Here is a 134976-nt window from a genome sequence, read left to right as displayed (position 1 = left end):
GAGCCTCGGCACTGCTCTCGCTCTGGGAATGAAGGTCCAAAAAGCACATCGGAGAATGTTCATAGTTGTAAACAAGCTCCACCTTTGAAACACAATCTACATAGAACCACATATACAAGCCTGCACAATGGATGAAGCCAAGGTCTCCTCCATGATTGCCCTTCTGACCACCTTATTGTCTCCTCAACCATAAAAGGTGAACTTGAAACTCAGGACCTTGCCTTGTCACCAGAAACATCCAAGCTTGGATCAGTCTTTCTAAGACCAGATACTTGCTCTCTGAACTATTCGAGACTTGTCACATACACAGAAGTAGAACAGGATTATTTCTATCTACCTGGGGACCTGGAGTCTTTCACATTGCTCCTGTTAAAACTCTCACAACAGCAAAACTTTACCTACAAAGGGTTCAAGCTATGACACTCCCAATTTCCACAAACCTCCTCAGCTCTTGTGAGTCACATGCAGCCAATTCCAGGAATTGGAAACATGGTTGTGAGGATGAAACTGACTTTGGGGCTCCCCTTGGATATGGTCTTCTAGACTTACCAAAAGGCCATTAAGAGGAAGGTTTACCCCACCTCAGGGAAACCCGAGGCAGTACTTGCAGTCAAGGGCTGGCCATGGCTTCTGAGCTACATCCGAAAAGAATTTCATACTGTACCTGGATCTGCTGAAGCCATTTCTGACTGTCCGAGAGCCAGCATGTACCGCTCCTCAACTGCCTCCATTGTGGATCATCAGTAGGGCTGTCAGATTTAGTAAATAAAAATACAGGATACCCAGTTAAACTTGAACTTCACATGAATAATAAGTCATTCTTTTTAGTATAAGTAGATCCTATGTACTATTTGGGGCATACTTATCTTCAAAATGTACTCGTTGTTTTTCTGACTTTCATATTTAACTAAACAGCCTATATTTTATCTGTCAACCCTACTCATCAGAAATGATGGAGGCTCATAGAGATCCAGGAGACGCCTCAGCGCCTCCTCAGCTTTTATTTCTACGTCCTGGACGGTGAGCACGAACCTTCCACTCCCAGTCATTGGCTAGAATGGAGGATATTCTCTGTTTTAGAGCTTTTTCTACTTGTCATTGTTATTATCTTCCTTATTTTAAAGAGATGTTTACTTTTTCCCAAACTTAATAGCTCATCCAAAAGTATTTCAAAGTTCATTAAACAAGGGAAAAAGAACATGGTTCTGAAAAGTGAAGGAAACCGCCTGGTGTTTAGTAAAGAAGTAGTAGGGAGATTGAAAAAGCCAAACTTAATAAGCAAATCTCTCCAAGGGTATTTTCAGAGCTTGATACCCTCCCACACCCTGAAAATATTAGTACATCAAGAATGTAGAACTGCTAACCAAATGCAAGGCTCCCATATGATTCTATCAAACTGAGGATGCTTCTTTACTAAGCAGTGAGCCCACTTGCTGCCCCAGGGACCTTGGCAGTTGCAATGTATTTACTGTATTTATTTGTACTTATTATATTATATGAGATCGCTTATATGTGGAATCTTAAAAAAAAAAACAGTACAAATGAACTTATTTATGAAGCAGAAACAGACTCACAGGCATGGAAAACAAACTTATGGTTACCAAAGGGGAAGGGGGCAGGGAAAAATTAGGAGGATGGAATTAACCGATACACACTACCATAAATAAATAGATAAATAAGTATTCACTGTATAGAACAGGGAACTGTATTCAACATCTTGTAATAACCTAGAATGGAAATGAATCCAAGAAATAGACACACACATACATGTATCTATCTCTGTCTATATAAAGAAAACAAAATCACTTTGCTGTACACCTGAAACTAACACAATATTGTAAATCAACTATACTTCAATAAATAATATTAAAAAGTCAGTTATGTTTCTATATACTAACATTGAAATATGTGAATAAGAAATAAAGAAAATTATCCCAGTTACAACAGTATCAAAAACAATACCTACGAATAAATTTAAGGAAATGAAAGAGCTGGACAGCGAAAACCCAAGACTTTGATAAAAGAAATTGAAGACAATGTGAAAAATGGAAAGAGATAATGTGTTCATGGATCAGAAGAAATAATATTGTTAAAGTGTCCATACCACCCAAAGCCATCTATAGATTTCATGCAATTCTATCAAAATTCCAATGGTATATTTCACAAAAATACAAACAACAATCTTAAAATTTTTATGGAACCACATAAGACTCTGAATAGCCAAAGCAACCCTGAGAAAGAAGAAAACTGGAGGTATCACGCTTCCTCATTTCAAACTATTCTACAAAGCTATAAGAATTATATCAGTATGGTGCTAGCATAAAAAACAGACACATAAACCAATGGAATTGAATAGAGAGCTCAAAAATAAACCCCTGCATGTACAGTCAACTACTTGACAGGGGGTCAGAACACTGAGTGGGGAAAGGATAATCCCTTCAACAAATGGTGTTTCAAAAACATGCAAAAAAATGAAATTGGATCCTCACCTTACATAACTCACCAAAATAAACTTGAAATACTGTTAAGTCCCCTACAGATGAACCTTCAAGCTGTGAACTTTCAAAGATGGGAATGTGCCCAGAGAAAGGACAAAGAGAGACAAGAGGAAGAAGAAGTAACTGAAGAACCGAAGAGATTCATGACACAGAAAATGGCAAGGGGATTTTCTTTATTTGAGGAGGCCCTGTTAGTTTTTGAGGCACAGGACCCCAATGTAGAACGGCATACGAAGGTTGCAGCAGCCGTTCAGAATGCAATCCAGTGCTACCGTGTCATCTATGATGAGAAAAAAAAAGCTACTACTCAGACATCACTGGATTGTTTTTTCAAGAGGGTAGATAGAATTGAATCCAACAAGAAACCAGAACCTGTGCCATCAAAGTCAGGCGTGAGTGAACTTGCAGCTTGCCCTCCATCTCCTATTGCTGACAATCCTTCAGCTCTACCATCTCCCACCTCCTCTCCCTCCTTCAGTCAGTAACTCTTCTTGTCTGTTCCCTCGATGCCAGCCCCTGGATGCCCGCTGTTGTACTGTACTACTGTACTTTTCAAGGTACTGCATTGTAAGATTTTAAATGTTTTATTTTTTGTGTTTTTCTTTTATGTATTATTTGCGTGAAAAGTATTAGAAACCTATTACAGTACAGTACTGTATAGCTGATTGTGTTAGTTGGGTACCTTTGGCTAATTTGTTAGACTTACAAACAAATTGGACTTTATGAACGTGCTCTTGGAATGGAACTTGTTTGTATGTAGGATTAAAGACTTAAACATAAGATCTGATACTGTAAAACTCCTAGAAGAAAACACAGGGCAGAAGGTCCTTGACATTAATCTTGGCAACGATTTTTTTGGAGAGGACACCAAAAGCACAAAAAACAAAGGCAAAAATCAAGAAGTGGGACTACATCAAATTAAAAAGCTTCTGCATAGGGGCTTCCCTAGTGGCGCAGTGGTTAAGAATCCGCCTGCCAATGCAGGGGGCACGGGTTTGAGCCCTGGTCCGGGAAGATCCCACATGCTGTGGAGCAGCTAAGCCCGTGCACCACAACTACTGAGCCTGCACTCTAGAGCCCACGAGTCACAACTACTGAGCCTGTATGCCACAACTACTGAAGCGTGCGTGCCCAGAGCCTGTGCTCCACAACAAGAGAAGCTGCCGCAATGAGAAGCCCGCGCACCACAACGAAGAGTAGCCCCCGTTTGCCGCAACCAGAGAAAAGCCTGCGTGCAGCAACGAAGATCCAACACAGCCAAAAATAAATAAATAAAAATGTTAAAATAAAATAAAATAAAAAGCTTCTGAACAGCAAAAGAAACCATCAACAAAATGAAAAAACAACCTATGGAGTAGGAGAAAACATTTACAAACCATATATCAGATAAGGGGTTAATATCCAAAATATATTTAAAAAATCATACAACTCCATAACAAGAAAACAAACAATCCAATTTAAAAAATGGGTAGAGGAACTGAATAGACATTTTCCCAAATGTCCAAAGAAGACATCTGAGGTGGCCAAGAGGCACATGAAAAGGTGCTCATCACTAATCATCAGGGAAATGCAAATCGAAATCACAAGGAGGTATCACCTTATACCTGTTAAAATGGCTATCACCAAGGAGACAAGAGATAATAAATGTTGGCAAAGATGTAGAGATAAGGGAACGCTCTTACACTCTTGGTAGGAATGTAAACTGGTGCAGCCACTATGGAAAACAGTAGGGAGTTTTCTCAAAAAAATAAATATAGAACTACCATATGATCCAGCAATCCCACTTCTAGGTATAGATCCAAAGGAAATGAAAACAGGGTATCAAAAACATATCTGTACTCTCATGCTTATTGCAGCATTATTCACAATAGCCAGGATATGAAAGCAACCTAAGTGTCCGCCAATGGATAAAGAAGATGAGATACACACATATACCTTATATACTATGTATACAAACACACAATGGAATATTACTCAGCCAAGAGAAATAAGGAAATCCTGCCATTTCAACAACATGGATGGATCTTGAGGGCATTATGCTGAGTGAAATAAGCCAAAGACAAATATTATAATATATGATATCACTTACATCTGCACTCTAAAAAAGCCAAACTTATTAAAAAAAAAAAAAGAGTAGAATGGTGGTTACCAAGGGCTAGTGGGTGGGGGAATCTGGGAGATGTTAAAGGGTATAATCCTGGAAGTAGAAGCTGAATAAGCTCTGGTGCTCTAATACACAGTACAGGGATTATAGTCAACAATTCCGTATTACATGAAAGTTCCTAAGAGACTAGATCTGAATTGTTCTTAGCACAAAAAAAGAAATGCTGAGTATGTGACATGATACAGATGTTAGCTAAAACTATGGTGGTAATCAAATTGCCTCATATAATTGTATCAAATCGACACATACACCTTAAACTTACACGATATTACACATAATTTTTTGTTTGTTTGTTTTGTTTTGGTCATGTAGCATGCGGGATCTTAGTTCCCTAACCCACAGCCTCAGCAGGGAAAGTGCAAAGTCCTAACCACTGGACCACCAGGGAATTCCCATATTATACATAAATCATATCTCAAGTTTTAAAATTTAGAAATAAAAAAGAAGAACCGGAAACAGCGAAACAGTCGAGACAAGCCCCTTCCTCTCAGGCAAAGCCACACTCCTAGAAAGATTTCGGCAAATGACGGCTGAGAGTCCACAGAAACCCTGCAGCAGTGGGGCTTTTCGTTTGTTTGCTTTTTGCAGTGGTTCTTAACTTTGGTTGCATGTATCAGTTTCTTGTTGCTGTTGTAAAAATTACCACACACTTGGTGGCCTAAAATAACAGAAATGTATTACCTTACAGTTCTGGAGGTCAGAAGTCCGGGGCTCTCACTGCGCTCAAATTGAAGTGTCAGCAAGGCTGTGGTCTTTCTGGACGCTCTATAGGGAATCCATTTTCTTGTCTTTCCCAGCCTCTAGATGCTGCCTCATTCCTTTGGCTCGGGGCCCCTTTCTCTCTGTCTTCATGAGCGTCAAGGCCTGACAGAGTCTCTGACACTGACTCATCTGCCTCCCACTGTCACATTTAAAGCCCCTGTGAATACTGGATCCACTTGGATAATCCAGAATATTCTGCCTATTTTAAGGTCAGTTGATGAGCAACCTTAATTCCATCTGCTGCCTTGATTCCCTTCTGCTGGGTAACATACATCCAGAAAACAGGTCACAGGTTCCGGGGATTAAGACGTGGCCTTCTCTGGGAGGCCATTGCTCTGCCCACCACACCTGGGGCGCTTCAAAAAGTAATGATGCCTGGGCCCAACCCCCAGAGATTCTGAGGTAATTGGCCTGGAATATGGCACAGGCATCTTGATGTTTTTAAAGCTCTCCAAGAGGCTCTAACGACCTGCCATTGAAAGCCACTGCTCTAAAGAAATAGAATATACATATGCATCTAGCATTGTCCTAGATGTTTTTATTATTTATATACCATTTAACCTTCCCAACAACCTGTTTTGACTTAACAACTGTTAAAGTAACCTGATTAGGCCCAAGATGGAGTGGTTCATGCTACTTTTCTATGTTCAGCTCTCCCATAAAAGGAAAGGTCAGGTCACCCAATTAGTGCTTGCCTGCTCAGCACAAGTTAGCTAACCTGCTCCAAGACATTCCTTTGCTCCATACAAGGGAATAGCCCTGCTTTTACCAATCAGCAAATGCCCAGGATAACTTCCTTGTTCCTGTTTACTTTGGTCTATAAAAATCTCTCACCTTGTACGGTTCTTCGGAGCTCCTTTCTATCTGCTAGACTGGAGACTGCCCGATTCGTGAATTGCTTCATGAATTGTTGAATAAAGCCAATTAGATCTCTCAAAATTTATGATGGTTGGAGTTTTCCTTTATGACAACTAACATCTATATGTCGGGCATTGTGATAAATTAATTGTGCTAATACTGTGCTGACATTTTACAGATATTTTCTCTCAAGCAATCCCCACAACAACCCTAGGAAACGGGTACTGATTTTATCCCCATTTTACAGACAAGGAAACAGACTCAGAAATTTGCCCAAGATCATGTGGTAGAAAGCAGTAGATCAAGGAGTGAATCCCAGTTCTGTCTGACTTGTAACACCTGCATCATTTTGCTTCTGGATAATAGAGGTAAAAGAGCGTTTAGAGTTTAGACTCACAAGCAAAAGGTGTTAATCAGATTTTGAACATCTAAATTCCAGGAGGGCTATAAACTTGTGATGAACTCTAGAAGGTATAGATATGACCTGAGGAGTCTTGATACAGGGGGTCTGTGTTTAGAGAAGTAGAAATAGGTTCATAACCAGGTACTTTTAAATGGTCTTTAGTGTGGATGGGCCAGGTTACATTTCATGATTTATAAGCCAATACTGAGCTTAACTACTTTTTTGTGCATTTAAAATCAAACAGAAAACATATATACATATATATATATATATATATATATATATATATATATATATATACACACACACATATCTTTACTCCTTTAAAAATAGAGCCTCCCTGGGCTTCCCTGGTGGCGCAGTGGTTGAGAGTCTGCCTGCCGATGCAGGGAACACGAGTTCGTGCCCCGGTCCGGGAGGATCCCACATGCCGCGGAGCGGCTGGGCCCGTGAGCCATGGCCGCTGAGTCTGTGCATCTGGAGCCTGTGCTCCACAACGGGAGAGGCCACGACAGTGAGAGGCCCGCGTACCACACACACACAAAAAAATAGAGCTTCCCTGATTTTTGTTAGGGATCCACATCATAAAACCAGCCAAACTGTAGCTTAATTTCCCAGTAAAGCAACACTTATCATCTTTTGGCAGTTTTCTTTGAGAGAATTTAGAAGATTCTCCAGGCCTTACTGGGAAGGCCCGACCCTTCTAAGTCATTTCCAAACACCCCAGTGACCACATTCATGGCTTATTGCATCTTTAACACTGTGGGCACCCAAGGTTCCCCAGATCTCCATCTTTGAAGGAAAAGGGGAATGAGCGACCACGAAAACACCACCGATGGGGTTTGTGCTGTGTGGTCATGGATCATCTCTGGAGGGCCCATGGCTGCGAGGACTGGGCAAGGTGGCCAGTTAAATGAACCTGGCAGCCTTACACTGGCAGTACAGGGCACTGACCACGAGTCGGCACTGGAAATCATCCAAGCCTGGAATGCAGCTACACACAATGTGGATGGGTCCTGGCAATATAATATTAAGTGTGAAAATAAGCTTTAGAAAAGTACCTTTTGGGAATTCCCTGGCAGTCCAGTGGTTAGAACTCAGTACTTTCACTGCTGGGGCCTGAGTTTGATCCCTGGTCTGGAACTAAGATCCTGCAAGCCCCGTGGCATGGCCAAATAATGAATGAATGAATGAATAAATAAATAAATAATGTACCTTTTGGAAAATATATTAATGTGAAAAAAATTTCCTTTCTTTCAAAAGCAAGTGAATGAAGAACTTTGCTTCAGGGAAGGTAGAATAGACACTCTGCTCCCTACTTTTCCCCCTAAGTACAACTAAAAACCCAGGACTGGGCTTCTCTGGTGGCGCAGTGGTTGAGAGTCCGCCTGCTGATGCAGGGGACACGGGTTCGTGCCCCGGTCCGGGAAGATCCCACATGCCGCAGAGCGGCTAGGCCCGTGAGCCATGGCCGCTGAGCCTGCGCGTCCGGAGCCTGTGCTCCGCAACGGGAGAGGCCACAACGGTGAGAGGCCCGCGTACCACAAAAAAAAAAAAAAACAAAAAACCCAGGACCTTATATATTTTAAAAAACATTTTGCAGCAACATGGGTGGAACTAGAGATTATCATACCAAGTGAAGTGAGCCAGACAAAGACAACCATCATATGATATCACTTACATGTGGAACCTAAAAAAGTGATACAAATGGAATTATCTACTCAACAGAGGTAGACTCACAGACATAGAAAACAATCTTATGGTTATCAAAGGAGAAAGTTGGGGGGAGGGATAAATTAAGAAGTTAGGATTAACATATACACACCACTATATATAAAATGGATAACCAACAATGACCTACTGTATAGCACAGGGAACTATAGTCAATATCTTAACAACCTTTAAGAGAAAAGGATCTTTATATATATTCTTTTATATATATATATATATTCAGCTAAATAAATAAATAAATATATATGCGTGTGTGTGTGTGTGAATCACTTTGCTGTACACCTGAAACTAACACAATATTGTAAATCAACTCTACTTCAGTTAAAAAAAACCAATAAACAAACAAACAAAATAAGCCATAAGAAAACTGTAAGGTTGAGAGAAGAAGGCAGACTGGCTCAGGACCTGAAGAATGACATGGCCGTGAGTTCCCTGGGTTTCGTTTGCTTTCTCTTGCTTTCTTTTTTTTCCCCCTTTTGTTTGTTTGTTTTTTGCTTCATATATGCCAGACTTGAAGTTGAAGAAGCCACTAACCTGGAAACACCTAAGGGCCCAGAAAAACTCCCTCCCCTCCCTCAAGAGACCTCAACAGAAGCCTGCTGTGTCTAACCAAAGGACCAGGAAAGGAGAAGCCTAGCAAGACAGACAACTTTTAGACAATCACCGCTCTAGTCTATCCAAACACCAGAGGCAAAACTGTGGCCCCACCCCCAGCAGCAGAGGCTGAACGGGGAGCTTAGCCTTCCCCCATTGCCAGGCTGTAACAAGGGGCCCCAATTCCTCCCTATGCTGTGGTGTCAGGAAGGGAGCTGGTACTTTCATCCCAATGCAGCTAATGAATGTCCTGCTCTCACCACAGTGTCACTGGGGACCAAGTGAGGAACCTGGACTTCCACTACCACCTGGCAGTAATGAGCACCTCTCTCCAACAGAGGTGATTCTGAGCAGGTCTAATGGAGAATCAGGACTTTACTATCCAGAGGTAATGAGGCCACGCGCACCCAATGCCAGGGGAGCAGCAGGGCACTCTTAATTTGCCCAGCTGGGGAGATGTCAACAGAGGCCTGGTTGGGAACCAACCCTCCACCCCTGCACAGCAGTAGTAACACCCACCAGGTGTCAATGGAACTGAGTAGAGAGCCTGAACCTTCATTCCCACCTAGCAGGAAAGACATGGCACCTCTCTGGGACTTCCCTGGCAGTCCAGTGGTTAAGACTCCGAGCTTCCACTGCAGTTGGCACGGGTTCAATCCCTGGTCAGGGGAACTAAGATCCCGCATGCCACGGCATGGCCAAAAAGAAAAAAGAAAAAAAGGACATGGCACCTCTCTCTTCCCCTGTTGGACCAGTGTCAGAGGGAGCTAGCTAAAATAGAAGGTTTAAATAAGATCTAGAGTCTCATAACATAATACCTCAAATGTCCAGGTTTCAACTAAAAATCACTCATACCAAAAACCAGTAAGATCTCCAACTGAATGAAAGAAGACAATCAGTAGATACCCATACCCAGAAGACAGAGATGTTAGATTTATCTGACAAAGATTTCTAAATCCTTCAACAAACAATTACAAACACACTTGAAACGAACAAAAAATTAGAGTCTCAGCAGATAAATAGAAAGTCTCAGCAAAAGAAAAATTTTTTTAAAGATACCAAGAATCAAATAGAAATTGTAGAATTGAACACAATTACACACTCATTTCCACAAGTCTAGTGGATCCCATTATATATTATTTGGGGGAATCACAAGATAGAACAGCCAATTCGTGCATCTCAGCCTAAGTTAAAGTTAATTCAGAACCAGTGGATGGGAAGCCCTAGCCAGCTTTGAGCACACTCCTTTTGATGCAGACACAAGGGAGTTACTCTCAAGGGATTATCTACAGACCATAGGACCTTCTTATTCTCTCTGGTTACTCATGTGGCCACTATTACAGAAGCCCTAGATGGCTTGGAATTATTGGCTGCTAATGAGGAGGGCCCAAGACTCAGGTCTTCATTTCTCAAGTCAACAAATCCTACTACTTAGAGAAGCCTCCATCTCAGATTTTCCAGGGTCACCTCGGACCTGATATTGGTGACTCCATGACCTGGGCTTCCCCCATGATCTGATTTTGGGTAATAACCCCTGGGAGCTCCATGCTCTTCTATAGAGACTGTACAGAACATCCAATATCCTCCATTCCTGAATGCAAATCCCCAAGGCACAGAACACAGTGCTTCATTCCCTCACCTGACCAATGGCATTCCCTGACCAATGGCAATCTCCTCAGCCTTGCTAGGGAAGCATCATACCCCTGGGATCCCAGCCACCACCGGAGGACAATCACCTCTATACAATCATGGTGGGCCATTGTTCCCCACATAACAGGCAAACTTCTGTGGCCTTGAATGATGCGGATTCCCAAATCACGGTACTCCCAGAGATCCCATTAAAGAGAGGAACTCTATCCTCTCTGGGGAGTTACAGGACATAAAATTGTAGGCAAACAAGTCTACCTAACCTGACCTTTGGCTCCTTGATGATTTGGTCATCTAAGTCATTTCATTATTGAGGATCACAGTTTCCTCAACTGTAAAATATGGGTAATGATTATACCTGCTTTATACATCATAAGGGTGCTACTATAGCATGTGTGAAAGTATCTGATACCCTGGGAGGTGATCCACCACTGTGAGGTCTGACCGGGTGATCCCTTGGGCAGGTTTCCACATTTGGGATATTTGAGACAAACTGCATGAGTCACAAAAAGAATTTTATTGGTTTCTGAATAAGACAGTTTTATTGGTCTCACACTTCTATGCCTGTGGACAATAAAGAACTTTACTTAGATTTACTTCATCAGTTTGTTTCAGGGTGGCTAATGGAGCCTATGGAGTTTTATGGTCTGTACATGAGAGGTTGGATGTTTGCTCTGGGGGAACCAGCAATTTAGCCCCTTGGCTCAACAGAAGTCAGAAAAATATCAGTAAACACCTGGCAGTGAGCTTCTTGAGGGCAGAGATTGTGTCTTATTCAACTCTTTATTCCTGGCATAAACCCAGTGGTTGGCACAATGTGGGTACTAACCTAAGTAAATACTTATTTAATGGATGGACAGAAATATTTTTAAAGGAATACAGTTGTTACTTGCTTCCTGGAATTGCTTTTCTCCATAGTCAGCCTAGGCATTTATTATTTGCCTTGTTTTTGTATTGTATTTGTTACACGGGGTCATATTTTATTTCACACTTATTGGAGAAAAGGCATCATATGAATATAAATAGAAAATGTACAAAAGTACCTACGTCTGGTTCATAATTCAAATCCCCAATCATTCTTTTTCTTCATGTAAACTAGAAGTAATCTGAAACAAATTAAAGATCCAGCCTTCATTCATAGATCATCTCCCTAATACTTTCAGGCAAAAGTAGTTTCAGGTCCATGTAATAGAAGTTTTTGACAATTGAAAAGTATTTCTCTTGGAGATTTTATTAGGTGTAAGAGGAAAGCCAATAAAAGACATGCATTTATATGTCTAAATTTATATGAGTACTCGCATGTTTATAAATTGGTGTTAAAACACTGTTCTTAACACACAAGGAGAGTTCACCATTTAGGGATGTGCCAAGCCAAAGATTAAAAAGGAGGAATGCAAAATAGAAGATTTTTCGCCCCCAAAAAAGCAAACATGGTAGAACCTCTCAATGAACTGGGGTTTGACTATTAAGAATAAGTCAGGGCTTCCCTGGTGGCGCAGTGGTTGTGAATCTGCCTGCCAATGCAGGGGACACGGGTTCGAGCCCTGGTCTGGGAGGATCCCACATGCTGCGGAGCAACTAGGCCCGTGAGCCACAACTGCTGAGCCTGCGTGTCTGGAGCTTGTGCTCCACCACAAGAGAGGTCGTGACAGTGAGAGGCCTGCGCACCACGATGAAGAGTGGCCCCGCTCGCCGCAGCTGGAGGGGGCCCACGCGCGGAGGCGAGGACCCAACACAGCCATAAATAAATACATAAATAAATAAATAAATTAATAAATAAAATTAAAAAAAAAAAAAAGAATAAGTCAATTCTTTCTGAACCCCAGAGCTGGCAGGAGGTGTCTTGTGAGCAAGATTGATCAAAATACTCCTCTTCTTCTGGCGATCACTAAGAAAAGCAGCAAGGTTTTGAGCTTTCCTTTCAGCAACCAGCAGTATATTTAGACATGGCACCTTTTTCCATCTGATAGTTTTAGGTAGTCAAACTTTTACCATGCTGAAAATTCAATCGTATCTTTCCACTGTCACATTGACCTTATTGAAAACTAGAAGATATGGTCTTTTGCAATGAGAATGCTCGACTACATGTAGACTTCTGTTTCTGAGGATGGCATCATAGACTGTGAAAAGAAATAGAAAAAAATCATCCACAAATTCTGTGTTCAATGTATGAAAAAAATCGCATAGATTTTATTGTTCCTGGTGTTTTGAATAATCTATGATAAAGAGCAGTGATAAGGCTTATATGACTGTAGGGTCTCTTGAAATGAGTATAAAGGTTCTATAGGTGCACATCAGATCAGATCAGTTCCTTCCTTTGTTCTTAGAAAAACACTAACAAGAGCTTTCCAGGATGTGGAAACAGGAAAGCCCTCTTCAGCTTGCCCACCAAGTGAGTGTAGGCCACACCTGGTATCTATGGGGTACTTTCTGTTAGACTGCACCTCAAGCCTGTGTCTGGGACCAGCCTGTGTGTCCTTCCTCAGGGGAGGGCAAGAAGAGCTGCCAAGTTTTCCCCCGGGTAATATTAGCAGAGCACAACACAGCACCTGCCCTATCCAGCCAGCCACCTCTTATAAAATGCCACAAGGAGCATTCCTGGACTCTGACGTGTACAATAGTACATATCTGTCATTTTTTCTGCAGTGTCCTGGAGGCTTTTTGGAAAATGCCCTCTTAGGTCACGAGGATTCTTAGGGTGGGAGGAATTAGAAGTCATCGAAGAATCAGCAGGGTCCGTGAGAAGCCATTTCCCAGAGACATGAATAGCAACCAAAGACGGGAGCTCCACTCAGGACTGACAGTGGTGGAAAGGTCAAACACTGAGTAGGGCAGCGACTGAATAGAAGAGTCCAGGAAGCCCCTGCCTAAAAGAGACTGTCCATAACTTCAGGACCAAATGCCACCTGGAGCCGCATCTAGGGGGAAAGGTTTGGCTCTTAGCCTAAGCCTGGGTTCCTAGCTTGGTCCCTCCATTTGTCCCCTTCCTGGCACGGAGCTTCTAAAACCCTCAGAATTTCCTAAGTGATGAGAACCATAAAGTTGTCTTTTGCTATTTTAATGAAAGCCCCTAAGGATGGGGGCTGGTTGCCAATGGAGCCAATCTGGTGATTTTAGGGCTGGAACTTTCAATCCCACCCCTCTACTTGGGAGGGGAGAGGGGCTGAAGCTTGAGTTCAGTCACCAATAACCAATGATTTAATCAATCCTGCCTCTGCAATGAAGCCTCCATAAAACCCAAAAGGAGAGGGTTCAGAGAGCTTCTGAGTTGGTGAACATGTGGGGATGTGGGGAGAGTGGTCCCAGAGAGGTCATGGGAGCTCTGTACCCCTTCCCCATCCCTTGCCCTACAGCCTCTCTTCCATCTGGCTGTTCCTGAGTTATAGCCTTTGAAATAAATAGGTAATCTAGTAAGTATAAGGTTCTCTTGAGTTCTGTGACCCATTCTAGCAAATTAATGGAACCCAAGGAGAGGTCGTTGGAACTTCTGATCTACAGCCGGTAGGTCAGAAGACCAGGTGCAACCTGGACTTAAAATTGGCTTCTGGGCTTCCCTGGTGGTGCAGTGGTTGAGAAACCGCCTGCCGATGCAGGGGACATGGGTTCGTGCCCCGGTCTGGGAAGATCCCACATGTCGCGGAGCGGCTGGGCCTGTGAGCCATGGCCGCTGAGCCTGCACGTCCAGAGCCTGTGCTCCGCAACGGGAGAGGCCACAACAGTGAGAGGCCCGCGTACCACACACACACAAAAAAATTGGCTTCTGAAGTTGGAGATGGAGGTGGAGGGCAGTCTTATAGGACTGAGACCTTAATGTTTGGGATCTGATACGATTTCCAGGTAGATAGTGTCAGAATTGAGTTAAATTATAGGACTCAGCTGGTGTCACAGAACTGCTTGGGATGGAAAAAAACACACACCTCAGAACTGGTGTCAGAATTGTATGGGGCATGGCAGGGAATATCTTCAGCTGTTTCTAATATTTAGTCTCACTTAAGAACAGGTGCAACAAGCTTTCTTTTCAATACCTGTCCTCACCCCCACTCCGCCCCAGCTTCCCCACTGAGTGTCCGCCAGGTCTTTGAAAGGGAGGTTGTCCATACAGAGTAGCTGAGGACTGAATGAGCCTGAGGGCATTGGTGTGCATCATTTCCGTGGAGCTGTTGCCAGGCAACATGCTGGCTGCCAACCAGAGGAGAAACTTCCAGGATGCTGATGTGCATCCTCGGCACTGGGTTTGATTGGCCCTGGTGACGTGGTGTTTTTGCAGATGGGGCCAGGGCCTTCCCGAGTTTTCACACACTCTAATAAATTTGAGTTGTCATTGGTGTGTGCTAGACCTTGGTAGACAAAATAAAGAGAAAGGATTCCATTGTTTGGTAGGGATATGGCTTCTAGTGGGGTACATTATTTATCTGCTTTTTATCCCAACTCTGCCAACAACAGAGAGGAGACCAGCATTCTCACACCCTCGCCCCAAATGTAAAGTTCAGGAACTCCTGGTCTCTGGGTCTGGATCCTTGCTCAGAGTGCCCTGTCTTCTCGTAGCCTCACCATCTCTGCCATGGGGAGTGAACTAGGAAATCCCAGTCCCCAAAGTCTGAGCTGCAAATACGGAGTCAGTGACTTCCCCAAGTCATAAATATCCTTTGGTTCATTTATTCATTCTATCAACATCTACCGAATAACTCTTATGTGCCATTTAGGGGATACAGGAAAAAAGACCCAGTCCTTGCTCGCAAGTTGTTTTCAGGCTGAAATACCTACCAGGCAGCATGGAAACCAACCTGGAATGCGAGGTTGGAGGCCCAATCTGAGCCTTGCTGGGTGAGATTGAACATTTTTCATGCATTGACTGATTCAACAAATATTTACCGAACACACACAATGTGCTAGACTCTGATCTGGTCTCTGAGGACTCAGTCATGAATGAAGCCGCCAAGTTCACTGCTCTCACACATTCCAGGAGTGGCAGGGCAGGGGACCCAGGAGAAGGCAGGGGATGCAGAGGAGACAGATCAGCAACAAGTCAGCCAATGCGCAACCCATTTATTCCATGGGTTTTATTGAGTATCTCATATGTGTTGGGCAGGGTGTTAGGTGCTAGGGTTGTAAAGACAAATGACACACAGTCCTGTCCCCGAGGGCATTTCTGCCAGAGGGAGGAGCCTGTCCATAGGCAGAGAGCAAATGATGGGGCTGCTTGGGGGAGATCAAGCCTTTCAGTAGAGCTGCGGCATAGGGCATGGTCGTGGAGGAGGCTCCTTCATTTAGTTATGGAACTCATCCCTTGGGCAATCTGGGGCAAGGAGTCCTTCCTGGAAATTTCATATAAACCCTCTTGAAGTATCTATTGGGGTAGACATTTAGGAACAAACTGTAGGTATTAGATGTGTATAGAAGAGCATCATTCAGCCTAAGGTATGGCTCTGCTTGCCTGAAATACACACCAAGAATAAGAGTTTCTAACACTCCAGATTCAGTTCCTTCCGCCCTCCCTCCCTTCCTCCCTTCCTTCCTTCCTACCTGGCCCCATTCCCAGAAACTGGTGCAAATAAAAACAAGTGTAGGACCAGAAATGTCAAAATGAATAGAACTAGGATCTGCCCTCTGAGGTGTGGCAGGAAATAATATTGCTTAATGTTTGCAAAATGTCAGGACGTCCTTGAATAAAAGGCCCTATATAAGTTCAAGGTCTTTATAATTCTTTGATGATTACTATAATTTTAAGACTTAGCCATAAATCTCTTAGTAAGAGGGTGAAGTCAACCCTTTTTGAAAGAGGCAGCAGGCCAGGGACTCTATATAAGGGGTGATGGGCTAAGGACAAGAGCTCACTGAAAACAGGTGAGAGGTGGAACTCTGCTCAGCTCTATTTAGCATGAAAAATCCAGGATATGGTGATCAACTGATAATGACTGTGTCTCTGCTGCTAAATAAATAAGAAAAGTTGGAGTCAGAGAAAACTCAAGAACTTTGCAAGGAAAACGCAAGTTATAAAAGATTATGTAGATGATAGAATGATTTTTTTACAATACTTATACATGTTTAGATTTCTTTTAATTTAAGTATATAGTTACTTTTGGATTTGTGAGCATGGGCGAAAGAAAGAATGGGAGAACAGAAATATGTGTGCATTTAATGGGAACTGTTATAGGCCATATGAGATGTGTTTTTTGTGAATTCAAAGCCAAAGGACAGAGGTGTTTATGTTTTTCCAGATGTAACCTCTCCCCCACCCTCAGGCTCCCTCCTATTTCATTAACCCCACCCACCTTAAGTGACGCTTTGATAACAAACTCCTATCTTCTCTGGAGGCTGTGAAAGATCTAGGGCCAACAAGTCTAACAGCTTAAACTTGGCAGAGTCAAAGGCTAGACAGGCTTCAAGAGTCTTGGATGGAAGAGAGACCACAGTCTCTTAGATTTGAACTTTGTTCAGAACGGGATATTCCTGGGACAGTCCTTCGCACTGGGAGAGGAGCCTTCCTGGAGTTCCCAACTCTGGGATTCCCAGATGGGCAAAGTGAGGAAAGCAGGCACAGAGGCCGAAGGGAGAGAAGGAACTCCTTCCCAGGTTTCTCTCAACCAGGAAAGGATTTGCCTGCAGAGAGTGAAGAGAAGTGATCGAACCTTCCAGGCTGGCAATCCTTGCTCACAATCCAAATTCAGTAAATATGTATTTTCATGCACCATGTGAAAATGCAACCCTGCAAAAAGTGAGTTTAAAAGGAGCCTTATATCTGACTCTAGAAAGTTAGATTTTTCCTCAAGAAAATGTGGTCCTAGTGGCAGAAACATTTTATGTATGTGACTGTCATTGCTGTTATTTTCATTTAAGGCCTGTTGGTGCACAGCAGTCTGCGGGGCAATGCTAGGGTGTGTGTGAGGAGGGAGAGCGAGAGGGAATATGGCTAAGATGTGATGCTACTGGAAAGGCCTTTCAGTCCATAGGGAGCAAGCAAGAAAGCTGAGTTAGCAATAAAACCGGGGTCAGGGTGACAGTACAACGTGAAGCAGAGGAGACCGGCCTGGTGTGTGTGTCGAGAGCAGTTCTCAGTCCTTCCAGGACCACGTGGGGTGGGGCACGATGGGGCAGGGCCACCTCCATCTCCCAGCACCTTAGGCTGTTAACACGGCACCTTTTCCAGGTTGGTTGGAGGACCCTAAGGACCTGGGATGCCTATGGTTCAAGGTTAGTGGGGAAAATCTGGGAGAACATTCATGGAAAGGGAACGGGGGTTGTCTTGTGAGAGAACTACAAAGACCAAAGACCTTTATTTCCATCTTTCCAGAAACATTGTTTAACTGACGAGGAAATGGTCCATGACACCTTGCAAATCTAAACACTGCTTTGAGAATTAAAAGTGCTCAGTGGAGGAAGGGTGAGTGGAGGCCACCAGGAACCTGGACTGGCCCCAAATGGTATTCAGATTGTCAGTTTCCAACGAGCCCTACACCTTGACACCCCCATGCTGTCTGTCACAGTTTTGCTCTCCAGAAAGGGAGAAGAGGGATGCTGCAGTGGATGCTGTGCTTGGCATCATGAACACAGTGCTGGACTGACCTGACGTTTTGATAATGGTTCCAAGTGTCTGGAGCCACAGGGGTTTGACCGGATCAGTCCTGGGTGACCAGTGGACTCTCCCCCCACACACTCCAGTGACGCCTCAACACTCCCTTCTGAACATAGACTCCTTTTTGGCACCTGGAAAGTTGGGTCACAGAGTTTGGGTTCCTTCGATATGCTATGTTGATGTCTTATTGTCACTTCTTGCTCTTTCGTGATGTAACTGAACAAAAAAACAAACCAAAGTAACTCTGTGTTCCTAAGTCATTGGCACATGTATTTACACAGACTCTTTTCATTCAAGTGCTTACGCAACACAGACATTTAGTTCCATGCTTGGAAAATGAAATGAGCTTTCATGTTGCAATAAAAGCTAAGTTTTTCCACTTGTGTTTCCAAGAAGTATTTTTTTCCCTGGAAAAGCAGTATAAAGAGTAAAATGCTCTGGGTTTTGCATCTGGATGCAAGCAGTCCTTTTTTCTGATGGGTCCTTTCCATAAAGCCAGTGAGAAGCCTCTGTAAATATACACTTTGATGAAACTATGAGCTTTTCCTGTACCTACATGGCTCTTTCTCTGCTCTTTTTCCTGGGATGGAGTGTCCTCTCTCATTCAGTGCTGGGGGCTCAGTGGGTGATTCCTGTTATGTGACTATATCTTAGAGTTCCTGTAAACACAGCTAAAATTCAAAGTTCCTGTATCTTTCTGGTGTTCTGGACTGGGCACGACATTTTCTACTCAACTAAGGGAAATCAGATAGACCATCTCAATGTTGTAGGGAAGAAAAACAAAAAGCATGGCTTTTTGTTAATTCAAATGACTTCCTTAATACCTCTTCTTCATCTTGACATATTCTCTTCCTGGGTGTTTGGAAGGAACCACCCATAATACTAACCTTCAAACAAAAGAGATGAGAAAAGCATTATGAAAGTGCTAATATACACACCCCACTTGTAATGATAGTAATAACTCAAAAGGATCATAGCCAAGCTCAGCTGACCAAGGGAGATGATGGGAGCAGCCAGCAGTAGAAGGGGCTCATGGAAGGTGGAGGCTTTGGGGGCAGGTGGCTGGCTCCTCAGGCATCCCCTGGGGTCAGCGGCAAGCTATTCTGGGTGGCATTTGTATATTCATTTGGTAGCTAGTGGGGGAACCAGGGCTCTTTGTACACGAGGAAGGTGATTAGAGGAATGGCTGGGATGAGAAAGTATTTGAGAGCAAGCGCTTGATGGTGACCAGTTGTCCAATCTCTTGTCTGCTGACCCCCATATGAGTTCAATCCTGGACTCCTATCATGACCTGACTTCATGAGGATTTGACTTTGCTGGTGGACATAGCCTGTTTATTGGTCTCCCCAGGCTCTGGCCCAGGTTTGTTCCTGCCTAGGAGTCCTACAGAGGGAGAATGGGAAACATGGCTCAAGGTGACAAAAGGGGTCTGAGATTCCCAGGCTGGGGGCTTAGAGCAGTGGGGAATGTCTTCCAACTCCTTCTAACCAAAGCAAAGACTATGGCAAGGCACCAAGGAAAGTGTAACCTTTCCTCTTAACTGAAGGAAAAAGAACCCAAAGTAAGAGAAGCACTGATAAGAAATTCTACTTTTGGTATTATCTTTTGATAATGAAGAGGCTATTGGGATAAGGTACATGCATCAGAAATTGGCTTTTCAAGATCTGCAGTCAGATCACCATATTTCTCAGCGTTGAGAATCAAAGTATCTTGGTTTCCTAAAAGAACCTGTATTTGGTAACTCGACAGTATGTTGAGTCCCTGTGGGCTGAGCAGGAGTCTCATCATTTTTAAGCTAATTAAAAGGATGGATGGAGTACATGTCCCACTCTGGCTTATTTCATTAGGATTCAAATAATTAATTTTCTTAGTTCAGACAGGGGGACACACATTCATTCTTTTCACATCTTTCCATAGAAACACTACATAATGTTATGACAACAATTGATATCTTCATATCTTTGAGCTAATTTCTATTTTAAAATCATTTTAGGATCCATAGTGCCAAGTCCTCAATATGTCTGTGCTGTGGCTACTTCTGGGCCTTCTTGCCTTTACTGGTGAGTGTGTTGTATTTTTCCCAAATGACCTTGGAGATGGGAAAGACAAGCATGGGAACATAGTGGTACTTCTGATACTTAAAACTGCAGTGGAAAATGTTCTTTTTCCCACCAAGCTGTTCAACAAATCCTGGAGTTGCTAACAGCCACTGACAAGCAGCCTCTTGCCAGGTGCCTCACAAAAGGAGGGGGTTCTCCAGAATGTGGGGTGGACTTACAGCAGCATTGCTTGGGCCAGACTTTAAATCCATATCATTGAAAAATGCTCACTGTTTCTCTATAAAAATTCTTTCACCAGAAGTATTTATTGAATTTATTAATAGACCATATAATTCTACAGAAGCATTGACGTGATTTACCATTGTAAAACTAATGTAATTCAATAAAAAACTAGCAACACTGGGATCAAGGAGATGGGACTCAGCTAACCACTGAGGCTGACATCGTTGCCATGCTTGAATTTCAGATTTGGTCCTAAGGTTCGTTGCAACTGGGGCAAAGAGGAAAAGGTAATTTTTTTTTTTTTTTTGGACAAAGAAAAGTAGGAAGCATAGTTCCTCAAGAGAAGCAAATTTTTTCCTGGCTCTGAATTTTAAAAACTTCTCAGATAGGGCCAGCCTTGCATTCATTCCTTTCTTTCTTGAACCATCCATTCAACAAATATTTTTTAAAATTTTACAAGGAATTTTGGGACTATAAAGAACTTTGGGTGAAGGAGACAAGATGGCAGAGTAGAAAGACATGAGCTCACCTCGCCTTATGGAAACACCAAAATCACAACTAACTGCTGAACAACCATCAACAAAAAAGTGCTAAAGATACCCTACATCCAAAGACAAAGAAGAAGCCACAATGAGACAGTAGGAGGGGTGCAATCATGATAAAATCAAGTCCCATACACTCCAGGTGGGCGACCCACAAACTGGAAAATAATTATACCATAGAAGTTCTCCCACAGGAGTGAAAGTTCTGAGCCCCACATGAGGCTCTCCAGCTTGGGGTCTGGTAATGGGAGGAGGAGCCCCCAGTGAATCTGGCTTTGAAGGCCAACAGGGTTTGATCACAGGAATTCCACAAGACTGGGGGAAACAGAAACTCCACTCTTGGAGGGTGCACACATGGTCTTGTGCACACCAGGACCCAGAAGAAAAAGCAGTGACCTCATAAGAGACTGGACCAGACTTACTTACTAGTATTGGAGGGTGTCCTGTGGAGGTGTGGGGGGCAGCTCTGGCTCACTGCAGGGACAAGGACACTGGCAGTAGCAGTTCTGGGGAGTACTCATTGGTGTGAGCCCTCTGGGAGGCCACCATTTTCTCACCAACACCTGGCTCCACTCTACAGCCTGTAGGCTCCAGTGCTGGGATGCTTCAGGCCAAACAACCAACAGGGTGGGAACACAGGCCCACCCAACAGCAGACAGGCTGCTCAAAGTCTTCCTGAACACACAGCTGTCCAATAAACCACACCCCCTGACACATCCCTGCCCGCCAGAGGGACAAGACCAAGCTCCACCCACCAGTGGGCAAGCACCAGTCTCTCCCACCAGGAAGCCTGCACAAGCCTCTTAGACAGCCTCATCCACCAGGGGGCAGACCGCAGAAGCAAGAAACGCTGCAGCCCTGCAGCCTGTGGAGGAAACTGCAATCACAGACAGGTAGACAAAATGAGATGGTAGAGGAATATGTTCCAGATGAAGGAACAAGATAAAACTCCAGAAGAACGACTAAGGGAAGTGGAGATAGCCAATCTACCTGAAAAAGAATTCACAGTAGTGGTAATAAAGGTGATCCACAATCCTGGAAAAAGAATGGAGGCACAGATCAAGAAGATACAAGAAATGTTTATCAAAGACCTAGAAGAACTAAAGAATAAGCAACAGATGAACAATACAATAACTGACATGAAAAACACACTACAAGGAATCAGTAGCAGAATAACTGAGGCAGAAGAACAGATAAGTGAGCTGGAAGACAGAATGGTGGAAATCACTGTAGTGGAATAGAATAAAGAAAAAAGAATGAAAATAAATGAGGACAGTCTGAGAGATCTCTGGGACAACATCTAGTGCACCAACATTCACATTATAGGGGTCCCAGAAGGAGGAGAGAGAAAGGACCTGAGAAAATATTCAAAGAGATAATAGCTAAAAACTTCCCTAACATGGAAAAGGAAATAGTCACCCAAGTCCAGGAAGCACAGAGAGTCCCAGGCAAGATAAGCCCAAGGAGGAACATGCCAAGACACATAGTAATCAAACTGACAAAAATTAAAGACAAAGAAAAAATATTAAAAGCAACAAAGGAAAGGCAACAAATAATGTACAAGGGAACTCCCATAAGGTTTTCAGCTGATTTCTCAGCAGAACCTCTGCAGGCCAGAAGGGAGTGACACGATATATTTCAAGTGATCAAAGGGAAGAACCTACAACCAAGAATACTCTACCCAGCAAGGCTCTCATTTAGATTCAACAGATAAATCAAAAGCTTTACAGACAAGCAAAAGTTAACAGAATTCAGCACCACCAGACCAGCTTTGCAACAAAGGCTGAAGGAACTTCTCTAGGTGGAAAATAAAAGGCCACAACTAGAAACCAAAAATTACAAATGGAAAAGCTCAGGTAAAGGTAAACATACAGTAAAGGTAGGAAATCATCTGCACACAAATTTGATATCAAAATCAGCAATTGTTGGGCTTCCCTGGCGGCGCAGTGGTTAAGAGTCTGCCTGCCGATGCAGGGGACATGGGTTCATGCCCTTGTCCAGGAAGAGCCCACATGCCGCAGAGCGGCTAGGCCCGTGAGCCATGGCCGCTGAGCCTGCGCGTCCGGAGCCTGTGCTCTGCAACGGGAGAGGCCGCAACAGTGAGAGGCCTGCGTACCAAAAAAAAAAAAAAAATCAGCAATTGTGAGGACAGCACAAATGCAGGATATTGGAAATGCATCTGAAATTAAAAGACCAGCAACTTAACACAATCTTGCTTATATACAGACTGCTATATCAAATCCTCATGGTAACTGCAAACCGAAAATCTATAATAGATACACACAAAAAAAGAAAAAGGAATCCAAACACAACACTAAAGTTAGTCAACAATCACAAGAGAACAAAAGAGGAAAGGAAGAAAAAGGACTTACAAAAACAAATCCAAAACAATTAACAAAATGGCAGAAAATACATTATCAATAATTACCTTAAACATAAATGGATTAAATGCTCCAACCAAAAGACATAGATTGGGTGAATGGATACAAAAACAAGACCCATAATATTTGCTATCTACAAGAGACCCACTTCAGATCTAGGGACACATACAGACTGAAAGTGAGGGGATGGAAAAAGTTATTCCATGCACATAGAAATCAAAAGAAATCTGGAGTAGCAATACTCATATCAGACAAAATGGACTTTAAAATAAAGACCGTTACAAGAGAAAAGAAAAAGAAACTTTGGGGAGCATATAATGTGATTAGGGAGAGACTACAGGGCAAGGAGTAATGAGTGACACAACCAACTACTATTAAGGGTATTTGTCACCAATTATAAAGATAAAAAGTGCACTGATTAAAAAATAAACAAGGAACAGTTGGCTCATTTAATTTTTAGTACACTCATAAAAGACCAAGTCATTTCATTTCCTCATTTCTCTTAGATTACTCATCACAAGATTTTAAAATAGAAGTATTTACTCCAAAATACCAGTATTTTCAGATGTCAATCCCATGAAACTCTTAGTAAGAAAACAGAACTTTAAAATGCATTTACATAAACCTACAGTACACAGATGATGATGTGCAACAGATATATTTACAAAGATCTGCATATCATTAAGATTTGAGGATATAATCTAATTTAGTCAAAGATTAAATTAATCAAAAAGAGTAATCTAATGAGAAGTCATTACAGGCTGATTATAGTGAGATGATTCTGTCAAGGGGCAGCTTCCTGCCCCCTGTAGGTAACTTGTTGCTGGCTCATGTGCCCTCCTTGTGGTGTGAATTATAAATTCTAGACAGTGCCCTCCCCTTCAGTGACTAGAATGACAGTGAAAGTTAGGGAGAGAGATGGAAGGGCAAAGAGAGAAAGGGAAGAAGGGGAAAGACGGAGCCCCGGCATAGAGACCTGGTCCTGGACCTCACAACGTATCCTCCCCCCTTTGTTGTCTTAGGCTCCCACCTAGAAGTGCACACCAGAGCAGGGGAAGCCAACTCCAAGTCCCAGTTTACCAGCTGTGCCTTTACTTTGGGTCTGGGTTGAGGTCCCAGGGAGGACCAGGCTTCATACTACATGTCTCTCCAGGGCAAACACAAGTATCTCACCAGACCAATGAGTTAGGAGTATTTGAGGGAGAAGTGCCGAGCTCACCTAAGACACAAGATGAGGACTAGTTTACAGGGAACACAGAATCTCTGCTTTGATTCTAAGACACCCACCCAACAGCACTGTTCAGCCCCAGAGCTTTGCAAGTAGTATAACTGCTCCAACTGTTCTCGAGTCCATGGAAGAGGAGGTAAGAAGTTAGTATCTGTGATCACTTAGTTGCCATACTGTAAATTTCAAAAGTGTTTCCATGGCAAATTGAGTTCCTGTTGTCATTGATTTTAGTACAGTTATTATTATTATTATTATTATTATTATATTTTTTTGCGGTACATGGGCCTCTCACTGTTGCGGCCTTTCCCATTGCGGAGCACAGGCTCTGGACGTGCAGGCTCTGGACGTGCAGCCTCCGGACGCGCAGGCTCAGTGGCCATGGCTCACAGGCCCAGCCACTCTGCAGCATGTGGGATCTTCCCGGACTGGGGCACGAACCCGTATCACCTGCATTGGCAGGCGGACTCTCAACCACTGCGCCACCAGGGAAGCCCCAGTTATTTTTATTAACATCACTTCATGATGGATAGAAGCAGGATCAGAATTACTAGTTCAATGTCTTAGGCTGACATTTTCTCCATTTGTAGGCTCATCTGAAAGCAGCAGTTGGGGACGCTATGGAGACCTCCAGACCCTCTACACCCCTGGGGCTTCTTGCGGGATTGGAAGGCCTGAAATACTGTGGTATTGATCATCTCACTGTCCACCTCGCCCTCCTCCTCTTCTTCCTCTTTCTCTCAGAAGGTGACTCCTTTTGGCAAGCGTGGCTTCCACAGGATTTTGTCCCTTCCCTTGAGATGCCACCCCAAGCCTTCCTGTCCTTCCCCACAGTTTTGATCCTCTCAGCATATCCTTTAGGTTCCCACTACTTCCCACAGCCCCACGCAGCGGAGTGATGGAGAGAGCACTGGAAGTGGGGTCCACAGAGCTTGTCTGAGTGTTAGCTCTGGGGCTTCAACAAGTCACTCAGGTCTCCTGAGCATCCACTGGAAGGGTGAGAATAGCACTTACTTTACAGTGTTGACAGCTTTGTTTGATGTAAGGTGGATGAGAGTGCTTGTGAAACCAGGAAAGTGGGCTAGCCAGGTAAATTAGTACTGGTCTTCATTTTGCCATTTCTCGTTATTTCATAAAAGTTTAAGCTCACATGATTCTGGGTGTCACTTTAGGGCAGAATGGTGGCCAGGCATGAGGAAACCTGCCAGAGAAACTCTCCAAGGACTCCTTGAAGAGTTGGGAGAACTTTTCTCTCCTATTCTGTCACATGGTAGCTGATGGACAGGTACATTTTATTGGGTCACTCTGGGATGCTTATGATGGGGCTGATGGTGTCTGTGCCCATGGAGTTTTCCAGGGTGGGCCAGAGCAGCCCCTGAGAGCCCAGCTGAGGAGCACAAAGGACACTCCTCAGGGGATGTGGACGCAAGCGCAAAGGAGGAGAATCATAATCTCAGGTCTAGGGAGGGCCACAAGGGATTTCAGACCAAAACTTGGGCTTCTCAGTCCTAGACCACTGACCAGGTCCCTGGAGTGTATTTTCTCTCTCTTCTTGAACTCCTGTCTCAGCATGAGTCACACCAAGCTGCCTCCTTCCTTCTGTGTTTGCTTTAAGAGTTCGTGCTTCTGGGGCTTCCCTGGTGGCGCAGTGTTTGAGAGTCCGCCTGCCGATGCAGGGGACACGGGTTCATGCCCCGGTCCAGGAGGATCCCACATGCCGTGGAGCGGCTGGGCCCGTGAGCCATGGCTGCTGGGCCTGCGTGTCCGGAGCCTGTGCTCCGCGGTGGGAGAGGCCACAACAGTGAGAGGCCCGCGTATCGGAAAAAAAAAAAAAAAAAAGAGAGAGAGAGAGAAAAACAGAACCCTGACTCCCCTATCAATCTGCTTCTTTTCATTTTCCCTTCATCCTTTCCAAACCTGGTCGAGATGTGTTTATTTCTACATATTGGAATGATTGCTTAAATAAAGTATCAAATTCTGGCTATGTTTTCTCGTTTGTTGTTGTGTCTACTTCAGGTTACAGCGTGAGCATTTTAAGCAACCCTCTCTGTATGTCCTCTCTTGTGTAATTCTGATCCGAAGTCTTCTTCATGTTGTCTCAGTATTAGCATGTCAGAGCTGGAAGCAACTACAAGGTCAATCTAATCCTACCTTCCCAGTTGACAGATCAGACAACCGAGGCTCAGCAAGGAGGAGAGACTTCCCAAGGGCCCAGGGCTAGGTAGTGTCAGAACCAAACTCAAACATAGGTTGGCTGACTTCTAGTCCAAGACTTTTCCCAATGCACCAGATGTGGCAGAAAAGAGAACAAGAAAGAAAGCAGAAGTGGTATCCATCTGGGGCTGAGGACCTTTCTGGGTTTATGCAATCAGAGATCAAAAAATGTCCTAAAATGGTTGTCCCAAGCCTGTGGGCCACAGTCAGGACCTGTGGCTAACTTATTAAACTTTGAAAAAGGGGTCTCCTCTGGAGTGGAGGAAACAGTTTATTTTCTATTGGTGTAGGCATCCGTGGTTCTGAAATGTTTGCTGAGATGGATTTGAAGGTCTTCAAGTCTTACCAAATTCTAATCAAAGAAGTTGGGCTGAGGCACTGCATGGACCCTGCTCTCATTGCAGCCATCAGTTCCAGAGAAAGCCATGGCGGAACCGTCCGGCAAGACGCCTGGGACCACAAAGGACTTAAATTTGGCTTGATGCAGGTACTCAGCTAGAAACTTTCCATCAGCCCCACTTCATGCTTCCTCACAGAAGCTACCCCAAACTGGAAATCTATCTGCATTTATCCTAGGCTTCAAAACACTGGTATTTGCATAATTGCCACTGGGATTTCTGTAAACGTGTCAAGATATACCAGTTATTGGATATCCTTTTTTTAAAGTATCTTATGAGTTTTGTAATTACAATTTGTAATTAATATTATGCAATGTACTTAAATTGAGAAAATTTTATAAAGGGTACTATTACAGGTATCCCTTTGAGGTTCATGCAATAGTAAATTTCATCCATGTAGATCAAAACATTATAATGAAACCCTACTTGAACCAACTTGTCCTTTAGGCAAATTGGAGGAAGGGGACCCAAATTATCAGGATATTTGCTTCCAGGTTTTCCCCTATTCTATTCTATTCCATTCCACACGGCTTGAGGGATCTTAGTTCCCCCACTAGGGATTGAACCCAGGCCCCGGCAGTGAAAGCACTGAGTCCCAACCACTGGACCGCCAGGGAACTCCCCCAGGCTTTATTTTAAATTGTCTGAGAAACCCAGACTTCTAGCCTTCCAGTTATTTTTGACTGCAAATATCTAGACTTTGGGTGCTCATTATTTGTTTTGAAACAACTTTTTCTTTTTTTTTCTATATTTGAGTGCTTAACTAAAACTATGCCACATACACTTCTCCCAAATCTTACTGTGTTTCTCTGATTCTCTTTTCTGTGAAAGGACTTTTAGAATTGATTCTGTGGGAATAAAGAAAAGGGATAAGGCCAGTGTCTCTGACCTTGAACATAAAGAGGAGAAATCAGGACAGCAGAAAAATGTGTTGCTCCATCCAGATGTTGACATTCTTATCTGAATTTTCTAGCTTGATAAAAAAAATCCATCAACCTGTTGGTACCTGGGACAGCAAAGAACACCTTTTGCAGGCTGTTGGGATTCTCACAGACAGAATTAAGGCAATCCAGAAAAAATTCCCCACGTGGAGTGTGGCTCAATACCTTAAAGGTAGACCAGTGCTTTGTTTAGAAGAGCAGTGAGAGCCCAGAAGGCCGGGTGTACCTTGGGCCTCCCTGGGCCTGTGTCCATAGGGTCAGCAGTGGGCCTGGGAGGACCCCTAGTGTTCTCTGAAGCACTGAGTTCCTTAGAGTGTTCTTCATTCCCAATTTCCATTCCCCTTCTGCCAGACGTTGGGTGTTCTTATTACATCTCATTGGTTATTGAGCCATTGAGTGATACCTTGAGAGTTAGTGCGATTGTTTCAAAGAATATGTTTGCCTTCCTCTGATGGGTTATTTTCCCCCTGGTGCAAGAAGCTGTTACCCACTTTCTGAATTTTTTGAACAAGTTTTCACTCTCTGAGCATCCTCAGTGACACCAGGGCTTTAGGTACCATGATGTGTCCAGGCGGAAATCCCTGCTCGGCTGATCACAGACCCCCTCAGGTTCAGCATCTCCCAGACTGAACTAACTCAATAGCCTCCCACTATAAATTTGCTTTTTCTTCTGTATTTTCTATCTCTGTGAAAGGCACTATAATATACCCAGTCATCCCAGCCAGAAAAAACATTTTTTTCTTAGGTTCTCTGGTTCCTTCTCCCTTCACATCCAGCCATACCAATTCTTATTAAGTCTGCCTCCTATAGGCCCATGGTATGTATATACCTCTCTCCTTTTATGGCCTTAATTTCAAATAAACAGTTTTACATTTTATGGCCTTAATTTCAAATAAACAGTTTCTATTTTCTATTTCAAAGTCCTTGAAGGCAGGGATCAGGACCAGGGGTCTTTATCTCTAGACATCCGAGCAGAGCACAATTATGGTAAACACATGAGTAACTACTGAAGATTAACCTTCTAGGGGATAATACACGTATGAACAAACATGCATATTGCACACATACACCTACAAAGGAATGAGTATGTCTTGAGCATCATTGTGCACCGTGCACTCAGTGTGGCACACATCCTGGTCCATAGTAGGTGCTTAAAAAATTTTATTGAATGAATGAATGAATGAATAAATGAGTGAGTTCTTGAATGACTGAGAGAATGTTACAAGCAGTTTTAGACTGAAGGTTTACTGGGGATCTAGTTTTGCCAGGCCTGCACTAAATAAGAAACAAATCTGACTTTTGCAGCAAGAAAAACAAAAGTCTTCAGAAAAAGAGAAAGAGAAGGAAACCAATCTGGAATTTTTTCAGTGATTCTTGAGGAAATGGATCCTTTCAGGAGGAGAGGAAAGGGGGAAAGAGGAGCTGGGACTGTCTGCTTTGGAAGATTTCCCTGGAGGGCTGACATCCCGGGAATGCTCATAGCTTATTTCTGCTGAAAGTTAATCTTTTAATCTGAACCTCTGGTTTCATTTCAGGTGGTCTCTCAGCCTTCAAGTCAGGAACTGAAGCCATTGGCACCCCCGTGGACATAGACAGTGACTTCATCAGTGATATTATAACTCGAGCTAAATTCTATAAGAGACACGGCTTCTAGGCAAAGCTCTGTGGGTGGGCCAGGTTGGCAGGTGCTCAGATGGCCCTTCTTTGAGGGTTTGATATGGTTGTGTTGTACCCAACACTGGCAAAGGAATGGTTGCACTTATGACAGAAAATTCATTTCTCACTTTTCTTCATGCAAATAAGCATAAAAAAGGAAAATCCACCCAGTTCACATTATGGTTCCCATGAAATATGCATAAACATATGCATAATTATTGTGCAGTAAATGTAAATATCATAGTAAGTGACATATTCTTAGCATATTCTTAAGAGTAAGTCTACAGATTGCAGCAAGGCCTCATTTTAGTCCATGATTTCTTTTCTTTACTTTTTTTTTTTCTTGGTTATACCACACGGCATGTGGGATCTTAGTTCCCCAACCAGGGATCAAACCCATACCCCCCTGCAGTGGAAGCGTGGAGCCTTAACCATTGGACTTCCAGGGAACTCCTAGCCCATGATTTCAATGCCCACCTACTCCCTGTCTTACCAGAATTGCTAACAAGAAGAGAGCCTGATCTGAGCCTTTGTCCTTTTCCTAGTATCTGCTCAAGCTACTAGGGCTTTGCTTGTGAGGAATGCCTGACTCCCAAGCCAGTCAACCTGGGAGGCCATGGAGAACCCAGGGTGGAATTCTAGCTCCCTGAGTACCTGAGAGCCAACTGTGGTGAAGCTGATCTTCCTCAAGGGACGTACACTGTGTCCCTCAGGCCCACACCTACCTCTTGTGTCTTCTTCCTCTTGTTTGCTGAAGATCCAGGGACTGGCTTCTTTTCTTCCCTTTTCAGTAGTTGCTGCCACACAATCTTTCAAGAGGTCCATTCTCCACCAAACATGGCTGAAGATAAGCATATAGGAGCCAATTTTGCTATGGTTCTTTAGGTGTAAGTAAAATTAACCAGTTCTGGAAATTTTAAGCAGTAAAAGGAAATTACTGAAAGGCTATCAAAAGGCTCACAGAGCCAATGAGAGGGTCAAGGACAAGAAGAGTAACCAGGCAACTCTGGGGTCTGGGTAGCAGGAAGCAGTTGACCATACTTTATAGCATCCCTACTGCATGAATGAATGGGCACTCTCACTGTGTAAATGAAATCCAACGACGTTTTCTCCCATCCTTTCATCATTCTGCTTCACTTTTATAGTTCCAGGAGAGACTGATGGACTTACCTTGGACCATATACACACCTACAGGCTGGCTGCTTTGCTTTTTGGTCTTTCCCAGACCACCCACAATGGAGAAGAGACATTCTTCCAGAAGGAAACCTGATGCAGTTTGTGGCTTTACGTCCATACTCAGAAGAAAACACAAATAATATGTTGGAATGTAAAGCTCTCAAAGTCCCTGCCGATGTGGCCCCTGCTGGGCCTTTAGCTCCCTTCAGAGATGTTCAATAAATGTTTCTACACATCACTTCTTTTTCTGAGGAGGAATCAAAATCATACCCACCTACCTCTGAGCCCCCTTGGAGAAAGCCAAGTAAACCCTTCTCTGCTCAGTGACCTCTCAACCCTACCTGCAGATTTGACCCAGGCAGAACTGGGACCCCTGTGTTTCACTGGGCAGAGCCTATGGTCAGCTGGTGAGGCAGCCCTGCAGCATGTAGACCAGCATCTTTTATGATTGGTTGAGGACCATGCTGAACCGGTTAAATATTTTGATTATTATCTCTGCATGTGGGCAATCCAGGACATTCTTTAGATGTTCACTTCGCTCAAGAATGATTTCTTCTGTGGGAGAAACCACAGCATGTACTCCATCTAATTGCCAACTCCTTCAATGTCACTACTAAAGCAAAAAAGTACACCCAGGTGAAGTAATTTCCAAATAATGTGAAAAACAAGAAATAGTATGATGACTCATACTCTGAATCTATTCCCCCAGTATTCTTTTTATGACTGAGATACCAGATGTTCTAGAGGAGGGTCAATATTTAAGGTGTCTTAGTTTGGTTCCCGTAGAAGCAGACCCTGAAACAAGTTCAGGTGCAGGTGGTTCATTTGAGAGGTTCAGGGAATGCTGATATGAAGTGGCTGGGGGATACAGGGAAGGGAAGAAAGCCAATAAAATGTGTGTCATCAAGCCGGCTACCACAGTGGGCACTGGAGCTCAATCCTCCAAGCAAACGTTGAGGGATTGTGCAAAACACACTGCAGAATTAGTATACACAAGGGCCAAGAAGTTGGGGTATTTATACATCAACTTCTAAGAGCCACTGACTAGGGTATCTGCCTGTTGGGAGGAGAGCAGCTTAATTCTTTGCTCCTCTGGTCTGCCATGCAAATAGGTGGCACACTTTTCTGAACTTGCAAGGGAATGAGACCGTTGACACCGAGATGCAGATCCTGGCAGATGGAAATCAGCTGAGCATCCTGAAATGTCTAGGGATGTAGGAAGGCGCCTGCTTGGGTGTGCGGTGCAGAGCCTCTCTTTTCTCCACTCTTTAAAACACTTCTCTTCCCTCCCTCTAGCTTAATACCCCTTAATAACTTCACGCTTTTAAAAACAAATACCTGGAACAGAGGCTGACCTCAGTCAAAGGAACACAAAGGAAGGCCTGGCCAATGAGGGAGAGAAAACACACACAAAAAAAACACAAATTAAAGTCTCAAAGGAATTATCATGCCATGTGGACATTCCTGCTGCTTGGGTTCACTCAATAGGTTCCTCAAAAAAGCTATGCTGTTTACTTTTAGTAAGATGAAAAGTTAAAACTTGGACGAAGCTTTGAAAATATGAAGGGCAGAAAGGGATGGGAGAGGCGTGGTTTCTGATTGTGCCTTTGAGCTTGAAGCGCCTGCCTGACCCGCAGGCTCTGGCATCCTGAGATGAGCTGCACACAGGGAGCGAGCGGAGTCTGGGTATGGACGGTTTGCTGCTCATTTCTGTTCCACCTGCTTGTCTTTCTTTGCTGGTTGTCTGGGGGTGATTCCTACTTGATTGACAAGCTCTAATTTAAGAGCAGCAAAGAGTAGCAACCCCACTCCAGGGCTTGGCTTTGCCAAATCCATTTTGAATGTAGGAAAAATAGCTTTTCTCATTTTTAAAGAATGAAGTAAGTCGCTGTAGGCTGTTCGCTGTAATCTGAAACTGGCCAAACTATATGGAGTGTTCTAGGAGCCATGGCTGTGAGCATGTCATCTCACCTGTTTGATCACACCAAGCCGACGCCATGAAAAGCTATGGGTTTGGCTTCTCTTCATGGCTCTACATGGCTCCATTCCTAACCACATCCTCTTCTCTCCTGCCTAAATTTCTCTCCAACCATGTCCTTCACTCCGTCTCTCACATCCTGGTCCTTCCTTCTGCAGGATCTATGCTCCCCCACCTGTTGCCCAGGTCGTCGGCCCCTTCTGAATTCTTGGGTCTACACCAACCTCTCCATTGCTAAGGCTCTGCCATGGGCTTGGCGTCCCCTCCCGCTGCCTCCATTTCCCAGCCTTCTTTCACTACTTCCTGTCTCTTTCCCACACTGCATTCTAAAATGAAGACGAAGATGTTTTACAAAGTGAACTCTTAGTTAAGTTATTGTTATTATGTGTTATTTCCAAGTTAAGTAATTGGAGCCAGAGAATCTGGATTAGCATTTTCACAAGTAAAGAACAAAAATTCCTTATCACTTACATCTTTGAGAATTGTTTGAAGTTCTCTCTAAAGAAAAGAGTCCCCTGCTCAGGTGTCCTTTGAGCTTTGTGTCCACGGATCTAAAATAAAAGTGATCAGATAGAACAATGTGTTCCAATATGTGTCCTTATACTTTATGAAAGTTATAAAAGCATAATAATTAGGTTAAATTTGATTATGTACACACATTTTTACTTTGATTTTCTTGCAAGAATATAATGAACTGATCTTGGGGTTGTCCTAGATTCTAGAATGTTTTGTCAGAGTATCTTAGGGGAAGAAGATACAACTTAAACGCAATACAGTTCTGAAGGTATTGTTGTGGGGTTTATGGGTGAAGAAAACACAGCTTTCCTCACAGCTGCTCAACACCATGGTGCTTACAAAGACTTTCCCCTAGGTGCAGTGCATGGGTTGTTTTAGTTTTTATCTGTCTATCTATCTATGCTCTTATTTACAGAGTAGTGCTAAGAGATAGGGTCTGTTCTCATTTTGTCTCCTTCTCAGCATACTTTGAAGACAGGTGAGGAGCATGAGGCTGTGGAGTCTGTGGATGGTTCTGGGTCTTGGGGTCTTCTTGGGGGATCTGGGGAGAGTGTCCACCCTGTGGAGATCTCAGGACGTCTTGACTGTCATCACCAGCGAAGACCTCTGAAAGGTCCTGAGGTCCAGTACCCACAGTGAGAGCAGAGTTGGAGGGGGAAGTTGTGAGAGCCACAGGTATCTTCAGAGTATGGAAGATGCATTCTGAAAAGAGAGAAGCCTTCTGCTCAAAGAAGAGCCAAGAGCCGAAGGTTCACCCGAGAGTGCGTGCTCTGTGGGAGGTGGCTCAGCACGGCGGTGGGGGGGTGGTCAGAGGACATGAATTAGACCAGAGTATGGAGTACATCCATTAGGGAATAAGATTAATTTACCAGCATTGATCAATATTCAATGAGTGAATCCATCTGCATACCTTTACTAATAAGACCTCTTTGCACACAAAGCTGCTGTTGAAACAACAGGAGAGACCAATAGAGGACCTCCTTAATGGCAAAGTACATTCAATTATTAAAACTCATGATGATGAAGAAAACTGAGCCATAGCTGCTGTAGGTACGATATGGACCATTTCGCTTAGACGTTCTTTGTTCTGTGTGCAGCTTCTTCCCTTTTCTGGGCCTGGCCTCAAAGTCTTGGTCTGTTCCCTTCTGGAGCAATGTGGGGGTCTGGAGCTGGGTCCAGAAACCTCCATGTGACCACTTTGCCGGAATTCCCAGTAGGCAAGTTCGGCCCTGAGGAGAGCAACTCTGCCCCGGCCAACACACACTCTCATTTCTCTGCCTAATTTTCAGCTGGTGTTTGAGAAGGAGGGAACTGGATGGGTGTTTTGGTGATCTACACAAGTGCGAGATTAAGGGAGCATCAGTGATAACCTCCCAAAGAGAGGGAAAAATGATCTCAGGTGTGAATAGTAACTATCGTGTTTGCACAGGGGCATAAACATTTTAGGCACCGGACACCCCAAATCAGCACACAGATATGAGTCCAGTTCGCAAAACTTTCAAATCAAGTCTTTCCCGTGAGATCAAATTCTTACGGACATGGCAGGGTTATGGATCTAATTCAATTGCATAATCGCTCAGGAAATGAGCCCTACTGTGGGGGCAAGCCCAGTGCTAGCAGGTGTCGTCTGCCTCCCAGGTGCTAATAGTCGGGAGAGTAAGGAGGCCTACTTCCCAAGCTAGGACGTCAAGGAATCTTAAGATTAATTGCCTTCCTCAACACGTTGGCAAAAGTAGGGGCCAGTCCAAGGTTCTCCCCAGCAGCCTGGATTCACGGATAGCCTGGTCCTTAATATGCTAGGGGCAGAGGTCAAATGGTATAAAAAGGTTAAGTGACTGTGTTCATTTCTGAAGGAAACATACTGTCACCATTACTAGCAATAAAAACAATGATAGCTACTATCTCTGGGGACTGAATCAGCTGCTTTACATGTATTTCCTCATCTAATTCCCATGATAAAAATTCTATTATCATCCTCATTTAATGGATGAGAAAATGGATAAGACACAGCAAAGTTAAATTACTTGCCAAGTTCCCACAGCCAGTACTAGGGTTTGAACCCAGGGATGCCAGGCTCTGGAGCATGTGCCCTTAATCCCCGTGATGTCCTATGTGTGTAGTAACAGTGTTCTGTCTGCATCATGGATTCACCAATTCCCACCTCTGCCCTCACAATTTCTAGTTGACCCCATAAGGTACATGGCTGATTAAATGTCTTCAGTAATGCAAGGGATCAATCAAATGTTGGTTGGAAATTCTTTCTCTGAATCTTTTCTTCCCTCGTTCGCCTCCTTCATTTTGTATGTAAAATAAAGGCCTACTCGGTTTCAGACATGTATAATGTTGTGGCTAATTCTGAAATGTAAAATACAACCGATATAAACCCAAAGAAACCTTGTCCTCCCCCAACCCCTTCGATCAGTTACCCTGGAAACTTCCAGCATAATTTAAAACATTCTTCTTTTGGAATTGCCTAGGAAGCAATTTAAAAATATCACCCATGAAGGCAGATTACCTGTGAAGGTAGAGGTGATATCTGGAAACCCCCAAAAGGTCTTTGGAGTCACATGTTGCAAAAAGCTAACACGCAAAGAACCAGGTGATTAGCCCGGGCAAGGTTGTTTTCATTCAAATGTAGAGGTTTAATGAGCCTGATTTAACTCAGATGGACACCACACCGGCCCAAAGGAAGAATTTCCAACCTGGTGGACTAAGTAGGATCCTTCCCAGGGTGGTGACTCTGAAGAAAACATACTGAACTTTTATCATGGGAACTGAATGAGGAAATAAATATAAAGCAACTGATTCAGTGCCCAGAAACAGTAGCTATCATTGTTTTTATTGCTAGTAATGGTGACAGTATGTTTCCTTCAGTGCCCTCATGTAGATGGGCTCTTTAAAGCAGATTACATAGAGCACATACATCAAAACTTTAATTGCACATCGCTACTAGTGAAGAATTTTTTAAGGATACCCGAATATATTTGTTCATTTTACAAATTTCCTGTACTCTGATATTTTACATACATTATGAAATAGTACAAAAATATAAATTTGAAGGATTCGATGAAAAAACAAATGGAAACAGATTTTCCAGTACTTATTTCCCTCACCCCAGTGTACCACGCTCTCTCCCTTGGGTATGCAAGCTCCATTTTGGAGACAGCACCCTCTCTCTTCTCCTGTCCTCAGGGGTCACTGCCTCCGAAAGACTGAAGCAAAGGATCTTCGAAGGATGTTAGCCAACAAAGCCAGCATCCAAGAAGCTGGGAAATGGTTTTGTGTGGACTCAAAGAGCATTGCAGCCATCATCTCCTGGGAGAGCCATGCTGGGCGGGTCCTCAGAGATGCCTGGGGAGATACAGGAAACGGATTGGGATTCGGGCTGATGCAGGTAGGACAGCAAAGCCGTGCAGGCTGGTTCAGTTGGCTGTTGCATTTTGGCTATAAAACATCACAGGAGATTAAGGGACTGTTTTATTTTATAGCACGAAAATGATCCCAACGCATACTCTGTGGCAAGTTTTAGGTGGGCAAAATGTGCCTTTCCAGGTGCCCTCTTTCAGGGGCTCTGCCCTGCACCTCTTCTACCCAATCCCAGCTCCCTCCCTGGGGCACCACCTCTCTCTGTGCTCCAGACAGGCTGCTGCTCCCTGAGAACCATCACTTTCCCACTTGCTTCCCCCATCAGACTGAATTGATGACCTGAGGAGAGCAGACCGTGGCTTGGAGGTAACTTTTCTGAACAGCTGACCCTTCCCTGGGTATTCCTGAAGACTCAAGGCCTTAATTCAATGACTGCATTTCTTTTTTTCTTTTATTCATTTTAGTTCAGTTTTTTTCCAGTTTTATTAAGATACAATTGACCTACAACACTGTATGTTTAAGGTGTACAGCATAATGATTTGACTTACACATATTGTGGAATGATTAAAAAGTTTAGTTAACATCCGTCATCTCATACGGATGTACACACACAAAAAAGCATCTAACGTGATGAGAATTTTTAGGATCTACTTTCTTACCAATTTTCAAAATACATCACACAGCAGTGTTAACTAGAGTCATCACATTGTACATTACTTCCCTAGTATTTGTCTTACAACTGGAAGTTTAGGCCTTTTGAGCACGTTCATCCAATTCCCACTCCCCCACCTCTTGCCTATGGTAACAACAAATCTGGTCTCTTTTTCTATGAGGTTTCTTTTTAGATTCCACATAAGTGGGATCATATAGTATTAGTCTTTGTCTGACTTATTTCACTTAGCATAATGCTGTCAAGGTCCATTCATCTTGTTGGAAATGACAGAATTTCCTTCTTTTTATGGCTGAATAATATATATATATTGAATATATATATAATGTGTGTATGTATATATATATATGTATATGTATAGCTATGCTACATTTGGTTTATCCATTCACCCATTGATAGACACAGCTTGTTTCCATGTTTTGGCTATTGTTAAATAATGCTGCTATGAACGTGGGGTTACAGAATAGACCCCCAGAGACAAAGTGGTATCTAGTTGGGGAACAAGAGCGTGCTCTGGTGGGAGCTGGGGAGATGGTCCACTAGGACTGCGGTCCAGGGGCCAGAAGGGCTCTGGTGTCAGAAAGAAGCCCAAGGTTGATGGTGAACAAGGGGGAAGTGGGGAGGAGGTGGGTCTAAGGACAGAGAAGACCCTGGTGGCCAAGACAAAGAAGCCGGTGGGGATGAGTGGGAGTGAAAGAGGACAAGTGACGATTACGAGGACACAGTGGCCAGGGGACTCCCGAGCAAAGTGGTAAGGCCAGCCTTGGGGGTGGGAATGCCAGTGAGAATGGAGGGGCCTTGACAGAGAGGGCCCTGGCGGCAGAACAAGAGCCAGTGATGCAGTGGAAAAGTGTGGTAGGGGGCAGGGCCCGCCGGTGAGGAGGGAGACAGTGAGGGAGAACTGCCGGGAGCCTGGACGTTTGCAGTGAAGGGAAACGGGCCTGTGGAAGGCACTCCAGCAGAGGCTGGGAGACCTTGTAGTGCCCTCTGAGAAGGTGGAGGCTGGGGTTATGGGGGCTCAGAAAGAGGACCGTGAACACTGAAGTGGGCACAGAGGATGCAGTATCTTCTCCAAGCTCCCCAAATAGCAGAATGCCAGCTTTGGAAGACCTACATGTACATATATGAAAACACCTCACAGCTAGGATAACGACACACAGTTGCTGACAGTTGCCCTTATCAAGGAGCTTGCCCAGGACTCCCTGGGGCTGCAGGGGACAGGGTACAAGCCTCAGTTAGGGCGGAACAGGGGCAAGGTGTCCTGGCAGGGGTAGCGGCACCTGACGGTTTCTCCTGTCCTGTTTCCTGCACCCCATTTCTCACCCCCAAGGCTTTATCCCACATTCTCTTCCCTAGAGATTCCCTTGACATGTCAGGCCAAGCTGTCCGGAGGCCCTGGAATTGTACCAGCCTTCCTGGGAAAAAGGAACACAGAAAGCAGGGAAATGATGACCTCCTGCACAGAAGAGAAAGCAGGACTGGTGCCACCTGAGGTTTTTTTTTTTTTTTACATCTTTATTGGAGTATAATTGCTTTACAATGGTGTGTTAGTTTCTGCTTTATAACAAATCCACTTGAATTTTTTTTCTGGCAAGCTCTCCAGGCTGGGAAACCAGCAGACTGGGTTACCTGTGGTGAAGGAAGGAGCAAAGAGATACTCTAAGGAGTTCGAGGCTGAGTAGAATGATCCTCAGCAGCTTAGACCCGAGAGCCACAAGAATTAGTATCGGGAGTGCAGGCTGGCCACAGACCACCAGACACACCTGGAGCTGGATAAGTTCCCTTTATTGCATCTCATGAAAAGTTCTTTGGGATGGACTTTAAAGGATCTGGGCTCTTATTAGATGATTTTGATGAGTGTTCAAAGAAGCACGGTTTGCTCTGGAGTGGATGCTGTCAGGAAAAGAGAGATGGCTCTATGATTGGTGTCTTCATGAATCTCATCTAGAAGGTGAGAGGAATGAAGCGAGGCTAAAGCTGTGTGACGAGGAGCAGCAGGCCCCACATTACCCGGAATAGGGGATGTGCCTCATTTTTCCAGCTTGAACACTGCTTGTGTTTTTGTCTGCACTTGGATGTGATTATGGAGTGACCTTGTTTTCGCCTTGATACATCAGTCACAGAGCCGCTTCATCTGATGTTGGTGACCTGTGAAATTGCTTACGTTCAGTAGGAAACACCTGTCAGTGCTGAGCCGTCTCCTAGACACACTGAGGCTTTCCAGGCCAGCTCCTGGCTGTCAGAGCTGCTCTTCTCTAATGCCCCTCTTCAGTCAAGGGCAGACAAAGTCAGACCACAAGGCATTAATCCACGACGTCCAGATTTTCGCTGGTCAAGATTTTGTCAGTTAAGACCAGGAGGATGTCCAGAGGGCATAGTCTTTGTTGGACTAGGGCTAGTTGTAGGATGAGTTGTTGAGTTATCTGATGTGCCAACGACTGCACGGCAGCATTTAAGTTTTTGGACAGGATACACTGACCAACTGTAACACAGGCAATGACCAGAAGCAAAAGGATCATGAGTCTTGTGACAAGACTTAAAGCCAGGGTCCCAGATTATAAAACCCAGGCAATGAAAGCATGTCCCAGAATCCAGCTGGGTCTTTTAGAGAATCGGATGGATTTTTTGTTTATCCTAATAGCCACAGTTGTGCTTGCCCTGTAGTTCATAAATGCAGCAAGAAGTACAAACCACCCTCCACCAGCTTAGAGGAAATCAAGGTGTTCAAAGGGGACATGAGCATCCTGTCCAGTCTTGTCAGGATTGTGTTGTTGGCAGGTAGGATATGCAGTGGAAAACTCCTCAGTGGTATCTTTAAAATTACCCTACTAATGCTGGTTCAATACTGTTGCCAATTTTTCTCTGCTTTATGGGTAATATCACTACTTTTTGATATTTTTAATATCACAATATTTGCTAAATTTCACTTTTTATCATGGTCACCTCCTTACATATAGAAAAGCATGTCAAAGCTCTTTAATTCACTGTCAATTTTATAGGGGCCCGTGTGATGGGCATTCGTTTCTTTTTTTTTTTTTTTTTTTTGCTGTTCACGGGCCTCTCACTGTTGTGGCCTCTCCCTTTGCAGAGCACAGGCTCCGGACGCGCAGGCCCAGCGGCCATGGCTCACGGGCCCAGCCGCTCTGCGGCATGGGGGATCCTCCCAGACCGGGGCACGAACCCGTATCCCCTGCATCGGCAGGCGGACTCTCAACCACTGCGCCAGCAGGGAGGCCCTGGGCATTTGTTTCTAAAGCATTTCAATGTCATGGACTATCTCCAAATCATCTACCTATCCTATCAGTATATTTACTTTTGTTATTTGGCAGATCTGGGAGAGGGTATTGAATGGGTACAATTTTTGAGAAAACCTTATAATTCAAGGGTAAATTGAGTCTGATGACACTTTTAATTTTACTTTCTAAGTATGAATAATCTACATACACAATTAAATCAGAGTTATCCAAGGGAGTCTTCAGAAGGTCAGTGCAGGGTATGGATAGTTCCCTGAGGCAAGCAATTATGGGCTGTCCCTTTGTGGGAGAGGGAAGGAGGTGGCTGGGTTTAGAGCGGGGCAGTGATGCGTGACGGAAAAGCACCAGTACTTCATAGGTTAGGTGACTAGCTGAAAGATGCTGAGAGCTTACTGTCAATGGAAGAATCTATACAGCACAGCATGGGAAACCATTAAGATGAGTGGAGACCCTAGAACTAAACCAGCTGAAGTTTTCACACTTTTGTTGTCACTGCTGTGGTTCTTAGACAAGATGGATATATATATGTTTTGGCTACTGGAGCTAAAGAAAGACTGAGATAAGCAAAGGGCCTCTGGTGATTTCCATTTAACTGAAGCAGTTCCCTAGTGCCTGTTCAGATTTATAATAAAAGGAAAGGGGGTGGGGCAAGAGGAGGATTTGTGAATCCAGAACAATGGAGGAAACTTTTGGAAGATAGTTTGATTGTACCAGTCTTTGTGTCCTAGGACTATGTTTCTTTTAACTTGAAAAACATATTCATTGAAAGATATTTAATAGACCTTACTTATATATAACTAACCTAGGAAGATCAACTCCTTTTTTAATTTGTCACGATTGTTTTAATATTCAGTTTGGTAGGGACTTCCCTGGTGGCGCAGTGGTTAAGAATCTGCCTGCCAATGCAGGGGACGGTTCGAGTCCTGGTCCAGGAAAATCCCACATGCCGTGGAGCAACCAAGCCCGTGCGCCACAACTACTGAGCCTGCACTCTAGAGCCCGCGACCCACAACTACTGAGCCCATGTGCCACAACTACTGAAGCCCGTGTGACTACAGCTTGTGCTCCGCAACAACAGAAGCCACCGCAATGAGAAGCCCACGCACCACAACGAAGAGCAGCCCCCGCTCGCCACAACTAGAGAAAGCCCGTGCGCAGCAACGAAGAGCCAACGCAGCCAAAGTATAAATTAATTAATTTATTAAAAGAAAATAAGCTTGGTAGACAAAAATTCTTGCAATAGAATTGAAGAAATAGAATTGGAGAAACTTTGGACAAACTTAATCATTCCTATTGCTCTTACTTTTATGTGGTTAACAGCAAATCTTTATTTATGCCATCTAATGGCCACTTTAGAAAATCCACAGATAGTGTAGGCATAAAATTCATCCTAACAATTTTATTATTTTGAATCTAGATATGACTTTGGGAAAGGCAAAATCAAGACTAGTTTTTATAGAAGACAAGATATGTGATAAGTACCCCAAAATAGGAAATAATTTGATGAAAAATACCTTAGTTTACCCAAATTCTAGTTTTACTTTTATTTTACATTATTCATGCACAGATTGTAGTCATTACTAATATACCTTTATATGCAAGTATTTAGGCATGTGTAAATATATTTAAGACATTTAAAGCTTATATTGAATACCTATAGATTTAAAACATAATTTATCAGTATATTAAATAAAAAATGTACATATCACTAAATTTACCATGTTAATAAGCAGAAAATCGTATCCATTATGTTAAATACATATTTGTATTTCTCTGTAATTACTGTGCCTGGTATAATTAACTGTTTATATTCTCTTTAACTGAAGTGATCAACTATTTTTCTTTTCTCCAGAAAATAAAGAAAATTACAGAACAGAAAATGAATTGTTTGGCTATTTTTTTCTTCATGAGCACTCATTTCATATCATTTTAATAATTTTGAGGGAAAAAGAAACATAAATAATATTATTCAAAGGCATTTTCATCGTTTGTTAATGGATTGCCATTCTGAGAAATAAGGGTAAAAATTTTATTTAGTGACTAATGTTTTATATCAGTTTCTTATTTAGAAACTGTCCAGACTTCCAGTTTTAATTAATTAATTGTTTACCAAGGTCTTAAAGCTGAGAAAAGTTTAAATGTATAAAACAGATTTTGACACAAATACATAAAAAGAGAGCAACAGATGGTTTAGACAGTAACTTGGACCCTTGATATTTTTATCAAGCTGTGTGATCAAAAAGCCAGTATTTAATACTCCTCAAAGTATAGAAAGGAAGGAGAGGATATTAAATATCCTCTACATTAAATAAAATGGTCTTTTTTTTTTTTTAAAGAAAAACAAATAATGTCTTCATGGAGGTTTCTTCACTTTTTGTTCTTTTTTGTTCTAAAGTACCTCCCAAACATACAATGTTGCTCGTGTCAAAAGCTCCCTAAAATGGCCAGCGCAATTCCAAATTGTCCTTGGTGAAACTGTGACAGAATGATAAGCATACTAGTTAGTATTGTTAACAAGAAAAGATGAAGAAAACACGTGTTTGGCCTGAAAGAGGCACCATTTAGATTGAGAAGACCTTGAGAACTGGAATGGCCCTTAAAAATACTGCTTGGGTAACTTTTTGTCTCCCCTGAGCCTGACCAAAGGCCAATGGTCACCTAGGAGTGGCCAGAAAAACCTTCTGAAATAAAGCAATTCTCTGAGACACAAAGACAGGACAGAAGAAGTCCTTGTAAGGTTTGAAATGATGGGAGGCAAAGGAGTATCATTCTGGGGAATCCCCTGGATCCAACTTAAGGATGGACTGACTGGGCTCGGCAGGTTGACTTTACAGAGGCCTCCCTGATCCTGGCCCCTGGTGGGCACACCTTTGTGGAATTCCCCTCTTCCTTGAGTGTGGGCTGGACCTGTGACTTGCTTCCAACCAATGGAATGCAACAAAGGAGACAGAATCTAGGCCACTGCATTTATATGATTACCTAAGAGGGTAGCACCCATCTTATTAAAGTCTCTCACTCCAGTGTTGGTTTTGAAGAAGCAACTTGCCATGAATTTTATAACCACAAGGAAATGACTTCTGCCAACAACCTGGGAGAGCTTGGAAGCAGATACCTGCCCTGTCAAGGATCTGAGGAGAACCCAGCTTTGGCTGATGTCTTTCTTGAAGCCTTGTGAGACCCTAAGCAGATCAGCGAGCTAAGCTGTGCCCAGAGTCCTGACCCAGAGAAACAGCAGGGTGATGAGCACGTGTGGTTTTAAGCGGCTGAGACTGTGGTTAATACGTTACGTGACAACAGAAAACAAATGCTCTAGCCTATGCTCATCTCCCTACAGGCTTTTCCTCTTCTGGGCAATTTCATTTCTAAATATCCAACCTAACATTCAGGTATTTTCCTCTAGTCATGAGCAGCAGAGGTTAAAATTACTTACCAAAACTTTATTAGACTCTTTGGGTAAAAATTAAGCAACTGTCTTTTCCCCGTTTTAAACATTAATATTAGCCTAGTAAAAGAGGCAGCAAAACATTAGCAGGGGCTGCTTTTATCAATATTTATACAGCTGGCCTCAATCCAACTCCAGCAAGGACAGCTTCTGTTGAGGCACACAGGTCTCTCTCCAGTTAGACCCAGCCCTTCGAAGTTAGTGTCCTTCTGCTTTATATCCTCTCCAGGCCGTACATATACTGGATATTCAATAATTGTGGAATTGAAAGTGTGATTGCCTTGAAGCTTATTAATTAATGATATCTGGCTTCACTTCACACAGCACTTCTCCTTGATGCCAAAACTCTATGACAGGACAGATGCTGGGACCACAAGCAGTGAGTATGCCAATGTCACTGCTGCCTGAGCCAAATTTTACGAGACAAGGAAAACAAAGGGCAATAGAATCCTGAGTCCTCAGCATCATCTTTAGTTAGCTGCCACAGAATTTCCCAGTACTGAACCTCTCTTAAAATTCTTACTTCTCCCCACCCCTCCAGGTATCTGAAATAGAATAAAAGGAAATAAAACAACTTTCCCTAGATGATTTTTCCCTTCTCTTTCTTTTAAATAGCAACCTCAACTGTTGGCAGAGGTTTCTAGGAATTCAAGGAACATCAATAAAGTTTAGGCCAAATGAGATTTATAATTAGAAAACAGATACTGTTTTGGGTATTAAATTTAAGGATAAAATGAAGCCAAGTCCACATACGTATTTATAGACACCACAGCACAGAGCAGCTGGTCCAGCTGCACCCAGTGTCTAATGCTTCTGGCTGAATCTCTGTTCTCCAGGGGAACAGACTAAGCTCCTTTAGGGCAGGGACCGCATTCTGGTCAGCTCTGGATTTCTCCAACACATAACACACTCTTCACTCAAAGGGCCACTCATAGAATGTGTTGAATTCAATTAAACGAGAAAACAATTTTTAAAAAAAGTTAACGACGATTGCTAAGGTGACATCTGAACCCACATGTTCAAACACTGCCATCCTTACCCATTTTCCAGTGAAACTACTGGAGGGAAAGGGGAAAGAATTAAACCAATTAATAGCACTAAAACCTCCAGGCCTACCTAAGGACGAATCACACCATGTTTAGCCAGTGAAAATGACTAGAATTTAAAACATATTTTAATGAGAACACTTTCTCACCATCTTTAAATAGAAATGACTTGCACTTTTTACTCTGAAGCCACGAGGCCATCAGGACTTATTCACTTCCTGGTCCGTGGGGTTCTGAAGCCACCCCACCACCAGCTCTCCAGTGCTCTTGAGGCACGTGCTGGACATGTCCTCCTCTGTTGGGAGACCTTGTGGCAGCTTCAGGGGCTTGATTCTGTGACATAAGGGAATGCTTTTAGAGTTATACTAGGTAACACGTCTTAAGAAACTGCTGGAATAACAAACAACAAACCTTACCAAATGTTTAACCACTTTCAGTTTTGCATTCACCGAAGGGATATTCTTGTGAACTTGAGGAGTATGTGCCTACAAACAAAGGAAACAATGTTATGGATCAATTTCAAAAGCACAGATGGTCCCATGTTACAGGAAAAGGTTAAGGTGTAGGCTCATTCTGTCTAAATCAAACTTCCAAATATATTACATGAAATAATACATTTAAAGAAAGTTTTAAAAGTGGAAAATTTAAAGCAAATTTAAACAACACTAAAGATGACTAAAATAGTTACAAACTTTTTGTAAGCCAAGCATCTTTATTATATCTTTCTCCCAATATGGACGTCTTTTTGTACTTTTTATTCTGGTAACAATATGCAGTTTATGAGGTTGCTGTGGATCCCCACCATATTTTTCATGATCTTCAGGTGAAGGCTGAAAAACCTGGAAAGGAAGAATTATAAATGGTGAATTTTCAATTTACACAGCTTCTATGTACCTCCTTTATTGTTTTTTCCTTAAAAAAACCTTCAAACAACTACATAATGATTTCATCCCTAATAGCTCTATAATCCTAACCCTCAAATTGACATTTCTACCAGGCTGATTACTCAGATAGATGGAGTCTAAGAATTTCATACTCTAAGAAAAATACCACACAGGCAAGGGTTTGTTATGTTTTGCTTTTATTAAGAGAAAAGCAGGAGCAACCAGATGACACTAAAGAGTTCAAATGTCAAGAGAATATATTGCATTCTATGAGCTGGGCCTTGGGCTGCATCCCCTCCCCCATTCAAGTAGGGGGACAAACAAAAACTTACAATGACAATAACACATGAGTATTATAAAAAGTACGTATTCACTGCAACCCCGAATAAGGATGTATGTATAACACTATTTGTAATACTGAATTTTTTTTTTTTTTTTGCCGTAAGCGGGCCTCTCACTGTTGTGGCCTCTCCCGTTGTGGAGCACAGGCTCTGGACGCACAGGCTCAGCGGCCCTGGCTCACGAGCCCAGCCGCTCCGCGGCATGTGGGATCTTCTCGGACCGGGGCACGAACCTGTGTCCCCTGCATCGGCAGGTGGACTCTCAACCACTGCGCCACCAGGGAAGCCCAATACTGAAAATTTTAAAGGCCAAATCTATATTCCTCAAGAGAATAGCTAAATACATTATGATGCATACATTCTAAATAAAACTAAAATATAACTAAATAAAATACGATGCAAATAAATTATGATGAATCCTACTGGCTATAATGCTACCATTAAAACAAATAAGGGGCTTCCCTGGTGGCGCAGTGGTTGAGAATCTGCCTGCTAATGCAGAGGACACGGGTTCGAGCCCTGGTCTGGGAAGATCCCACATGCCGCGGAGCAATTAAGCCCGTGAGCCACAACTACTGAGCCTGCGCGTCTGGAGCCTGTGCTCTGCAACAAGAGAGGCTGCGACAGTGAGAGGCCCGCGCACCGCGATGAAGAGTGGCCCCCGCTTGCCACAACTAGAGAAAGCCCTCGCACAGAAACGAAGACCCAACACAGCAAAAATAAATTAATTAATTAAAAAAAAAAAACAAAAAAAAAACAAATAAGGTTTACTATCTTTGTAAGTACTAACATTGAAGGATGGTCATAATATATTGAGCAAAAAAACCAAATTTCCACACCACTGTGTAACAGGATCTTGTATTTCTTTCTTCTACACCATGATGAGTGTGTATATATGATATATTCTGTAACTACTAATTCTAAGAATATGATCCTAAGTTCTATTTTTTATTGTTTTCAACATCTTTATTGCAGTATAATTGCTTTACAATGGTTAGTTTCTGCTTTATAAGAAAGTGAATCAGCTATACATATACATATATCCCCATATCTCCTCCCTCTTGCATTTCCCTCCCATCCTCCCTATCCCACCCATCTAGGTGGTCACAAACCACTGAGCTGATCTCCCTGTGCTATGCAGCTGCTTCCCAGTAGCTAGCTATTTTACATTTGGTAGTGTATATATGTCCATGCCACTCACTTCATCTCAGCCTACCCCTCCCACTCCCCGCATCCTCAAGTCCATTTCCTATGTCTGCACAGTTATTCCTGTCCTGCCCCTAGGTTCTTCAAAACCCCCCTTTTTTTAGATTCCATATATATGTGTTAGCATACAGTATTTGTTTTTCTCTTTCTGACTTACTTCACTCTGCATGACAGTCTCTAGGTCCATCCACCTCATTACAAATAACTCAATTTCGTTTCTCGTTATGGCTGAGTAATATTCCATTGTATATATGTGCCACATCTTCTTTATCCATTCACCTATTGATGGACACTTAGGTTGCATCAATATCCTGGCTATTGTACATAGAGCTGCGATGAACAATGTGGTACATGACTCTTTTTGAATTATGGTTTTCTCAGGTTATATGCCCAGTAGTGGGATTGGTGGGTCATATGGTAGTTCTACTTTTAGTTTTTTAAGGAACCTCCATACTGTTCTCCATAGTGACTGTATCAGTTTACATTCCCACCAACAGCACAAGATGGTTCCCTTTCCTCCACACCCTCTCCGGCATTTATTGTTTGTAGATTTTTTTGATGATGGCCATTATGACTGGTAGGAGGTGATACCTCATTGTAGTTTTGATTTGCATTTCTCTAATGATTAGCGATGTTGAGCATTCTTTCATGTGTTTGCTGGCAATCTGTATATCTTCTTTGGAGAAATGTCTACTTAGGTCTTCTGCCCATTTCTGGATTGGGTTGTTTGTTTTTTTGATATTGCGCTGCATGAGCTGCTTGTATATTTTGGAGATTAATCCTTTGTCAGCTGCTTCGTTTGCAAATATTTTCTCCCGTTCTGAGGGTTGCCTTTTCATCTTGTTTATATTTTCCATCGCTGTGCAAAAGCTTTTAAGTTTCATTAGGTCCCATTTGTTTAGTTTTGTTTTTATGTCCATTTCTCTAGGAGGTGGGTCAAAAAGGATCTTGCTGTGATTTATGTCATACAGTGTTCTGCCTATGTTTTCCTCTAAGAGTTTTATAGTGTCTGGCCTTACATTTAGGCGTTTAATCCATTTTGAGTTTATTTTTGTGTATGGTGTTAGGGAGTATTCTGATTTCATTCTTTCACATGTACCTGTCCAGTTTTCCCAGCACCACTTATTGAAGAGGCTGTCTTTTCTCCATTGTATACTCTTGCCTCCTTTATCAAAAATAAGGTGACCATATGTGCGTGGGTTTATCTCTGGGCTTTCTATGCTGTGCCATTGATCTATATTTCTGTTTTTGTGCCAGTACCATATTGTCTTGATTACTGTAGCTTTGTAGTATAGTCTGAGGCCCAGGAGCCTGATTCCTCCAGCTCCATTTTTCTTTCTCAAGATTGCTTTGGCTACTCGGGGTCTTTTGTGTTTCCATACAAATTGTGAAATTTTTTGTTCTAGTTCTGTGAAAAATGCCATTGGTAGTTTGATAGGGATTGCATTGAATCTGTAGATTGCTTTGAGTAGTACAGTCATTTTCACAATACTGATTCTTCCATTCTAAGAACATGGTATATCTCTCCATCTGTTTGTATCATCTTTAAATTCTTTCAACAGTGTCTTATAGTTTTCTGCGTACAGGTCTTTTGTCTCCTTAGGTAGGTTTATTCCATGGTATTTTATTCTTTTTGTTGCAATGGTAAATGGGAGTGTCTCCTTAATTTCTCTTTCAGATTTTTCATCATTAGTGTACAGGAATGCCAGAAATTTCTGTGCATTAATTTTGTATCCTGCTACTCTACCAAATTCATTGATTAGTTCTAGTAGTTTTCTGGTATCATCTTTAGGATTCTCTATGTATAGTATCATGTCATCTGTAAACAGTGACAGCTTTACTTCTTTTACATTTGGATTCCTTTTATTTCTTTTTCTTCTCTGATTGCTGTAGCTAAAACTTCCAAAACTATGTTGAATAATAGTGGTGAGAGTGGACAACCTTGTCTTGTTCCTGATCTTAGAGGAAATGGTTTCAGTTTTTCACCACTGAGAATGATGTTGGCTGTGGGCTTGTCATATATGGCCTTTCTTATGCTGAGGTAGGTTCCCTCTATGCCTACTTACTGGAGGATTTTTATCATAAACGGGTGTTGAATTTTGTCAAAAGCTTTTTCTGCATCTATTGAGATGAGCATATGGTCTTTATCCTTCAATTAGTTAATATGGTGTATCACACTGGTTGATTTGCATATACTGAAGAATCCTTGCATCCCTGGGATAATCCCACTTGATCATGGTGTATAATCCTTTTAATGTGTTGTTGGATTCTGTTTGCTAGTACTTTGTTGAGGATTTTTGCATCTACGTTCATCAGTGATATTGGTCTTTAATTTTCTTTTTTTGTAGTATCTTTGTCTGGTTTTGGTATCAGGGTGATGGCGGCCTCATGGAATGAATTTCGGAATGTTCCTTCCTCCGCAATTTTTGGAAGAGTTTGAGAAGGATAGGTGTTAGCTCTTCTCTAAATGTTTGATAGAATTCACCTGTGAAGCCATCTGGTCCTGGACTTTTGTTTGTTGTAAGGTTTTTAATCACAGTTTCAATTTCATTACTTGTGGTTGGCCTGTTCATATTTTCTATTTCTTCCTGGTTCAGTCTTGGAAGCTTATACCTTTCTAAGAATTTGTCCATTTCTTCCAGGTTGTCCATTTTATTGGCATATAGTTGCTTGTAGCAATCTCTCATGATCCTTTGTATTTCTGCAGTGTGAGTTGTTACTTCTTTTTCATTCCTAATTCTGTTGATTTGAGTCTTTTCCCTTTTTTTCTTGATGAGTCTGGCTAATGGTTTATCAATTTTGTTTATCTTCTCAAAGAACCAGCTTTTAGTTTTACTGCATTTGCTACTGTTTCCTTTATTTCTTTTTCATTTATTTCTGATCTGATATTTATGATTTCTTTCCTTCTGCTAACTTTGGGGTTTTTTTGCTCTTCTTTCTCTAATTGCTTTAGGTGTAAGGTTAGGTTGTTTATCTGAGAAGTTTCTTGTTTCTTGAGGTAGGATTGTGTTGTTATAAACTTCCCTCTTAGAACTGCTTTTGCTGCATCCCATAGGTTTTGGGTCGTGTTTTCATTATCATTTGTTTCTAGGTATTTTTTGATTTCCTCTTTAATTTGTTCAGTGATCTCTTGGTTATTAAGTAGTGTAATGTTTAGCTTCCATGTGTTTGTATTTTTTAGATTTCTTCTTGTAATTGATATCTAATCTCATAGCTTTGTGGTCAGAAAAGATACGGATACAATTTCAATTTTCTTAAATTTACCAAGGCTTGATTTGTGACCCAATATATGATCTATCCTGGAGGATGTGCCATGAGCACTTGAGAAGAAAGTGTATTCTGTTGTTTTTGGATGGAATGTCCTATAAATATCAATTAAGTCCATCTTGTTTAATGTATAATTTAAAGCTTGTGTTTCCTTATTTATTTTCATTTTGGATGATCTGTCCATTGGTGAAAGTGGGGTGTTAAAGTCCCCTACTATGATTGTGTTACTGTCGATTTCCCCTTTTATGGATGTTACTATTTGCTTTATGTATTGAGGTGCTCCTATGGTGGGTGCATAAATATTTACACTTGTTTTATCTTCTTCTTGGATTGATCCATTGATCATTATGTAGTGTCCTTCTTTGTCTCTTATAATAGTCTTTATTTTATTTTACTATTATTTTTAATTAATTAATTAATTAATTTTACGCGGGCCTCTCACTGTTGTGGCCTCTCCCGTTGCGGAGCACAGGCTCCGGATGCGCAGGTTCAGTGGCCATGGCTCACGGGCCCAGCCGCTCCGCGGCATGTGGGATCTTCCCAGACCAGGGCACGAACCTGTGTCCCCTGCATTGGCAGGCGGACTCTCAACCACTGTGCCACCAGGGAAGCCCCCCAATAGTCTTTATTTTAAAGTCTATTTTGTCTGATATGAGAATTGCTACTCCAGCTTTCTTTTGATTTCCATTGCGATGGAATATCTTTTTCCATCCCCTCACTTTCAGTCTGTATGTGTCCCTAGGTCTGAAGTAGGTCTCTTGTAGACAGTATATATATGGGTCTTGTTTCTGTAACCATTCAGCCAGCCTGTGTCTTTTGGTTGGAGCATTTAATCCATTTACATTTAAGATAGTTATCGATATGTATGTTCCTATTACCATTTTCTTAATTGTTTTGGGTTTGTTATTATAGGTCTTTTTCTTTTCTTGTGTTTCCTGCCTAGAGAAGTTCCTTTAGCATTTGTTGTAAAGCTGGTTTGGTGGTGCTGAATTCTCTTAGCTTTTGCTTGTCTGTAAAGGCTTCAATTTCTCTGTCGAATCTTAATGAAATCTTTGCTGGATAGAATAATCTTGGCTGTAGGTTTTTCCCTTTCATCACTTTAAATGTGTCCTGCCACTCCCTTCTGGCTTGCAGAGTGTCTGCTGAAAGATCAGCTCTTAACCTTATGGGGATTCCCTTGTATGTTATTTGTTGTTCTTCCCTTGCTGCTTTTTTTTTCTTTGTATTTAATTTTTGATATTTTGATTAATTTGTGTCTTGGCGTGTTTCTCCTTGGATTTATCCTGTATGGGACTCTCTGCGCTTCCTGGACTTGACTATTTCCTTTCCCATATTAGGGAAGTTTTCAACTAAAATCTCTTCAAATATTTTCTCAGTCCCTTTCATTTTCTCTTCTTCTTCTGGGACCCCTATAATTTGAATGTTGGTGAGTTTAATGTTGTTCCAGAGGTCTCTGAGACTGTCCTCAATTCTTTTCAGTCTTTTTTCTTTATTCTGCTCTGCAGTAGTTATTTCCACTATTTTATCTTCCAGGTCACTTATCTGTTCTTCTGCCTCAGTTTTTCTGCCATTGATTCCTTCTGGAGAACTTTTAATTTCATTTATTGTGTTGTTCATCTTGTTTGTTTGCTCTTTAGTTCTTCTAGGTCCTTGTTAAACGTTTCTTGTATTTTCTCTATTCTACTTCCAAGATTTTGGATCATCTTTACTATCACTACTCTGAATTCTTTTTCAGGCAGACTGCCTATTTCCTCTTCATTTGTTTGGTCTGGTGGGTTTTCACCTTGCTCCTTCATCTTCTGTGTGTTTCTGTGTCTTCTCATTTTGCTTAACTTACTGTGTTTGGGGTCTCCTTTTCGCAGTCTGCAGGTTCATAGTTCCCGTTGTTTTTGGTGTCTGCCCCCAGTGGCTAAGGTTGGTTCAGTGGGTTGTGTAGGCTTCCTGGTGGAGGGGACTGTTGCCTGTGTTCTGGTGGATGAGGCTGGATCTTGTCTTTCTGGCGGGCAGGACCATGTCTGCTGGTATGTTTTGGGGTGTCTGTGACCTTATTATGATTTTAGGCAGCCTCTCTGCTAATGGGTGCAGTTGTGTTCCTGTCTTGCTAGATGTTTGGCATAGGGTGTCCAGCACTGTAGCTTGCTGGTCGTTGAGTGGAGCTGGGTGTTCAGTTTGAGATTGAGATCTCTGGGAGAGCTTTCGCCGTTTGATATTACGTGGAGCCGGGAGGTCTCTGGTGGACCAATGTCCTGAACTAGGCTCTCCCAACTCAGAGGTACAGGCCTGACACCTGGCCGGAGCACGAAGACACTGTCAGCCACACAGCCAGTTATGTGGGGAGCTTCTTGCCTTTTGGGAAGTCTGAGGTCTTCTGCCAGCGTGCAGTAGGTGTTCCGTAGGAGTTGTTCCACATGTAGATGTATTTCTGATGTATTTGTCGGGAGGAAGGTGATCTCCACGTGTTACTCCTCCGCCATCTTGAAGGTCTCTCCCCTAAATTCTAAATATGATTCTAACAATTATATATATATGTGTGTGTATGTGTGTATGTGTATATATATGTATACATATATATATATTTATCCTTATATGTATAAAGGTGTCAAAAACATTAGGTCAAGAGTCATACATCTGGGGAATCAGACTGAGAAAGGCCAAAAAAAAAGATGGTACTTTAATCAAAAAAGATATTATTCAATCATTAACTTATCCACAGAGGGTTCACATTACACTGCTAAATGATGAAAGCAGCTGGAGAAGCATTATAGCCAAGATGATGCACATCTTCAAAAATATTTAACAGAAAAGTATGTGGAGGGTGTTAGCAGTATTTGCCTCCAGGTGGGTAGGATGAAGGGTATTTTTCTAGAGATTTTGATGGGGTAGGTGTGCCAAAGAAAAGGAGAGAAGAATTAAAGAAACAGTGTGAGGAGCATGAAATATTCAGGAAAAGTAAGTGGTTCTGTGTGACTAAGGTAGAAAAAAATAGGAAAAGCAATGCACGGGGAGAAGTTAAACTAAGCTTAACTATGCTGAGTCTACAGAAATTTCCAGAATGGATATAAGGCTATTGGAGGTTTGAAGCAAAATGACGTTTCAAAAATAGATTCAGAAAGTCTGCCATCTTCTCGGTCTGCCGGCTTTCCAAATAAGAGTCGCTATTCCTTGCCCTAACACCTCATCTCCCAATTTATTGGCCTGTCCTGCGGTGAGCAGAGTGAGCTTGGACTCGGTAACAGTAACATGTTTTTCAAAAACAGTAACGTAAAAACTTACTTTATCTGGAATTCTTGACTTCGTAAATTTGTGACGAATCCAATCTGTACAAACAAGGGGCTCCACACCTTTTGTCATCATCTAAAATATGCCATAAAACATTTGATTTTTAGAACTCTATCTAGTGCAGAAATCATAACCTACCAATTTTTAGGTGACAAAATCTGTTCTCACCTAACCTGTAATTAGTAAACATTTATCTCAGCCCCCTAGCTGAATGAATACATCTCATCTTACCACTAACATAAAGAAAAAGCACATTAAATATAAACTTCTAGACCAGCAGTTGGCAATATTCTTCTGTAAAGAACCAGACAGTAAATATTTCCAGCTCTGGGGCTACACAGTTTCCACAGCCAAGTCTCAGCTCTGCCACAGGAGGGCGAAAGCAGTTGTCGACAATATGTAAACAAATTGGTGTGGCTATGTTTCAATAAAACTTTTACAAAAATAGGTGGTGGGCTGAATTTGGCTTGTAGGTTGTAGTTTGTCAGTGTGCTCTAGACAACATACAATAATTCAGCTTCAGCAATACAGGGTAAAAGAAAGCCAAAATGAGTTTCCAGTTTTCTTTCTAGTCCCAAGAATGCCATCAACTCCTATTTCCTATCTCTTGTTCCCTTTCTACAATCTTCCAGTTGTGTTTCTCTCAGGCTGCTGAAGAAAAAGGATTCACTGCTAATCCTTCATACCAGGAAACTCCTCTGGGTGGGAAATAATCATTCCCTTCATGCCCTCCCTGTACTGCAGAGATGGTATCAACAATGGGAGAATAAGCAGGAGGGAATTGGGGGTTAGGGGGAGACTGGTGAAGGACATGGGCTTTGACATACCAGGAACATTGGGCCTCTAATCCTGCTCTGTACGTACCAGCTGTGACATATGAGATACTTACCCTCTCGGAGGTCGGTTTCCTCGGCTATAAAAAGGAAATAATACTTACCACCCAGGATTAATCTGAGGTTAAGGTAAGTGCGTAAAGCACCTGGCATTATTATTATCTAAAGGCAGCAGCAGGTCCTATCTAGACTCTGGACCTCATGAATAGATTAGGCTGCACCACTGAAATTTCTAAAAGACTGGAAGGAAATACATGAAAGTACAAACATTAATGGTCTCTGGGAAATTGTTTCTCTTCTTTCTGCTTTTCTACATTTTTCTAATTTTCTATTACTGAAAATGGACTTTTCATAACTGAAGGGAAAAAAACATCTAAAACTTTCAAAAGATTAAGGTGGGCCATGGGGAATCAACACTAGACATTTTTTACCAGCATTGTCTCCAGGAAAAGGTCTTTTGTGATTTCAGATCTTTAGGGATAAAACAGCAGATATACCACAAATAAAATTAACCCTTGACATTAAAAAAGTATATATATATATATATATATATATATATATATATAAAGAAACTTAAATTTTTAACTTGCCTGTATGTTTTGTTAATTAGAAAAGAGAGAAAAAGTTCTTAAGGAATAGGAAAAAAAAAGATAATTCTTGAAAAGAAATACTTACTTGTAGTCTGCCTGGGGGCCTCTGAACTATTGAGCGCAAAATCCCTGCCATGAGTGTGGTGACTGTTCTCCTTAGGGGCTGTGAGAAGTAGAAAACAGATCTGTGGGTCAGGTATGTCTTAGAAATGGATAGCTCAAACTGAAAAACTGGATGAAGTTTAACAGCAAAATCTTGATTGTTTTAATACACAAAGGACAAGAATTAAGTTACAATAGATGTTTTATTGAGAGTTCAAGAAAACCATAGGAAGTAATTATACATTAACCATATCCCATTTTCACCAAAGAGTTAAATTACACCCTAGGCTGATTCAACAAAAATAGGCAATGGAAGTTACTATCATTTAAAAAATCTTCAACAGCAAGGGCAGATATAAAGAATGCTTTGCTATAGAATCAAAAAAAAATTGAAAAGCTGGAAGAGACTGAAGAAATCCAAACTCCTAATTAGAACTGACAACGCTCTTACTTTATTTATGAGGAAAATGAATCCCAGAGAGTTCAATCATTTACCGAAGGGCATCCAGCTTTCAAGAGAGTATATGGTCTGGAACCCAAACCTCCTAATACCTAATACAGCACATTTTCACTAAATCATAACACCCTTCTGTTAAATAAAGCAGAATGTTCTCTTTTGCTTATTTATATTTTTAGACTATTCTTAACGAACATGCATTGCATTTATAAACTAAAAGTCATGTTTATTTAGACAAAAAACAATTATAGCCTACTGACTTAAACTTAAACTGAATGCAGAAAGATTAAGTTCATGAACTACATGTATATTTTGGACAGGTTACTTAATTTGTATGTTTCAATTTTTTCCCCCAAAGAACAGAAAGAAAATAATACCTATCTTGCAAATGAAGTACTCTGAAAACACCTAAAACAGTACTTGGCACATAAGAAGCCCTCAATAAATGGTAGTTTTTACTATTATAATATCATTAAATTATTACAAAGCTATAATAAGAATACACTAACATGCCAAAATAGGGCAAGTGCTGTATTTCAGTGCCCACCAGATTCTGGCTCACTCAAGCTCTGCAGGTCTTTCCTGTGGTGTGGACAAAGCAATGAAGCTACTGGAATCAATGCGAGATGTCCCATTAGAAGGGCCTGACTTCAGAAAAAGTCTCAGCAACCGAACCAGTCCCTCAAAACTAATTACGTATCAGTTTGAGAAGAGTTAACTACTATATCCTTAGCGCCCTGAAAACAAGAATTTTGTCTTGTTCGTCTTCTACTCTCGGCATCTGGCACACCATCTGATGGAGAGTAGGCACCCAGTGTTTGTTGATGAATGTCTGAATCAGTTAATGGGTTAGATCCATGGTCCGCTCAACTCAGAATTCAGAAGTACATCAGAATTTCAGAGCTGCCATTCAGACTTGAGACCTCAAACATTACAATACAGCAGAGCAATTTCTAGTTCAAATCATCCAGTTTGCTTGGCCGGTTGTTTAGATCCCTTGTATCAAGGCTTCTTTAGAAGAGACGCTTAATCCTCCCGCCCTCCAATCAAATAGACAATGCTAAATCATTTTCTCTACCATACTCATTCCTCCCAAGTTAAGCGTTAGGTACTAACCCAACTTATTTAGCTTCACTCTTTGTTAAATCTTTCTCTTATCACTTAGATTTCAACAAGAGCCTCCTAACTGGCCTTCCTGCTTCTATTCTAACTTCCCCAAGGTCTTTTCTCCACAGCAGCAATCATCTCATTAAGTCCGAAATCAGATAATGTCAACTCCTCAGCTCAAAACCTTCCAATGAGCCAGGTTTCTCATTATTAGAGTAGGAGGTTACACACAGGCCAGAGAGGAAGACTACAATGATCCATGTGATCCAATGACAGAGGATTAGTGTTGGAACTCATGTTTAGCTTAATATAGATATGCTGGATATAGAAATAATTATAGATACATATACACACATGGGTTAGCTCTGTTAGCTGAGAGGACCTAAAGGCAAAGGCATCCCAGTAGCGATGAGCATGCCCAGTGCCCAGATCTTAGTTTCTAATGGCATTCTCTAAAAAAAACAACCAGGACTCCTTGGAGAAATGGCTGATTATATGGCTGTAGCAGGGAATATATAATGATGAGTCTGGAGCACCTAGTGCTAGAAAGGAACTACTCAAAAAATCAAAATGATGGGGGTATGTCAAAGGGACCAGAAGCCAAATAAAAGAGCTACCCAGTGGCTACAGCTGAAATAATATGAGCAACAAAATAAGTAACAAAGTATTGGTTTATAATGCAAAACATAAACTAACCATGAGTCCATACTGATATCAATAGATGAATAAATTAATTAATGAGGGAGAACAAACAAATCTCCCTTACAGAAGAATTTCAAATAATTTATGTAGATACTCCCCTCTCAAAGAGGTGGAGTAAAGCTATCAACCCTGAGGCATGGGCTATACTTAAACACTTGTTACCAGAATATAGTATAGAAAGGGGGGAAAATACCATTATATTAGAGGAACTTAACAAACACTATGTCATGGGGGTGATCAAGATTAACATCAATTGTGATAAAAGTCAAGTTGATAGCATGTATCCTTGATATGATGGAATGACAATGGCACTTCACCTCTATGTCTTCCTTCCAAAAACCCCTAACACTTCTCTAACAGAATAATATCAGACAAACTCCAACTGAAGGACATTGGACAAAATACTTGACTAGGACCTCCTCAAATCCCTGACTGCCTCGAAACTGTCAAGGTCATCAAAACCAAGGAAAGTCATAGTCAAACTGTCATAGTCAAGAGAAGCATTTGACAACTAAACATAATGTGGTATCTTGGATGGGATTCTGGAACAGTAAAAGGACATCAGGTAAAAACTAAGAAAATCTGGGCTTCCCTGGTGGCGCAGTGGTTGAGAATCTGCCTGCCAATGCAGGGCACACGGGTTTGAGCCCTGCTCTGGGAAGATCCCACATGCCGCGGAGCAACTGGGCCCATGAGCCATGGCCGCTGAGCCTGCGCATCCGGAGCCTGTGCTCCACAACGGGAGAGGCCGCGATAGTGACAGGCCCGCGCACCGCGATGAAGAGTGGCCCCTGCTCGCCACAACTAGAGAAAGCCCTCACACAGAAACGAAGACCCAACACAGCCAAAAATAAATTAATTAATTAATTTAAAAAAAATTCGGGAGTCCATGTATTTAAAAAAAAAAAAAAAAAACTAAGAAAATCTGAATGAAGTATGACCTTTAGTTGATAATGTATCAATACTGGCTCATCAATTATAACGAATGTACCATACTAATGTAAGATGTTAGTAAAAGGGGAAACTTGGTGTGGGGGGTATGTAGGAACTCCATACTATTTTCATAGCGTTTCCATAAATCTAGTTATTCCAAAATTAAAAGTTTATTTATTACAAGACTAAAAAGCTCCAATGCCTCTCCATTTCAATCAGAGTGACAGCCAGTGCTAAACCCGCGCCTTGAGGATTTCACCTCCATACTCTTGCTCAATCGCTACACACACTGGCCCCGTTGCAGGTCCTGGAAACTGCCAGGCAGGCATACTCCCTTGACTGACTGTTCCCTCTCCTGGAATGCCCCTGCTATCCGCATAGTTAACTCTCTTACATCCTACAATTTCTGGCCTAAGTCTCATCTTCTCAATGAGTTCTACCCTGATTCCATTATTTAACATTTTGACCCACACTACAATTGTCAGCACTCCCAATCTCTCTTACTCTCCTTGATTTTCTTTCCATAGCATTTAACATCTTCTAACATAATTTAATTTTTTGTTAGGTTTGTGGTTTACTGTCTCTTCCCACCCAACAGCATGTTGGTTCCACAAGCACAAAGATTTTAAAATTTTCTTTTGTTTTAGGCTTGCTCTGTCTATTCACAGATGTATCCCAAGCATCTACCTAAAGCAGCACTGCCACGTAGCAGCCACTCAATTAATTTTTGCTGAATGAATGAAGTGTCATTTACATACTTCAGAATGTGTGACAGTCAAAAGTTGTAAGTTTCAATAAAGGTTATTCTTAATAATTAGGCACATAACTCTTGGACCTTGAAGCAATTATACTGTCTTTCACCGTACAATTAAGTTTCTCTTGCAAAGACAAAAGCAGGAAAATAAATGCACCATATGAGAAGTATGATCCCACTTCCATTAATTAAAAAAAAAAAAAAGATGTCTGTGAATGTGTGTGTGAACAGAGAAGAACTCTGGAAGGCTATCAGAGAAACGTTAGCATACCCAGGGAGAGGAGGGTTGGCTACCAGGGCTATTTCCGCCCCTCCCCGACGTCCCACACCCCCGTAATGTCTGATAGGTTTGTTGTTACTCTTTTACAACGACCATGCGTGTAACTGTTCTTTAAAAAAAACTAATTCCTTTTCTAAAGAGACATAATGGTAAATGGGGGGGCACTACTGAAAATGCAGAACATAGGATTTCCCTTTCAATAAAGCGACAACTCTGAAGGCAAGAAATGTCTCTTTGAACTCCTAATGCCTTCTAGGTAGGCGTCCGAAGTGCCTCTTGGAATAAACAGAACTAAACAAAAAACCGCGGAAAAAGCAGCTCTGGGTAGGTGGCGATCAAAACGCGGTTGCAAAATCACGGCTTTTAGTAAAACGGTAAATATTTTAACTGCCAACTTCAGAGGATTTACGTTCTAAAATGCGGCAATTTTTAAATTAGGCAATTTTGTATCTCCATCAACAATTCAAGTTAGGCTGACCCCAGAGGAAAGCCGAAGTTATGCATAAAGCAGAAGCACATTAAATGTTAAAACATACTTGAACTCCCTTTCCCGCCAGACTGCCCAGCCGAGGCGGCTCTGCCCTCGAGCCCCAGGAGGCGGGGCTCCACATGCCGCGTCCCGGGACTCCACAAACTGGGAAACGGGATCCAGCCGGCCAGTGGCTTTTCGGGAGCCCAAGGGACAGTACCTGGACGTAGTTCCATTCAGGTTACTGTGAGCCGTAAACACAGAATTGAATGGAGAAAATCAATCCGCATCTGCACAGGGTTCCCAGATATGTACTCCTGGCAAAAATGCACTACTTTCGGCCACTCATTCCCCACTCACCAGCAATTCCTAAGTGTCTTTCAGCCTGAAGCTCACCACTCAGGGGAACCGGAGCAGAGAAAGGACACAGAGTGCCACACTCAAACTCGGCCTTCACAGTGCACACACCCTGGCATTTTAGTTCCGGCCGAGTCCCTCCCACTCAGGCGCCATAAAAAGAGAGCGCAGGCGCACTGGAGTCACGTGACCGCTCCCGGGAGCGCTGCAGAACCGCCCGCCTAGGGGGAGGTTGTGGCGGAAGGGAGTTTCTGGCATTATGGCGGGGTCTCTCCTGGGCCAGGACTCCGGAAGCACAGCTGCAGTCACTGTGATAAAGCGGGCGTTGGAACTAGAGTCCGAGTGCCGGTACCCGCAGGCTCTGGTGTGTTACCAGGAGGGGATTGATATGCTCCTGCAGGTTCTGAAAGGTGAGCAGTGAGCCGCGGAGGGAGGACTAGAGGAAAAGGAGCTGCAATCTGCTGTGTCTGGGCGGCAGTGAAAGATTAAAACGCTTACTGTGCACAGCGAGAAAGCCTTAAAATACAGAACGTAGGGTAGTCTACAGGACAGGTGGACTGATTTCTTTGATATCTTTAGTAGATTGATGACGTCAATAAAAGAGGGGTTACTATCCTAGAATTTTAAGAGACATAACCAAATGTAATAGATAAGCCTTGAAAGGATTTGGGTTTGAATGAGCTGTAAAAGACATTTTGGGATCAAGTTGGAAAGGTTGACTATGGATTGGGTAGCATTAAAATTAACTTTGTTAGGCAGTCTGGTATTTTTCGAAATCTGTTCTTAACTTTAGAGATGTAGCCTGAAGAAGTGTTTGGGGAAGAATAGTCATGATGTCTGAATTTGATTTTACTTTAAAAGAAAGTTGAAGCAAGTATGGCAAAATGCTAACAATTTTTAAATCTAGGTGCTGGGTAATAAGGGTGTTCGTTACACCCTTTTCCTTACTTTTCTCATTAAACATTTTCATTACATTTTTTTTTTTTTTGGCCGTGACCCGCAGCATGTGGGATCTTAGTTCCCGGACCAGGGGTCGAACCCGCGCTCCCTGTATGGAAGCGCGGAGTCTTAACCACTGGACCGCCAGGGAAGTCCCTTCATTAAAAGTTTAAAAACAAGATTTTTTTTTTTTATGAGAAATGGGTATACTGAAATTCGGTGTGAGAAATGTATAGGATTGTGAGAGGAGACAGTTAAGACTTTGTGTTACATGGTTATTGAATGTTGAGAGGTACACAGATAACCCTTAACACCCAATACAATCCCTGGCAGGTAGTAAACACCTAGTAATTATGTATTAAATTGACTTAAGACCAGCCCCTGCTCCCCAGCCCCTGGGGTTCTTAGTCTGGCCTCAGATCTCCCCTCTGTGCTTTTTAGCCTGAGTGTCTCTGATTTGTTTCAGAAGCTTTGAGATAGTAGAGGCTGCTTTTCAATGTTCAGCACTTTTCTCAGAATGGTAAAACTCTACCTTGGGCAGGGACCATATGATGATGATGATGATGATGACGGTGATGATGGTGATGATAATGAGAGTAACATCATTTGTAAGTGCTGAGTGCCAGGCAGTGTGCAGAGCACGTTAAAAGCATGATCTCAATTCATTCTTACGATTGCCTTATGAAGTAGGAGGTGATGTTATCCTCATTTTACAGCATAAAAAATAAAGTTCGCTTTCCAGTTCTGCCACAATTGGTAGAGTCACAGTTGAAAGCCAAGGCTTTAAAGACTCTACTATACTGACTCTCAGAAAGAGAGATGGTGTACATTGTTCGACGCTGAAGCAGCAGCATCACAGGAGTTCTGCGCCTGTGTGCTCCACTGATCCTGTGGGGCTTAGAGAGACAGTGACGTGATCTTGCAGGTTAAGATGTAAGTGCAAATAACTCTAACACAGGGAAGAAGTGCCAGGAGCCATATGGACAAGTGCAATGAGGATTTAAACAGTTAACAGTCATTGGGGGATGGAAAGGTGTGGGTGGTTTTTGATAGGGGTTTTGGAGGGATGAGTAGAATTTCAGAAATGCAGCTGAAAGTGTTCCAATTCTGTCTGTACTGTTTTACCAAATAAGTGGTTCAGTTCGCTTTGGCATAGGTCTGTGGAGAAAGAGTGAGAAGTAAAGATTAAAGGTAGACTGGGGCTTGGAGCACACTGCGGATGGCCTTGACTGCCAGGAGATTTTTAAAATTTTTTATTTATTTTTTTTGCGGTACGCGGGCCTCTCCCTGTTGTGGCCTCTCCCGTTGCGGAGCACAGGCTCTGGACGCGCAGGCTCAGCGGCCATGGCTCATGGGCCCAGCCGCTTCGCGGCATGTGGGATATTCCCGGACCGGGGCACGAACCCGTGTCCCCTGCATTGGCAGGCGGACTCTCAACCACTGCGCCACCAGGGAAGCCCTGCTAGGAGATTTTAACTCATTCCATTGACAAGGAGAAACCATTTAAAGTTTTTACAAAGGAGTGATGTAATGAGAGTTGCATTTCAGGGCTCGGCTCTCTTAGGAATATGCTTTTCTCCCAAATATTTGCATGACCTACTCCCGCTCCTCTTCCAGGTCTTTACACAAATGTCACCTTATTTGTGAGGACATTCTCTGACCCCAGTGTAAAATTACAACCCCCATGCCAGGACTCCCTTATCCTTCTTCCTTGCTTTATTTTATTTAATAGCACTTAGCACAATCTAACATACGTGTTTTACCAATTTATTTATTTATTTATTTTAAATCCATTCATCTGCCAGTGAACACTGAGATTGCTTCTACCTTTTGACTATTGTGAATTTCCCATTGCTTATTTATTTATTTATTTATTTGGCTGCGTTGGGTCTTTGTTACTGCGCGTGGGCTTTCTCTGCTTGCGACGAGCGGGGGCTACTCTTTGTTACAGCGTGTGGGCTTCTCATTGCGGTGGCTTCTCTTGTTGTGGATCATGGCCTCTAGGCACGTGGGCTTCAGTAGTTGTGGCACGCGGGCTCAGTAGTTGTGACTCGCGGGCTCTAGAGCGCAGGCTCGGTAGTTGTGGCGCATGGGCTTAGTTGCTCCGTGGCATGTGGGATCTTCCCGGGCCAGGGATTGACCCCATGTCCCGTGCATGGCAGGCGGATTCTTAACCACTGTGCCACCAGGGAAGTCCTACCAATTTATTTTTATTGTTGTCTTTCCTCTCATTTGAATGATAGGGGAGGACTTAACTGCTACGTCTCCAGTGCTTAGAACAATGCCTGGCATGTGGTAAGTTCTCAGTAAATATTTCTTGAGTAAATGAGTGAATATGGCAAGAGCGTAGGAGAGACATTAACCTGAAGACTGAAGTCAAGCAGACCAATTAAGGAGCTCCTGCAGAAGTCAAGACGAGAGGTGATAAGGGCCTGAATGAACCAGGGGGGTGACACCAGTATTAGGAAAGGGAGGGGACAGTTTGGACATTGAATTACTGGCACTGGCACATGATTAGATGTTGGAATGGGAATTGAAGATGGCTGTATGATTTCAAGCCTGGAAAACCAAGGCATGTTTGAAGAATGGGTCTATAGTATCAAACTCTGATCAAGGATGATGATTAAGAAAGGAGTACTATATTTGTAGAGGACAGGGAAAATAGAGTATATTTATAGGCAGGAGCACAGTAACAGTAGAGCTTAAGAAAAGAGATGTTAGATAAAATGTTCTAAAGGAAGCTGAGAGGGAGGTGTATGGAAAAAATTATGTAGATGATAATCATATTGACAACATTTATTGAGTATTTCCTACATGCAAGTCTCTTTCATAATTAATCATCTCCACAACTCTCTAAGGTACTGTTACTCTTTCTGTGCTACAGATGAGGTTGCAGAGAGGTTGAATAACTGGCCAAGGTCACAGAGGCAAAAGTGACAAAGCAAGTTTTGAACTAGAACAGCCTGACTCCAGATGCTTTGCTGTTAACCACTTTTCATACTGCCTCTTTGTAAAGAGTCCGTAAAATGCTGAATCCTGACAAAAAGTTCAAAGTTTTTGAGTTTAGAGGCACATATATCAACGTAGTGGAAGAGTGTGAGTTCTCATATCACCTTAGGACAAAAAAACAGGATTCTCCACAAGATATTTATGGATGATATATGGGTATATTAAGATTTTCTTATGCTACTGTAGTATAGGCATGAGAAAGTGGGGGTCTAAATGATATTAATTTTGGCAGTAGAAGAACTTGAAAGGGAAAGATTTCAGTAATTATATGGATATCAACAAAGTGTTGGAAACAACTTAAATGCCCCTGGGTAGGAGAGTGGTTGCATAAACCATGGTACAGCCAAACAGTGGAGTACTATACTGCTGTAAAGAGGGTTGAGCAAGATCTTTGTCAAGTGATATGGAGTGATTCCCAGGATATACTGTTTAGTGAAAACTGCAAAGGACAAAGAGTAGCTATAGTATGGTAACCTGCATGTAAAGACAAAGATATAAGAAGATTTTCATGTGTCTACTCATTTGTTGAAACACAGGAAGGATAAAACCAGAAACTAATGAAATTAATTACTTAATATGCGGTGGGTGGGAAAGAGGTGGAAAGAAAGGGGAAATGGGAGTAGGGTAGCAGGATGAGGAGGGAGTGAATAACTTCTCTAAGTTATTCAATTGTTACACATAAAGGAGAGCGAAAGAAATAGGTAACCTAAGCATCTTTGGAAAATAGTATTTTGGCTGTATTCTGTAAAGTTAAAGACAAAGTGAACAGTATACAAACATTGTATTATTTTAATTGGTAAATTATTTTCTCACAACAGTATGGGTTAGGAATTCTCAAACTATTTTATGTCTATACTAGGCTTGAACAAGCCAGTAAATATATTGTGGATAATAAAAGAAGTTACAGGTAAGGAAAGGAGGAAGGCTAGAATGAACCCTGTGGGATCAAAGTTATCAGCATGAATTCATGGTTTTTAATGTAGATACAGATGGACAGACATAGAAATAGAGTTGTATGTGTGTGTTAGTAAACCTCCACGTACTTTCTACCTGCATTGACGGAAAGAGTCTAGAGGTAGTGATAAGACTCCCTGAGTAGCAGTTAGTACCCAAAATATGATTTCTTGATACCATTCTCCAATAAAAGGAACCAGCACTCCTTGGAGAAATGGTTGATTCCAGGGCTGGGGCAGGGAAAATAAAACATTTTGCACCAAAAAGTAAGGAAGTGCTCAAAAAATGAGGGGTTACGTCAAAAGGACAAAGAGCCAACATGATGGAACTCTTAAAATTTGAGCAAGAAAATGTGAGCAAGAAAATATTGATAGTATTGGATTACAACCCATAGAATAAAAGATATATCCATGAGTCCATATTGATATAAATCATTAGTTGAATAAGTAAGTAGATGGGAGAGCAGAGGCAGCTCTTCCTTACAGTGGAATTCCGATTAATAAATTAAAAAGGAATGATGGAAATAGAAAATCACCATTTGGCAAACACTGCAGTAATAATTGTTGCAGGCAAAGACCATCAACGGATGCTAAAATTAGCGGATGAAGAGTGGAGAGAGATAGGATATCTTCCCACAAGATAGTGATTCCATACAAAAGAGAAAATAGTGATTTTTCCAGTGGAGAAATCTGTGAACTCCACCTTAACCAAGTGATCAAAGTCAGTGTCACCAGGAATAAGACACATCAACATCGTGTACCCACTGAGAAGGGCACAACACTTCTGTGATTTTCTTGCTAAAAAAATGCATAACCTCAGTCTGTCTAATCATGAGAAAACACAACAGCCCCAAATGAGAGACATTCTACAAAATAACTGACCACACGTACTCTTCCTAAATGTCAAGGTCATAAAAGGCAGAGACACACTAAAGGAACTGTTACAGATCGTAGGAGGCTAAAGAGACATAACAACTACATGGTATGTGGGATCCTGGACCAGAAAACGAATTTTCCCACTAACTTTCTTTAGGTTTGTAGATGAGCTAATAAGTGTCATGTCAATATTAAGTTACTTACTCTGATAACTGTACCATGGTTGTGTGATATGTTAATACTAGGGGCATCTGGGTGAAGGGATTCTGTGCCATTTTTGTAGCTTTTCCATAAATACATAGTTAATTCAAAATAAAATGTTTTAAAACTCAGGGTTTAAAAATGAAATTATAATGGAAAATAAAAGCAATATTAAAAGAGAGGAAGGAAGGAGCCAAGAATTGATTTGGTGACTGATTGGGGGTGGGGCTTGGAGTAAGACTTTATTTGATAATGTATATTCAAAAATACCTTCCATTTTTGGGGTGGCTGGGAAAATGATTCAGCATAAACCATAAAGGGGAAGTCTAGAACAGAAACTGGTTTTCTGGAAGAAAGATAGGTATTATTTGCTCTCTTTTGATTGTTTGCTCTCTTTTGATTATGCTTAGATTTCAAACTTATGGGTAATTAGGACAAAATAGTGCTCAGACTCAGTGACATGTAATAAGCCACCTTTGTTTCCTCACCAGATTTGAAGTCTCAGCAGTGAGACACGGTGTCTGAGTCCCCACTCCTAAATAAAGCTGCTTCAAATGCTTAGTGAAAAAAATGAAGGCCCTACATGATCAAGCTAAATTTGGGCCTATTATTTGTGCATTTTAGGACCAAGACAGACCATGCCAAAGGACAGGAAATCCGTGGAAAACTTGGGAAATGGGAAATACTGCTTGTACCAAATGGGAAGCCTGTTTTGAAACTTGAAAGTGTATTTTTTAAATTTGTAGGCACCAAAGATGTAACAAAGAAATGTAATCTCAGAAAAAGAATTTCTGACTACATGGATAGAGCAGAAAACATAAAGAAATACTTGGATCAAGAAAAAGAAGGTAAAGAGGCTGTTTTGGAGAGTGTGTGTATGTGCTATTGTGATAAAGCCCATTTCACCCAGTGTTTCTGGCTGTGCCCTTTGGAGCTTGCAGGTCTACTCTGCATTTCCTTTCGTCTGCACACGAGCTGTTCTTAACCTTTTTCTTCCCTGGTCGGGGGAAGGTGGGGGTCAGATACCCTCCTGAGAATCTGAGGACAGCTCGACGTACTGCAGAACTTGGCATGCCATTTTAAGGAGTTCATAGATCCCCGTGAAGCTTATGTGTAGACTCCAGTTTCAATAATACTACAGAGGAATACTGAATATAAATCCTGTATTTTATTTGTATTTCCCTTTATAAAATGACCGAAATATTAAAGTAGCTCAAGAAACTCCTGGGACTTCTTTGAGATTTTCATTGTGAGTCAAAACAGTTCAGGAGTTAGGTATTTCTAATGATTAGAGGTGCAGGAGGTATGGTTCCCTATTTATAATTGGTTCTCTACTCATGAGGATCCAGTTTACAAACATATAGAAACAAATGGCCATTGCCACCTGAAGGGCACAGCTGCTGCTTTCTACAGTCAGTGGAACTACTGCCCTCAAAAAACCCAGTGCCCCCGGCCCTCAGCTGCTCTTTACTCCAGCCCTCTCCCCACCTCTTCCTGGTATTCTGTACTAGCGCACACCCTGACTACCCGCATTGAGGTCCTCTGTTGAGTGGGAATAAAATTGTTTCCTTCACCCCAAATTGAAATCTACAATGCAATTTCCCTCTAAAACTTGGATGAAATATAGTACCATCAGCATTGTGGTTTGAATACTGTGGGTTAAATTAACCTGTGTGGCTAGCTTGGCTTGAAAACCGATGCACGGTTGGTAACATTCTATCTTTGGAAATATTAGGAACAGAATCCAAGCTACCGGTTTTCAAACAAGGTTTAAAAATGCAACCACCATATAAATTAGGAACTATCATTAAGGGTCATATGTTTAAAAAAAACCGTAAAGGTCTTCGATAACTTATTCAATAATTAGCCATTTTGAATAAACAAAAACAATGGAACTACCCTGCTGACGCTGTGGCATTCTAGGCTTTGGCTTGGGTTATTAAGAAGTACTATAAATTTCTGCTTAACACAGTCTCTACAAGTTCTAAGAAAGACTCCTAGACTCCATATTATATTGCATTTATATATTTAATACTTCAGCTATTCAGTTGCAAGTCATAGAAAGACTTAAATCTGAAGAGAAGGACCAGATGGCCACTGAATCATAGCTTGTGGTTCTACTCATGGTGGCAGGAATATTAGGTATCTTTATACATACGGTTCCCTCTTGAATAAACTGCCTGGTCTGTAGGATTTAGTTCAAGAACCTGTTCCAAGAAATCTCTGGACTTTCCCACTTGCCCGGCCTCCTTGAAGGCAAAAAATCCCACATGGAATTTACCTTTGCATGTGTAACATCTTGCAATGTGCCTGGCATGGAGTAGGCATTCGAAAATGTTTGCTGACTGCACGAGTTAAAAAAAAATTAACTTGTATCTGATGCTGATTTATTACTGGGTGTAAATATAGTATGTCTAAAAAGAAAGGAAGTAGTCCCTGATTTTATTATTGAAGCTTGTGTTTTGTAGCTGGAAAATATCACAAGCAAATTAAAATAGAAGAGAATGCAACAGGTTTCAGTTATGAGTCACTTTTTCAAGAATACCTGAATGAAACAGTTACGGAAGTTTGGATAGAAGATCCTTACATTAGACACACTCATCAGGTAGGTGAAATGTACTCCCGTACGATGAAACGTTATTGTTTTAAATGTACGAGTTAGTAATAACGCCTCCTAATGTCTTTCAGCTGTATAACTTCCTTCGATTTTGTGAGATGCTGGTTAAAAGAACACGTAAGATAAAACCTATTCATCTCCTCACCTCTCTGGATGAAGTAGGTATCTGAAGGCATTTACTGTCTCTTAATGTCATGAACTTTACTCAGTTGCAGGGTGTAGTTCAAGGCAAACCTGGACATCATGCTTCAGTTAGAGCTGTTTCACTGGGAATGAACTTATTCTCTAACAACCGGCATAAAACACCTTGGGAAAAATGCTGTTGATTTCAGTATGTCATATCTTGTATTTGGCCACTTTGCTAAACTCTCTTGTTCAAGTAGTTTCTCAGTTTCTTGGATATTCTATGAGGCAATCACACTGTCTGCATTATTGACAATTTCTGTCATCTTGATTTTGATTTAAATAGGAATGCTTCTAAAGAATTCATATTTCTATGATTAATTTGAGAAGAAGGAAGCCCCATCTGAATAACGAAACAGCACCATTAAAATATATTTTATTTATTCTTTAATTGAATATAGGTTTATTCACTTTCACTTCCTTTTACAGAAAAACTAAAGATATCTGGGTTTATTAGTAAACGAGTCCTGTGCCATGCTGAGAAATTTACTATGAAAAAACATGCATCTCTAGAAATTATAAAAAATATTTACGGATTTGCCAAGCCACAGAATGCTAATGTAATAAAATACATTTTAGGAGATAGGACAGAGTTGTGTTATGTTCACGTTAGAGAAAAAAACAATTATTTTGATAAAAACAGTTGCTCTTAAACTACTTCATCTTCTTCGGTTGCTTGTTTGCAATAATGGACAATGAAACTAGTATAGAATCTTTTCATTTTAATTCACCTATGATACACATTGCATTGTTTAGGAATAATTTAAAATATTAATAACTGAGGCAAAAAGTTGTATTTTTCCTATTAACAGGGCAGTGGGAAAGAACAGCAAAGTAGTGGCCTGGAAGAAATAAGAGAGTCACTCAGGAATCATGGAGTGCAGTTGGAATTAGAATACTCTTCTTTGATACACGACCGGGAAATTAGGTTAGTGTATAGTAATATTTTAATTTTTATGCAGTTGAAAAATACTTACTTTTATTTCTCATAATAAGTTATATATAATTACGTACAATATTCAATTTAAATATTAAAGATTTAAATAAAGCTCAATTTTCATATCTTTTCACTTTTGAAGAAAAAAAAAATCTGGCTTATTTTGTCCTGTATGTGAGTTTCCTATTTCCTAATGGAATAAAATTTACATGTTCTGTGTCATGTGAGAAGAGGAAGTACTTTTCTGTCATTCAGCTATACACAGTGTTATGGCATTGGGATAATTTCCTTTTCTAGTGATACTAATATTTATTTAATGTGGTTTTACTTCTCATGGTCTTTTAAATATTCTAGTAGGCATGACAGGACGTTGTGTCATGCCTGCCAGGGCTCCCCCTGCTTATGTCCCCCACCTCTAGGCAGGGGAACCCCTGAAACATCACCACAGTCTGCCTGAGTACACTTGGAAGCCACTTCTTAGCAGAACTGGGAAGCTTTATCAGCAAGGTGAAATTCAGGAGGAAGGTTTAATTGAATTGTTAAACTCCTTATCAGCTAATGGATGTTTTGTTTCACTGTAGACACAGCCCATAGGTAAACCCAGGTTTGGTTCAACTCTTGCCACTGGAGGAAGTGATTTTATTTGTTAGGGGGAAATTTAGCTGACACTTAGTACATTATAGCTTTGGTCATTGTCTGACTTAAATGTCTGGAATGTAATACTATATACTAATTTCAATAGGTTCAACAATGGTTGGATGATTAAGATCGGAAGGGGACTTGATTATTTTAAGAAACCACAGGTAGGATATAGTCTTATGAGTGACTGTGTAGCACTCTTTTTACTTTAACAAAATGGCTTTGGTCCTTTTTGTTAAAGAATTTCTTTTCTTCTCTTCTTAGAGTCGTTTTTCCCTTGGATATTGTGATTTTGATTTAAGACCATGTCATGAAACAACAGTGGACATTTTTCATAATAAGCACACACAAAAAATATGATGGGTAGTAGCCTAATTTACATAATATATTTCTATTTTAAATGAATATTCAATTTTTTTTTTACTTTGGACAGATCATTCCTATAATGTATGAATTTAACAATAAACTTTTACATTCCTACTAATTTATGGATTCATTGTTCAGTTGTGTGACCAATCCTAAGTATTTTTATAAATATATTACTCAGTAGAGTTATAGTGTTTCAAGTCATATGGTTAATTTAAACATTTTACCAGATTTTCTCTACTTGCCTGTTGGAGAGTGAATCAACACGTAATGAGCACCTATTAAGAAGATGAATTGGATGCTATAATCTTGTCCCTGAGAATGTAGAGTCCAGGAAGAAAAATCATGAATTAGAGTACTCTTAAGAGACAGATGGGCTTGTGAGCCTAACAACCAGAAAAAAATAACCACCGATAATTTTGTTACAATTAAGTGTCTTTAGCAGACATTTACCTATTTACATTTACATATATATATATATATATATATACATATATATATATATATATATATATATATCTTAATGTTTGGGCATAAGAATGGACAGATAAGTCACTGGGACAGAATAAGGAATCCAGAAACACACCTGAGAGAAAGTGGATGTGTGTATGGGCACATAATAGATAATAAAGGTCTTTCAAATTAGTGGGAAACGAGTAGACTAGCCAATAAAAGTTTGCAAAAGGTAACATTAGATCTCTACCTTATGCCACATAGAGAAATTATTCTAAATGGGTTAAAGAGCTAATGCAATGAAATATCCAAACACTTTTTTTTTAACTCCACTGAATGTACTAAGCATAACACAAAACCCAGGAATTATCAAGGAAAGTAAAGAGCAAATGATCATATAAATATTTAAAACTTGAATAAAGGGAACCATAAAAAAGTTAAAAACATATGAGATCAAATTTACAACATATAGGAAAAGGGTTAATAGTCCTAACGTATAAGGAATATTGCCACATTTTCAGCAAGTTTGACCTGACCAAGGATTTGGTCCTTTGAGCAATGTCTACTGGGTTGTTCCTGCGGTACATACATTCCCATCCAGATACACCCTGTTTCTTTGTTCTTCATGAACAAATTTCTTGGAGTTCTCTATACAGTTTTTTCCCCTTTCCTCACCACCTATTCACACTTCAATTCACTTCTATCCGGCTACCCAGTCACTCCACTGAAATTGCTCTTATCAAGGTCAGCAGTGACCTCCATACCACCATATCCAATGGACACTTTTTAACCCTCATGTTACTTGTTTCAGGAGTATATTAGACCCAGCTGGCCACTCCCTTTTTTTTTTTTGGAATTTTTTATCATTGTGTTCTGAATTCACACCATTTTAAAATTTATTTCATTTTATTTATTTTTGGCTGCATTGGCTCTTCGTTGCTGCACACGGGCTTTCTCTAGTTACGGCAAGCGGGGGCTACTCTTCGTTGCGGTGAGCAGGCTTCTCATTGCAGTGGCTCTCTTGTTGCGGAGCACGGGCTCTAGGCGCGCGGGCTTCAGTAGTTGTGGCTCGCGGGCTCTAGAGCACAGGCTCAGTAGTTATGGCGCATGGGTTTAGGATTCCACAGCATGTGGAATCTTCCCAGACCAGGGCTCAAACCCAAGTCCCCTGCATTGGCAGGCGGATTGGTGACCACTGCACCACCAGGGAAGTCCCTGGCCGCTCCCTTCTTGAATCTCAACTTCCATGGAACACACTTTGCTTCTCCTCCACCCTACCTTTTAAATATTGGAGTTCTCCTAAACTAGGTACTAGATAGTAACCTTTTTTTTAGTAGGAACTTGTATGGGGAGGTCTTCCCCTATAAGAATTACACTTGTGGGGAAAAAATTAATAAATAAGTAAAAAAGAATTACACTTGTGGCCTGATAATTAGATGTTAATGTGGCTGCAGCTTTAGAAACTTGACCTAGTTGTGTGTACCTTCCATGTTGGCTGGGGGAGGAAGCACTATCAGGTGTGAGGAGATGGACGGGGCAGGAACTGCCAGACCAGGACTCCCACCTTCTCCCCTTTTTCAAAGATGTGTGTTCTGTTCCAGGTGTAGTACCTGGATGGGTCTGGTTTGCAGCAGGACATCAGCATCCCAGTGGAGAATGAGTCATTCCTCCTCAAACAGGGATGCAAAGTAACTCACCCATCTTGGTGGGACGTTCCTTTACAAATCCCATTGCAAACTCCCTTCCCAGGTGTGATGGGGCTTGGTGTTCTCAGCAGCATAGCTTGTAGATCCACAGTGAGAGGGAAATGGCTGTCTCCTGCAATTTCCATACCTTAATGTGGGTATCGTGTGTCTAAGCAAGGGTCTCCCATCTGGCCTGTGGGGCAACAGGCCCTACTGTTTGATCACTCAAATGTCTTAAAGCCTGGGATAGTACTTTAGTCCATCTGGCCAAGGTGGGTTTTACCTGTTAGTAATTCAATCTGCTGCTTTAATGTTTCATTCTTCCTTTCTACCGACTCTGCTGGTTGTAGCTTGTAGGAGAGACAGAACCTCCATCAGTGTCATGTTCCTTCACCCAATCTTATGTTGACTGAAAGAAAAAGGCACAACATAAGAGTTGTTAGTTTCAGTTTTATTCGGAAAACTCAGTGAGGACTATAGCCTGGGAAACAGCCTCTTGGTAGCCCAGAGGGGACTGCTCCCCAAGACACAGGGGAAGAAGCCAGTATATATGTAATTTTGGCCAGGGAAACCGTGCAGTCAAGTATACATCTCAGTAGAAGGTTAGTGCTGGTCATGAGGAACAGATATATTAGTTACTGATGTTAGTGCTTTTTCTATGTATGCGAAGATGCAAGAATCTGGGTTCTCTAAAAATCTTCCTGAGGTATATCTAACTATCTAAGGGGCCCGTTTTTCCAAAGCATAAATGTTCTCATCCTGTTTTTTGTCCTGAATTCCTCAGGGTGCACCATCAGTCAGCAACTGCAGTGGCTAATGACTTGAGCCTTGTAGAGCTGGATGGTGGGCAACATTCTTTGTTTTACACTTGCATATCATGACCTTTAAAATGTGACTGCCCAGTCACTGTCTATTGGACAAGGGTATCCATAAATGGTACTCAGCTTCTCTAATGCCCTTACGGTGGCAGCCTGCTTTGCATGGCAGCAGGGGAAAGCTTGAGTTAAGCCAGACCTGGTGGGCTCCTGGTACAGGTACAGTGGGCAGAACATACATTCCAAGGACAGGGGAGGAGGTTAGGAGCCTCTGATTGCCTGGGTCCAGTTTGAAGGACAACTGGCGGTCACATCCTCTTGATGGCCTCCTCCAAAAGGTGGGCTCCACCTCCCACCAAGATTTGTAAGTTGGAGGATTCCCCAAACATAGGGGATTTGGATGCTAAACACTTTAAACTTTAGATGAATTACAAAAGTCCACAATTATCCATTTTCATGATATATGATACTATTTATATGCTGTCAACTCCTATTAAGCCAAGACTCCTCCTTGGAATTCTAATCTCACATATTCAGCTGCCTATTTGGCATTTCACCTGGCATCTCAGAAACACACAAGCATTTCAAACATAACAGGCCCCAACTGAACTTTGGATACACACTCCCCCACTGCTCCCATGTACCCCCATCCGTCCAGTTGCTCAAGTAAGAAATCTAGGAGTCATTCTTGATTCCTCCCTCCCCTTCCTCCTCATATGCAGACATACAGAAAGTTCTGCAGAATCGACCTGCAAAACATGCCTTTAATCCATGTGTTCCAGGAATGCCCTTCAGATTTCCCTTTTGGAACCTGAAGCCCTTAACAGCCTTCACCTGATGTCATCCTCTCTCTCGAGAAACAAAGGGTATCAGAAAATCATGGCTGCTTTATGGCACCAAGCACATCATGTCAGGGTTTTTATACCTTTCTTAGAAAATAATTTTCAGTTGTTGTGACAAATGTAGTGCTTAAAAACGGGCCCATGAACAACCCCTTCAGAATTGTGTTTACTTGGTATTTAATATTGCAAAGAACAATGGGGCCTGCCCATGAAACCTGCCTCAGATGAAGAACAGCTAGCCTGGCACCTGTGTTTGTCCCAGGAGCAACTTGAAAAATCCCCTTCCCTTACCCTGCTCCCACTTTGAGAGAACCAGCTGCAGCAAAACCCTGTATGTCCACCCCTGCTCCCCACAGCCACTCAGAAACAAGGATGGGATCTGGATCCACTGAGATACATGAAAGGAGATCTCCTAAGAGGACTGAAATTAATGTGATAGCCAAACACTGGTTGTTTCAGGCGAAGATGTCTGAAGGTCTCTGAGTCCTGAAACCCCTGTTATGTGTTGAATTGTGCAAACCGCAGCCCCCCCCCAAGAAATTCACACGTTGAAATCCCAGCCCCTGGTACCTCAGAATGTAACCATATTTGGAAATAAGGTCTTCAAAGAAATAAGTTAAAATGATATCTTCAGGGTGGCCCTAATTCAATATGACTGGTGTCCTTATAAAAAATGGACATCTGGACACAGATACGCACACAGAGGAAAGACTGTGTGAGGGCACAGCAAGAAGGTGCCACCTGTAAGCCAAGGAGACAGGCCTCAGAAGAAGTCAAACCTGGGAATTCCCTGTCGGTCCAGTGGTTAGGACTTGGCGCTTTCACTGTTGGGGCCCGGGTTCAATTCCTGGTCAGGGAGCTACGATCCCACAAGCTGCCAGGTGTGGCCAAATTAAAAAATAATTTTTTTAAAAAAGAAGAAACCAAACCTGCTGTCACCTTGATCTTGGACTGAATAAATGACTGTTGTTATTTTAAGCTACCAAGTGTTGGAGTGGTTTGTTACGTAGCAATAGATAACCGGTAAATCCGTATTACTCTCCTGCCTGCTCCACTTCTCATTCCTCAGGGCTCAGCTTCAATGTCAGGTCCCTGATCGCTCTAGCTAGGGAGCCCGTATTGTCTAACTGCCTGGACTCTTCTTTCATACTTTTCTCACTTTGTAAGCATTTACTGATTTCTTTCCCTAGTTTTAAAAAACTCAAGTCTTGACCTATTAATGGGTCATAAAGTCAATTTTTAAAGAAATAAAATTGAATATAAAATATCAGATAAGTAAGTAGTAAAGGATAAGCATCGTATTGTGAAACTTGTTAGGTATAGGCAACATATGTGTGTGCTGGTGCACAGTACAAAATACATTTTTTACTCCAGTTTTTAAAAAGTTTGAAACCACTACTATAAACTGTCACTTCTTAAGCTCAGTGAGCATGTCGCTTTCACTCACCATGAACATCCAACAACTAGCAAAGTACCTGGCACAGAGTAGACACTCAATAAACATGTAGGAACTACTGTAGAAATAAGAGGAGTATGTGAGTGAACTGTAGAGACAGGAAATGGTTGGCAGTGGTGGTACCCTTTGAAGAAGTTTGGCAATGAAGTGATGGAGATAAACAGAGTAGGAGATAAACAGAGTAAAGCCTTGAGCAGGAGTCTTCGGGAAAGGGGAGACATGAGCGTGTCTATTCACTAAGGCTAAAGATCCAGTAAAAGTCGAGAGAGAGTTAGGCAAGATAAAGGAGATAAATAACTGACAGTACATACAAAGCACAAACAGGCTGGAGAGAAAAGCCACAAGCCAATTCTCAAGCCAATTCTTTGAGATTGAATGCAATGAGAAAAGTTGAAGTAGAGAACATGGGGGCGCTGAAGGAGCTCATTTCTGAAAGCCTCCACTCTCAAATTATAAATCAAGGTTTGTGACCAGATTAAGAGTAATGGAATTCTGAGCTTAGGAAGAGTGGGAACATTTATGAATAAGGCCTCTGAAGAATGAGGGGGAGTCAACAGGTGAGTCGAATCTGGCACCAACAGAACAAAGAAATACAAGTTGAAAACTATAGATGATGTGAATTTTCTTCAAGCATTGCCTGCCATCTGGGTATTAGGAGTGGAAATCAATTGTTGGAAAAAAAAAAAAGGGTGGCTATGATAGGTCAAGAGAAACAAATGAGAATGCTGGTAAGAAATGGAGTTGAAGCAAGAGACCGAGGAAAAGTTATCGGCTTAGAAAAGTGCAATAAGCTTGATTTAATGGGAGAGGATGGAAGGATAAGGAAACAACAAAATGGGAGAATTTTAGAGTTTAAGGTATCAGGTGGCAAGAAGCGGAGGTTATATTCCCTAGTGGTAAGAAAGAGAACTAACTCTGAGGTCAGAGTGTCCCATATGGTATACAACCCCAAGATGGTAACAGAGAAAGGAGGTGAAATAGAGATGCAGCCAGGTTATTAAAATCAATAAAGACAGAGAGAGTATCTTAGAGGTCAATGGAAGATATGGACTAGGATAGGTGATAGACAATTTCAAATAGGGAGAAGTTACTGAAGGAGACTAGATCTTTTTTTTTTAAGAGACATACAATGTACTGTAAACATTTTAAATTCTCTCATTGAAACTGTCAATATTAAGAAATTTACTTGGAATCACATTATTCCCTTAATATTTTCACAGAGCATATTCCATTTACTGTGTAGTTCATCATCTTCTGGACATGTTCTATGTAATATACTTGTAAGCACAGTCGTTTCAATTGGGCAAAATTTACTACCAATAAAACCTGAATTTAACTTGTCACGTATTTCCAGCGGCAACCAATGGTCAGGTGCTTCAATATTACAGATTTCAATTCTTCCGTTCTTTATGTCTAGGAATACTTTAATTTCCAAGTGTGAATGTTCATATAACACATTGAAGGAAGTGTTTACACTGAACTTTGGAGTTTTGCCATATATCCACTCCCAGGCCTGTAGTTCTTGGGCTATGCTGTTTATTCCAGGACACAGTGTCTCGTCTGTTGGGTTTATTAGGTGAATGTGATTATCGATTTGATGAGATGCAGCATACTCTGTGGCAATAGCATTTATCACTACTTCACAGGTCAGAGTGGGATCTTTTTCCATAAGATTTTTTACTAAGGCAGGTGTGCTCGCAGTGGCAGTGCTCCTGATCCCTTGGTAAGGGCTCTTCAGCAAAGATGACAAGAAGGTCCCATTGGTACTGCATAGCAAAGTGCAGTGGTGATAAGCAGCGGTCTGGCCAATCTTGGAAGCTGTTCCTGAGATTTTAAACTGTCCATCAAGTAAAAGGTCAAACCTTTTGGTAGCCTGCACATCCAGCTGCGGCTGGACAGCCTTCAGAGCTTTCACAACTAATTTTAGATTTTCCATCCTATTGTACTTTTTTTTGGTTGTAAAAAAAGTCAAGTTGATGTTACCCATATCATGGTAGACTGTTCCTCCTCCACTTCTCCTCCGAGCTAGTTTTACACCTTCTTCTCTCATCAGATTCAGGTTACATTCCTGCCAAGGGTTCTGATGCCGACCAATTACAACAGAGGGAGAATTCCTCCAAAAGAAAAGAACCGGCTTGGCTTCTAGATTCATATGGTCATGGATCCAGTCTTCTACAGCCAGGTTTTGGTAAACATCATTGGAAACTGACTGTAAAATGAGCCCACTTTTAACTGTGTCTTTAAAACCAGCTGCTGGGACCTTGAGGTTACAAAGTAACTGGAAGCAATTCTTCATTGAAAATGGGATCAGCATGCTTTTAAAAATGGAAGACAAACAAATTAATGATTGAGAAAAAGAAAATTAAATTCTAGTTTGTAGCTATCAGTTCTTGGTTATTTAATCCAAACTTATTTAAGTATCCAGTCTGGTTGCTTTTCTTGCCTTTTAGCCTTATCATTAGTCTTTAGCAAAAATTGTACAACAGAGTACTCAAAGGAAATAAATGATACAAACCTCAAACTGTTTTAGTTGAAATGGAATAAGGGCACAGATTTTTCAAATAATAAAGCTGAAAATATATTATGTAATATATCTCAAAGACAAACAAATTATTTTGAATTCACAGGTAATACACATTATTTGAGAAAAATGAGAAAATACAGACAAGCAAAAAGAGCAAAATAAAAGAAACCATAACATGACCACCCGGAGAAAATCCCAATTAACACTTCAGTGTGTACCCATTTTTTTTATGTGCATGTGTAAAATACACACACACACTTTTCCCCACCAAAAGTGGATCCATACTCATTTCATTCAATGTTAAACCTATTTTTACATCTGTTTTAATGTCGTGTTACATTCCATTGTCAAGATAACACCACCGTTTACTCAACCAATCTCTCAGTTTGTAAGTTTAGATTGTCTCTAGTTTTTCTATGTTATTAACAATGTATTCGTGAACATCTGTCTGAAAAGCTTTAATTATGTCCTTGTAGTACTTTAAAAATAATTCCTATTTAACTTTGAGATACATGTTTACTGGCAGCCTGTTTTATTTAGATCAATATTAAATTAGGATGGACCCCCTGAAGTCAGGGGAGAGGTGGTCAGAGTAGCAAGGTTAAATAGAAAGGCTAGGAACAATTTTATTATGTTTTGACACTTTACACATTATTTGTGTTAGCAGTGCTGATGAAAAGGCTGAAAATACTAGCTATAATAATGAAGTATTTTGACTAGTTATGGTTGTAAAGAAACCATTCTATTCCGATTTCATTTCTTAGAATGGTCATAATTTTCCTTTAGGTTACAGACCTGGGAAGGACTGGGTTATTAAAGCCCAGAACTAGGCCACATTCTTTTGTAGTTATATCCTAGATGCACAATTCCTAGGGTAACAAGTCTTCATATTTTCATCACTCTTGACATATCTTGATAAATAATGCTACAGAAAAGCTGAACCAATTTACACTCTATCTAGAAAGGTCAGGAGAGGTGTAACAGAGGAAGGGATACTTGAACTGAGTCTCGAAATCTGATGGTTTTTACCACGTTGATGGGAGTAGCATGTTCCAGGCAAATGCAAAGACAGAGAGTCCTCCAACAGTAAGGCATGTCTTGGGGACTCCCTCCTCAAAGGAGTTCCACTACCAGTCTTCCAGCTCCGCTGAAATCTCTGGCTGTGCTGTCCTAGGAAGCCTCTGCAGCCAGATGCCGTTTCTTTGGTTAAACTCTTTGTTCTTGGTTCTGTTTGACCCAATTTGATACAGTCCCTCCTTCACGGAACAAATGTTTATGGAGTGCCTACTAGGCACAAGGTAGAATAAAGAAGGGGAGGAGACAAATTCATGTAATTCTAAAGCATTTGGCCTTTTTCTAAAAGCAGCTGGATCTAGTGAGGTGTTTTAAGTGGGAAAGTGTTAAGTCAGCCATTATACAAAACTGCTTCTGCTGGCAGTGTTGAGCATGGATTAAAAACAGATAGACTAGGGGCAGGGAGACGGTTTAACCGACCCATGCAGTTGTCCCAGTTAGAGACAATGAGGGCCTGAACGAGGGTAGCAGACACTGAGAAGGGATGGACACAAGAACATTAAGGTCACAGACTGGTCCTTGCCTTCAAGGAACTCACTATCTAGTGGGAGACACTAAAATCCAAGGAAGGTGATAATTCAAATACGGTGTCATAAGTGCTATGACAGGGTAAGTACATTAGAAGGCCATTTAACCCTCTCATGATTGGAAGTGACATTGAAGTTGAGACATAGAAGGGGTAAGGAAAAGTATTCCAACAAAGTACAATAGCTTGGAGGAAAAGAAGACCCATTCAAAGAATTCGAAGAATTTAATTCAATTGGCTGGTATTTAAGAGTGCAGGAATGGGGAGCTGCAAGAGATAAGGAGGCAGAAGTAGAGATCAGATTATGAAGAGACTTAAAATACACGTTAGGGACTTCCCTGGTGGTCCAGTGGTTAGGACTCTGTGCTTTCACTGCAGGGGGCATGGGTTTGATCCCTGGTCCGGGAACTAAGATCCCACAAGCCTCCGGCCAAAAAAAAAAAAAAAAAAAAAAAATCCATGTTAAATACTTGAACTTCACCCTGAGGGTGATGAGGAGGTGCTGAAGAGTTTTACAGATGTATACTTCAGAGACATTGCCTAGAGATTTAAGCAGGGAGAATCTTGCTATTTGGTAATTGGTTCAGTGAGGGTGAGAGAAGGAAGTCAAGGGTCCTTTATGGTATGATTACGAGCCAGCATTCAAATCCCAACTCTGTCTCTTCCCAGCTAAGGCAGATTAGTTGACTTTTCTGTGCCGCAGATCCCTTATCTGTAATATGTGGGTAATGACAGGACTCATATCAGGATTAAATGAACTAATACATGTAAAGTGCTTATGAGAGTGCCTGGCACATAGAAAGTACACAGGATGTTACCTCTTTTATTAATTTTATGCATACCTTGACCTCTGGCCTGGGAAATGGGTGGAAAGAGGTGACATTTCCTAGGACAGATTTCATAGGAAGAGGAGATATGGGGTGAAGATACCTGGTCCGTTTTGACTGCATTGAACTTAAGAGTCTTTGGCTACCAGCAGCCAATGGCACAGAGCTGAAGAGATGGTAACTAAGGGCTCCAGAATTGATCCAATTAATGTATTAATAGTGCTCAAAATATCTGTATTCATCCAGGCATTGTGGATACGGTGTGAGTGAAACACAGCAAAGATATTAATTCAAGAGAGCTTGCATCTACTACGCAACAGACATTGTTCTTGGCACTTGGGATTCCTCAGTAAACCAAATCCAGGAAGGTGATGAGGACCATATGAAAAAGGAAAGGGAACGTAGGAAACGTGTATGTGAGAGGAACTGGGCTGCTATTTAATTTAATTTAATTTATTATTTATTTATTTATTCATTCATTTATTTTGGCCACGAGGCATGCGGGATCTTTGTTCCCCTACAAGGGATTGAACCCATGCCCCCTGCAGTGGAAGCACCAAGCCTTAACCACTGAACCGCCAGCGAAGTCCCCAGGCTGCAATTTCATATAGGGTTGTCAGGCTAGGCTTCATCAAAAAAGTGACCAAAAAAGCAGACTGAGAGTAAGTCAGAAAGAGAAAAACAAATATCGTATATTAACGTATATATGTGGAATCTAGAAAAATGGTACAGATGACCTTATCTGCAAAGCAGAAATATCAACAGAGACGTAGAGAACAAACCTATGGACACCAAGGGGTAAAGGGGGGGTGGGATAGATTGGGACTGACATATACACACGACTACGTATAACACAGACAGCTAATGAGAGCCGGCTGTATAGCACAGGGAACGCTACTCGGTGCTCTTTGGTGACCTAAATGGGAAGGAAATCCAAAAAAGAGGGGATATATGTATACGTATAGCGGGTTCACTTTTCTGTACAGCACAGACTAACACAACATTGTAAAGCAACTATACTCCAATTAAAAAAAAAAAGAGAGAAGCAGACTGAAAGTCGAGGGAGTTAGGCTGAGCGCCTACTATGTGCCAGAAACTGTTCTAGGCACCTGAACACATAAACAAATAGGACCCTGTGAGGATGTAACATTTCCACTGAGCCTCGTAGGACGAGAAAGAATCACACACAGAGTGAGAGAAAGTGGGAACACAGGGATGTCTGAGAAAACCTAAATGCCAATTTATTAATTTACAAAGAGAACTATAGGCTATCAACCGGATATTCAGATCGGCCTGTCCAACTACCCTCTCATCGTAAGTTTGCTTGGTGAATACTGAATCCGGACAAAAGGATGGAGTTATACGACTTCACTGTCTGGTGGAATGAGCCTTGAGGAAAGCGCCTCTCAGCTCCTGGGCTCCGGAGAGATCCCACTGTTAACGCCAGGACACCCTGTCTCTCCCAGAGGAGGCCTGGATTCATCCGGTCAGGCGCACCTCTCTTTTACTCCATGCTTCAAAAACAGATCAGACCTCCAGCTGCATGACGTACAGTCTTTTTTTAGTTGGCAGGATACTGTCAAGTCCTGAAGGCCTGATAAAATTCTGTCTCTTTAACTTAGCATATCTCTACTCTTACCTTTTAATTATTAATTTTTAGCGTTTTTTAATCAGAGGACAATCATATTTCCATGTTCAGGGGTGGCGGGGACACTTCTACCACCACTTTGCATTTACCAAACCTGCTTCTCCATCATCGAACAGAAAGCAAAAAATAACAGGACCCCACCTACCCTCCTAGGCAGGCCCAGCTCCTTCAAAAAATCCTCCCCAAGTTTTATCTTGCCATCTTGCCACCTCTTAGTACAGAACTTAGCCAGTCTCAGGACAGCCGTGTGCCTGTTTGATTTCGCCTTTTTGGTTCTCGGTGGGCGCGCACAGGGCTGGCACCCAACATGTCTAATTTTTTGACCCTCCAGTGTTCCGGATAATCCGTTCCTAACCGTGGAGCTAGGTCTTCCCAAGCTCTGACCGGACACTTCAGGGCCTGCAGCGCCAGCCGTGCGCACCGCCCCAGGGTCTCAGCTCCCCGCCCGCTGCCCGTCCTCGGGGCCCACGCTGCCTGCCCCGCCCCGCCTTGCCCCGCCTCCGGTTTCACGCACCTGAGGCTTCCGGTCGCGGCCAAGCAGCGCGCGGGCCCCTGGGGGAAGGACGCGTGCGACCCACAGTCCCGTCCTGCTGCGCACGCAGCCGACCCGCCCGTCACCCCGGCCCGCGGAGGGCGGGGCACCGGAAGCGCTGCCTGGGGGCGGGGCCGGGGGGTGCCGGAGGGTCCTTCTGACCGGCCGAGCTGGCGCCGAACCAGAGGAGAGGCAGGGACGCCGCCCACGTTCGAATAATAGTATCAACAATATGGAAAGTCCTAGAGCCCCAGGGCAGATGGAGGTTCCCTGCGTGACAGCCCAGAGCGTTAGCGGGGAACACGTAGGAGCGGGGTTGAGTCAGTCTGGAGAGGAGCCCGCTTGGTACCTAGAGCAGTCGGGTCGGATGTTCTTTACTGAACATCCAGGCATTGCGCGGGGCTTTGCACGTCTCATAGTCCAAAGGGCAGGCAACTCCACTTGGAAGGGGACGAAACTAAAATCGGTTTTAAAAGTTAAATGGCATTTAAAGGAATAAACGCTGGTATTCCCAATACAGAGATGGTAACAGGTAGGAAGAAGTGGGTTGGAGAACACACACACTGAGGGCAATGAACGTTACCACTTGGGGTGTCCCTCGGTGCAGCTGGCAAGAAAATTCTTGTGGCTTAGCCAGATGGGAAATTCCCCCGACAGGCAAAGTTCCAGGTAACTATAGCTGCGTAACAAACTGCCTCAAACGCCAGTGGCTTAACACAACGATTTATTCTAACATTTATATGGTCAAGGCTTGCTCACGTGGCTTCCTTCACTCAGCACAGGCTGGCTGAGCAGGGTGGTCCAGGACGGCCTTATTCACGCCCTTGGCGGCTGGTGCTGGCTGGCTGATGGGGCACCTCCGTTCAGGGCTAGCCTTGGAAGGAGCACTTTGGCCACATTCTGTTGTCCAAAGCACCAGCAAAGGCAGCCCAGAGTCAAGGGGTGGAGAAATGGACCCCACCTCTTGATGGAAGGAGCCCAAAGAATTTGTGCTCATCTGGTTCAGTCTTCCACAGAAATCAATCTCTCTTTTGGCTTAGAATAGAAACCATCAAGGCTTGCATCTTGGAGTAAGAAGCTCCAGTGTTCACAATTTGGTGATGCCGATACGATGACCAGGGCTCCATATAAAGCTACAATAAAGACACAGTGGCTCCTTATTTATTTACTATTACCCTCTTGATTGAAGTCACTCTCAGTAATTAGTCTTTCTTGGATTATGCAGGTGGGAATGGATTCCGTGCAGTTAGTCCCAGTAGGAGTTTTCCAAGTTATCATTAAAAAGAGCCACGCAATTCTGTTGCCCTTTGCTTATATTACATCTTTCTAAATTCCATTTCTCTGGAATCTGAGGTGGTACAATTTTTCCCCCCCTAATTTCCTACCGAAGTGTATTTCAAGAATGGATCCGTCCTCCCTGCTCCTAGACTTCCATCCTGTGGTCATCCTTAATCCCTCTCCTACTTCTTCAGCTTCTCCACTCGATCCTTCTGCTGACACTCAAACACGACCTCCATCTCATCTTCCATCTCTCATGCTGTCTACTCCCCTTCAGAGTTGAGCTTCTTTGTGGAGTTGCTACACATCCAGTATCCACTTCCTCACTTCCCATTTGTTTTCCAACCTACTCCAACATGGATTCTGTCCTGTTATTCCACCAAAAGTGCTTTTTGCAGGGTGAGCAAAATGGGTGAAGATGATTAAAATGTACAAACTTTCAGTTATAAGATAAGTAAGTCCTGGGGATGTAAATGGACAGCATGGTGACTATAAAAATACTGTACTGTATACTTGAAAGTTGCTAAGTGAATATATCTTAAAAGTTCTCATCACAAGGAAAAAAAATAACTATGTGTTGATAGATGTTAACTTCTTACAGTGATCACTTTGCAATATATATGAAATCATTATGTTGCACACCTGGAACTAATATAATGTCATATGTCAATTATATCTCAATTAAAAAAATTTTTTTAAATAATAAAATTCTGTAAATCATTAAAAAAAGTACTCAAGGATGATGGAGAATTAGGTCAGCTACTTACTCTCAAATGGTTGGGAGGAGAGGGAAAGCCCTTTGTACCATGCTTGCAACTTTGCTGTAAATTTGAGATTGTTTCAAAATAAAAGGGAAATAATATATGTTAGGTGTCTGGCATTGTAATAAAGACTGTGAGCACCCCACCCAGGTCCCCTTTACCCTTAATTCATCATCCATTCTCCAGCTGGTGTGAATGAAGGAGCTAGCAGGCACAGGCACACCAGAGTGATTCACCCTGCCTCCCTGCCCACCAGCCTGCCGACTTTGGCTTGGAGGCGGCAACCAATGCCTGACTGGCCTAGGGCTACAATAGTCCCACCTCTTGCCTCAAAGTGGGACAGTGGGACAACTCTGCAGTATAATCCCTCCAGAGCACCCTGTGAGTCAGGCCATGAATTTATCTGAGCGCTCATTCTTCGATGATTCCTTCTGCTTCCCTGACTCCCTTACAGGCTTACCTTAAAGAGCACACTCTCAAAAATCATGTGCATCTGGGTCCTTGTCTCAAGCAGCTTCTAGGGAATCACAACTAAGCCACTTACACGACAGCTCAGTAAATGATAACTATTGTGACTGGCATCAATGACAACACCATTAGATGCAATACCAATGCATGTATTATACGTCTTATTTTATAGGTATGTTGAATCTAAGGTCTCCTAACGTCCTTATTTCTCCGGAACTGTATTATTTTTATATGGAAAGTTTCTCATCAGAAACAACGGCAGAACTCTGCAAAATGTTCACTTTAGGATTCTGCTTGTAGAATTCTTCCATGAAACAAATAAACACCTAAGTGAGGCTGTTGTCCTGATTAAACTTGTTCCATTCCACCCCTTCCAGGAAGTCTTTGTGGATTTCCATTCCCAGGTGTGCTGCTAAAACTATGGCTTGGCTTGGATTTTGGGATTCCAATTCTCTGATATCTTAGCAGCAGTAGTTCTCAATCAGAGTAATTAACGTTTGCGTTTGTTATCATCTCAATGACTGGATTGTGCTATGACATTTGACATCCTGCAATGCATGGGGCATCACATACAATGAAGGACATCCCAAATTCAGCGTCCAACACACTATCAAATGTCCTGTTGGACATTCATGGAGGTGAAAAACCAGTCTGTAAATATTTGATCCAAGTCCCTATTAAAGAAAAAAGTGGTTTTGCTAAGGTCACTAGTGCCATTCATGTTGCTAGATCCACTGGACCTTTCAAGTCCTCATCTACACTTTCAGCTGACTGCCTCCACCTTAAAGACTTTTGTGGGCAATCTTGACATTATCCTGTCTTGGTTTTCCACCAACTCTGCCAACTCCTCAGTCCCCTTAGCCAGCTCCCCCTGCGCTGCCCAGCTCCTAAGTGTTGTAGTTGCTTTGTCTCACACTATACATTCACCATAAGCAACCTCTTTCATTCCCATAGCTTCAGATACCATTTCTGTATATAACTTCAAAATTTGTATTTTTTCATTCCATAAATGGAACTGTCTGCCTTAGAAACAGGTATGCCCAAAACCCATGCTCCCAAGCTCTTTCCCCCAGGGAACCACCATGAATCTAGCTGTTTTTTTTTTTTTTTTCCTAGAAATCGTTTCTTTGTGACCGCCTGGAGGGGTGGGATGGGGAGGGTGGGAAGGAGGGAGATGGATGAGGGAAGGGATGTGGGAACAGATGTATATGTATAACTGATTCACTTTGTTATAAAGCAGAAACTAATAAAAAAAAGAAAAGAAAATAAACTTTATCCAAAGAACACATTATTTACATTTAATATGCTCATTTATCTAGGAAACCCAAAAGAACCCACAGATAAACTAGCAGGAACTAATAAGACGGTTCAACAAGGCACACACATACAAGATCAATAAATTTTAAAAATCAATCAGGCTCCTCAACACTGGCAATAACAAATTAGAAACTGTAAAAGAAAATAAGAAAAAAAGAAGATCTAAAAATAGTCACAAGAGCCATATAAATTATTTAGAGCTAAGCATACGTAGAAGGAAATATAACTAACAAACTGAGTACGAACAGTTAAACTCCGCCCAACCCAAGGTTAGGAAAAGACTGTTGCTACTTTATGAGAACAGACCCTCTTCTTAAGTAGCAGATCAGTAAGTGAGAGTGAATCAAAGAAACACAGCATTTGAAAAGTCAGCCAGTCCAAGCCTCTTGATCGCACATACAGAAGCTGAAGCCCAGATAGGTTGAGTTACTTGGTAAAGGGCCCAATGACCTGACTCAAGGACTAGCATTTTTCACTCATTCATAAGACACAATCAAATGCAGTAGCTTGGAAAGAGATGGGAAAAAAATGAAGAAATCAATTATATAGTTCCTCATCTTTAAGTACAGAAATAGCCGTGACAAAATTACACGTATTGAGGGAAAATTGAAGTGCAGAGTTTAAAATGTCAATAATACACAGGGAAACTGGAAACCATTTAAAATATTCATATTAAATCTCTCTAGAAAAGACATTAAAAGATCTCCAATCAAAATGTGAATTTTATAATAGACATGGTATGATACAATTTATAATAGATATGGTATGAACCTTTCCCTTTCACGGGAAAGGTTCGGCTGGGAAAAAGGAATTGTTCTTGAAAATGGGGCCTGTGCTATTGCAGACACTGTGCTCAACCTAGGTCCACTGAATGCTCTGATGTCATCACTGAGGTCACAGAATTCCGATGTGCGCCTGGCAACCTTGCAAACATAACAGCCCTGGTGAGCACTAGGCAGTACTGCTGGTTCACTAAGTGGTACAAGTTTTTCAGCCATTTAGGAGACTTGACTATTTTTATTTGTATTGAATCATTGCAACGGATTGCCCAAGAGCCAAGAAGGGCCAACCGGTAGGGAAGAGGAGGAGTTGGACATCTCTTGAGGCATCTTCTAAGGGAGACTTCTAGTTGGGACGATGGAACGGCGACAAAAGAGGAAACATCTGGAAAATGAAGAGTCCCAGGAAACTGCCGAGAACGGAGGAGGTATGTGGGGGGCAACTTGTCTGGGGCACATGGGTTTCTGCCAAACTGAACCTTCTCTAGGAAGCGGGGGACTGAGAACGTGTCACCTGTGAAGCAGGGAGCGAGAGACCTTGTCTCACTGATGCTGCCGTATCCATCCGGAGGGTCCCTGTGGTGTGAGACGGCACAGAACGGCCAGATGCCCCCTGCGAGATGGGAGGTCAGCTCCGCTGGTCTGAGGACTCTCTCCTGGGGCAGCCGGGCCTGGAGCTTTGTCGGACTCACAGCAGGCTGCATCCTGCTTGCACAGACCTAGAGGTGCAGCTTTTCTCAGTCCCCGATTTCTCTCTTATTCTCTTGGATCTTTCCCTGGGGTCATGAGGTGGGGGATGTGAAGGATGCAAGGATGCTGAGAGAGACCCATGAGTTGCTTGGCCTCTTTTACCAAAGTGGAAGGAGAAGCCCCATGAGTTGAAGGCCCTGTTGAAAAATATCTTGACAAGTGGAATGCACTTCGAAAGAAGATAGTTTGTCTAGGGATGGTGTCATATTGAAAGCAAGGAGGTTTTATTCCTTCAACAGGAAGAATTTCCCAAAGGAGATCAAGGGAAGGGAAGGGTTTTCCAGAGACTGAGACCGCTTGGGCGGGGGTGACAAATGGCCTCAGGGTCCTGCGGGGAGCTCTGAGAGCCACGGGCCACGTGGTGCCTGCGTGCATTAAATGTAGGCGAGTAGCTTGCCCTGGGAGAGGGGTGGTCACCCCAGAGCTCCAGCTAGAGGCCTCTGCCCCAGATTAGAGCCCAGAAGCTCCTACCAGGCCCAGGGCCCTGGAGACTGTAGGATGGGCCCTGGGAATGGAGCTCTAGACAGCAGGCAGATTTTCAGGCAGTGGCTGGGACAGGCTGGGGAAGGCAATGACTGCCCCTGACCATTCAGAATATTTTGCTCTATGTTCCTCTGTGTGTGTGTGTGTGTGTGTGTGTGAGTGTGTGTGTGTGTGTGTGTGTGTGTGTGTGGTAGTGCAGAGAAGAGCGGGATGAATGGGGGTAGAGTGCTTACCAGATATAAAGTCTGCGTGGTAAAGTTCTTGTCACCCTGCCTGGACCTAGATGACACTCGGTGTATGTAAGAGTGTATACAGAATTCTTGTTAGGGGTGTTTTATGAGACAGTAACTCATACACCCATGTACACTCTGATACAGCAAAAATATCACACACCCCACATATAACTTCCTTATTAAACCACACACAGCACATGGAGGTATATACATGCATCCCTTCTGTACTACGTTCTCATACAACCCACCTGTATCACAATCCTCTCCTCCAACACCAAACGCTGGAGATGAGATATGTATATAGACACACACACTATATATATATATGACACACACACACTATATATATATGTATCTCAACTCTTGCACAAACACAGCTAACTTCAGCCATCTCTAAAAACCTCTATAAGAACCAGTCACGTGTCATACACACCACACTTATAACACATTCTTGAGTAATGCCAGACCCGCTTTGTACAAACCACAGTAAACCACATTCTCACTAACCCATGTCAGGGTTGCCAGATAAAATATGGGCTATCCAGTTCAATTTGAATTCCAGATAAACAACAAGTAATTTTTCAGTATCAGTATGTCCCAAATATTGTATGGGCCATACTTACACTAAAAATAAGTAAAACCAAATACTGCATGGGAATACTTACACTAAAAAATTATTCTGGGTTTATCTGAAACTGAAATTTAACTGGGTGCCCTGTATTTTTCTTTGCTTAGTCTGGCAACCCTTATATACTTACCACCAGCTCCGGTATTATATATTTATTGTATTTTTGTTTAGTCTGTGTCTTCCCCTACTAGAATGTGCAGCATTACCAGAGACTAGAACAATGGAAGAGTGCCAGATACACAGGAGTAGCTGCTTAATGAATCTTGGTGAATGAATGAATGGATGAACACACACCATAAATACAAGCCACACCATGTAATGAGGAAAAGTTACATGTCCCAGAATTCCTGACTTGTGAACAGAAACCATGCACACAAAGGCCACAGACACAGATAAGACACATCTGCACCGTATTCCCCATGCCAACCCTACACTTACCACAGACTTAACTGATACACATCACTCACTCTTCCCACATACTCACAGTCACCACCGAGGCCTACATTACCAACAAGACAGTGACAGAGTAAGTACTGATTTGAATTAAATACTGCAGTATCCACTGGGAACCACACTCTCAACTGTGTGTATTCACTGCACCTGACACGTGCCAGACACTCGGTAAATACCTCTGGACAGAGGACTGATGAACCCACCCTGAGCCTTTCATTCCTCCCTCAGGAATCTCGAAGTCACAAGAGGATCCCCCTCACCTTGGATCCACTGTGCTCGCCCAAGGCTGCAGCCCAGGGGCAGGGGAGGTCTCCTCTGCCTCTACATACTTCTCCTGTGCTTCTTCTCGGCGCAAGCTCATCTACGCTGGTAAGGGCGCGGGGCTCCTCAGGTGAGGGGGTGCTTGGCTGTGAGGCAGGAGGCACACAGATCCCAGGGAGGCTGAGAGGAAACCCAGGGTCATCAGACGTGATGAGGGCTCTGTGGAGGAGCCTGGGCAGGATGGCTGAGCTGTTCTGAGGGCGTGGATGCCAGCTGAGTCTGGGGGTGTGTGTGAATCCTGGTACTACCATGGTGGGGAAGTCAAGGAGCAGGGGCCGGAAAGGTCTGGGCTTGAGGTGGAGGGAAGAGGGACCAGATTAAGCATCTTCAGAGGAAAATGTAGGCTTTGTCTTTGCCTTGGCTTCCAGAGAAGGACAGAGTTCTGCATCATAGACCTCCAGCCTGAGAGCAGGACCATCCAGCTCAGGTGCACACAGCTCACACATACATCCGCCCTCCAGGCACAGCCCTTCTCAGTGCACACAGAAACCCCAAGCACCACAGCCACATTCCACAAGTAATGCACCACAGATATTCCCAAACTCACACTCCTCGTCGTACACGCATCCAGCCGCATCGCTCACATACCACAGCCCTCAACACCATACTCCACACCCCTGTATACAGACACCGCTCCAGTTTCCCCCCCACGCACATGAAAAGCCCACAGATGACACCAGATACACCGCTCCGTCCTACGACCAACAGACACCAAGCTCACGACATAGCTACGTCATGCAAATGTCCCTCTCTCGTCTACCACACCTACTCCCTCAGCTTCCGGCATGGCCCATGCATGTTATTATGTTTTTAATTTCCTTTTTCAGGAATCCGGAGATCATATCGAGACACTGCCCAGCCTACAGCACCCCTAGACCAGGTTCAGGAAGAAGGAGAGACCGCTCCCCCATCACACTGTGTCTCCTCCTCACCCTCTTCACCCTGTAAGAACGATCTGCACCCAGACAAAGAGGAAAGGGGCATGAAAATATACTACATGCAGGTCCAAGTGAACAAGGGTGTAGCTGTCTCCTGGAAGACAAAGAAAGCCTTGGAGTTGCCTGAAAAGCAGCTGACAATAGAAGAAGTGACCCTTCCTGAGGATGCGTGCACAGTAGGCACTTACCCCTCTGATGTGTTCACCGAAAGCCTCCTGTCTGACAGTGAGCCCACTGGGGAGGAGAAAGAGGATGAGGAAAGGGCAGAGCCAGGCAGCCCATCAGGGTCACCTGCAGTCCAGGAGACACCCAGGGCCAAGACACCGGACTGGATGGTGACCATGGAGACCGGCTTCAGGTGCATGGCCTGCTGCCGGGTCTTCCCCACCTTGGAGATCCTCCAGCAGCACGTGAAGGGCGGCGTCCTGGAGGGCTTCAGCTGCCGTGTCTTTCATCTCAACATGGCCCAGTGGATGGGCAATGTGGAATTCGAGAGCACTCCTGAGGAGGAGGGCAGTGTGGAACCCGAGACCACCTCTGAGGACGAGGACGACGAGGAGGATGAGGAGGACGAGGAGGACGAGGAGGACGAGGAAGAGAAGCTAGAAGGCCCCAGCCCAAAGAGACCCCGCAGGCAGGGTCTTTTCTCTCTTTTGGTTTCCACACAGCACCTAAGATTCATGGGACAGAAGATCCTGGAGACGGTGTGGCCTTGGAAGAGGTAAGGCTTGAGGCTGGCAGTCTTCTGAGCCTATGTCACGAGGGCCCAGAGGAGTCTAAGGGAAGGGGCCGCACACATGTGCTGGTTGACCTAATGGCTCTGCAGTTGCATCAAATGGGACACACCCAGCACTAATAAAGGCATTGACCTCTGTTGACTTAAACAAGAAGGTGGAGCCTTTTCCTAGGAGTTTTCTCAGGGTCTGCACGATGGACCTCAACTCTTAGAGGACATACTGCCAGCAGCTCCTTCTCGGCAGAGAGAGCCAGGAGTGGTCTGAAGAGAGGACAGGGGCCCTTGCAGGACCAGAACTTTGAGGTCTGAGAGCCTTGGGCCTGAGCCGAGATCTCACCCTGACCACTGGACCTAGCCTTCTGTGACAAAGGGGAATATAAAAGAGAGTCACGTGGAAATGAGGTCCCCCGAGATATGGAAATGTTCCAGAACCTTCGTTGCGTGGTAGTTGATCTGGAGCCAAGCTCACTGTGGTGTGTGTGGCTCTGAGCATTAAGGCAACGCTGGAGGGTAACCCTGACCAGCAGAGCTTGGAGTGCTTCTTGTCTCTTCCTGTTCTACCTCATTTGTTTTATCCCTTCCAGGGAGAAGAAAGGACCCTCGGGATAGTAGCAGACAGAATGCCGTGGTCTGAAGGAGGATGAAGGGACCGGCACTCAGTCTAACATCGTATGACAATAGAAACGTCTTATGCAATAAAGGGCATTTTCCAAACCTTTCCTGGAGCTTTTATTTAATTACATTTTTCTATCTATGCATCTATCTGTCATCTACATCTGTATCTTTCAAGGTTTGTGAACAAGCTTTCACATAAGCACTAGAGAGACGTCCGCCAGCATTTTCCAGAAGAGGCCTGCAAATTGCTGGGGACTCCTCACAAATAGGGAATGGCCACAACCCCTGCCACACAGACTTTGCGCGTGGCCCTCCTAACGTACTCCCACTCTCTCTCTGAATTTCCCAATGTCTGAGATGAGGGTGCTGGCTGGAGGCAATGATCACGTGCAGGCTCAATCTTCTCCAGATTCTGATTCTCTTCCTGGGCATATCGTCCTCAAGCACAGTCTCCATGTCCCTGGCCACACTGATCTCTCTCCTTCAGTCCTTCCCTCCCGCCCTCTGTTGCCTCCCAGTGCAGAGAATACTTTTCTGCATTTGAGACGACATTTATTTTTTGTTCACAGAATTCTCACCTGTTCTACTGTGGCCTCCGCTGTGAACATTCCAAAGCTGAGAATTTTCTTTTTTTCTCCCTCATTTCTGCTGAGTCTTTACCTTCCTAATGCAGTGAACTCACAGTGCCTAGCTGACTGGATGGGGAGAAAAATCCAGGGAGCAAAGAGAAATAATAAAAGAATATATCAGTTAATTTTTCATAGTGTTATCCAACTACATATTTTTAAAATTTTGGAATAATATTAGGAATCTTCTCTTTATAAAAAACTGAATTATTGGGCTTCCCTGGTGGAGCAGTGGTTAAGAATATGCCTGCGAATGCAGGGGACATGGGTTCGAGCCATGGTCTGGGAAGATCCCACGGGCCACGGAGTAACTAAGCCCGCGCGCCACAACTACTGAGCCTGCGCTCTAGAGCCCGTGTGCCACATCTACCGAGCCCACGTGCCACAACTACGGAAGCCTGCGTGCCTAGAGCCCGTGCTCCGCAACAAGAGAAGCCACTGCAATGAGAAGCCCGTGCACCACAGCCAAGAGTAGCCCCCACTCCCTGCAACTAGAGAACGCCCGCTAGCAGCAACAAAGACCCAATGCAGCCCAAAATAAATAAATTAATTTTAAAAAATTGAATTAGTTTCAAGGGTACAATGTATAAAAGTACAATAAAAGTCCCCCTTCATAACCCCCCAACCCCACTCTCAAGATGGAAGAGATATGCTGTGATACAATCTATAGTCGTAGTACTACTACTCCTCCCACCACATCCGAAATCCTCTGAGCCAGGTGCAGCAGCTTCCTTTCACAATGCTAGGACCCGCCACAAGACACATGATAATCCTTTTGGACATTTCAAGGAGCGGCACCAAGGGAACAGTACCTGGGAAATGCCACTGACAGCTCAGAATATCCAGGGCATTTCTAGAGCCTCGGCACTGCTCTCGCTCTGGGTATGAAGGTCCAAAAAGCACATCGGAGAATGTTCATAGTTGTAAACAAGCTCCACCTTTGAAACACAATCTACATAGAACCACATATACAAGCCTGCACAATGGATGAAGCCAAGGTCTCCTCCATGATTTCCCTTCTGACCACCTTATTGTCTCCTCAACCATAAAAGGTCAACTTCAAACTCACGACCTTGCCTTGTCACCAGAAACATCCAAGCTTGGATCAGTCTTTCTAAGACCAGATACTTGCTCTCTGAACTATTCGAGACTTGTCACATACACAGAAGTAGAACAGGATTATTTCTATCTACCTGGGGACCTGGAGTCTTTCACATTTCTCCTGTTAAAACTCTCAGAACACCAAAACTTTACCTACACAGGGTTCAAGCTATGACACTCCCAATTTTCACAAACCTCCTCAGCTCTTGTGAGTCACATGCAGCCAATTCCAGGAATTGGAAACATGGTTGTGAGGATGAAACTGACTTTGGGGCTCCCCTTGGATATGGTCTTCTAGACTTACCCAAAGGCCATTAAGAGGAAGGTTTACCCCACCTCAGGGAAACCCGAGGCAGTACTTGCAGTCAAGGGCTGGCCATGGCTTCTGAGCTACATCCAAAAAGAATTTCATACTGTACCTGGATCTGCTGAAGCCATTTCTGACTGTCCGAGAGCCAGCATGTACTGTTCCTGAACTGCCTCCATTGTGGATCATCAGTAGGGCTGTCACCTTTACTAAATAAAAATACAGGATACCCAGTTAAACTTGAACTTCACATGAATAGTAAGTCATCACTTTTAGTATAAGTAGATCCTATGTACTATTTGGGGCATACTTATCTTAAAAATGTACTCGTTGTTTTTCTGACATTCATATTTAACTGAACAGCCTATATTTTATCTGTCAACCCTACTCAGCAGAAATGATGAAGGCTTATAGAGATCCAAGAGATCCCTCAGAACATCCTCACCTTTTATTTCTATGTCCTGGACAGTGAGCCCGAGCTTCCCACTCCCATTAATTGGCTATAATGGAGTATAGTCTCCATTTCAGAGCTTTGGCTACTTGTCATTGTTATTATCTTCCTCTCACATCAGTGAGAGGCCCGCATATTGCAAAAGAAACAAACAAACAAAGAAAAAGGAATAAGCTTGAATAATTCCTCCAAATCTCAGTGGTTTAAAACAACAAAGGTTCATTTCCCGCTCCTTGTACATGCCCATCATGGGCTGCCTAGGAGTTCTGCTCTTCCTTTTCCTTATTCCTGCCCCCAGCTTGACAAAGCCACCTCTCTCAGTCATCTTTGTAGAGAGAAAGAATTCTGGAGCCTCACACTGGCAGTGTGAGTTCTGGCCCAAAAGTAACACACATCACTTCCACCCAAAATTGTTGACCACAATCTTATTTTTAGGGAAACCACTGCCCAAAACTGCCTGCCCTGACCAGGCCCGATAGTAACCACTTGCACGAGTTATCTTAAAACAGGAGGTCCTGGTAAGGAACGCGGAACTAACCAACTACCACCAACCGCAAGAATTAGGGAAAGGTCAAAAGGAGAGAGGAGACTCCTGTCCATATGTCCTACCAACCTCCCAGAATCCTTCTCGCTGGAACCTATCTTAGCTGAGCAATGTGTGCACCACCAGAAAGGATCCTGAGTCAGAATGACTGGCCGGAGACAACCCAGAAACTAACCCCATTACCATAAAACCTGAGACTGCGAGCCACATGGCAGAGCAGTTCTCCTGGGTTCCCTTCCCCTGCTGCTCTGCGCCCGGACACCCCTTCCCAATAAAGTCTGTTGCTTTGTCAGCACGTGTGTCTCCTCAGAAAATTCTTTTCTGAGTGGTAGACAAGAGCCCACTCTTGGGCCCTGGAAGAGGTCCCTCTTCCTGCAACATTATCATGTGTCTCTCCATTTTCTAAACTCCTTAGGCAAAAGTAATTGTGAACAATACTACTGAATAGTACAGAAACCATACAGAAAAATTCTAATCCCTCCGTGTCAAATAGGAGACTTGACAAAACCACCAAGCTATGCACTCACAAAACTGGGTCTAGAACTCACATCTCTTAGGTCATGATTCAGAACCTTTTCCCACTATGCTATATGTTAGGATTTTTACACCAAGACAATGTAGTTGGGTTAATAATGCCTTTCCTTCATTTTTTGTTTTTGTTTTTGTTTTCATAAATTGATTCAGGAGGGAGGCTTTGGAAGCCGCTAAAACACTTGCCTTAAACTGAAAAGCAACTGGAAAATAATCCCACTGCCTTTTGAAATGTTTGACCTAGTAAAGATTAGATGTCTGGGAGGCTTTTATGTTCTGAATATAAGGAATAAAAAGGAAACAATCTTCCTAAGACTTTAGGAAACAGGCGGAAAAACTCGACTCCCACTTTGCTATTTTGATTAGCTCATTGACACTTCAGTTCTTTGACTAATAGCAGTGGCAACAGCTGGAGTTTAGCCAAGATAAAAGTATATATAATAGGGTGGCGGCCCCTGCAGAACCACATACCACTGTAAATGCTTTAGCTCAATCCTATTTGCTCATAGGTCTGTGCAAAGTAACAAATGGTTCTGAAACATTTATTCCAAATAGCTTTCTTATTATTACTTTAAAGATAACTTGGCTGCCAAATACTTGCTCCCTGGTGAAAAAGAATGCATATATGGGAGGAGGATTTATGTATCAAGATATGCTGCTTATTTCCCTCCTGCTGATACAATGCACATCTAATGAATTAGAGATAATCTTCCTCTCTTCCCCAAATTGTAGATAAATGAGTATGTCGTTTCTCCCTCCCTTCAATTCATCCTGGTCACAGTTATTTTCTTGAAGAATATTATTCCCCTGCTTAAATCTTAAATGGCTTCCCAATGCGAGAAGAATAAAACCAAAAATAGTCAACCGAACGTTCAAAGCCCCGTAGGGCTGAAGACCCTGCCGAGTTTTCCAGACTAAGCGTAACACTCACCTTCCCGCCTCAACTAGGCCAGACTTCCCTCCCTCCATCAGAGGACAGGCGCTTGCTCAACTCATTTCTTTCAAGAGTATAATTTTTCAAAGTACAAATTGTTTTTAAGTTCAATTAAAATCCCACTTTCTACAGGAAGCCCTTCCAGATATCCCAGTGAGAATGGACCACACATTTTCCCAGCATGTTAGTTGTACCTCTGTGATAACTCTTTTCACATCCTTCAATCGGGCAGACTCTTAATGAATGTGTCTGATTTCCCCCACAACATAGAGTAGGAGCCCTTGGAAAGTAGAGGCCGTGATTCCTTATCTCTGCATTTTCCACATCTCCTTGCACTGAGTATGATCCCTAGCAGGACCCTGTGGGCTCCTGGGCACAAAGCCTGTATCGGTGTCCCCCATTTCTTGATGACAGGAAATAGGCTTCATTCAGCCTCCATGACCTTCCCTGAGTTCCAAGGAGCAGGTTCAAACAGTTGCTAATTAGAGAAGGGAGGGGATGCGAGACAAGGGAGGAATAGTCAAAAGAAACACTAGTGCAGCCTTGGGGCAGAGTCTTGGTTCCCCCTTAAGGGATACACGTAACAATATCTTTGAGCTGTTTTGCAGATACTGAAACCCCCACTAGGTGGGAGAAGTTAATGGTGTGCTACCCACAAACACACAGACCCCAGAACCACTTGGAACCCTAAGGTTGATGATGCTGACACCCACTTACCTCACCACCAACCAATCAGAGAAATGTCCATGAGCTGATCATGCCTTCCTCTTTGAACGATTACTATAAAACTCCTCACTACCCTCTCCAGGTCAGGGACACAGAGTTTTGAGGGCAATCGCCTGCTCTAGCCCCCTTTGCCTGGCAAAGCAATAAAGCTATTCTTTTCTACTTCACCCACAACTCTGTCTTGAGATTTAATTCAGTGTCAGGGTACGGAGGCCGGATTCGGCTTCAAGTATGAGCTCCCCTACTTGCTCCTCTATCCCGCAAAAAAAAACCCAAAAGCTTAAATAAATTACCAAAGTACTGGATCTTCTTCCTCCCTAGGCAAAACAATGTCCTGACCAGTGGCCTCTCTTCCTTTTCCCCATACCAGCACAGGAATGCCATCTCTGCATTTATGCTTGCCTGTCACCATGTTCATGTAACTGAACAAAAGTGACAGCCCTCGGGCTTCCCTGGTGGCGCAGTGGTTGGGAGTCCGCCTGCCGATGCAGGGGACACAGGTTCGTGCCCCGGTCCGGGAGCATCCCACATGCCGCGGAGCCGCTGGGCCCGTGAGCCATGGCCGCTGGGCCTGCACGTCCGGAGCCTGTGCTCCGCAACGGGAGAGGCCACAACAGTGAGAGGCCCGCGTACCGCAAAAAACAAAACAAGTGACAGCCCTGTTCATCCCATGTCCTGTGTAATCCACCCAACTCCCTTCGTCTCCATCTAAAACTATTTTTTACACTGCCTAAAATTTAACCATAGAGAATCAGGACTTTGAATGTTTACCCTTCAAAGATTTTTATTAAAATACAAGTAACCTCATGAGAAGTGGTGCCTTAACTTAAACCATCATCAGCCACTGTTTTAGCAAGGACTAGGGGAAAACAGGCTGAGAATTGGGCCATTTTTTAATGGCATTGGAAATGTAGAGACAGGAAGAAGAAGAAGAAATGGTATCTCATCAGGAGGTAGATGTTGGGGAGGTGGTGAAAAAGTACCAAAAATAAATATTCAACTTCCTCATAAATTTGCAACAGACAAAATCTTCCTGAGCTGGTGCCCCTGTGTGAAGCAATGTATTAAGGACATAAGACATAGAGATCCACTGCAAATTAATCAGGTTAATAAACTGAGCTGAGACTCAGAGAGTTCAAATAACTAGGGTTGAGAAGAATATTCAAAGTTTATTTTTAAAGGAGCCCAGAGATTGAGGTAAAACCCACAGCTGTAAAGAACACCTTTGCATCAAGGACTTAGCTTCTATGTATGAATTGTAAGTAAGGGAAGCAGCCCTAGAAAGCAGAATCAGATGATTACTGGTGCCTAGGAAAACCTCTGGCCTAAAGAAGTCATCTGAAGTTAGCCCCATCTTCCTCTAAACCCATTTGGTAGGGTTTTGAAAATCTCCTCCATGAACATAATACACTTGACATGAATTCATGGAAGTAAATGAGGTTAACAGGATCTGACCAACACCTTAGTGTCTCTTCCAAAGGATGGGCAGTGTATCCATAATGAGGAAAGCGATATGAAATGCTCACAAATCCCATGATGAAAATGCCTCTTGGTCTATAAATCATGTTTCCCTGCTGTTCATAGCTCTGAAAAGGATTAGAGAGAAACCTACTCCTGGGTGTGACAACTGGGGTCACTGAAGATTAGATGTTGCCATGAGCCCACAGAGTCTGCCCTGCAGAAAGCAGTAAAATGATCAAACCCCCACTCCTTCTGCTGGAATATTTACTGCTGACACAAGAGTTCAGCTGTAGACTATGAGCAAAAACCTTCTGTCAATCACTTGCAGTCCTTAATTGGATAAAAAGAGCTAGAGATCTTTCAAAACAGTTGAAGATTGCTACCTGACAGGGAGCTGGGAGTAGTGCAACTGGCACATGGGTAATTTTTAAGGCTACTTTTAAGTGTGAAGCCCTTTGACTGGTTCTCTGTCTCATGGGTGTCCCAAAATTTCCATCTCACTGAAATTTGGAAAAGAATTCAGCTTCTGTCTTTCCCCAGAGAGGGGAGGCAGCCACAAGCTTTACAAACCTAGCGTTTGTACATACAGCGAAGTTAGATTCGCTTACTATTGGAGCCTGACAATACTTGATACCTGATAAAAATCACTGTCAAATAACATTTATAAGAACCCAATTGCATGAGATGGGGTACGATGTTGAGGATCACAAGCAGTTACAGCAAAGGCCTCCAGGTGCCCAGAGTTTAGGGCAAGCAAATGAGTATATAGGAAAGGCAAAATTTAAAAATGGCAGACCAAATTTGAATGGACCAAGTAACTGCTTTGCCATTGTACATTCGTCCTATTCCCCGTCACCCATCCATCTATCCATCCCCCCAAAACATACCCCAACCCTAGTGACAAAGGTGGAGGCAAAGCCTGGAAGGACAGTCCACAGGTACTGAGATGCTCAGGGTTGGGAAGGACTTTGATGTTTGTGAAATCCAATCCACGGTACCTTTGAATTTCCTCTGCCATGGCTCCACCAAGTAATTACTTGGCACCTGTCCTAGGACCTTCAGGGACTGGGAATCCACCACTTTCTAAAACAACAACAAAAAAAACTCAACATATTTAGGCAGATAAAACAGATTTAGGCAGATAGAACAAAAAATTCTTCCTTGTAAGGACAAATCCACTTCCCCAGAGCCTGTGGCTTCTGGTTGCATCTTTTAGGGCCACAGAGAAAAAAAAATCAACATTCCTCTTCCACAAGACAATCCTTCTAATATTTGAAGACTGTTATCTCAGCCCTTCAAGTCTTTTCTTCAGCTGCACAGCCCTATTTCCCTAAACGTCCAGATTTCATTTCCACATTGTGATCCAAACTTTCTCCTGAATGTGTGTCCTAGTTGCTTTATATTTATCTTAGTCTACAGTCCCCAGAACTTAACACAGTATTCCAACTAAGGTCTGACCAAGGCAAAGCAGAGTGGGGTTCTTACCTCCCCCACCAGAGATACTTCTCTTAAGACTGGCTTTTTGGTAGCCACATCAAACTGCTAACTCCTACTGAGCTGATACAGCCACTTTAAAGTAGCCAAGTCAGACTTCAAAACCATTATTTCTCACCAAGTAATGGAGCTATCTGGGTTATCCAGACCTCTTCTATCCCTCACCCAAAGACCATCCATAACCACCCCACCAACATAAAAGCACAAGAAATGGGTAAAGTTTTCTGTTTTGTACATTCCTTGGAAAAAGCTGAAAATTATTTGATTCGCCCAAGACTCCTCAAAATACCCCAGGTCAGGGGCTTCCCCGGTGGCGCAGTGGTTGAGAGTACGCCTGCCGATGCAGGGGACACGGGTTCGTGCCCCGGTCCGGGAAGATCCCACATGCCGCGGAGCGGCTGGGCCCGTGAGCCATGGCCACTGAGCTTGCACGTCCGGAGCCTGTGCTCCGCAACGGGAGAGGCCACAGCAGTGAGAGGCCCGCATACCACAAAAAAAAAAAAAAAAAGAAAAAAAAATACCCCAGGTCAAAAATTGTCATCTCAAAACGTTATGCAACTCGGTGAGCTAATTTCGTGAATCTTTAAATCCCATGAAGGATACCTAATACGTTAGACCATTAAGTGGATCCTGCCTAATTAACAGTAAATCCTAGGGGAAAGAGTGCAGGTCTGTCATTAGAGTCACCTGAGTCTGAATCTCAGCCATATTCATAAAGTGCTGTTGGCCCAGGACAACTTATTCTGAGTCTTGCTTTCCTCCCCTAGAAATGGGGCTAATACATCCATCTTGCCATGGCCTTGTATAAAGTACTGGACACAATGCCTGGCCTGTGGCGGATGGGCAGTAAATGCTATGTTTCCCCTCGCAGCACAGATTATTACAGCTTACACCCCATTTCCCTTAGTAGATTCCTAGCTCTTAGACAAAGGGCCCGGGACTTGCTTGTCTTCACATCCCCCAGACCCTCAACACCAGCGTTAAGTAGACACACATTCCTCTTGAATATAAATGTGAGCATCTGGCTTTAAATTCAGTTGTGTATCATATAGAAATAATTACATTTCTGCTCTGGCCTCTCAGTTTCAAAGGGGTATTTTTTAATTCCCAGGGAATAGCTAAGATTACCTATTATTAAAAAGAAAAAAGATAGACTCTACTCAAGTCTCGGGCAATCGTGTTCAAATGGTGCTCTAAGTCTCGGAGAACAGGTTGACATTGACATTTCTAATATTCTTAATGTTGACCCAATTTTAAGCTCTATTCCTCTCCTCAGGTAACCGCGTTTCAAGACACAGCCAGAAACAGGAGGGGCAAGACGAGGCTCTGACGGGGAAAGCCAACCTCTGATATATCCAATTTCTGACCTATGGCTCAGTCAGCTCAAGGAAAGTTTTGTGGGTCCCCAGTGTCTTCCCAGGGCGACAGACACTCCCACACGGCCTCAACCAGGCTGAGGTAATTGTTACTGTTATGGCTTTAACGATGTGAGTGGGAGAACATGAGAATTCTGAGATTTATTTACTGCAAAGCATCCCAAATATCTCATTAATCTGCTTTTCATTTGGCAAACTCTTCCTTCGTTAAAAGTGCCACGCTCTGCTCTGCGGTTTATGACAAAGCAAAAACGTCTCTGGGAGGCAAAGCAGCAAAATGGAAAGAATGGGGGCTCTGGAACAAATCAGACGTGAGTTTGATTTCCAAGTGTGCTACTTACTTGTTCTGTGACTGTGGGCAGTTTTCCTTAGCCTGTTAGAACCCCATCTTCCTCATCTGTCAAGAGAAGATGATTGTCCTGTCCTGGTTTATGAATATTGAGATCAGCCCTAGGCCCTAGGGCACTATGTTTGTTCCTCCTTTAAGGTTCAGTGGTCACCTGCAAAAGGAAGATCATTATATTACCAACTTCATACACTTCGTGATGAGGATTTAAATGGGTGAATGTATGTAAACTAATTAGAACAGAGTCTGGCACAGAGGAAGTTCTATACAAGTGTGTGTTATCATCATTAAGGATTAAATGACACACATAAAGGACGCTTTGAATGGTGACTTGCACCTGTTACATATGAGGTGCTCAATACATGTACGGGAAAACATCTCCCCTCCCAACTAGAGACTTTTCCTCGGGGTCTGAAGAAACTCCTTGGGTGGGAGGAGCTTTTCAAAATTATACACTCAGGGCTTCCCTGGTGGCGCAGTGGTTGAGAGTCCGCCTGCCGATGCAGGAGATGCGGGTTCATGCCCTGGTCCGGGAAGATCCCACATGCCGCAGAGGGGCTGGGCCCGTGGGCCGTGGCCGCTGAGCCTGCACGTGCGGAGACTGTGCTCCGCAACGGGAGAGGCCACAACAGTGAGAGGCCTGTGTACCGCAAAAAAAAAAAAAAAAAAAAAAATATATATATATACATATATATATATGTGTATATATATATATACTTTCTTGCTCTACCATTTGAAAATAAGTTCCAGACACCATGACAGTTCATCCCTAAAGATCACACATTTGCTAAGAATGAGTGTTCTCCTATATAATCAGAGTATCACTTTCATATATCCACATTCAAATTTCCCCAGTTGACCAAAATTGTTTTTTTTAATTGTTTTACTTTTTCAATCTAGGGTCAAATCAAGGTTCACACATTGCCTTTGATTATGTCTTTTAGTATCTTATCTTTTTTTTTTTTTTTGCTCTACGCGGGCCTCTCACTGTTGTGGCCTCTCCTGTTGCGGAGCACAGGCTCCGGACGCGCAGGCTCAGCGGCCATGGCTCACGGGCCCAGCCGCTCCGCGGCATGTGGGATCTTCCCAGACCGGGGCACAAACCCGTGTCCCCTGCATGGGCAGGCGGACTCTCAACCACTGCGCCACCAGGGAAGCCCTGTCTTTTAGTATCTTACATCTTTTCCTGAAGAGCATTCTTTTTGTTTCTGTTTCTATTTTCACAACATTGAAAAATTCAGGACAGTTGTCCTATATTATGCCCCACATTCTATATGTAATTGTTCTTCACTACGAGAATCAGGTTAAATATTTTGGCATAAGTACTACATAGCATACAGGGGACACTGTATGCCTCCCATTGTGTCAGGTATCTATTCTAAAGGTTAATTTTCCTTGGCAATGGAAACACATAATCCATGGGATAATACCTCTTGCCACCTCCAACAACATTTTACTCAAAAGTTTTAGTATTCTTTGATGATCTTTGCTTGAATTGCATTCAGGTGCAAAATGGTGATTTTTTAAAAAAATTCTCTCCTTTTTCTACATTTACTATAATCTTCTGTAAAGAAGAGCTTTCCTACTTATTTCTTCTCTCTCCCTCTCTTTCCCCTCTTCTATCACTCTAGATTTATGTTCAATGTGATATAATCTCGTACCATCATTCTTCTTTTCAATGCTCAAATTGTCCCATTTTGACAAGTGGAAGCCCCTTCATCCTGGCTTCTGTTATTCTTTTGACATGATCCCATTAGTCTTGGAGCACTTCCCTGCTTTACAGTATGACAAGATATCCCAGACTTACCTTGTATTGTCCTTGCCCCAAACCTGGACTTAGTTCTCCAAGAAACCCTGGTTCCTTTCAGTACACGCCAATATCTCTGCGTTGTAACCACTCTGATGAAACAGAATGGATCTCCCACCCCAAATTTGGTTGGAATGTCAAGACTGATGACACACAGGAAGAGGGTATGAAAGGTTTATTACTTACTTAATGAGGCTTTCTGGGGAGAGCAGGGTAGCCTTCATAAGCTGGACTGAAAATGGTTTGTGAGAGCTGGAAGAAGACCTGCGGGGGCTTTTATGGTGGTTAGAGGGTGAGGCTGGTATGAGGGCCTCTGTGCACAGGCAGGGGCTTGTGTGGCTTGAACTTCCCATCAACACCAAAGGTGGAAGCACTCAGACTTTCTTTTTTTTTCTGTTTTTTTTTTTTTTTTTTGGTGGTATGCGGGCCTCTCACTGTTGTGGCCTCTCCCGTCGCGGAGCACAGGCTCCGGACGCGCAGGCTCAGCGGCCATGGCTCATGGGCCCAGCCGCTCCGCGGCATGTGGCATCTTCCCGGACCGGGGCATGAGCCCGCGTCCCCTGCATAGGCAGGCGGACTCTCAACCACTGGCGCCACCAGGGAAGCCCTCACTCAGACTTTCTTATCAGATTTCCCGGAAGTGGGGCACAAGGGGAGGAGGGAAGGATGAGGTTTAAGATGTCAGCAAACATCAAATAAATGGGGTCAGATAAAATTTAAAGTAAATAAAATCTAAAATATTTTTAAAATTTGTTTAATTTAAAAAACGTTAAAGATACAAAAATTTTTAAAAGTTTTTTTTAATTTTAAAAAATAAAAATAAATTAATTAAAATGCTTTAAAAATGCGGTCAGACTATTACACTGGGCTACACTTACATTCTTTTACATAAGTCTATGAGATAGAGATCTGTTACATAGGTACCATGTGTGCCCAAATCACCTTCACAGGGTACATGTCAAGTACCTGGAATAAGAACACAAGGCACTTGCAGCTCTTTAAGTGGGAAACAACCTCTATTAATCCACAGTAGCAGCAGCAAAATCATTATTCCTTTGCAAGTTACCTGACATTTTCCAATTGTTTCTAAATCAGTTATGGACCGGGCTATCAATTTTCTGTTTAGAAAATCAACTTTAGAAAGGATATGTGATTTCATGATGTCAGAGGGCTCCCCAGAGGGTCAAAAGCATTTAAACTTCTCTCTCAGTCAAGACATCAAGATAATTCTAAGAGCCTCTATATTTCATATAAATGTCAGATTAGAGCAGCTCATCACTAAATTCAATTAATAGAAATAACCATTACATTTAAACACTCAAAAAATAAACCTACAGATCTTTGTCAAAACATATAATGATAATAATATTAGCAGCTAACATGAATTGAATGTCTTTATGTTCCAAACACATTACAGTCATCCTCGTAACAGTTCTTTGGATTTACTATTAATATTATCTCAAGTTTGCAATGAGGAAATTGAAGCCCAAAGAGGTGAAGTAATGTGACCAACATCCCACAGCAGGTAAGTGAAGAAGTGAGAATTCAAACACAAAGCAGAAAAATAACATTGAAAATTCAACATTTCGGGACTTCCCTGGTGGTCCAGCGGTTGAGATTCTATGCTCCCAGTGCGGGGGCCCCAGGTTCAATCCCTGGTCAGGGAACTAGATCCCGCATGCCGCAATTAAAACATCCCACACGCTGCAACAAAGACCCTGCAGGTCACAACTAAGACCTGGCACAGCCAAATAAATAGACAGATAGATAGATAGATAGATATTTTTTTAAAAAAGAAAATTCAACATTTCATAACTGTATTTTAGCTCTGAAAGTAGAACACAGATTGATTTCCACTCAAGACAGAAAGTGCCAGACTGGCTCAGATTTTAACCTAGTCAGCATAAACTTTTATTCTCTGCTCTTCTATTTTTACCTTAGAATATTAGGGTCCAGCATCCAAGACAGCCACTAGCCAAATGACCAGGGATGGGGCAGATGAACTGTTTGGACTTTTCCAATCCAAAGGATCACATCAGCAATCAGTTTGGAATTCAGTGAAGTATGCCCTGTTGCGGTCTTGAGGTGATTTTTTTCGGCTGAAATCCAGATTTCTTTGTGTTGTAACCACTCTGAAGAAACAGAATAAACCCCCCACCCAAAATCTGGTTGGAAAGTCAAGACTGATGACACACAACAAGAAGGTATGAAAGGTTTATTACTTACATGAAATGAGAGAGGTGTTGAGTTCAAAAGTACCTACAGACTAATGGGTTAAAAAAATTGTTCAACCACTGCTTGACCTTCAGCTTTGGAGATCTCAATATCACATGTGTAGTGTAATAGTCTACATGACATAGCTTTCAGAGCACTTGTACACACATCTCATTGAATCACCTCAATAACTGAGTGTGAATGACAGAAAATTTACCTATGCAAACGTGAAGCAAATATCTCATGGAATCAATATGTGTATTCCAGTAGGCAGAAGGTGCTAAACACCTTTATAACCCCTTGGCGCACGGCTTTGCTCAAATGGCTGTGGCAACCAGCTGTGCCGCAGATATAACCTTTGACAAAATGACACACCTCTGCTGCACTGCCCGTCACTTGCTTTCTGGCCCAAGCTTCTCTGTCCACTGAGATTCTGGGCTGTGATGGGTCATGTGCAAAACTGTAAGTACAAGGAAATTAACACCCCTGGAGCAACGCTTGATTAACATAGGATAGGAACTGGGAAATAAACACTCACCTTTCCCCATCCCTGGTGGACCATTCTGAGGCATATTCTGTATAACTCCAGTGCGGCCCTGCTAGCATTGAGCCCCAGCTGCACCCGGCCACCCTCTTAAAACTGCATCCTTGGATTGGCTTCCTTTCTTCCCTGTTGCACTCTTCCCAATCTGCTGTGCTTATCCTGCTTTATCAGATTTGGCTACAGTCGTTATTTAATAAATCGTTAATATACACTTCAAGAAAAATCACATTCCCTAGGGACCATTCATCAAGCCCTTGTCATAGAATCTGCTTTAGGGGGGAACCCAAACAAAATCAGAGAGTTTAAGTAACTTAAAAAAGAGTCAGTTAATGTTGCAGTTAGAAAATAGCTCTGCTGTCTCCTTATGGGATGTGATTAAAAGCACAGGCACTAAAGTCACATTCAACTGGGTCTGAAACTAACTGGTGTACCTGAAGAATGTGACTTGATTTTTCTGATGCTCAACCACTTAACTGGAATATTAATATAAATGGTAATAACAATGGCCAGTCATTATTGAGTGCTTCCATGTGTACACTCTTTGCATATATTAACCTTCTAATTCTCACCGTAACCTTATGATATATATATATATATATATATATATATATATATATTTTTTTTTTTAATTCAAGACCCATTTATTCTCTAATTCTGCCCACATGGAGACACTCTCCTGGAAAAGGCATTGAATCCTTCCATTCACTTTAACACCTTGTGCTGAAAACATGTGTTCCGAGGTTTCACCTATGAGATCCACATTCTTAAAGCACTGATTCTTAAACCTCATCTAGATTTCTCCCCTTGGATGGGGGGAGACGACGCAAACACAGCGAAGAACAGCTCAGGACTGTGGGCTCTGCTCACCCAGAAGACCTTGCAGCTCCCCTGACCACCCGGCTGGATCCAGGACTAGGGCCCTGAGACGAGGGGTGCCTGCTGGGCTGCTGCCAGCGCCACCGCCCCCAGCTCCTGTCCTCTTCACTAGGCTGGCTGTCACCTCTAGTTTCCCTGGAGTTCGGGGATTCCAGATGGTCTCTGCTCACACTTCTGTATGACGCCTGCTGCCTCAGCACTGCTGATCCACACTGAGGGGGAAAAGCACACAGAACTGCTTTTCAACCCACCAACATTCCACACAAAAGTTATTTTATAAGCCTGCGGGTTCTTTTACAGCAGGAGGAGACTCCCAAGGCCATGACTTCCCCCGGCTCCCCACTGCCCTGGCCGGCAGACTGGACGTGCGTGGCCACCGTGCTGAGCCGGGCACAGCCCCCCGGCTCCACTCCGGAGCACCCTCCTGGAGAATCCAGGACGGTTCCCTGGCCTCATCTGTCCTGAAGCCAGCCCTAGAGTGACAAGAGCCACACCTGCAGGTCGATTCCACTGACCAGCCGCACAGGACCGAGCTGGGCCCACGGACCTTGGTCTGGATTGTGTTGGCTGGTCATTCTTGCCTAGGTTCACAGGCCAACAGCCAGTGTCCTTCCTTCCCTGCTCATCACTGCACCAGCGGCTCACTCCTACCTGCTGCCGTCACACGCTTGGCAACCTCGTGTTCGGGGCCAGCCAAGAACTGAGACCCCAGCAGGCCCCTAGTTCCCAGCAGGCAAACTCCCCATTAAACTACCGCTGCCTGGCCGTGTTCTCAAGGCTTCAGAGCCGGGAAAGTGCGGAGGGCATAGCAAGGCGCGGCGCCCCCAGCCCCTGACCCGCCATGCTCCGCGGAGGCGCCGGATCCTCGCCGCACCACTACCCCCAACACAAGCGACCTCGGCGCCCGCCTGTCCCGCGGAGCCGGATGCGCCTCCGGCCACCGAGACCCAGGACGGAAGCGCGGGGCGTGGGGCTCGGCGCGCGGCGGGCGCGCGGCGGACGCTGGGGTGGGCGGGGACACCGGGTTCCGGCCCCGAGGCCGCGCGGACCCGCCAGGCCCACCTGCGTCCCAGCCGCCCGGAAAGCGAGATATAGTAATAATAATATTAATAATAATAATAGCATTACTAATATAATAATATTAAGAGATTAGGTTAATAATAATATACAGTTATATAGTATATCATAATAATATGATAATGTTGGTATTCTATTATTAATAATAATTATTATTATATATTATTATTATTGCCACTATTCTGCAGATGAAGAAACTGGGGTACAAAAAGCTTACTATGCCCAAGATCATACAGCCAATAGGTGACACCTCAGGTATTCCAACTCCAGACGATCAAACTCTAGGGCTCACACATTTAATCATTATTAAACACATTTAAACACTATTAGCCTCCTCACAGGGTTGTAATAATAAAATTTAAAATAAAGCATCTAGTACAGTGCCAGTTGCATCAACAAGTGCTTATAAACATTAACGCAAAAAGGAAAGAAAAATACTTTTTAAAAAGTTTAAATCCTGATGAAAAAATTGACAAATACTTCTTCTCTGTTCATTTATCTTTGTTTCTCTAATTTCCTTTTTTCTTGGACTCTCTTCCATTCAAATGTCAGTGCCCTTCCACCACTGTGACTCACTGATGTTTTATCTTTCCCTTGTTCCTGGTCCCCAATCACCTGCTCCAACTTCACCCATTTCTTCCTTTCAAAGCTCATTTTTCTCAATTTCAAGGCTGCTGACACATCAGCTTGTGAAACATTAGAGAGTTTATTTTCATACCATTCCCTTCAGAATATCACCAGAATAAACGTGTTTGTGGTACTTGAGACAAACACCCCAAAATACACGGACAGTTGCAATCAGTATTTGTCAGACCCTTCAGTATGTAAACAGAGGCTTCTCCAGTGAGGATAATTTGCATATGCAAAAGAGTCACTCCGGGAGCTTTAATTAAGGTCCCTGACAACTTCTCCGATTGCATTTTTCACAACTGCCAAGAAACAGTGAACTGCAGTGCGGACTTCTTTACCCTGGTGGAAGAATATTGTTTATAGAATTCTGAATGATTCAATGATCACTAGTGAAACATCAGCAGATGACACATAGATGATTCCACAACTGATGCACTTTGTCTCCTTAGGCAACCTTGAATTATCCTATGTTTTAGGAAAGCAACATCTGTAATAGCTTGACTCTTCTTTGGAACTAAGCCGAGTATGAATTAATTTAATTTAGTTTAATTATATTAGGTGTTTCCCAATGAAGAAACATTCCCAGGCACTGTAAGTAAACTGGCAATTTAGGATCTCCCATTGATATAGCCAATATTTTATGATAAGTGTAAATGAGTATAACCTTTAAAAATCGTGAAACACTACATCATAACTTATATACTATTGTACATCAACTATACCGAAATTTCTTTTAAAAAAGACCTTCCATTGAACAACCTTTTCAAGGTGGTCGGCACATTGACATTTCCAAGGTTTGCACTGGTTCCTCTATTCCTGTGGAAAACAGCCATTTGCTCTGACTTCTGCACAATGGTTAATTAATAAAAAAAATTAATCTACACATCAAAAGACCTTAATGGATCCACATCTCACACTGAAATATTCCCCCAGCTGAAGAGCTGACTACATATTGCTTACTCTTTCAGTCATCACTTGTTTCAAATGAGTAATTAAAGGAAAAGCAAAATTCTCAGGACCCACATATTCAATGGTATCTGTGTTTGTCTAATGTCCAGGATGTGCATTTCCTTGCATTTTAGGGGATAATATTTCCATGCCAAATATCAATATACTTCAGTGGTAATCATATAAATGTCTATAATTTCCATTTTCTCTCTGTGTTCCCCGTCTAGTTAACTCAAATATAGAACCCCATATTAAACATTCTGAAACAGTGCGTCCTCCAGCTTTATCAGTTGAGGAAGTTGTACTGAACTTTAAAATCTAATGACATATGATGCTTTTAAAGGGGAATTCTTAGCACCACTTTCACAGAGCACTCTTGGTACAGGAATCACAATTATTAGCAGTGCCTTTTTTGTTTCTTGTTCTAAGAGACTTCTCATTTGGGGCTCATGGTTACACCTCTAAATAGATTTCACGCTCCATGCTCAGAGAAAGAAAAGCACACACAGCTCTCCTAGTATCCAAATGATAATCTCTTCACTCATCATCACAAAAGTCCAATCTCTATCCCAGAACCTATTAAATTAACTACAAACTCTTTGCTGGACTCGAGTTCTCATCAAAAAAACCTGTCTGTGAGGACATTGTACTCATTTAACCTCACTATTCTACAGGATGTTCCTACATTCCAGAATGTACCTGAAAGGGTTAAAAAAAAAGTCCTTTCCTGTGATCCTCTGAATTAATCATAATGACTGCTCTCGATGACAAAGAAGGTCCCACATGAGGAGAGATCTGAGTGTAAGAACTACTGCTTGGTAAAAGCTCTGGCTTAGGGATATGCCATCACTTAGCCATAGGAAGTTCAACTTATTACAGTTCAAAAACAAGAAAGGGATTACTTGCAGAATCCAACTGAAGATGGTAACAATCCAAGAGGCAACTGATTCCAAGGGAGGCACTGATGCCAAAGCTGAGCAGGGCTCTAAGACAATAGCCAACATTGGAGGTCAGAAATCGGGTCATAGAGTAAGGGTATCAGGAGGGGGCCGCAGGCAATCAGCTCAGAGGACACCTGCTCCCCAGGAGTGACACACCCCCACTGGTCCTTAAAGACCTACCACAGCAGTGGTGCCTGGCAGGAAATATTCACGAGAGATGAAAGCTTTTCCTTTTGAAGCTTTCATGGCTCTCCATAGCCTAGTACTACCCAGAATCAGCCTGTGCTGCTGGAAGGCATGCAGCTAACAAGTGAGAATGGCACTTTCATCCATTTGTTTCTCAATTCTAGAATGCTATCATTTTAAAAGAATATTCGAAAGACATCTTACAGTGACCTCGGAGAAGGGGGACATACTGGGTGCAAATATGTTGCTGTCACACACACTCATTTAGGGCTGACTCCACCTCTCCTAATATCACCTTCCCCACAACCATCACTATCAGTCAGTTCACCAGGAACCAATAAGCAATATCACCCAAAGCTACCAAAAATTTAATTTTAAGTTCGAAATGGTCTCAGAGGGTGTCAAAATTGTTAATGCCACAGGGCCTAAGCCAATGCTTCTCAAACTTTAATGTGCACACAAATCTCCTGAAGGATCTTGTTAAAATTCTAGAGTTCTGGGGTGTTAACTGAGTGCTTGCATTTGTAACAAGCACTCAGGTGATGTCAAAAGCTGCTCATCTATGGATCACACCGTTGAGTCCCTTGGGGACTCAGAACCCCCGTCATTGTCCAATACTCTTGATGCTCCTTCAGATTAGAATTCAGCCTAGAATCAAATCAAATTCTCCAAGCCAAGGGGTCTCAAACTGAACTCCATGGGTCTCCAGCTCTGGCACCAGACTGTCTAGGTTTTCATCTCAGCTCCTCTGCTTACTTCCTCCATTTCCTCATCTTATAGAATGAGTATAACATAGAACCTGTCTCATCAGGTCATTGCTGGAATTAATTGAGATGACTCAGGTAACATGCATCACATAGTTCTTAGCATGGTAATCAGACAACAAAGGTTAGTTGTCCTTAGAGGACCCCAAGAAGAACTTCCGGGCACTCTACGAAGCCTTCAAAGTTATTTCTAAAATATTCTATGTGCTGAAATTCATTTACCCGAGAGAGAGTCTATGTCTTTCACAGATTCTCAATGGGATTCACAACCCCCAAAAGTTTGAGAACTGAATTTAACAGCACATTAAAAGTACTATACGGGCTTCCCTGGTGGCGCGGTGGTTGAGCGTCCGCCTGCCGATGCAGGGGAGGCGGGTTCGTGCCCCGGTCTGGGAGGATCCCACGTGCCGCGGAGCGGCTGGGCCCGTGAGCCATGGCCGCTGGGCCTGTGCGTCCGGAGCCTGTGCTCCACAACGGGAGAGGCCACAACAACAACAACAACAAAAAAGTACTATACACCATGCCCAAATGAAATGCAGTGATGATTAAACATATGAAAATCAATCATTGTAATACAGCAAATTAACAGAAGGAAAGACAAAACCACGTGATTATATCAACTGATGTAGAAAAAACATTTGACAAAAGTTTAATACCCTTTCCTGATAAAAACACAGCAAACTATTAATAGAAGGAAAGTACTTCAACATAATAAAAGCCATATATGAAAAACCGACAGCTAACATCATACTCTGCAGTGAAAGACTTAAAGCTTTTCCTCTAAGACCAGGAAGACGGAAAAGATACCCACTCTCATCACTACTATTCGACATAGTACTAAATGTCCTAGCCAGAGAAATCAGACACACACAAAAATAAAATAAAAGGCATCCAAATTTGAAAGGAAGAAGTAAAATGATCTCTGTTTACAGATGACATATTAGGCACAAAAATTCCTAAAGATTACACACACACACACCCACACAAACAAACCTGCTGAACCCAAGAAATAATTTTAGCAAAGTTGCAGAATACAAAATTAACAAACACAATGCAGTTGCATTTTTATACATTAACAATGATCAATCTGAAAGAGAATTAAGAAAATAATCTCACAGCAGCATCAAGAAGGAGAAAATGCTTAGGTATAAACTTAGCCAAGAAGGTGAAAAACTTGTACATTGAAAACTACAAAACACTGCTTAAAGATATCAAGGAAGATTGTATTTGTATATAAATGGAAAGACATCCCATGCTCAAGGACTGGAATATCGTTAAAATGGCCACGCTACCCAAAGAAATCTACAAATTGAATGCAATTCCGATCAAAATCCCACTAGCAGAAAAATATCTTATGATTCTTATGGAGCGTCAAGTAGCCATAACAATCTTGTAAAAGAACAAAGTTAGAAGCCTCACACTTCCTGATTTCAAAACACAGTACAAAGCAACAGCAATCAAAGTGGTATGGTACTTGTAGAAAAACATTTAGACCAACTTAACAGAGTAGAGAGCCTAGAAATTAACCCTTGCTTATATGGCCAAACGATTTTTGACAAAGGTGCCAAAAATACACAATGGGGAAAACACAATCTCTTAAACAAATGATATTGGAAAACTGGATATCTACCTGCAAAAGAATAAATTAAAGAACAAAGTACAGGGGTTCCCTGTGGCGCAGTGGTTGAGAGTCCACCTGCCGATGCAGGGGACATGGGTTCGTTCCCCTGGTCCGGGACGATCCCACATGCCGCAGAGCGGCTAGGCCCGTGAGCCATGGCCGCTGAGCTTGCGCGTGCGGAGCCTGTGCTCCACAACAGGACAGGCCACAACAATGAGAGGCCCGCGTACCGCAAAAAAAAAAAAAAAAAAAAAAAAAAAGAAAGAAAGAAGTACAGGACCAAAACTATAAAACTCCTAGAAGCAAGCATAGGGTAAAAATTTTAGGACATTACATTTGGCAATAATTTCTGGGATATGATACTAAAAGCACATACAACAATGCAAAAGTAGACAAATAGGCCTACATCAAATTTTCAAACTTCCATGCAGGTAAGGAAACAATCAACAGAATGACAAGGCAACCTATTGGAATGGGAAAAATATTTGAAAATCTTATATCTAATGTGGGATTAATATCCAAAATATCTGAGGAACTTCCACAACTCAACAAAAAAACCCACAAATAACTGATTTTTTAAGTGCAAAGAACTTGAATAGACAAGTCTCCAGTGAAGATATACAAATGGCCAACAAGCACATGAAAAGATGCTCAACATCACTAAACTTAAGAGAAATGCAAATCAAGGCCACAATGAGACATTATCTCACACCCATTGGGATGGCCACTGTCAAAAGAACAGAAATAACAAGTGTTGGAGAGGACATGGAGAGGTTAGAACCCTGTGCCCTCTTGCTGGGAATGAGAAATGGTGCGGCCACTATAGAAAATAATACAGAAGTTCCTCAAAAAATTAAAAATAAAATTACCGTATGATCCAGCAATCCCACTTCTGGGTTTATATGCAAAATAATTCAAAGCAGGATCTCAGAAATAAATCTGCACACTCTGCAACATTATTCACAATAGTCAGGAGGTGGAAGCAAACAAAATATTCCTTCACAGATGAATGGACATACAAACAATGAAATATTATACAGCCTTAAAAAAAAAGAAGGATGAAACCTGAGGACATGATGCTAAGCAAAATAAGACAGTCACAAAAGGACAAATACTGTATGATTCCTCTCATATGAAGTATGTAGAGTACTCAAAATCATAGAAACAGAAAGTAGAAAAGTGGTTGCCAAGGAAGGGCTGGAAGAAGGAGGGTGGGGGAATTAGTGTTTAATGGGTATCGAGTTTCAGTTCTGCAAGATGAAAAAGTTCTAGAAGTCTGTTGCACAACAATGTGAATACACTTAAAACACTAAACTGTACGCTTAAAATGACTTAGATGATAATCACTGTCATGTGTTTTTAGTACAATTTTTTAAATATATACTGACGTCTGAGTGCTAACCACAGAGAATATCATTTAATTTGTCTGGGATGCAGACTGGACACTGGGATTTTATTTTATTTTTTTTAATTTTTTTTTGCGGTACGCGGGCCTCTCGCTGTCGTGGCCTCTTCCGTTGCAGAGCACAGGCTCCAGAGGCGCAGGCTCAGCGGCCATGGCTCACGGGCCCAGCCGCTCCGCGGCATGTGGGATCTTCCCGGACCGGGGCACGAACCCGTGTCCCCCGCATCGGCAGGCGGACTCTCAACCACTGCGCCACCAAGGAAGCCCAACACTGGGAGTTTTTAAAGGCCTCCTGTAATTCATCAGTGCCATACAGGACCATGGGCCTAGTGTCACATGTTATGATTTTTCCAAGAGAGGCTAAAATCAAGATTTTTATCTTTATTTGTAATGTTTATATAAACACTGCTGGGTTTTTTTTTAATGCTGGCAACTAATTTTTTAAATTCTGTGCAAACCAAACACACCACTCTTGCTGCCTCTTGGGCTACCGATCTCCAAGTTCCTTTCTAGTTTAAAATGTCTGTGGATCAAAATTAAGTTTCCTGTGTCTCAGTAGGTGGCCTCCTTACCAGGGGACTCTCCTCTGGCTTTTGAATCTTCCTATGTGAAATACTCATCAATAAAATGGGTCACTATGCACAATGGGGTGTCCCAAGAAGTGTATCATGTATCATGGTTACAAGTCCTTGGCATGTGTGGGTTATCGTTTTGGTCAGTAAAGTCGATTGGAGGTTTCTGAACAACAATTTCAGGCAGAGAAACCTGGTTTTTTTGAGGGGGTGGGGGGATGTTTGTTTATTTGATTTCCAGTTTGAGAGAACCCTGTAGTTTAAGCTGAATAGTACATGGATTCCTAAATACATTTACCATACAAAAGTTGAATTGCTTTGATGTAAGTAGGACTGGAGAAGTGGGAAGTGAATGACTGTAATTCATCTCCTGCCGTATCAACAGGCTTTTCTGTCCTGAGCAAACTCGGCTCCACAGAGCCTCCATCCAGGTTCAAAGGGAAAGGTTCAAGGGCTGGAGGAGGGAAAGCAGTGAGCTGAACATCTTCATTCCCTGCTCCTGAGTAACCACTGCTCTTACCCACTGTACTGAGCTTCTACTTAAGCTTTTGTTAGAAAAGGGGTTCAAGTGCTTTAAAGAAAGAAGTTACAAAAACCCTGACCTACATGAGGGTATCTAGAATACTCATTCATTTTTCAGATAACACTAATAGAAAAGTAACTGCACAAATAGAAAATACAAGCACCAATGAACAGTGAATACATGGATGGAAAAGAAAGTGGAATTCTGAGGCTATCCAACAAACCAAATCATACGTTATTGTTTATAACACAACTTCAACCTAGAGAAAGCCTAAGTAAAAGCATGGGGATGTAAGGTCCCTTGCAGCCTGCCCACTCACCTTCCGCGTGGAGCAACACTCCAGGCTAGATTTTAGTGTCTGTGAGAGTGAAAAGCATGCTTAGCAGTGAGGTTAAGTAAAGGTCTAGAACATGAATCTTGAGGAAAGAGTAAAATAACCAAGATGATTCTTTCAAGATAAAAACACTATAAAAGATTGAATATAAAAAGACAAAGGCTGCAGAAGCAGCAAAAGAAAAAAATAGGTAAATTGGACTATATCAAAATTTAAAACTTTTATGCATCCAACTTTTGTACTATCAACAAAGTGAAAAGGCAGCTCTTGGAATGAAACAAAATATTTGCAAATTATATGTCTGACAAAGGGTTAATATCAAGTATATAAACAGAACTCCTACAACTCAACAACAAAACAAACAAACAACTCAATTTAAAAATGGAGGGCTTCCCTGGTGGCGCAGTGGTTGAGAGTCCGCCTGCCGATGCAGGGGACACGGGTTCGTGCCCCGGTCTGGGAAGATCCCACATGCTGCGGAGCAGCTGGGCCAGTGAGCCATGGCCGCTGAGCCTGCGCGTCCGGAGCCTGTGCTCCGCAACGGGAGAGGCCACAACAGTGAGAGGCCCGCATAACGCAAAAAAAAAAAAAAAAAAAAAAAAAAAAAAATGGGCAAAGGACTTGAATAGGAATTTCTTCAAAGAAAATATACAAATATCTAATAAGCGCATGAAGAGATGGCTTTACATCTCTGATTTAGGGAAATACAAATCAAAACCACAGTGAGACACCACTTCCCATTCGTCAGAATGGTTATTATCAAAAAAACAGAAAATAACTATTGGTGAAGATGCGGAGAAATCGGAACTCTTGTGCGCTGCTGGTGGGAATATAAAACAGTGCAACACTGTGGAAAGTAGTACGGCAGTTCCTCAAAAAATTAAAAATAGGATTACTATCTGATCCAACAATTCCACTTTTGGATATATACCCAAAAGAATTGAAAGCAAGGATGTGAAAAGATATTTGCCCACCCACATTCATAGCAGTAGTATTCACAATAGCCAAAAGGAGGAAACAACCCAATTGTGCATCAACGCATGCATGGATAAAGAAAATGTGGTATACACCTAGAGTGAAATATTATGCAACCTTAAAAAGGAAAGAAATTCTGACACACGCTACAACATGGATGAACCTTGAAGATAGTATGTGAAGTGAAATAAGCCAGTCACAAAAGGACAAATACTGTATATTACCTCACCTATATACGATACCTACAATAGTCAAATTCATAGAGACAGAAAGTAGAATGATAGCTGCCAGGGGCTGGGGGAAGAGAGGAAAGAGGAGTTATTGTTTAATGAGCACCGGGTTCCCATCTTACGAGATGAAAAAAGTCCTCGAAGTGGATAGTAGTGATGGTTGCACAACAGTGTGAATGCCACTGAAGTGTATACCTTTTTATAAAATGGTTAAAATGGTAAATTACATGTTATATATATTTTACCACAATGTTTTCAAACATTTTTTAAAAACAAAGACTATAAAATCATGAAAGCATGTTAGCCCACATGCCAAGTGAGTTTCATGAGATGCCAGCCATACGGACTTAACGTATTTCTTCTTTACAATATCATCCCACTTCATTTGATAGACATGAGAACCTGTGATCCACCAGGGTGAACTCTGAGTGCACCTGCAATGGCAGGACTGGTCATAGGGACTGTGACTTAGGAAGGAAATCAATGGAAACATTAAGGAAAGCTTAGAAGGGCTGGTTGAACACAATGAGGTGAGCAGGAATACTGAAAACATTTCAGCCCAAAGGGATTTTAGTGAACCTGATGATTCTCGAACATTACTGGCAAGGCTACTTATAACAGACATCAAACTACTTATTATAACAGGGGAGATAAAAGTCAACTGGTACAGTTTGTGAGAATGAAGTCTTTAGACTACTAACAGGACAAAAGTGTAGGCAGTAGGGATTGTTTATCAGACACTAAATGTAATACAGAGAGAAACTAAAGGATCTCATTCCAAAAACACATAAAATTGCCTCATGGATGCTGAAACAATCTTGCGGTTGGAGACAGCAATGATTTCACACATTTTACAATATTAGAAGGTCTGGCCCCCCTTCCTCTGGAAAAGTGAAGATTCTGATTTTTTTTTCATCCTCTCTGCTTCAGATGGATCTGAGAAACTCAGACGTGTTTGGCATGACGTGTACCACCATTAAATATGCTTAAAGGAGTTAAAATATCAATGGATAATGAATAACGTAAAATTAACCATGAATAAAAGACAGACCAAATTTGATACTTCCACGAATTGAGAACTAAGAGCAAATTCACAGCAAGTAAGAGAAAACTCCAACAAAGTAACCTGGAAAAAGCTCCAAAAGATTTAGTTATAACGTAAAAAAGAATTTTCAAGAAAACGTGTCAATTAAGCTTTTGGCAAGATTTAAGAGCAGAGGCAAAGCTCTCAAGTTCATGGTGGTGCTAGAGGATCCAATCCCCCTGCTGTGCCTGAGGTAGGCAGTGAAGGAAGAAGATAAAGACATGATGCTTCGTGGGAGCAGGAAGATACACAAAGAGCTGCCAATGAGCTCCATCAGCAAGTGGCCCCCCAGCCCACTGGCAGCACAATGGCAACCAGACACCTGCGCACAATGCCTGAAGCACACACCAGAAGGATGCTCTGCGTCCAGAGACATGCCAAGCTTCAGCGGCAAAGACCTCTCCAGGTGGGAAAAATGTAATTGACCTATGTGCTTTTCTTCTTTTTATTCCTCTTTTTATTGATGTCAGGTCACTGAATATTCATATCATAAAAGCTATGTTCCATTTCATAGAGATAGCCATTTCAGGGTTTGGGATTTAGACAAATGATCTACTTCACAACAACCATCCATAAGACCCACATCACTTTACTTCTCAGTATTCAACCTTCCTACATCCTCCCAGATGGCTACATTTTACCAAAAGACATCTCTCCATTCACAGGAGCAGGGCTTCATGGGAGAGCAATTGCTCACACTTTCTGTGACTCGCCAACCACGTTTCTTGTGAGTAAAGGTCACCACGGCTTAATAACACTTTCTGTGTAGAATACGGAGAGGAACACAATTGCATTTTATAATCAGATCTACGTTTGTCCTTGTGACATAGCAACAGAGGAGAATAAAACATTCACCGACTGTCAAGCCTCGAAAGATGACTTTAAATCACCCAGCTTTATGTTTCAGTGGCCTTTTTTATTGAAACATAATCAACTCATATTTGACGAAACAGACACAAGACTATGGGAAGAACAACGATTCCAAATGTGGAGAAGGTCTGGACTTCTTACTGTTTGTTATTTCAGTAATTTAAGCATTTTGAGATTCAGGTCTATGAAACACCTTTCTAACCCAAGTCAAGGACTTGGTCTCTCTCCAAAGTTTTTTAAAGAAAACACGGATTGAAAGTCAATGCACATCAGTCATGTGGGGGAAAGGCGGCTTTTGTAGTGAGATATGGATCTGAATCTCAGCCTTATCACTTATTAGTTACATGACCTGACATTAGTGTCGTTACCTCTCTGAGCCTCAATTTTCTGTCTGTAACATGGTGCTGATAATGCTTACTTCTGCTGTTTGCTGAGGATATTAAATGGGCTAATGACTCAACATTACCTGGCACAGAGCCAGGGACATGGTCAATGTTTTAAAAATTGAAGGTAAAAAGAGGTTAGGAAATTTCTGGCTTCTATATGTTCTGAGGAGAAGGAAGAAGGTGGGGAGAGAAGGAAAGAAAAGAAGGAGTATCACAGCACAATGCACTGATACCCCTAAGATACGTCACTATCCTAACATCCTTTCTAACAGAAACACAGACTAGAATCAAAGACCCATCTTATGCAGCCAACTCATAAAGCAGGTATAGGACTCCCACCATAACATCAGGAGTCCAACGGGTTCCACTGTAATTAACTTGGATTTGTACTCAGACCATTCAGATGTGAGGATAAAATCATTTCTTAAATAAACTAAAGGGAACTTAAAGCTATCCCTCTACCCCCACTCTCTACTGCAAGGGCTAAAGAATTTCCATATTCATCTCCCTTTCCCACTCACTTCAGACATGCCATGTCCCACCAAGATGCAGTTATCCTACTTCCCTCTCTTCCATCTCTGTTTGGGTGAAAAAAATCATCCATTCCTGTATTGGTTCAGTCTTTTGGACCATTTCTAACCAATTTTCTTCATATCTCATCACAGAATGATAACTTTAGGCAAGGCTTGAAGAGTAAGCTGCAGCCAGCTAGCAAATTCAAAACAAGCCCAAGGTCAGCAGCACAACAGTGAGACCAGGGTTCATTACTTAAACGTTAGAATCATTTCACATGAAAATGAAAAGGGGGGTTAATCAGTTAATGAATCTGGCACGGCAGCATCCAGAGCGGCAGGGGAGGACAAAACACTGAATGAGTTCAGAAACCAAGGAGACATTATAAACAAAGAGGGCCATTGCCTACATGTCCCTGCTTCTCTCCTTAAGATCTGAATGTCCTTTGAATCCTAACATTTAAGAGTGCAACCCTTTCCAGCTCTGGGAGGCTTGAATGCCTCTAGTGAAATGCCAGCGTTAATGAAAGTCTAATACCTTTCCACCTGCAGCACCTGTGCAGACAAATTGCACCAGGCTTCAGACAAGCTGAAAAGCCTCCGTGTGCTGTAGATGCAACAGCTGGTAGAGTCAGTGTTCATTTGCTGAATGGTTCCTGTAGTCCCAGCTTGAGCTGGATAGGAAACTCTACAAAGGTAGCTAACTCGGAGCTTCCACGCAAGAAACATCTGTCAACTAAACAACTTTGTGTGAGACGCCTGCCTTCTCGGCTGTGGCGAATGACGACAAAGACTGCCACCAGAGAGACTGACAATGGTAGTCAACACGTCCTTTCTGAAGTGACACAGCAAGACTCCATCGCCACTAGCTCCAGTTGTTAAACAACATCTGGCACAGAACCAGGGTCATTTACCCAACCCCCTCCTTGGAATAAAATGAACACTTGGTTATTCACAATGCATTTGGTCCCCTTCCATTGAGAGGTATTTTAGCTACCTATTTGTTCTATCTATTGAGTTTATTCTGCATCACTGTATCTACTCTACAAAGCCTGTAAGCATTATTATCAACAAGAAAGATGAAAAACACCTTTTCAGGAACAGAGTGGTAGAAACCTTCAAACCACCCAACTAACTTCAAAGCATTATCTAACTCCCAGAATTACCCCAGTGGGTACAAGCACATACTATGGAGAGAGTGTATTTTTCAATAAAATATTCCCTTTGTGGGCTGAAACATGCCCTATCTTCTTATGAAATTATTAGTTCGTTATTAAAATTCTTCAATTGAACTATTTCTTGAGATCTGTTCCTTTGCTGACTCATACCCACTATCACTGAGCCTAATCCCACCCTGTACCAGAGATTCTCAGTAAAAGGAAACGAGAAGATTGTACATACACAAAGCCTACGTTCACACCTTCTCTCCAAAACTAATACACCAATAAAGCCAATAAACCAGTTGAAAATCAACAAAGAGAAAAAGAGATCCTTCCATGCTCCATGCCCACCTGATCTCACATTGTCCTACTTCTACTCTCAGCTTTGTCTTCCATTTCTAGATCTTTTCCTACCTTTTGGGAAAATCTGAACTTATCTTCTGAATGAGAAAACTAAATGCCTTTAGTGAATACTCACCCCTACATCTTCCTTCACTACACAAACTTCATCATGCATTTTCAAGGCAAGCACCTTATCTGAGCTCCCCCTGACTCTCCACAATGAGGGAAGGGGACTGTCCAAAATTTCCCATCAGAATGAAGTTGGATGCAAACAAAGAGCCATCCGAACTTTAAGGCTAGAATAGGTTGTTCTGAATTTCACTCTTTGAGGAAAAGCATTTCTTTAAATGATGGTCCTTTAAAATGTTAATCTATTGCCAATGTGCTTCAGCATCACTTTAGGGAAAATCAAATGACACTCTGTTTCCTATAGACACTTTACAGTCTACAAGCTGAGTTGATTAACGCTTGATATTCAGGACAACATGGTGGCCCAAAAGCTAGTAAGAAACTTATTATGAATGACTTCACAGCCTAAGACAGTAGCCTACAATTCCTTCCCATTACTGGTTCTGTCCTCCAAGTCTAATGAGTATTCCTGCACATAACTTTACACTTTGATTTTTTATCATTACCAAGCCATCAGGCATGGATTAGGAGCAAAGTCAAAGTAACAGGAAGTTATATCCCAATATTATTTTTGAGCAACTAACAGTTCTCACTTGAATGAAATGAATTTTATTTTACACCAAACTCAATGATATAGCTGTCGTCTGGAACTTCAGTGCTATACTCTACTTACTGGAAGTTTAGCTCATTGGATTCCTGGATTTCAGCACAGAAACCCTGAGTTCCACTCTTCAGGCCTGCCATTGAGTTACTATGTAATCATGCCTAAGTCATTTTTTGATTTGTTTGCTTTTTCTCCATTGGTAAAACGGCAATAATCCAAATTCTCCAAGCCAGGGACCTCATTTTAGGATTTATTTTTAAGCTATGTTTCTAGAAGCCCTAAAATTCTGCATGGTTGTTTCAGGTGTCACAAATAATTTAGTCCAAATTTTTTATTTTTAATGTATATTTTAACACTGTGGGAATATTCTAGGAGTCACTGACTCACAAGTGATATATATTAGGTTTTAACACATTTTGGTGAACCCCCTTGCAAGGCATGTCTGGTTAACTCATTCTTGTCTGCAAATCTCAGTGTTAAGACTCCTACCAAATTTGTGTATATAAATGACCTTACTTTAAATATGTTATTTATTAGTAAGTGTGTAGATTGGCCCTGGTCATTTTTTTAAAAACAGCAGTACCTGGTTTGCTCTCATTTCTAAAGATGTGTAATCAAGTCCTCATGTCTGTGAAAGCCTTTGTCAAAGCCTATATGCTAAACCAGTCCATATTGGGCATGTGCAGTACCTAGTCTTATCATGCAACCTTTGGGCAATGAGGCAAGATGGTGCTAGTGGTATAGTGAGAAACTGCTAGAGCCAGGTTACAAGGGCTGCTTGATTAATGGCAGATTTTGCAATCATGTTGGGGAATCATGCTGGATTTTCAGGGTGACAAACAGTTTTCAGGATCATAAAGGGTTAGATGAGACACCATTCTGGGTTTCATGCAACTGGATAGGACCTCAGAGAATGGAAAATCCATGTTCCTTGAACATCGCACAGACTGGCCTATTGGTACAATTGGCTAAGTACATATCATTTAAGTTTATCACGGTAAACTGTCCCTTCTCTAAGATTTATATAATAAGAGAATTCCGTTTTCCCATATCAGTAACCCACTTCTACAATAACATGCCCCTCCAATTTCTATACCATGTAAAATTCAGACTCATCTACCTGGAACCCAGTCTTATCACATAATAGTCAATTACTCAATAACTAATTTCTAACAGATAATGTTTTAATATTACTTAGTTATACATCTTTTAGTACTTATTAGAAGTTTTGTGTGCTTCTTCCCTGACTTTGATGCTTATGATAAGAAATACAAGGGCTTCCCTGGTGGCGCAGTGGTTGAGAGTCCGCCTGCCGATGCAGGGGATGCGCGTTTGTGCCCCGGTCTGGGAAGATCCCACATGCCGCAGAGCGGCTAGGCCCGTGAGCCATGGCCGCTGAGCCTGCGCGTCCGGAGCCTGTGCTCCGCAAAGGGAGAGGCCACAGCAGTGAGAGGCCCGCGTACCGCAAAATATAAAAATTAAAAAAAAAATACAAGCAGTAGTTAGGCATTGTTGGTGATGCAATTTTGAAATGGGATTTCTTACTATACCTCCCATGGGTTTCTGGGTAAATAATAACTGCAGAGTGTCCTGAGAGCACACAGCAGTCCATTACCATTTTCAGCTACCTGCCTGTCAAATCAGTATTTTCATAATATACTTTATACTTTGGAGTTCTAGAGAAAATTATATTTGTAAAAGGAATCAATCACTGGGGGGAAAAAAAGTTTGAAAGCTGCTATTGTGACGATACAACCGCTGGCATCATTTGTAAATCAACCTGATAGATAAAACCAAAACATCCAATGTGTATTCCATGCTGTATTTTGTCCGAGTTATGAGTAGGCATACCCACTGAGAGGGAGACTGCTTACTTCAGCCCAACTCAAAACACAGATGGAACAGCTCTCCAAAATCAATTATGCAGTCAATGCATGAAAACAGAAAAAGTAAGTTTTGTGGGGAGACAGAAAATTTGGGTTTCATCTGAATCAGAAAGAATACACAGAGGTCTCATGATGATACTATCATGTCACTGATATTTATTATAAATACTGGATGCCTCTGGCCTGGTTGTATATTTATGATAAGGAATTAAACCAGTTGTTAAATGCCGAGCTGTGATTACACATGGGTTCTGGTCAGATTCAATCTTTTCTTTTCTTTTCTTTTCTTTTTTAACATCTTTATTCGGTTATACTTACTTTAAAATGGTGTGTTAGTTCATGCTTTATTAAAAAGTGAATCAGCTATATATATACATATATCACCATATCTCCTCCCTCTTGTGTCTCCCTCCCACCCTCCCTATCCCACCCCTCTAGGTGGTAACAAAGCACTGAGCTGATCTCCCTGTGCTATGCGGCTGCTTCCCACTAGCTATCTATTTCACATTTCGTAGTGTATATACGTCCATGCCACTCTCTCACTTCATCCCAGCTTACCCTTCCCACTCCCCGTGTCCTCAAGTCCATTTTCTACATCTGTGTCTTTATTCCTATCCTGCCCCTAGGTTCTTCAGAACCTTTTTTTTTTTTTTAGATACCATATATACGTGTTAGCATAGGGTATTTATTTTTCTCTTTCAGACTTACTTCACTCTGTATAGCAGTCTCTAGCTCCATTCACCTCACTACAAATAACTCAATTTTGTTTCTTTTTATGGCTGAGTAATATTCCATTGTATATATGTGCCACATCTTCTTTATCCATTCATCTATCGATGGACACATAGGTTGCTTCCATACCCTGGCTGTTGTAAATAGAGCTGCAATGAACATTGTGGCACATGACTCTTTTTGAAGTATGGTTTTCTCAGGGTATATGCCCAGTAGTGGGATTGCTGAGTCATATGGTAGCTCTATTTTTAGTTTTTTAAGGAACCTCCATACTGACCTCCATAGTGGCTGTATCAATTTACATTCCCAACAACAGTGCAAGAGGCTTCCCTTTTCTCCACAGCCTCTGCAGCATTTACGGTTTGTAGATTTTTTGATGATGGCCATTCTGACCGGTGTGAGGTGATACCTCATTGTAGCTTTGATTTGCATTTCTCGAATGATTAGTGATGTTGAGCATTCTTTCATGTGTTTGTTGGCAATCTCTATATCTTCTTTGGAGAAATGTCTATTTAGGCCTTCTGCCCATTTGTGGATTGGGTTCTTTGTTTTTTTGATATTGAGTTGCAAGAGATGTTTGTGAATTTTGAAGATTGATCCTTTGTCAGTTGCTTTGTTTGCAAATATTTTCTCCCATTCTGAGGGTGGTCTTTTCATCTTGTTTAGGTTTTCTTTTGATGTGCAAAAGCTTTTACATTTCATTAGGTCCCATTTGTTTATTTTTATTTCCATTTCTCTAGGAGGTGGGTCAAAAAGGATCTTGCTGTGATTTATGTCATAGACTGTTCTGCCTATGTTGTCCTTGAAGAGTTTTATAGTGTCTGGCTGTATATTTAGGTCATTAATCCATTTTGACTTTATTTTTCGTATGGTGTTAGGGAGTGTTCTCATTTCATTCTTTAACATGTAGCTGTCCAGTTTTCTCAGCACCACTTATAGAAGAGGCTCTCTTTTTTCCATTGTGTATTCTTGCCTCCTTTATCAAAAATAAGGTGACCATATGTGCGTGGCTTTATCTCCGCGCTTTCTGTCCTGTTCCACTGATCTATATTTCTGTTTTTGTGCCAGTACCATACAGTCTTGATTACTGTAGCTTTGTAGTATAGTATGAAGTCTGGGAGCCTGATTCCTCCAGCTCGTTTTTCTTTCTCAACATCGCTTTGGCTATTCAGGGTCTTTTGTGTTTCCGTACAAATTGTGAAAATTTTTGTTCTAGTTCTGTGAAAAATGCCATTGCTAGTTTGATGGGAATTGCACTGAATCTGTAGATTGCTTTGGGTCGTATAGTCATTTTCACAATGTTGATTCTTCCAATCCAAGAACATGGTAGTCCTCTCCATCTATTTGAATCATCTTTCATTTCTTTCATCAGTGTCTTACACTTTTCTGCATACAGGTCTTTTGTCTCCTTAGGTAGGTTTATTCCTAGGTATTTTATTCTTTTTGTTGCAATGGTAAATGGGAGTGTTTCCTTCATTTCTCTTTCAGATTTTTCATCATTGGTGTCCAGGAATGCAAGAGGTTTCTGCGCATTTTGTATCCTGCTACTTTACCAAATTCATTGATTAGCTCTAGTAGTTTTCTGGTAGCATCTTTAGGATTCTCTATGTAAAGTAGCATGTCATCTGCAAACAGTGACAGCTTTACTTCTTCTTTTCCAATTTGGATTCCTTTTATTTCTTTTTCTCCTCTGATTGCTGCGGCTAAAACTTCCAAAACTATGTTGAATAATAGTGGTGAGAGAGGACAACCTTGTCTTGTTCCTGATCTTAGAGGAAAGGGTTTCAGTTTCTCACCATTGAGAACGATGTTAGCTATGGGTTTGTCATACATGGCCTTTATTATATTGAGGTAAGTTCCCTCTATGCCTAGTTTCTGGATGCTTTTTATCATAAATGGGTGTTGAATTTTGTCAAAAGCTTTTTCTGCATCTATTGAGATGATCATATTGTTTTACTCCTTCAATTTGTTAATATGGTTTATCACATTGATTGATTTGCGTATATTGAAGAATCCTTGCATCCTGGGATAAGCCCCACTTGATCGTGGTGTATGATCCTTTTAATGTGCTGCTGGATTCTGTTTGCTAGTATTTTGTTGAGGATTTTTTCATCTCTGTTCATCAATGATATTGGCCTGTAGTTTTCTATCAATGTGACATATTTGTCTGGTTTTGGTATCAGGGTGATGGTGGCCTTGTAGAATGAGTTTGGGAGTGTTGCTCCTTCTGCTACATTTTGGAAGAGCTTGAGAAGGAGACGTGTTAGCTCTTCTCTAAATGTTGGATAGAATTTGCCTGTGAAGCCATCTGGTCCTGGGCTTTTGTTTCTTGCAAGATTTTTAATCACAGTCTCAATTTCAGCACTTGTGATTGGTCTGTTTATATTTTCTATTCCTTCCTGGTTCGGTCTCGGAAGGTTATGCTTTTCTAATAATTTGTCCATTTCTTCCAGGTTGTCCATTTTATTGGCATAGAGTTGCTTGTAGTCATCTCTCATGATCCTTTGTATTTCTGCAGTGTCAGTTGTTACTTCTCCTTCTTCATTTCTAACTGTTGATTTGCATCTTCTCCCTTTTTTTCCTGATGAGTCTGACTAATGGTTTATCAATTTTGCTTCTCTTCTCAAAGAACCACCTTTTAGTTTTACTGATCTTTGCTACTGTTTCCGTCATTTCTTTTTTGTTTATTTCTGATGTGATCTTAATGATTTCTTTCCTTTTGCTAACTTTGGGTCTTCTTTGTTTTTCTTTCTAATTGCTTTAGGTGTAAGGTTAGGTTGTTTATTTGAGATTTTTCCTGTTTCTTGAGGTAGGATTGTATTGCTCTAAACTTCCCTCTTAGAACTGCAGTTGCTGCATCCCATAGGTTTTGGGTTATCATGTTTTCATTTCACATAACTGATGTGTCTTAGATGCTTAACATGAAAACAAATATTCTAAAATCAGCAGTGTCCTTTTGCTTTTTGTATCACTTCTATATTATATCATTATTTAAACAATACTGTAGCCAATTTATGTGCATAGGGAAAAATGAATCAACCATAAAGAAAGCTTAAGTTTTTCTATTATTTAATATCTTTTCATAGAAGGCAACTTGACAACTGTTTTCTCTCAAGAAAATGACTTCCTATGGGTTCTCCCAGAATCAAACCCAGTCATAAACATTCCAGTTCAAATAGTTAATATGAGAAATGGAAGAAACTCCAATAGGAAAGTGAGATAGGGAAGAGAAGGCAAGCATTAAATACTGTGTTATAGCCAGGTAATAGTGTGGAAAAGTGGAGGTAATCCACAGAGAAACTCTGGGAAACACAAGCTTCCAACTTGAAGGGCCAGGGAGCTGGGGCATTTAGATACCCACTCCCATCAGTCCTTGGTTGAGGACTGCTGCTGGGAAGCTATTAATTCCCCTCACTTCCTTCCTGCCATCTACACAGGCAGCGCAGACTTCAACAGCTTCAGAAGTTCCTGGGCTGGAAAATGCCAAATAATGGCAATTGAAAGTTTGCCACATGCACAAAATGGTAGGGGCTAAGAAATATAGGAGGGACATTGAACAAATTGCCAATAGCAGGCAACTGGCAAATGCAAATTCAGAGGGCTTCACAAGGCATCTTAGCAATTAGAATAGATAATAAGAAACCTCTCTCAACAAGAGCCTGAGATGCACTATTCTTATCATTTGAATAATGAGTGCTGGTTTCCATTTATTAAACAGTTCTTATGTGCCAGGTACTGTACCAATGGCCCAACGTCCATGATCTCATTTAATGCCCACAACAATCTTATTAGTACATCACCAGTTTATAGGTGAGGAAGCTGGACTCAGAGGCATTAAGTAATTTACTGAAGTAACAGACACCAGCCCAGGTCTCTCAGTTGCCAAAATAGTTTCTCTTTCTGCCTCCCACTGTTTTCAGTGTCCCTAGATGGACAGATGTATTTTCTTTAGCTTGAGTATGTCATTAGCTCTGGAAATTCTATCTAAAAAACGTCACAGTCCGCCCCTTTCAGAGAAAGACCTGTGTCGTCATATCTTTGAAATTCCAGCCTGTGTACCACACGTGGAGAGACTTCCCACCTGGTGCCCCGGCCACCTCTGCCGCGTGGACTTTTACGAGAGGCTCTCATTTGGTGCCCTGCACCTGCCCCATGGTGGGTAGCACTTTCAAAGAGCTGCAGGCTCCAGGAATCACAAAGCCATCTCTGCTTCTATGTCCTTTCCCACCTGATTTCCATTCGCTCCGCCTGGTCATGATGGGAAGTTTCTTTTTTTGTAGCATCATTCCAGTCTGACTTTTCTTTCACCTCTTCACATTCCACATTCCATCAAGTGGCAATTTTATTCTACGATCACCAGTTAGAACTTTAAAATAGATTTTCAAAGAATATCTGACTGTTAGAACTTCAAATAGCTCAAATATAACCATTTTCTTCAATAAACCTGAATTCTAATCTCTTTTAAATAGTATTTTCAGCAAAATAATAATTCATACTCACTTGTATTAGTCCCTTTTCACTCCTGAGTCTCCAAGCCATTCTTAAAACCTTCAAACTTTAAGTCCTCTAATGCTATCACAGCACACTTTTAATTACTGGTATCAAAAGAAAGGGACTATCATAAGGGAAAAGCCTTCTATGTTATTTTACCAGCTTAATTTCTACACAAAAGCTTTCAAGTAATCAACAAAAAGAAGAAATGCGAATCCAAATAAGCCACAAACTAGGAAGACAGTCCAAGAATGAACAATGAAGCTCAAATCCAAGTACAACAAACCCCATGGAGAATACTGATGTTTTGCTGCAGTGACATTTCATGGTTAATTGGTGGTTTGTTAAAGATTACATTTCCAACATCAAAAAGAATAATGATAAAACACACTCAGAAATGGAAAGCAAGGGCTCTATAAACAGTAGCTGTTTGGAAATTATAAATGGTACTAAATGACTAATGAGGAAGATAGACAGCTTACCAATTCTCAGGGAATTTTGTAACTTTCAAACCACAGACTGTTGTGGGCAGGATTTGATCAAAGGTCTCTAGAGTACACTTTCATCCTCATGAGGTTGGGGTCAGGAAGAGGAGAAGGTAAAGAGGACCAGGAGCTATAAGGTTGTGACTTGGAAAGGCCTTTTGCGGTCATCTACTTCCAGCATCCTGCCCCAGAATTCCTCAAATTCCATGTTTTCCCATAAGCTGTTATTTCCATCCAGGTGTTACATGTACCAGACCCCTTTCCTACAGCAATGGCCCTTTCAGGTCTTGAGGGAATTTAAAATAATACAAAGAAAAATCTGCCTTGCAGAATCTTAGGAGATTTCACTGATTTCACATTGCTCTTAATGGAACGAAGGCATGGCATCATCTGCCTAGCCTCATATAAAAAAGGAGGAAAAAACCAAAAAACATTCATTGCCCCACTGAATCTGGTGCCCTACATAGTCCCATGTGTGACACTGGTCCCACACAGAAAAATTTGAGCTTACTGTCCACACTGATGCTCAGTTAAACCCACCCTATACACAGTCACCTAAGTGATCTAGGACACAGTCTGATGGAGTCACTCCTCTGCCTTCACCTTCAATGAATCCCCATTGCTTACAGAACAAAGTCTAAATGACAGAGCCATGGCTCTCTTTACAGCCATATCTCCTATCAACCCCCTTTCTCAGAGTTCATGCCCCAGCCATGCTGAAGAACATAAAATATTCTCTTTATCTTAAGGATTTTGTACAGAGTGGTCCCTCTGCCTGAAACTTTCTTCCTTCCTTCCATCTTTGCCTGGGAAGGTCCTGGAAAATTGCTACTCACCCTGCTGATCTCCACTATCACTTCGTTCAAGAAGTCCCTCTGGGTCTCCCATTCCCTACCGCCACAACTGGACTTAGTTACATTTACCCTCCTGTTTACACCCACAAACACCTACTTCCTCTATCAAATGACTTATTTCCTATGTTGTAATTACCTATTTCTTTATCAGTCTCTCTGACTGAACTATACACTCCTTAAAGACTGAGAAGTTGTTTCCTTCACTATCGTATCACAAAACCTAACAGACTAACTGACACATGATAGTAACTCAGTAAATACGTGTTGGATGAATGAATGAATGAATGAAAGAATGAACAACACACTGACCAGCTGTATGAGCTCAATCTATACTCCATCCCTCTGTCTCTTACCTGCAACCTAAAATAATCCCAGTACTTCTGGTTGTCTTCCTTGGTCCTGGAGCATTTGTGAAATTGCACCATCATTCCCATCCCAGACAACTCCACTTCCAATAATTTGTTCTCCTTGTCTATAGTAACACCAGTTACCTAAATTTGGCCCATCTACTCCAACCACATCCGAAATCCTCTGAGCCAGGTGCTGCAGCTTCCTTTCACAATGCTAGGACCCGCCACAAAACAGATGATAATCCCTTTGCACATTTCAAGGAGCAGCACCAAGGGAACAGTACCTGGGAAAGGCCATTGACAGCTCAGAATATCCATGGCATTTCTAGAGCCTCGGCACTGCTCTCGCTCTGGGAATGAAGGTCCAAAAAGCATGTCAGAGAATGTTCATAATTGTAAACAAGCTCCACCTTTGAAACACAATCTAGATAGAACCAAATATACAAGCCTGCACAATGGATGAAGCCAACGTCTCCTCCATGATTGCCCTTCTGACCACCTTATTGTCTCCTCAACCATAAAAGGTGAACTTGAAACTCAGGACCTTGCCTTGTCACCAGAAACATCCAAGCTTGGATCAGTCTTTCTAAGACCAGATACTTGCTCTCTGAACTATTCGAGACTTGTCACATACACAGAAGTAGAACAGGATTATTTCTATCTACCTGGGGACCTGGAGTCTTTCACATTGCTCCTGTTAAAACTCTCACAACAGCAAAACTTTACCTACAAAGGGTTCAAGCTATGACACTCCCAATTTCCACAAACCTCCTCAGCTCTTGTGAGTCACATGCAGCCAATTCCAGGAATTGGAGACATGGTTGTGAGGATGAAACTGACTTTGGGGCTCCCCTTGGATATGGTCTTCCAGACTTACCAAAAGGCCATTAAGAGGACGGTTTACCCCACCTCAGGGAAACCCGAGGCAGTACTTGCAGTCAAGGGCTAGCCATGGCATCTGACCTACATCCAAAAAGAATTTCATACTGTACCTGGATCTGCTGGAGCCATTTCTGACTGTCCGAGAGCCAGCACGTACCGTTCCTGAACTGCCTCCATTGTGGATCATCAGTAGGGCTGTCACCTTTAATAAATAAAAATACAGGATACCCAGTTAAACTTGAACTTCACATGAATAGTAAGTCATCACTTTTAGTATAAGTAGATCCTATGTACTATTTGGGGCATACTTATCTTAAAAATGTACTCGTTGTTTTTCTGACTTTCATATTTAACTGAAGAGCCTATATTTTATCTGTCAACCCTACTCATCAGAAATGATGGAGGCTTATAGAGATCCAAGAGATGCCTCAGAGGATGCTCAGCTTTTATTTCTATGTCCTGGACAGTGAGCCCGAGCTTCGCACTCCCATTAATTGCCTGTAATGGCGTATATTCTCCATTTTAGAGTCTTTTCTACTTCTCATTGTAATTATCTTCCTTATTATAAAGAGATGTATATTTTTTTCCAAACTTAATAGCTCATCCAAAAGTATTTGGAAGTTCATTCGACAAGGGAAAAACAACATGATTCTGACAAGCGAAGGAAACCACCTGGTGTTCAGCAAAGAAGTATTAGGGAGATTGAAAAAGCCAAACTTAATAAGCAAATCTCTCCAAGGGTATTTTCAGAGCTTGATACCCTCCCACACCCTGAAAATATTAGTACATCAAGAATGTAGAACTGCTAACCAAATGCAAGGCTCCCATATGATTCTATCAAACTGAGGATGCTTCTTTACTAAGCAGTGAGCCCACTTGCTGCCCCAGGGACCTTGGCAGTTGCAACGTAGGGCTCTTCTCTTTG

At 42.2% G+C, this 134976-nt stretch overlaps 4 protein-coding genes, 1 long non-coding RNA gene and 1 pseudogene across 8 annotated transcripts; 3 read left to right on the top strand and 3 right to left on the bottom strand.

The window, feature by feature from the left end:
• Positions 1–24787: 24787 nt before the first annotated feature.
• On the top strand, positions 24788–29867 carry LOC307064144 (lysozyme g-like protein 2; annotated as a pseudogene). Its single transcript has 5 exons — positions 24788–24799; positions 25251–25407; positions 27165–27361; positions 28246–28385; positions 29749–29867. The product of its transcript is annotated as a lysozyme g-like protein 2 (transcript).
• Positions 29868–43246: 13379 nt separating this feature from the next.
• On the bottom strand, positions 43247–61002 carry LOC307064644 (large ribosomal subunit protein uL30m-like). Of its 3 annotated transcripts, XR_013811298.1 has the most exons (7): positions 60882–61002; positions 55803–55880; positions 54289–54369; positions 46010–46156; positions 45734–45802; positions 45467–45650; positions 43247–43304 (listed from the first exon to the last, which is right to left on the bottom strand). XR_013811298.1 is itself a non-coding variant. In XM_079721301.1 (6 exons), exons 2-6 carry the CDS (start codon positions 55851–55853, stop codon positions 45518–45520), a joined length of 486 nt encoding a protein of 161 aa, XP_079577427.1. In that variant the 5' UTR covers positions 55854–55880; positions 60882–61002; the 3' UTR covers positions 45428–45517. The 3 variants fall into 3 exon arrangements, 2 of the variants coding, with proteins under 2 accessions (XP_079577427.1, XP_079577426.1); XM_079721301.1 differs by lacking the exon at positions 43247–43304 and having other exon boundaries at positions 45428–45650; positions 45729–45802; XM_079721300.1 differs by lacking the exon at positions 43247–43304 and having other exon boundaries at positions 45428–45650.
• Positions 61003–61137: 135 nt separating this feature from the next.
• On the top strand, positions 61138–71699 carry LOC307064641 (MIT domain-containing protein 1-like; the record flags this gene model as incomplete). The annotated part of the gene is made up of 7 exons (XM_079721297.1): positions 61138–61288; positions 67603–67704; positions 69325–69461; positions 69545–69631; positions 70469–70584; positions 71336–71396; positions 71497–71699. 7 exons carry the CDS (start codon positions 61138–61140, stop codon positions 71590–71592), a joined length of 750 nt encoding a protein of 249 aa, XP_079577423.1. The 3' UTR covers positions 71593–71699.
• LOC307064648 lies at positions 69982–131358 on the bottom strand. Its single transcript, XR_013811303.1, has 5 exons — positions 131218–131358; positions 94319–94435; positions 74020–74145; positions 71844–71913; positions 69982–70498 (listed from the first exon to the last, which is right to left on the bottom strand). It is a non-coding gene; the product is annotated as an uncharacterized lncRNA (long non-coding RNA).
• Positions 78042–79421, bottom strand: LOC307064640 (lipoyl amidotransferase LIPT1, mitochondrial-like; the record flags this gene model as incomplete). Its single annotated transcript, XM_079721296.1, has 1 exon — positions 78042–79421. The coding sequence occupies exon 1, from the start codon at positions 79161–79163 to the stop codon at positions 78042–78044; it is 1122 nt and encodes a 373-aa protein (XP_079577422.1). The 5' UTR covers positions 79164–79421.
• LOC307064754 (protein FAM170A-like) lies at positions 88942–93114 on the top strand (the record flags this gene model as incomplete). The annotated part of the gene is made up of 3 exons (XM_079721458.1): positions 88942–89011; positions 91359–91499; positions 92279–93114. 3 exons carry the CDS (start codon positions 88942–88944, stop codon positions 93112–93114), a joined length of 1047 nt encoding a protein of 348 aa, XP_079577584.1.
• Positions 131359–134976: the final 3618 nt, after the last annotated feature.

The sequence above is a fragment of the Hyperoodon ampullatus genome (assembly GCF_949752795.1).
Source record: "Hyperoodon ampullatus genome assembly, chromosome: 15".
NCBI classification, from domain to species: domain Eukaryota; kingdom Metazoa; phylum Chordata; class Mammalia; order Artiodactyla; family Ziphiidae; genus Hyperoodon; species Hyperoodon ampullatus.
Note: the sequence above shows the minus strand (reverse complement) of the source record. Positions and strands in the feature narration are given on the sequence as shown.

What these genes read in the sequence shown, in the direction of transcription:
- LOC307064644 (XM_079721301.1), bottom strand. Translation starts at nt 55,853, where the DNA reads ATGGCAGGGATTTTGCGCTCAATAGTTCAGAGGCCCCCAGGCAGACTA. An exon ending in GGCCCCCAGGCAGACTACAA is followed by an intron (nt 54,370 to 55,802) that starts GTAAGTATTTCT and finishes GGCATATTTTAG; the next exon opens with ATGATGACAAAAGGTGTGGA. An exon ending in AGATGCTTGGCTTACAAAAA is followed by an intron (nt 45,803 to 46,009) that starts GTTTGTAACTAT and finishes CTTTGTTTGTAG; the next exon opens with GCACATACTCCTCAAGTTCA.